Source organism: Chaetodon auriga, chromosome 19, assembly GCF_051107435.1.
Source record: "Chaetodon auriga isolate fChaAug3 chromosome 19, fChaAug3.hap1, whole genome shotgun sequence".
NCBI lineage: Eukaryota > Metazoa > Chordata > Actinopteri > Chaetodontiformes > Chaetodontidae > Chaetodon > Chaetodon auriga.
Window position 1 is genome coordinate 22,856,677 of NC_135092.1, and position 139,486 is coordinate 22,996,162.

Genomic DNA, 139,486 nt, shown 5'->3' on the forward strand with positions numbered 1-139,486 from the left:
CTGGTAACAGAAATCACTGAGAGGAACTGAATAAATCCTGTCAGAGGTGTCCTGATTCCTGGAGGACTTCCTGGACGGAGTGAAGCGTTTCTGCCTTCAGTGCTGAGCTTCCTGCCGTCTGTGCGCCGTCATGTTGGACAAACCCGTGTCTCCATCTTTACTCATCAAGTCTCCGATCACACATTTACCTCCAGGCTTCACAAGCTGAGCAGCAGAGGACCAACTGTGTCAGCGGACCCTCGATTCAGAGGAGAAAAAGCTGTTTTTCATTCTTAATTCGTTCTTTGGATCCACATCAGTTCGTCTTCCTGCTGTCGACACAAAAACGACAACTTAAAATGACAAAAATGTCAAAAAAAACAAGAAAAGATGAAGATGAATTCAATAACTCTTTCAATGAAAAGATAGAAAACTGGAACAGAACTGAAGCTGAGATCAGCTGAGCTCACCTGGTGACGGACAGACGGGAGACAGATGTCACCTGTACAGAAGAGAGACAGGTGAGAGTGACCTGTATGAAGAGCACTGATCCAGGACCAGACTGGCTGGATCACCACAGCCAATCATCAGTCATGCACACCGCTTCAGACGCCATGTTTGTTTACATTCTTGTTCCTGGAAGTCGGTCCGTAGCTCCTCCTCGCTGATGACATCACACGGCTTGTTAAAGACGCTCTGATTGGTCAGGGAACGGCATGTACAAACTGTAATCTGACTCAGGGCCAATCTGAGCAGACCTAAATAAATTCTCCAAAACCAAAAAAATGAACAGATTTGGTTTCAGCCTTGTTTCATTGAAACCAATCACATCAAAGACCCGCCTTTTCCAGGTGGTTTGTTTGACTGACAGCCGGCACACCTGCCCGTAGGGACTGAAGTCACCAGACAACCAGACCAGAGCTCAGTCCACAGAACAGGGTGGAAGTGACAATAAGACCACACACACACACACACACACACACACACACACACACACACACACACACAGCTGTATATTCCCATGGTGTGTCAGTTGCCCGTCCGTCCACAGAGCAGTGGAGACAGAGCGTTTGATATATACACAGAGACGTCCCCGGCGGGTCAGACAGCACCTCCTGAGAGCCTCAGGGAGCTCAGGTTGTTTCTGTTAACGTGCTGCCTGCCTCACCTCTGCAGGCCGACACACCTGAGCACAGTCACTGTGGGTTCATGCGGCTCTGATCAATATTGACTAATTCATGGACACTGATCGGATCACTAACACTAATCACTGCAGCACGCGTCTATTAATACTATCGACAGATGGTAAATCTGAACGAACCGTGATCCGTCTGATCGAGGAGCTGTAAACCTGCAACAAGTTCAGGGAATGGCCGACTGGCTCAGGTGTTAGCTGACAATGACTCATCAAAACGTCTGAAGACAAAAAAGAGTTAACGACAAAGTTAACAAGCTGATGGTGTTTTACTGGACATGTTATTAATGCTGCGTCATGTTTCAGGTCCTGTACATGTTATTAATGCTGCGTCATGTTTCAGGTCCTGTACATGTTATTAATGCTGCGTCATGTTTCAGGTCCTGGACATGTTATTAATGCTGCATCATGTTTCAGGTCCTGGACATGTTATTAATGCTGCGTCATGTTTCAGGTCCTGGACATGTTATTAATGCTGCGTCATGTTTCAGGTCCTGGACATGTTATTAATGCTGCGTCATGTTTCAGGTCCTGGACATGTTATTAATGCTGCATCATGTTTCAGGTCCTGGACATGTTATTAATGCTGTGTCGTGTTTCAGGTCCTGGACATGTTATTAATGCTGTGTCATGTTTCAGGTCCTGTACATGTTATTAATGCTGCGTCATGTTTCAGGTCCTGGACATGTTATTAATGCTGTGTCGTGTTTCAGGTCCTGGACATGTTATTAATGCTGTGTCATGTTTCAGGTCCTGTACATGTTATTAATGCTGCGTCATGTTTCAGGTCCTGGACATGTTATTAATGCTGCGTCATGTTTCAGGTCCTGTACATGTTATTAATGCGGCGTCATGTTTCAGATCCTTTACATGTTATTAATGCTGCGTCATGTTTCAGGTCCTGGACATGTTATTAATGCTGCGTCATGTTTCAGGTCCTGTACATGTTATTAATGCTGCGTCATGTTTCAGGTCCTGTACATGTTATTAATGCTGCGTCATGTTTCAGGTCCTGGACATGTTATTAATGCTGCGTCATGTTTCAGGTCCTGGACATGTTATTAATGCTGCGTCATGTTTCAGATCCTTTACATGTTATTAATGCTGCGTCATTCATATTTTTCACTCCTGAACCTCAACAGAATCGTTCATCCACAGTCATGCGAACAGAAACAGTTGAAATGAATTAATCAGACATTATTAAAAAAGGTAAAATGACATTTTGTCTGTTTCAGACCTTACAAACACACATAATGTAAATAATGTTCAGCTGCAGCTCCTGTGAGAGAAAAATGAATGAAGGGAGGAACATTACGTTCTCTCCTGCACATCTTTCACACACCCGCCCACACACACACACACACACACACACACACACACAGAGCAGTATTTTCTCACTGCCAGATAAACTGCAGCCCTTATTTGCAGAACTGACTCGCTGCATCTTATCACACATATTGTGCAGCTTGTGTGCAGTCTTATGACAATGTGAGCGCACACACACGGTCCACAGTGATGCTGTTCGCCGAGCGCTGACTGACTGGTGTAGAAATGTCAGGAGGATTTACAGTGAGGAAAAGCCTGAAAAGGATACAAGGATATTTATTTGTCACATGGACGCCGCAGGATGAAATGTAAAGTGACAAGCATCACAAGACTGTGAAAAGATGACAAAACCAATGTGAAATAGAAAGATAACAAAATGGGAAATATTAAGACAACAAAAACAGAATTTCCAGTGAAAATAGATGTTCCTCCAGTAAAAGAGTGGGTGTTCACAGAAGCTTTAAGCAGCTATGATGAATATTTTTATAATAAGGATGTTTGAAATGCAGATGTGTTGGTGTCTCTGGAAGTGATGAACCTTCAGAGGATCATCAGCTGATCTGCAGATCCTGTTTGAAGCACAGAATTTCTTCCTGTTTTCTGCGTCTCGATCTCCACCCATCGATCCTCCTCCGCCTGTGGACCACAATCTCTAGCGCCTGATGGAGTGAAGAGGGGCCACCTGTGGCCCCGGCCCTCTGCAGACCCCCCCCCCCACGTCTGCTGATGATTTCCTCGCATGTGTCGCTCTTCTTTTCCTCTTCACTTCCATTTCCTCTCCTCTGTTTACCCTCCATCTCCTCTCAGACACCCACACCTTTGCTTTCAGGCTCTCTTCTTCCACTCTCTGCTCTAAACGCTGGTTTTTCTTCCTCTTTCATCATGTCTTTGTTTCCTCCTCATCCTCTCGCCCTGTTTCTGTCTCTGTGTGTTTTACCCACATGTAGAAAACAGCTGACTTTCATCTTCACACTCCGTCTTTGTCTGCTGTGTCGTCTCTGTGGCAAACAGCATCCTGCAGAGACGCTTTGCTTTAAGTAATGACCCAGCAGGTGTGTGTGCGCACACACACACACACACACACGCACACACACACACAGATAACCATACAGAGGTGGAAAACGTACTCAGATCCTTACACAGTGTAAAAATACTCTGTCACAAGTAAAAGTCCTGCATTTCAAATCTTACCTATAGAATTACAAATTTGATGACTGGATTAGTATTATTGATGCATTCATGTGTTCATGTTGCTGCTGGTCACTTTATTTACTGCTGTATTCAGAATATAATAATATTTAATACTCTCAATCTGCAAAGTAACTAAAGTAGTCAGATGAATGTAATGGAGTAAAATGTTACTTTCCTCCACTGCAACCATGAATCTGTGTTTGAGAAAATGTGACAGAAACATATTATTCTGTGTGTGTGTGTGTGTGTGTGTGTGTGTGTGTGTGTGTGAGACACACACTGATGTACCTGATACTATACTGCCCCCTGTAGGACAGGTTGTGTCTCAGAGGTGGAGGAAGCACTCACATCCTTCACTGCAGTAAAAGTACCATCAACACAGTGAAAATACAGACGTCTTCTCAGCTTCATGCAGTAAAAGTACTGTTGTGCAGTACTTTTGGACTCTGTGACTCTCTGTGTCCTGAAGCATCGATGTCAGACAGAAACAACAGATCACCTGCACCAGGCTTACCTGTCTGTAGCTCACCTGCGTGTCAGCCTGCTCATCGTAAACAGGAATGTGTGTTTAAGTCCTGATGCTGACAGTCAGCTGTTTGGGCCTCAATGAACTGAGTGTGTGATTGGCTGCACTGAGCAGTGACATCGCGACTGATGAAGAGGAGTTCCGTGTTGCTTCAGCAGTAAACTGTCGATGGACGTCAGATCGTCTCCACGTCCCTGAATTCACTTTCCTTCATCGTTCAGAAGAGCAGAAGAAGATTTCTCTCTCAGAATATTTGAGGTCAAATCGTTCTCAAACGACGACCTGATGAAGATCTTCTGTCGGTTCCTCACACGTTCCAGCGGGACGGACGGTTTCTGTCTGTGCTTCCTGCAGCTGAACTCAGTGACTGGTGAAACGGAGGAGTTCAGTATTTCCAGTGAAACTCAGCCTCTCACACACACTTCAAAGAACACAAGTATTTTCAGCTTCGCCTCATTGACTGAGAGCGAGGAGAGGCTGTGAGTGATGATGACACGCAGCCGAGCGGCGTGATGCTGCAGAGCATCAGGCCGGCGTCAGCAGAAGGTCAGCGGTAAGTGCACCACTTTACAGCTTTTTACCAGCTGGTGAGAAAAGGCCAGAGCTCTACTGAGGCAGCTTCCTGCGCTGAGATGATCAGATGACTGCAGTGACGGCGCTCCACACGCCGCCGAGATCAGCGGCCTTCAGCGACGGGCGCAGCTCACAACGGGAAGCTCTTTTCATTTTCAGCCATTTAGGACGATTTGAAACAGAAAATGCAGAAAAACAAGCAGACGGTTGAGAGAGCGCCACCTGCCGAAGGATAGTGGGTAGAACCTCTGCATGAGGCGACTTTTAATGTTTGTTCTTAAAATTTCAGACGACCACAAAGACACACAAAATGACCAATGACGTCATTCTTGTAGTCTTCATTATTATTAGAACAAATGATAACTCCAAGTGTCATTATTGTCATTATTACACACACGTCAAACAAAATGAACGTGTTAAACCACAGTAAATCCTCTGTGAGTGTTTTGTTCAGAGGAAACAGTCAACGTTTGCTCCAGTGCAGTAATGAAACTTTGTATTTCACTGCCTTTACTTCCTTATTGTTTAAATAATAATAAAAGATTTGAAAATCCATTTACCTGCTGGTATTTTTCATTTCCTCAGACCTTTTTAAAACCTGACATGTAGAGTTATGAGGTGGTGAATCTAACCTTTGACCCAAACAAAACACTGAACATTAAACATTGTCATTACATCATCCACTTCCGGTTCTGTCAGCTCGCGTGACTGCTGATTTATTTTGAAAGTCGTCACAGGAAGTGTGTGTGCTCAGACTGACGGGTGTTCGCTGCCCTCCAGTGGCCATAGTGAGGAACTACAACACTACATTTACCACAGTTCATGTTAAATTTGTAAGAAATTAAAATACAGTGAATACAAGACGAGCTCAATGATTTAATCTTTAATCGATTAGTTTATAGACAGACAATCATTTTTCATGCAGAAACATTTCATGGTTCCAACATCTCACATGTGGGGATTTTGCTTGTAAATATTGTTTGTTTGTTTGTTTGTTTGTTTGTTTGTTTGTTTGTTTTTATAATTGATTGAATGAATTATGATGGCTGGACTAAAACATCGCTGTGACGGGAATTGTATTGTAAGAGATGTTTTACAATGGGATATCAGTACTTTCACCTCAGAAAAGGATCTGAATTCCTCCACTTTATACAACCGTGTATTCTAGGTTTTTTCTAGGTTGCGGGTTTTTCTAGGTTTCATCAGCCGATTTTTCTCGAAACAATCGAAGAAAAACCTGCTTAACGGTCTCCATCGCAGCCGACTGCTCCACCCGAGGAGCGCATGTCTGTGGAGGCGGTGCCGCATGTACATGTGTCACAGCTGCATTTTTTCCGAGGAGCACTGAAACGCACCACGGATACAGGCCGCTCCGACGTTCTGCTGTTCGCCGCGAACACCGCGCGATCATCGCGTCGTTGAAGAGTCACTGAAATAAGACGTTTCTGTTTGTTATTTGTGTGTTTGCTGAAGCGGACGAACGAGCATTTTCACGTCTGCTTTGTGTTCACATTCAAAGACTCTGTTTGAATGGGAACTTCCTGCTTACGCGCTTTCAGTTTCTCTCTACTTCCGGAACAAGAAGCGCACGCTGCTGCAGGGAAAACAACGTGTCGCCCTCTGGTGGCGGAGAGAAACGTGACAACATGAGATTCAGTGAAAGCAGAATGAGTTGAAGCTTCAGAGACAATAATCTCACTAAAACAGGTGATTTCTCAGATGAGCTTCTGGAGAACATGATGTCAGTTCACTGCAACACAAAGAAAATACAGAGAAAACCAAACAATTCACGCACATTATGAAGCCAAATAAAGAATCTAATGTTATAACAAAACTATAGAACAAACAATAATTTAAAAAGACAAGTGAGAAAAGGAATACTAAAAATAAGCAGTGTGGTAAACTCCTCAATTCTTATTATCTTTTTCGATTTTTTACTATATTAGATCATATTTTACCGGCAGATATTCAACCCATCTTGCATAAATATTCCAAAACTATTTGACCATCTTGAAAAGTGGAAATGTTCTAAAAATCTACAGCAAAAAAAAGTGTCATGATTTGATATCAGCTTCACAAAATATGACAATACAATATGAAACTTGTTGTGGAGGACTTCTGCGAATTGTTTTAAAATGGATTTCTGTATTTTTTTTTTCCATCTTGATTTTAATAATATTAGTTTTAGAGAAGCTCAGTGACCATGTTATTGTCTTCTGTCATCACAAGCTCAGAGGTACACATGAAAGCAGCTTGCAGAGAACAAAAGGACAGACGTTGAGGGAAGGAAAAGGGATGGAAATACCTCAATTACAACATTATATTCCTTTAAGTTTTTTAAGATTGTTTTCTTTGAAGATTACTGTACATATGTTTTTGTACTTCTGCTGATGCTGTGACATTTACATCAGTATGGCATCAATTTAAAAAAAAAAGGATTTTATGCATCCAATATCAGAAAACAAGACATGTGGAGGAAATATAGTGGGATTTTTTTAGGTGACTATTTTCTAACATTTTGTCGACTTTCATCAATCATTTAACAAATAATCAGCAGATTAATTGATGCTGAACATAGCTGATAGTTGGTGCCATGTTTATGAACGAAGTCGTCCTTTTGTCATTTACAAATATTCATCGTGGCGTGTTCCCAGTGTGTCACTGATTGTGGTGTGTTGTTGTGAGTATTACACCCTCTGAGGTGTTCACAGGTAAGCCTCGTGTCAGCAGCCTGAAATGAATGAGCCGTGCAGCGCCGAGGGGCCGCCAGCAGGGGCGCTGTTGTCACTTTCCATACCCATAAGCGGGGGAGTGAGAGGTGCATGAAATGGAGAAAAATGGCGGATCATGTGCAGGTAAGCAGAGGTTTCATGTTTTTGTAACCGACAGTTTATCCTCGAGCGTGAAAATGAGTGTGACGGCGGATTCGGGCGCTGCGGCCCCGGCGCGGAGCCTGTGTGAGGCCGCTGCGCGCAGGAGGCGGCAGCGTTTAGGCTGTCGGCGGTAAAAGAAAGGATGTGGCTGCTGTGTTGACTTGTGGCCTGCTGTCATTGCTCGGGCTGGCTTCTTGCAGTTAGCTTGTGTTAGCTGCGAGGCTGATTTCAGGCTCGAAACCGAAAACAAAAGCCAGCGAGCCTCTGGGTTTTGCCCCGTATTGTCCCCGTTGTTCGTGTCCTTTGAACGCACACCGTCGCGGGCACAACGGCGCGTTTTATCGGCGGATTTCACTGAAGTAAACAATAAAACAAACGGGTGGCCGCGGACGAGTACCTGTCAGGCTAACACGAGCTGGTCCACTGTCAGTTTGGCGCCAGTGAGCCTCACAGCCTGGACGTTACTCATGTTAACAACCAACACTTTGGTTTATTCTGCAACACTTTGCGTCCAAAGGTCGAAATTTATTTATTTGTGGTTCTGTTGTGCTGAAGGTAGCCGACCCTCTAGCTAGCTATGCTAACGTTAGCTTCAGCCCAAACGTCAACTTCTCCCGCCCGAGTCCGTTTGAAAACATGATTCGGTCGGTGTCAGAGTTTGGCTGGAAAAGCGGCTCCATGGCGGTGGCCGCTGTCACCGTGTCGGATATCGAAAGCGTTGACCCGAGGGCGCCGAATGATTTACCTCCGTGTTGTTATTGTGCGTAACTAAGCAGTGCTGTTTTGTTTAGCTAGCCTGCTGTAAGCTAGCTGCTCCACGGTCCGCACTGGACACATGTTTGGAAATAACTGCCGCACACAGCCGACAAGATGCATCGATTCCAGTTAAACTACGAGAATTTTCTGTCCTGCTCACGTTTCCCTCAGTTACCGGGTGCTCCTCCATGATGTTCCCAGAAAGCCCTCACAGTTCAGTGTGAAAGCTAACTTCAGGCGCCCTGTTATTGTTGCACTGCTAGCTTGTGCTGTTGTGTAGCTTTGAATGCGGCAGCTACGAGGGATTATTGAGAGCAGTAACTTTATTTGAGCATCCATAACGTCCCGGACTGAAGCAGTTTGGACGTCAGGTGAACTGATCGGACTCTTGACCGCAGTCGTGGAGAACATGAGCAGCTTTAGCCTCCATGCTGGCCGCGGAGCAGCCGCACCGAGCTGGGCAGCATGGAGGCTGCAGCGCTGACATTGACACCGAGCCTCTGGACCCGAGCCAAACGAGCTGGATTATAATGGTTTGTCACATGAGCTCCAAAGAAAAGGTCGTGATGTGATTGTTAAAGATACTCTTCAATAAGGTCATCATTTACATCCTTTTTTTTATGTTTTTAACAGGTTTTTACTGTATTTAAGGATCATCAAAGCATCGCAGTGAAGGATGACATTAACTGACTTAAATGCAGCTACAGACTGATTTTATTATCAGTTAGTCTGCTGATTGTTTTCTCTGTCAGTCCATTATTTGTTCTGTAAAACATCGGAAAACTGAAAAATCACATTTTTCACATCATGACTTGTCAGAGTTTTAAAGGTGGCGTCTTCAAATGTCTTCTTTTATCCAACCAGCAGCTCAGGAAACTGAAGATATTCAAGTTACTGTGAAAATCAAGAAATTTCAGAAGCTGCAAACGACACATTTACTTGAAAAATAACTAAAACGATTCACTGTTATTGAAATTGATGCCAGTTCTCTATCAGTGGTATTAATCAATTAGTTCATGTGTTCATCTCCTTCATCCTTCATGTGTTCAAAGTGGTGAACTCGCTCCATCCTCTGTGATCGACTGAGTCTTCCCAGGATGCCCCTTTCATACCCAATCATGATCCTCTCACCTGTCACCAATCAACCTGTTTACCTGTGGAATGATCCAAACAGGTGTTTTTGGAGCGTTCCACATCTTTCAGTCTGTGAAACGTGTTGCTGCATCAGACTCACAATGAGAGATATTTACAGAAATCAATGAAGCTGATGAGGAGGAACATTAAACATATTGACTTTGAGCTGATTTCAGGTCAGTTTATGATCAGATCGGGTGATCACTTCCTGTTTTGTTTCGGTGTTGACGGCATTCAGTTGTGTAAAATTCGATCAGTGGTTTTAGTGTCAGATATTCTGTTGTGGGATCACTTCCTGTTCTTCTCTGCTCTCTGTCACGTCGTGATGGACGGATGAAGCTTTTCTTTCTGTTTGTGTTGAAGCACATTTGAAGCGTCTGAGCTTCAGATGCAAACACAGTGACGTCTGCTGGTGTGCAGAAGCTACAGCAGCCGGTCAGGACTCAACATGTCTGATTTTAATACTTTCACTGTCACTGTGGAGCAGTGCAGAATCACATGGAGATGATCTTCGTCGGTAGAATCATTGATCCTCGTGTTTTCCTTCATGTTCAGATGAGGACGCTGATCAGTGTCTCTGTGTCTTTCACAGTTGACCCACAGTGGCAGTAATGGTTAGCTGTCGAAGTAAAAACACCATTTTTTAAGTGAAACTTCCAAACGTTTGATGTTTCCAGGCTCTCAGATGTCAGAACTTTGTACATTATCAGTGTGCAGATCGTACAGGTGAAGAATCGTGTTTCTGAATCCGTTCACACGTTTTGTTCCTCGTTATGTTGGTCTGTTAACAAACCGTTCGATGAATAATCAACTGCAGCTGAACACGAGCGTCGTTCACTCAGGCAGACGAGTGAAACGCAGCAAACTTTGATTGATTGAACATTTGAAAAGCTGCACGGAAACAGACTAATGATCAATAAACACTTTGATCTGCTCCCTGTTTCTGAATATTCAGTGTTTCATGTGGAGGCTGAATGCTGAGTCATGCGTTCGTGAGGTGAAGCACCTTTACAAAACCAGACAAACGGTCGAACGTGTAGAAGCCGAGGTGAGACTCTTTTTTCTTTTTTAGACTGATCTGATCTGCTGTAGCGTGGCTCCACCTCTGAGCTCCACCTCTGAGCTCCACCTCTGGATGTCTTACAGCTCGGGCTGATGAAGCTCTGTGAGTTTGGCTCCATCAGGTGCAGCAGATGGCAGGCGAGCAGACGGCGTTTGGTGCTGAGCTCTTATCTGAGGCCAGCAGAGCTTCACGGGCGTGACGCGACGCTCCGTCGTACCTGCTGCAGATGATGCTGCTCCTGCTCACCTGTGCTCACCTCCCCTCAAATGCGCTGACTCTGCACACGCCGATGAGTGCTCCTCCACGGCCCCCACCCGCCACCTCCTCCACCTGTCCTTTAACCCGCCGGTGCCTCCATTTTGAATGCATCAGTGCCCGTGACTAAGCATGACTCGGCACTTTTCCTGCCGGCCACATGAATGAACTTGATATCAATAAATGTATGAGTAAACGTCTGGCCCTCCGCCCTGAATGTGGACATGTATGAGAACGAGCTCGTGTTTCATTGGATGTTCAGAAACAAACGATGGCATCCGTGAATCATGTGACTGAACACGGACGTGTGGAGGATGAGGAGGCTCTAACCTTCCTCACAGTCACACATGAAGTGAACGGACGTGTCTGATCAATAAATCGACCAGTCGTTGATGATGGAAAGCAGTCGATTATTATTGATTATTTTCATAATGAATAATTTCAGTTGTTTTCATTTCAAACGTTTCCTCGTTCCGCCTCTTAAACGTCTGGATTGGCTGCTTTTCTTCTTCATTTATAACAGTAAACAAAGTGTCTTTGGGTTTTGGACAAAAGAGGACGTCACGTTGACCTCTGACGAGCATTTCTCACATTTTTTTGGCACTTTAATTTTCACGTTTTTCCAAAATAGCCTGAGCTGAGAGCATCGGGCGAATAATCAATGAGTGCAGCGTCTCGTGTCTGTGCAACATTTTTTGTCTTCTGTAGTAAGCATGTTTGTGTTTTTTGACTGTTGGTCAGATGAACCAGTTGGTGAGATCATGTGATTGCTGTCTCTTCTTCTTGTGCTTGCTGGCCTGTGGGTCACTGATAAGCCGCCGTCTTCCTCCTCTCTGCTTATCTAGGGCCTTGCCCAGCTGGAGATCCTGTGTAAGCAGCTGTACGAGACCACCGACACCGCCGTCCGACACCAGGCAGAGAAGGCTCTGGTGGAGTTCACCAACAGCCCCGACTGTCTCAGCAAATGTCAGCTTCTGCTGGAGAGAGGCAGCGTGAGTCCAGCGCTCCTCACCACACAAATCCTCAGTATTCAGTACTGTACTCCAGGAGAAGTACTGCAGTATCACCAGCCAGCTGTGACAGCTCCTGTGTGTCTGTTACAGTACTGGATTATTAGCACAGTGACACAAACCTTATGAGCTCATAATGCAGCAGTTAGAGAAGTAGCATTGGAGTATAAGTAGTAGGAGTACACTGATCCAGTATTTTCAGTATCAGCTGAGTATCAGAGCTCCACTTCACTGTGGGATGGATGGGCTCAGCTTTATGTGAGGAAACGTGATTTGATGATGATGATGATGATGATGATGATGATGATGATGATGTCCTTCACAGTAAAAGTCTGCATGTTCTGCCGGAAAGTACTTCACGACTTGAAGAGTTTTACTGTGACTCATTTACGTAATGACGTAAAGCAGGATGGTAGAAGATCAGAAACATCTCTGTGGTCTGGATGAAACCTCTGTGGAGTCTTTGAACAGCTGCTGAAACATTTCATTGAGCTGAAGTTCACTGTGTACTGTGAGAGTGAAGTACACGTGTTAGATACCACTCAGAAAACAGCAGTAGACACAGAGGCTTCATTAGTTCCTTTTCCTTTGCTCAACAAACTGAAAATGTTCATAAGACGGATGTCAAACGTGGTGTTCTTCTAACGTGCTGTGTTTCCTCTCTCGTCAGTCATCGTACTCTCAGCTGCTTGCGGCCACCTGTTTGTCTAAACTGGTGTCTCGAACCAGCAACCCTCTGCCCCTCGAACAACGAATCGACATCCGTGAGTATCTCCGTCTGTCGGCCAGCAGAGCCTCCATCACGCTCTGAGTTCTCTCACGGCCTCTGAATCGGGCTCGGTGGGAGAACTGAGGGCGGATGCTGAATGTCCAGGTTCTTTAGTGGCGTCCACGTGGAGCCTCTTAATCCTCAGACGTTCAGCCTGGTTGAACACACAGAATTTAGTTTGACTAACAAAGAAATCCACAATAACAGGAAATGTGAGCCAGTCTGCTCCAAAAAATGAACATGGGGAACCTTGCATAAGATATGACTGACTGTCATTGATCAGACAGACAGCTGGACGCCAAAAGACGCCACGAACCTGAAAGACCCCTCGACCGTCTGAAGGTCGAGTGACGGGGCCGTTCTGTCTTTCTTCTCAGCGGCCTGCAGTTTCTTCATTCCATGTGATTATTAACCTGCTCTGGTTGTACACCGAGGAACCTGAAGGTGTTAATAAATGACAAGCAGGTGGAGCAGCAGCTCCCTCTCCACCTTTTCAGTGGCTGAACAGAGCTGCATGTTCAGCAGGCTGTTGGTCCGTCGGTCACTTCCTGTTGCTCAGCGTTGTTTAATCGTGTCGTAGAATAAAGTTAATGAAATTAGAAATGACCCGATCCTGCAGCACCGTCAGCCTCAGACGGAAATCTCCACATTCTGTTTGTCCTCCGTCATGTCGCTGTGTGTCACAGCTCATTCAGCTGTTCCTGCTCTTCAACAGGAAGTGGGCAGCTGAGCGCAGCGTGTTAACAGAGTCACAGTTCACTGTAAGCTGTTAGAACGAGTGCTCAGGTGTGCGTTCGCTCTCGTCACGCTGTCGTTGTTCTGTGGCGTTCAGGGAACTATGTGCTGAATTATCTGGCCACGCGGCCGAAGTTGGCGGCATTTGTGACCCAAGCTTTGATCCAGCTGTACGCCAGGATCACCAAGCTGGGATGGTTCGACTGTCAGAAGGATGACTACGTCTTCAGGAACGTCATCGCTGATGTCACACGCTTTCTACAGGTGCGTGTGTGTGTGTGTGTGTGTGTGTACGGGCGCGCTTGTGTGTGTGTACATGTGTGTCTAAGCTCGTCACTGACGTGTGTGTGTGGTGTGTTTACAGGATAGCGTTGAACACTGCATCATAGGGGTCACCATCCTGTCGCAGCTGACGAATGAGATCAATCAGGTAGGTTGGCGTCTTCTCTGCGGCGTCCTGTCGTCTCCTCTGTCTGGGCGTCGTGTTAAAACGCCGTCTGTTTCCTCCTCAGGCGGACACGACGCATCCCCTGACCAAACATAGGAAGATCGCATCCTCGTTCAGAGATTCCTCCCTCTTCGACATCTTCACGCTCTCCTGCAACCTCCTCAAGCAGGTACGGCTGTTTCCGTGGCAACCATCAAACAAAACGATGAAGATCAACCATCAACCACAGTCCGATCAATCACACTCTGATCAATCGGGTGTTAAATCAGGATCATTGTTTACTTGATGGAACATTTTTTCACTGAGCAGAAAGTAAACAAACTGACTTCACATCCGTCCACTCACATTCACATAGTGCAGGGTGGGTTACTTCCTTTCAACTTCAAAATAAAAGCATCTCTGACTGTAACTCATACGCTCTTGAAACGATCCATATTAATACTGAGTTATTACTGTTCCTCATTCATTCTGACAGATTTACAGTAAATAATTTAAATATTATGTTTTATGAACATTTTAAACAGCTAAACAACGTGAATTGCTTTATTTAATTAAGTGCAACCTGAAGTCACATTCAGTGCTGTTAAAAAAACAGAATCAGGACGTCCTGATCAGATCTTCAGGGAGCTGTGTTTGACGGTTTGATAGCTGCCTGCTGTCTTATCAAAGAAGAGTTTTAGTCCCACTTTCAGATTAAAGGATTGTCTCATTGTGTCGTGCAGAGAGCAGCTGATTCTACCACCTGACTAAATCCCGAGCCGCCGCTGAGCTGCTCTCACTGTCCTATTAAAATAATTCCACTCAGCAGACGTTTTAAAGCTTAATTGCTGACAGAGCGTGACCTCCTGTAACCGTCTGTGGATCACGTCCGTTTATGACACTATGACAGAATAAACAGCAGATCAGGATTTGATGGACTTTAAAGACATAAGCTCGGACAGAGAACGTGTTGCTGAACGTCTGTTTGTTTTCAGGCTTCGGGGAAGAACCTGAACCTGAACGATGAGTCTCAGCACGGTCTGCTGATGCAGCTGCTCAAGCTCAGCTACAATTGCCTCAACTACGACTTTATAGGAACTTCCACAGACGAGTCGTCGGACGACCTCTGCACCGTTCAGATCCCCACGTCATGGAGATCAGGTATCTGCATGTGCTCAAGTCCTGGATCCAGTGTTCGGCTCTTTGGACTGTTGGTTTGACAAATAAGACTGTTAAAGAGATCCCTTTAGGACATTAGAGCTGTTTTTCACCATTTCCTGACGTTTGTGGACCAAAGGAAGACTCGTCGTCGGTGGAAACGGTCGTGAAGCTTCTGCTGACGAGTTCTTCTGTTTGCTTTCTTTCTTGCAGCGTTTCTCGATTCCTCCACTCTGCAGCTCTTTTTCAATTTATATCATTCCATCCCTCCATCCCTCTCCCCATTGGTAAGTGTGATGTTCTCGATGTCGCGACAGCACGTGCAGACTGAGGTGTGACGCCTCCTGTTTGACAGCGACTGTGTTTGTGTGGCAGGTGTTGTCGTGTCTAGTTCAGATCGCCTCCGTCAGGAGGTCTCTCTTCAACAACGCAGAGCGAGCAAAGTTTCTTTCACATTTGGTGGACGGAGTTAAGAGGATACTAGCAAACCCACAGGTCAGTCACACACCTGCCTCACACACACCTGCTTCACACACTTTTGTCCCTCTGTGTGTTTGACGCGGTCCGTGTGTGTTTCAGTGTTTGCCCGATCCGAATAACTACCACGAGTTCTGTCGTCTGCTGGCGAGGCTGAAGAGTAACTACCAGCTGGGGGAGCTGGTCAAAGTAGAAAACTACCCCGAAGTTATTCGCCTCATAGCCAACTTCACCGTCACCAGTCTGCAGGTGAGTGTTCATACCTGTGCTCTTTCAGCGGTTCACCCTCATGGAAGGCTTTTAGGATTGAAGTGAAAGTAAGATGAACTCAGGTAGTCGTCAGTGCTCACCTGTCACCTGTGCGCCTCCTCCTGTGTGTCAGCACTGGGAGTTTGCCCCCAACAGTGTTCACTACCTGCTGAGTCTATGGCAGCGCCTTGCGGCATCGGTCCCTTACGTCAAAGCCACCGAGCCTCATCTGCTGGAGACCTACACCCCAGAGGTCACCAAGGCCTACATCACGTCACGGCTGGAGTCGGTCCACGTCATCCTCAGGTCGGGACCAGCAGCTTGAGCCAGTTTGAACCAGTTTGAACCAGTTCAAGATGTTCAGTCAGATCATCATCTTCTGTCTCTGTGTACTCGATTACTCTCTCAAGTCATGGGTTGTAGTTTTTTGGGGAGTTGCTGGTCACACAACTCATAGCAACCTCACTGCAACAACAAGACTTTCAGTCTGAGTGAATCAAGCAAACGATGTGACGTGTTATCAGTCAGCTTTAGAGTGCTGAGTCAGGCTAGCTGTTCCCCCGTTTCCTGTCTTTATGCTAAGCTAAGCTAGCTTGCTGCTCGCTCTGTCTTCATATTCAAAGCAATGCATCAGCAAAGACAGTAAACGTGGATGTGAACATGCAGGGTTAGGGTTAGAGCGAACGTGTTTGTCAGAGCTCCAGAAGACGCCAACTAAACAAATGTGCGACGTGTTGACTCCACAGAGATGGTTTAGAAGACCCCCTGGACGACGCCGGCCTGGTCCAGCAGCAGTTAGACCAGTTATCCACCATCGGGAGGTGTGAGTACGAGAAGACTTGTGCTCTGCTGGTCCAGCTGTTCGACCAGGCGGCTCAGACCTACCAGGAGCTGCTACAGTCCACCAACTCCAGCGCCGCTGACATCACCGTGCAGGAGGGTACGAGCACCGCTCCAAGGGACATGAACTGATAATTGATTGTATTTGGAAACTTTCTGGTTCTGATTATTGTTTGACATGATATGACAAACAATGTTTTTCAGCTTTTGTAGCAAATGCTTTAATTATACTTTAGAAATAATGCAGACGTGATCCACTGAGTTACTGCCCACTTTAGTTCCTTCAGCTTTTGGTAGAAGTCGCGTTGTGGCTGCTCGGTTAGCAGATGACCTGAAACTGATTTTGTTTTTAGGACGGAAACGTCACACTAACGTTACCTTCCTCCCTCTGCAGGTCGGTTGACGTGGTTGGTCTATATAATCGGCGCCGTAATCGGTGGGCGGGTGTCGTTTGCGAGCACAGATGAGCAGGACGCCATGGACGGAGAGTTAGTCTGTCGGTAAGAACTCAAGAACGTAAGAGAGTCATCCAGTTAAAGACCCTGAAAACATCATGATACCCAGAGAAACAGAAGTTTTTAGAAGTTTATCTCGCTGGTTTGGAAAAGTTTTTTCATGCTTTTATTTTCCGAGGTAAAAGTGAGTTCTGGCCATATGAATCTTATTCAACACCAAAGTGGAGTCATCAGCAAAGAAAAGCACATTTTCAGCATTGACTTAGACTCCAGGCAGAGGCCCAGAACGCTGCCCTGTGGGACTCCACATGTTCTAGACGCAGATTTAGATCATTGACATGCTGATGAAGTCGCTCTACATGGTGGACATGTCTGTCTGACGTGGGATGGATGTTTGTTCAGTGTTCTGCTGTAACTGAAGAACTGACTTCATGTCTTCAGGGTGCTCCAGCTGATGAACCTGACCGACTCTCGGCTCGCTCAGGCCGGCAACGAGAGGCTGGAGCTGGCCATGCTCAGCTTCTTCGAGCAGTTCAGAAAGATCTACATCGGTGATCAGGTGCAGAAATCATCAAAGGTAAACACAACCTTTCAGCGTGCTGCTGTTGAGAGTCGCTGACTGTGTCCGCCGTGTTGAATTAACCCTGGCCTGGCTTCACAGCCTGCTGCCCCCCCGCCGTCAGGAACCCTGTTAGCGGGGGCCACGTTGGTGGGGCTGAGCAGGTCTTTTGTCCTGGGCGCTGACTGCAGCACTTTCTACAGACACACAGTCTCAGTCTGCTTCCACTGGTGTGTTTTCATTGTTGGCTGGACGTGTTGGACGGTGCGGCGGTTCGTGCTGACCGACCAACTGTTTCTCTTTGTTCCGAGCAGAAACTGCAAAATGTGACGTCCCAGATAAGTGTTCCACCGTAGAAGCTGTAGACACGTGACCCTCTGGTTTGGTGTTCGCTCCCCGACCCCTCAGGTTCATCGCAGAAGTAGAATCAGACCGGCAGATTTCCCAAAAACCTCACAGTCACTAACAGCAGAAACTCTGTACGCAGAGCTGCTGGAGCCAGAATACGATGGACCAGTGTGAGATGTTCTCTGTTCTCTCCAGCTTTAGAGGACCAGTCCTCTGAGTGAATTTGGATACTTCTTAGGAGATGATACCAAACCAGGACATGGACCAAGTTTCTAAATCCGGATTATGATGTTTACATATGCAGCACGCAACCGGGATGCTCCAAAGACCTGATCGTAGTCCTCCTGTAAACATGCTAAAGATGCTCAAACAGTGCAAACACAAGCAGAACCAGAACCAGAACCTCACAGGTTCTTAAAGTCTGAGGTCACGAGGAGCTGCAGGTTCAAGTGTGTTCACTCAGTACAGTCGACATGATCAGCAGCATTAGAGGCGCCGTCGGCCCGTTTCCTGTTAGCTTAACCCTCCAGATCTCTATCTGCACGCCCGTCTCCTCGTGCTTCCTGTGTCTCTGCTGAGTCCACGCTGACGTACGAAGAGCTGACAGATGTGTTTCACTGGAGGTCAGCTGCTCCTCTGGATCCCGTCCATCAGTCCTCTCAGATCCACCTGATGTCTGTGAAAAACACAGTTCAGTCCCTCCAGCTGCAGCTCAGCGCTTCAGCTGAAGAGCGTCTGCAGGTCAAAGAGTCTGATGGACGAGTGGAACCAAAGCAGCTCATCACTGTCCTCTGATAACATGAGTGTGTGTGTGTGTGTGCGCGTGTGTTCAGCACGCTGACGCAACTGTGTGTTTGTGATCGTTGCAGCTTTATCGACGACTATCAGAAGTTCTGGGGTTGAATGACGAGACGATGGTACTCAGTGTCTTTATCGGGAAAATGTGAGTAACGTTTATTTTCATTCATCATCAGACGTTGAATACTTGTTCATGCTCTGTCAGTCAAAGGTGTGTGTGTCCACACAAACAGAGACAAAGACACGACGTCGCCGTGAACATCTTTTCTGTCTTTCAGCATCACAAACTTGAAGTACTGGGGCCAGTGTGAACCAATCACCTCCAAGACGCTCCAACTACTGAACGACCTGTCTTTAGGATATCCTTGATTTACCTGAACCTGCACGCTCGTGTGCGTCCACTCAGTGTACAGAGGAGGAGGAGGAGGAGGAGGAGGAGGAGGAGGAGTACTCACATCCTCTCAAGTAGAAAAGTCCTGCATTCAAGGAAATCAAAATATATTTAAAGTACCAAAAGTAGAAGTACTCATGATGCAGAGAGGCCAGTTCAGAGTGATTTTTTACATTATTTTAATAAAACACCGCCACAGGTTTTCTCTCCTCCACCTTCGTCACGCTTTAGTTTTCAGGTCTGACAGTAAGCTGGACCTTGAACGCAGCACGTTTGAGTGTTCTCCTTGACTTCCTGTTGGTTCACGTACAGCAGCGTGAGGAAGCTGGTGAAGCTCAGCGCGGTCCAGTTCATGTTGAATAACCACACGGTGAGTTCGACCTGACGCCTCGCGCGTCCTAAACACACTTCTTATTCCAGACGAGCCGTTTTTAACATCCGTGTCTCCGTCAGAGCGAGCACTTCTCCTTCCTGGGAGTCAACAACCAGTCGAACCTGAGCGACATGCGCTGTCGGACCACCTTCTACACGGCACTGGGACGCCTGCTGATGGTGGATTTAGGTAAACACACGTTTCATTGGCTGCTGCTCTGGACGCTGTGAGACTGTCAGAGCGATGAAGACGTGTTCCAGAGGAGCTGATGTGTTTGTCTGTTCAGGGACGTGAAACTGATCACGACGCCAGAATTACGTCAAGTCTAAGATAAGACTTTATTGACACTGACCACAGACAGGCAGGCCGTGGGTGTGGCTCAGGCTGTTTGCTGATTGGTCAGAGTTTGCAGGAAGTAAACGCTGTCAGGCCTCGTTGCTCTGTCCGAGGTGAGGTGAAGCCGGCGAGCAGGCGTCATATGACACGTTACGGCGAGCACGAGGGGCGATGGAGTGAGTGAGTGAGTGAGTGAGTGAGTGAACTGAGCGTCATGTCTGTGTGTCTGTGCAGGAGAGGACGAGGACCAGTTCGAACAGTTCATGCTGCCTCTGACGGCTGCGTTCGAAGCTGTCGCTCAGATGCTGAGTACAAACACCTTCAACGAGCAGGAGGCCAAGGTGACGCATGCACGAGCACACACACACACACACACACACACACACTCTTTGTAAACCACGCTGGTCCACTGAAACAGATCAGGAAGTCGTTTTCATCTCTTCTCGGACGCGTGTTTTATTCTGACGGGTTTCTTCTTCTGCTGTTTCCTGTAGAGGACTTTGGTGGGTTTGGTCCGAGACCTTCGAGGCATCGCGTTCGCCTTCAACGCCAAGACGAGCTTCATGATGCTGTTCGACTGGATGTATCCTTCCAGCTGACTGACCTCAGATCTGTCTGACAGGAGACTGAAGCTGAGAAGTTCATTGTTCATGGTGAAGGTCTTTAACCCCCCCGCAGATATCCAGCCTACATGCCCATTCTGCAGCGAGCCATCGAGCTCTGGTACCACGACCCAGCATGCACCACGCCCGTCCTCAAGCTCATGGCCGAGCTGGTTCACAACAGGTAAATGTGCTCGGTGTGCAGGTGTTACCTGTTCAGCTGTTACACCATCACATCTCAAACTTTAGAAGGTCGGGTTTGACCTGTGGGTGGAGGAACAGCAGCGAATGGGGACGCTGCCCGCGCTCCATAAATATGGCCACAACATCTGCTGCTGAGCAGTTGGACAGCAGGTGGATTCATCAGTGCATCAAAGATCTGTCATCACGAAGTCCAGTGATTGGTCAGGTTTTTGACTGACAGCTGTCAGAACAGCATAAACGAGTTTGTTTTAACAGCAGAGTTTTCACGTTCAGAGTGAGACATCTCTTCTGTGTGACCCTCAGGGTTTGTCTCTGGTGTGTCTTGTGTCTTTGTCCTTCCTGTTTCGTGTCTTTGTCCTCTGTCCTTCATGTGTTTTGTGTCTTTGTCCTCTGTCCTTCATGTGTTTTGTGTCTTTGTCCTCTGTCCTTCATGTGTTTTGTGTCTTTGTCCTCTGTCCTTCCTGTGTTTCGTGTCTTTGACCTCTGTCCTTCATGTGTTTTGTCTTTGACCTCTGTCCTTCATGTGTTTTGTGTCTTTGTCCTCTGTCCTTCATGTGTTTTGTGTCTTTGTCCTCTGTCCTTTATGTGTTTTGTGTCTTTGTCCTCTGTCCTTCATGTGTTTTGTGTCTTTGTCCTCTGTCCTTCCTGTGTTTCGTGTCTTTGACCTCTGTCCTTCATGTGTTTTGTGTCTTTGTCCTCTGTCCTTTATGTGTTTTGTGTCTTTGTCCTCTGTCCTTCATGTGTTTTGTCTTTGACCTCTGTCCTTCATGTGTTTTGTGTCTTTGTCCTCTGTCCTTCATGTGTTTTGTGTCTTTGTCCTCTGTCCTTCATGTGTTTTGTGTCTTTGTCCTCTGTCCTTCATGTGTTTTGTGTCTTTGTCCTCTGTCCTTCATGTGTTTTGTGTCTTTGTCCTCTGTCCTTCCTGTGTTTCGTGTCTTTGACCTCTGTCCTTCATGTGTTTTGTGTCTTTGTCCTCTGTCCTTCCTGTGTTTTGTGTCTTTGTCCTCTGTCCTTCCTGTGTTTTGTGTCTTTGTCCTCTGTCCTTCCTGTGTTTCGTGTCTTTGACCTCTGTCCTTCATGTGTTTTGTGTCTTTGTCCTCTGTCCTTCCTGTGTTTTGTGTCTTTGACCTCTGTCCTTCATGTGTTTTGTGTCTTTGTCCTCTGTCCTTCCTGTGTTTCGTGTCTTTGACCTCTGTCCTTCATGTGTTTTGTGTCTTTGACCTCTGTCCTTCATGTGTTTTGTGTCTTTGTCCTCTGTCCTTCCTGTGTTTCGTGTCTTTGACCTCTGTCCTTCCTGTGTTTTGTGTCTTTGACCTCTGTCCTTCATGTGTTTTGTGTCTTTGTCCTCTGTCATTCCTGTGTTTCATGTCTTTGACCTCTGTCCCTCTGTCTCTGTAGGTCTCAGAGGTTACAGTTCGACGTGTCCTCACCAAACGGCATCCTGCTGTTCAGAGAAACCAGCAAGATGATCACCACCTACGGTAGGGACAGACTGCTGTGTCCTCCATGTTAACGTGCTGCCTGGTGACGTATGGAAGCCCAAAGTGATCAAAACTAAATGAAGACAAACTTCACTACATGTAGAATAAGACGTCACAGGATGAGCTGCAGTCGTTATATTTAACGTGTCGATCAGAGCTGGACTGTGTCTGTGAGGCTGATGTCTTTAGGAGAAACAAAGACGTTTTACAATGTGGAAACCGAGCTGTGAGCGCCCTCTGGAGGACGGAGGACGTGATGGAGGACGTGTTTCTAAATGAGCTCAAACCTCACGTTGTTTGAAGAAAACCTGCAGTATCAGAAAACTTTGAAAAGTCATGAAATATTCTTAAATTTGACTTTGAAGTTTGAATTTCCACATTTTGTCTCATTTCATTCAAATGTCTTTTAGTTTCTTTTTGTCAAAGTCCACACACACACACACACACACACACACACACACACACACACACACACAGCTCACCTGTATGTGTGGTCTTAACTTTGGTTAAATGATCTGTAAAAGCTTTAAATTCGACTCGTATCAGACGAATCAGCGATGAAACGTTTCGTCTTCCTTCGTGCAGGAAATCGTATCCTGACTCTGGGAGAAGTCCCGAAGGACCAGGTGTACGGGGTGAAGCTGAAGGGGGTCAGCGTGTGCTTCGCCATGCTGAAGGCGGTGCTCAGCGGAAACTACGTCAACTTCGGGGTCTTCCGTCTCTACGGCGACGACGCTCTGGACAACGCCTTACAGACCTTCATCAAACTGCTGCTGTCCATCCCCCACAGCGACCTACTGGTACGTCCTCTGACACTGGTCCGCTCATTGATCTGCACAGCCAGTCGATCGTCAGAGTCCATGATAGATTTATGGTTTTGATCACCCTAACCTGAGCCCCCCGTCCCGTCCCCCGCCCCCCGTCCCTGCAGGACTACCCGAAGCTCAGCCAGTCCTTCTACTCTCTGCTGGAGGTGCTGACTCAAGACCACATGAACTTCATCGCCAGTCTGGAGCCTCACGTCGTCATGTACATCCTGTCTTCAATATCGGAGGGACTCACTGCGCTCGGTAAGACGCTCACAGGTCAAAGCTCGGACTGGAGGTACGTGCACAGGGTGCTCCTTCTTACATCTGTGTGTGTGTGCGTTTCAGACACGATGGTGTGCACGGGCTGCTGCTCCAGTCTGGACCACATCGTGACCTACCTGTTCAAGCAGCTGTCGCGCTCCACCAAGAAGCGTCCCACTCCGATGGCGACGGACGATCGCTTCCTCCACATCATGCAGCAGCACCCAGAGATGATCCAGCAGGTCAGAGATCAGCTGACGCGCTGCTGTCTGCAGGCCGGTTGGCGGGACGTGTCCTCCTTCATGGACGTTACTGTGACGTTCAGTGTTTCACAAAATGTGCACAAAGTGTTGTTTTAGAAAACCATATTAACACTTTCAGCTTCACAGTAAAGGTCCACCTTTACATTCCAATGCTTTTATTGTGAAGCACATGCAGGAAGTGATGAGTAACAGCGGAAGCTCAACGCATCAGATCAGTGCATCCCTTCATGCTGTGTTCAGGGATATGTTGCATTCAAGGACATGTGACATTCAGTCCATGCTGTTCCAGCGACCTGTTGCATTCAGGGACATGATGCATTCAGGGACACATTAACTTGTGCTGTTTGTTGTGCAGATGCTGTCGACGGTGTTGAACATCATCATCTTCGAGGACTGTAGAAACCAGTGGTCAATGTCTCGACCTCTGTTGGGTCTCATCCTGCTCAACGAGAAGGTAAACATGACACCTGGTGTGTGTGTGTGTGTGTGTGTGTGTGTGTGTGTGTGTGTATTAACACACACGTCTCTGTGTCCTGCAGTATTTTGCTGACCTGAGGAACAGCATCGTCAACAGTCAGCCTCCAGAGAAGCAGCAGGCCATGCACTTATGTTTCGAGAACTTGATGGAGGGAATAGAGAGAAATCTACTAACGAAGAATCGAGACAGGTGGGTCTCACAGGTGGAAGACAGGACGCACCTGAAACACTGAAACTGTGACCTTTAATTAATGCAGACAGAAGATCAAAGTTTGTGTATGAACTCATCAAACTTTAACCTTTAATTTAACTCAGAATGTGACATGAACAAATGAAACGTGGACATCTGTCTGTCCTCACCTGTCCTCGTCTATCTGTCTTTGTCTGTCCCTCCTGTCCTCGTCTATCTGTCTTTGTCTGTCCTCACCTGTCCTTGTCTATCTGTCTTTGTCTGTCCTCCCCTGTCCTCGTCTATCTGTCTTTGTCTGTCCTCACCTATCTGTCTTTGTCTGTCCTCGTCTGTCTGTCTTTGTCTGTCCTCACCTGTCCTCGTCTATCTGTCTTTGTCTGTCCTCGTCTATCTGTCTTTGTCTGTCCTCCCCTGTCCTCGTCTATCTGTCTTTGTCTGTCCTCGTCTGTCTGTCTTTGTCTGTCCTCACCTGTCCTCGTCTATCTGTCTTTGTCTGTCCTCGTGTCTGTCTTTGTCTGTCCTCACCTGTCTGTCTTTGTCTGTCCTCACCTGTCCTCGTCTATCTGTCTTTGTCTGTCCTCCCCTGTCCTCGTCTATCTGTCTTTGTCTGTCCTCGTCTGTCTGTCTTTGTCTGTCCTCACCTGTCCTCGTCTATCTGTCTTTGTCTGTCCTCGTGTCTGTCTTTGTCTGTCCTCACCTGTCTGTCTTTGTCTGTCCTCACCTGTCCTCGTCTATCTGTCTTTGTCTGTCCTCATCTATCTGTCTTTGTCTGTCCTCATCTGTCTGTCTTTGTCTGTCCTCACCTGTCCTCATCTATCTGTCTTTGTCTGTCCTCACCTGTCCTCACCTATCTGTCTTTGCCTGTCCTCACCTGTCCCCACCTGTCTGTCTTTGCTTGTCCTCACCTGTCCTCGTCTATCTGTCTTTGTCTGTCCTCATCTATCTGTCTTTGTCTGTCCTCCCCTGTCTGTCTTTGTCTGTCCTCACCTTTCCTCATCTATCTGTCTTTGTCTGTCCTCACCTGTCTGTCTTTGTCTGCCCTCACCTGTCCTCGCCTATCTGTCTTTGCCTGTCCTCGCCTGTCTGTCTTTGTCTGTCCTGACGTGTCCTTGTCTGTCTGTCCTCACCTGTCTGTCTTTGCCTGTCCTCACCTGTCCTCGTCTGTCTGTCTTTGCCTGTCCTAACCTGTCTGTCTTTGTCTGTCCTCACCTGTCCTGACCTGTCCTCGTCTGTCTTTGTCTGTCCTAACCTGTCCTCACCTGTCTGTCTTTGTCTGTCCTGACCCGTCCTCGTCTGTCTGTCCTCACCTGTCCTCACCTGTGTGTCTTTGCCTGTCCTCACCTGTCCTCGTCTGTCTGTCTTTGCCTGTCCTAACCTGTCTGTCTTTGTCTGTCCTCACCTGTCCTGACCTGTCCTCATCTGTCTTTGTCTGTCCTAACCTGTCCTCACCTGTCTGTCTTTGTCTGTCCTGACGTGTCCTTGTCTGTCTGTCCTCACCTGTCTGTCTTTGCCTGTCCTCACCTGTCCTGACCTGTCCTCGTCTGTCTTTGTCTGTCCTAACCTGTCCTCACCTGTCTGTCTTTGTCTGTCCTCACCTGTCCTCGTCTGTCTGTCTTTGCCTGTCCTGACGTGTCCTTGTCTGTCTGTCCTCACCTGTCTGTCTTTGCCTGTCCTCACCTGTCCTCGTCTGTCTGTCTTTGTCTGTCCTGACGTGTCCTTGTCTGTCTGTCCTCACCTGTCTGTCTTTGTCTGTCCTGACGTGTCCTTGTCTGTCTGTCCTCACCTGTCTGTCTTTGTCTGTCCTGACCTGTCCTCGTCTGTCTGTCCTCACCTGTCCTCGTCTATCTGTCTTTGTCTGTCCTCACCTGTCCTTGTCTATCTGTCTTTGTCTGTCCTCCCCTGTCCTCGTCTATCTGTCTTTGTCTGTCCTCACCTATCTGTCTTTGTCTGTCCTCGTCTGTCTGTCTTTGTCTGTCCTCACCTGTCCTCGTCTATCTGTCTTTGTCTGTCCTCGTGTCTGTCTTTGTCTGTCCTCACCTGTCTGTCTTTGTCTGTCCTCACCTGTCCTCCTCTATCTGTCTTTGTCTGTCCTCATCTGTCTGTCTTTGTCTGTCCTCACCTGTCCTCATCTATCTGTCTTTGTCTGTCCTCACCTGTCTGTCTTTGCCTGTCCTCGCCTGTCTGTCCCCACCTGTCTGTCTTTGTCTCTCCTCACCTGTCCTGACCTGTCCTCGTCTGTCTTTGTCTGTCCTAACCTGTCCTCACCTGTCTGTCTTTGTCTGTCCTGACGTGTCCTTGTCTGTCTGTCCTCACCTGTCTGTCTTTGTCTGTCCTGACGTGTCCTTGTCTGTCTGTCCTCACCTGTCTGTCTTTGTCTGTCCTGACGTGTCCTTGTCTGTCTGTCCTCACCTGTCTGTCTTTGTCTGTCCTGACCTGTCCTCGTCTGTCTGTCCTCACCTGTCCTCGTCTATCTGTCTTTGTCTGTCCTCACCTGTCCTTGTCTATCTGTCTTTGTCTGTCCTCCCCTGTCCTCGTCTATCTGTCTTTGTCTGTCCTCACCTATCTGTCTTTGTCTGTCCTCGTCTGTCTGTCTTTGTCTGTCCTCACCTGTCCTCGTCTATCTGTCTTTGTCTGTCCTCGTGTCTGTCTTTGTCTGTCCTCACCTGTCTGTCTTTGTCTGTCCTCACCTGTCCTCCTCTATCTGTCTTTGTCTGTCCTCACCTGTCTGTCTTTGCCTGTCCTCGCCTGTCTGTCCTCACCTGTCTGTCTTTGTCTGTCCTCACCTGTCCTCACCTGTGTGTCTCTGCAGGTTCACTCAGAACTTGTCCGTGTTCAGGAGGGAAGTCAACGACAGCATGAAGAACTCGACATACGGCGTCAACAGCAACGACATGATGAGCTGACATTCCACACAGAGGAGTCTTACCCCGCTGCAGACAGAGCTCACCCCCCCCTCGCTCCTCCTCGGCCTCCCTCCCTCGCCCCTCCCCGCATCGGCCTCCCCCCTCCCCCCCTGGGCCCGGATGCCCGGGGATCATCTCCCCCCGACACGACGTCCGGGATCGTCGATGAACTCCGGCGAACGGCCCCCGCCCGGCCCCCGCCCTTTTTGATATAAACATATATAAATATATACAGATCTATTTTAAAGCGATGGTCTGACCCATCTGGCTGACCAATCAGCGGAGGGGTCAGGAGGTCAGAGGGAGGGGGAGTCGCATGTCCGAGCACTCTGAATCACTCGCGGGAAGGAGAGAGCGCCGCCGAGGCGAGAGGGGCGGGGGGGGGGGGCGAGAGGGGACGAGCGCCGGTAAACGTAGTAATCCGCTTCTGCCTGCCTTGTATAGAAAACACAAACCAGTGTACATTTCTTTTGGTAACATTTTGAACATGTTTATAATGATCGACTTTAAACACAGAGATGAGTGGAGGCAACACGAAACACAAAAAAACAGTGTGATTGAGCTTTTTACAGTGTAGTGAGTTAGTGCAACTGTCTGTCTGCGGGGGGAGCGCGGGGAGGGGGGGCGACGGGAGCGATGAAGAGGAGGAAGAGGAACACACTAACAGGCAGGGAGAGGCAGAGCGTCCATGTTGTACATTTTCCTCCAGTCTCTGGTTGATCCGATGTAAATAACCACGTCCCTCACAGGCTTTAAAGGACACGCCTGCTGCTTTTCAGCCTCATCGTCCCGCTGGCGTCTTTTCTGGCGCCGCGTCGCGCTCGATTTGGGAAACGAGACTTCGTCCGAACGTCGTGTTTGTGAAAGAAAAGCTGAAAGTTTTCGATCCGCGGCTCAAACGAAACAGCTCAATCTCTCTCTGTTACAGGCTACGTTAGCAGGTCCAGCTGCATTGTGGGTAATGTAGGCAGCAGGTTTTGATGAAGGAGAATGTGTGGAATAAAAAAAAAGACTCATATACTACCCACAATGCAACAGGGCCGCAGACAGGTGGTTTGTTATGCTAGTAGCGGCTAATGTAGCCTGAAGCACAGGTGAGCTCTAATCCGCTTACTTTAACTCTGGTTCTGGAATGGTGATGGATGTATTTTAATAGTCTGACATTTTATAAATTTACTGGGTGGAAACTTCTGAAACTCTCCAGAAATTTGAAGCAAAGATTAGAGGACAACACACGACTGAAGGTAGCTCCTGTATTTACTGACTGAGCAGCTAACAAGCCACAGCTAACAGCTAGCAGCTAACGACCCTCAGCTAGCAGCTAACAACCCACAGCTGACAGTTAGCAACTAACGACCAACAGCTAGCAGCTAACAACCCAGAGCTAGCAGTTAGCTGCTAACGACCCACAGCTAATGACCAACAGCTAGCAGCTAACGACCCACAGCTAACAGTTAGCAACTAACGACCCACAGCTAGCAGCTAACAACCCAGAGCTAGCAGCTAGCAGCCTGCTTTCTGTTTCATCTGCAGAAACTGTTTGTATTTGCTGATTTTTTTCTCGTCGTTTCTAAAATAAAAACCAGTTCATCATCCAGAATTCAAATGTTTTGTCCGACAGTCCAGAACCAAAGAGAGAAACTTTACGATTTGACAGCTATAAGCAGCAAAACGACTTCCTGTCCTCGATTAATCGGCTCTTCGGTTCCTCGCTCTGAAAACAGAAGCGTTGGGTTTCGTGACGTTCGTCCTGAGTCTCTGCGTTCAGACCCGGAGCCCGGACGGACCCAGTGATGAGGCTGAAAACCATCAGAACTTCGCTTTACACGTTCCGGTGTGGTCGTGCACACACCTGCTTGTCTCCGCGATCATGGCGGGCGTGTAAACGACGTGGTCACAGCTACGTTTCCCCTCTGGTAGGCCGGGTGCAGGTCCACCATTTAGTTTACACTCTGGATTCCTGGACCAGGCTTTGGGACTGCCCCCCTTTAGGTCCTGCAGCGGAGTCTTTTTGGTGTGTGTGTGTGTGTGTGTGTGTGTGTGTGTGTGTGTGTGTGTGTGTGTGTTTGCGTGTGTGCTTGCGTGTGTGTTTGCGTGTGCGTGTGCGTGTCTCATGGTGCTGCGAAGCCGTGACGGAGCTCAAACAGCCGAGGTCTGTGCCACCGTACAGGACGATGATGATGGAGCTCCTTGAAGGATCCGGTCTGGGTTGAGGATCTGAAGTCTTGCGTCGACCTCTGGTCCAATCAGAACAGTGTAAAAAGAAGCTGGAGTCTATTAGCAACTTGTGTTACTCTCTCCGATGTTGCTGCTAACTGTTTGTGACAACTAGCTCATTTCTAACACGTCAGCACTCGCGGATGTTTCTCGACCTTCAGTTTTGGTTCGTGTCCTGATGTGAATGTGTTGGGTCCATAGAGTGAGTAGCTGTTTGAGTTGTTTGGATGTCTGCTACATATAGTGTAAGCTTTGTGACTGCAAATAAACCTCATTGATTTTTAACACGCTGCCTTCCTCCCTTTGTTCACGCACTGATTCAGGAGGCAGCTGCAGCAGGGCGTGACGCACCTGAGTGAAGCTCACCTGAGTGAAGCTCACCTGAGTGAAGCTCACCTGAGTGAAGCTCACCTGTGTGAAGCTCACCTGTGTGAAGCTCACCTGTGTGAAGCTCACCTGTGTTCTCTGACCAACTCTGAACATCAGTAACTGAGCCGATGACATCACTGAAATTATGACAGACGTTCATGACTGATACACATACAGAGGTAAAAGTACTTATACTGCAGTGTACAAATCCTCTCCGAAGTCTTGAATTCAAAATGTTAAAGTACAGATATTCACATCAAAGTATTCTTAAAGTGAAAGTACTCATTATACAACTGGAGTATAATTAGTGACGCTTTCATGGTTCATCACGTCATGCTGCAGCTGCTGCTAGTTTGTCTGTTTCTCCAGGGATCAATAAAGCTTTATCTAAACCTTTGATTATACACTTATTGATTATATTTTCTATTGTTGATCTGAACCTGCAAAGTAACTCAAGGTATTAAATGAAGTAGAAAGTAGCAGAAAACAGAAATACTCCAGTATAAGTACCTCCAAAATGTATTTTTTTAAAGATACTTCAGTTTCCACTACTGTGGAACCACGAAGTCACAAACATCAAAGACTCAGACGTTGTTTACAGAAAATGATGCGACTTTTTATTTGTTGTTTTGTCGACAAGCAAACAAAACGTGACGTCAGTGTTCTTACAAAATAAACAACCGTCCTGATTGGCACAAGAAAACTTTACAGAAAATACAAAATGTGCTGAAGAGCGTTAAAGAAAAACGTTTGTGAGGGAACGACGGCTGCAGCTCCGTCTGCTGGAGGGGCTCCAGGTGATGGCGTGCAGGGCTGATGGCTCCATGACTGGTTCTTTACTGGTCTCACTGGTTCGCTCTGAAGTTAACTCTGTGATCGTTTGGACTGGAACACGGCGTCGTTGAAGCCTTCTCTGTTTCGAGCGATTTCAATCGCAAAGAACTGAACTCTGGTGGCTGAAAACAGGAAGAACACGTCAGCCGCTCACTAATAACGATGACGATGATGAAGAAGATGACGATGACGACGCTCACGTACCAAATATGGTGTTGTCCTCCGTGTAGTCCTTCTCACAGTCCAGACGCAGCAGAGTCCCGTAGTTGAAATCTTCCACGAGGCCTTCAAACTGGTTACAGAACGGACGCCACGTCTGCACGCACACACACACACACACACACACACACACACACACACACACACACACACACACACACACACACACACACACACACACACACACACACAGCAGCAGCAGTTTAATTCCATCTGTTGGAGAATTTCATGCTTTTTGATCCTAAATCCTCGTTTGTTTATATTGTTTAACATCTGATCATCTATACCTACAATAATATGTGCACTTCTGTCAAATGTTGTTTGAACTTTTTTTAAAGTTAAGTACATATGGTTGTATGAAATAAAAAAATGCACGAGTGTATGAAATGAAAAAAAAATGTAAATGACAAAAGTGCACATATGATTGTATGAAATTTTAAAAAACACGCATATGATTGTATGAAATGAAAATGATTTTTTTTTAAATGACAGAACTGCACATACGATCATATGAAATGAAATGGAAAAAAGTAAAAAAAAAAAATCTGAAAAAACTGCACATACGATTGTATGAAATAAACTCATACTATATTGAGAGTTGCATTTAGTGTCAGTTCTCCTGACTTATTTTCTTCATATAGTTCATTCACGTCGCTGTTGTGGGAGGTGAACTTGACCCTGGCTGTTCGGGGACTCGGCAGCCTCCCTCCAAGTCTTCACATCTGTCTTTGAACTCTTCCACCTGTTTCTTAAGGTCAGAGACAGTTTGCAGAGACGTCTGTTCGTCCGACCACGATGAGTCCTTCCGCGTCATCCCCTGTCATCGACATGTTGTCGGTTTTAACTGCCTTTATTTCCTTTTTAGCATTTTGAAATCATCTTTAAGACAATCTTCAGTTCTTCCCTGATTGCAGAGAATACATCTTGAGGAGAGGAGATCAGCTTTGGTTGCTGCTCTTCATGGTGGCTTCCTCTGTCAGCGTCCAGAAAGACCAGAAACAGCTGCTGTATCGCTCCAAAGACACCAGACTCACAAAAACAGTGACTTTATCATCGTCGAACAGACTTCATTCAAACACAACCCAGACAAAATAAAACTAAAACAAAACCCATCATCAATCATCTCTAACTCTGGATTGTCTGACACAAACTCTTAATTCACCGACTCGAGGGAGGAGTGAGACAGACGGCGAACATCAGAGAAGCAGCAAAAACTAACATTTTCACATTTAACTCTGGAATTATTTTCACATTCTGACATTAGACACTTAAACAGGCAAAACACAAACTCCTCATCAACAGACGCTCCGTCCACCCGACCTGCAGTCAGCTGACACGGTTCACGCTGACCTGCAGTCAGCTGACACGGTTCACGCTGACCTGCAGTCAGCTGACACGGTTCACGCTGACCTGCAGTCAGCTGACACGGTTCACGCTGACCTGCAGTCAGCTGACACGGTTCACACTGACCTCTTTGGCTTTGTCAGACTTCAGGTCGTCCTCCTTCAGCAGCTTGATGTCGAGCTCTTTGAACGTCTCTCTGAACGACGAGTAGATTCTGTCGTCCAGTTTTGTCAGTTTCAGGAACTTTGGGTCAACAGACGAGATGAGCTGCAGACAGAAGGGTCAGAGGTCGGATTCAGGATGAACATAAAGAGCGTCTGTTCAGAGATGAAGACGATGGTGATGATGATACTCGCTCATTCGAACATTCAAAGAGACGGGCTGAGATTAAAGGCGAGCTGATGGCGGCTCTTACGTTGAAGTAAACTTCTGCGTGGTTGTGCGCCTTCATCGCCCACATGACCTCCAGCCGGGGCTGAGGAGGAAAGGCACACAAAGGTCAAAGGTTAGTGATGAAAAATGGCTGCAGACAGACAAACACTTCATGTTCCTTCATGAAACACTTCAACAAATCATGGTGGACTGAAGAGGTGAGAAAGTTCACTCACATCGTTTCCATAAGCCTCTGCAGGAAGAGACAGCGCATGCGCGGCTGCGGACGCTCCCTCCGGCCCCTGCGAACCCAAACACACGGACACACTGAGACTACAGCCGGAAGTCCAGGCTGTCAGCACGTGATGAACTACAGCTGTTTGCCCACAAACGATCACAACACACGAGTTAGAAGAACATTAGCCACATGGAGGGAAGCTAAGAGCCCCCCGCCCACAACTCACACACCGCCAAACAGCCCTGATTCCCTGACAGGAGACACGTTCACACACCTGTCTGTGAGGTGTGACGTGTGACTAAAACACGACCTGTCAGAGTTCAGTGTTTGTCTGCTGGACCGTCTCCACACGTGTGTTCTTCCCCACCAGCTAGCATTAGCAAAGCCAGCTAACTGTCCCGCTCAGCGAACCGTAAATTCTTCACTTTATTCGTTTTCAGACTCGTTAACGAAGCAGCTCACAAATAAAACGTCTTAACGGCAGAAAAGGAACGTGTTTAGTTCAGAGTTTGAGTCTTACCAGAGACGCCAGTCCATTACCCGACGCCATTTTTCTCAAACAAAGATCGTCTAGCAGACTGATGTCTCACTATCCACTGCACGCATGCGCTCTGTGGTCCAAAGATGAGATTAAATGTTGTCATCCACATATTAAAGTATACAGTATATATTTCAATGTATTGTACTAAAATGTCGAAATTTGAATCAGGCTGGGAAAACGTGGATTGGCTTGTGCTACATGAGCACTGATCTTAGCATGTATGAAATCATGCTAGGTGTTTAAATTCTCATGAAGCTTTGAAAAACAAATCATTGTGGGTCAGTTTAGTTTTTATTAACGTCACTTTTCACTTGTTTGTCTTTTGTTCCACAAGAACATTTTCCGGAAAGGAGGGACTAAACTCTGAATGCTGATCCTGGCAGTTTATTACACGTCCAAACCATTTTAGACAAATTATTATTGAACAGAAGGATCATCTTCGTTTTTTACTACTCTCTGTAATCAAGTACGTAATATGTGACGTCAGCCTTTTAAAGGGCCAGTACCAGACTTAAAATCAGATATTAATATTTTATTTTACTGTTTAAATTCATGATACTGATCCAAATTTAAAAAGTCACATTTATTTTTTAACAAAGGAGGTAAAACAGAAAAATAGTAAACTGTTACTGCTAGTCATTGATTGTCTGTTGTTTTAATGGTTTCATTGATCTCTGCTGTGGAATCATCTGATGTTTGATCTTCTCAGATGTTTGATTTGCTGCTTTTCCTCTCAATAATCTCAATGATCTGAATGTGTTTGGAATCATGTGGAGCTTTGGACTGTTGGTTGGACCAAACAAACATGGTGAAGGTGTCACTTTGGGCTCATTGTGACCACATTTCTCACTATTTTCACAATGTTTCCAAACCATTGATCGATCAGTCGATGGAGAGAATGATCAGCGGATTGATCCAGAATGAAAAGAATCATTAGTTTGAGTTAAAATGAGCTCCACCTCAACCAACTCCAACAGGAACATCCTGCTGAGACATGAATGAGGAGACAGTCTGTGGTTTCTTCTCCCACCTTGTGGCTAAAATGATGCTTTTCATCTTCTACAACTACTTCATATTCAGTCAGTCTTAGGTTGGGGCCCAACCTAAGGCTCAGACCCCTCAAAGTCACCAGATAAATCTGAAGGGTCGTCAGATGATTAAAGAAGAAGAAACAAAGTTCTGACACACAAATCAACATTCACCTTTTTGGACTTTGGATCCAATTTTTGATTTGTTTTGTGAAATATTTGGTCATTTGTGTTGAAGTGAAACCATGTGATTAGACGCTGGTTTAATAAGTAATCTGAATCTTTGTCTGAGGTCACAGAAAAACACGCAAACCACAGATTACATCTGGTGTTTTATGTTATAAATAAATCAGACTTTTCTGAAAAATGTGATATTTTTCATGTCAAATCTTCAGCAGGAGAGTAACTGGAGGAATCAGATTACTGTGTTTGTACTCAGTTGCTTTGGGACCATAGAGACACTGATCATGAGCTGTGTGTGGCTGTAGCTGCAGGAGCTTCATCATGTTTGTGGAACATGATGTGAGTCTGAACACTGAGCTGATTGTCTCCCCACAGCAGAGTGGACCGACCCGCCGGAGCAACAGGAAGCCTTCCTCCTCCTCCTCCTCCTCCTCCTCCTCCTCCTGGGGTCACAGCTGCCCCCTGCCCGGCGTTAAAAGCAGGCTACATCACACATCACCCCTCCTCCTCCTTCTTCTCCTCCTCCTCCTCGCCCTCCTCCACCCTTCCTCCTCCTCCTCTTCTCTCTTCAGTCAGGAGCGTCACCGTCGCTCTCCTGGATGCGTCGCCTGATCTCCGCCTGCTCTCTCTGATTATTCTGCGCTGTTTGGAGGTAAGAATCGCTTCTTTTCTTTCCATCAGCATTGAGGACATGAAGGACGGGTCCCGGGACTGTGCCGGGTCGGACCCGGGATCCAGCGGCTGTTTATCGCGCTGCCGCAGACGCACTTGTCTCCTCTTCATCATCCGCGTTACTCCGCCTCAGACCCCGAAGGCCACACGAGCAGCGCCTCGAACAATCACCTGAAATCTGCTCCGTTTCTGAGAGGAAATCTTCATGAAAGCGGAACATTTGTCAGGTCTGTCCTGTTTTTAGCTGCCGGTGTTCTCTGGAGGCCTCAGCAGGAGAAACCCTGGAACAAACACTTTAATATCTTCATCATAGAGAGCGACACGCAGACATGAGGCTCCACTTCAGGTCCGTTTACAGGCTGAAAATCATCGTTTTCAGTCTCCATCTGCCCTCTGGATTCATCGTTTGGCTCATAAAAATGTGAAAAATGTTCCTTAGCACTGCTCAGAACCCACCGTGATGCCTTCAAATCACATTTTAAATGCCATTTTCTGGTGACATCATGGCCATTTCAGTCAAGTCGACATTCTTCAAAGTCCAGAATTCAAAGACATTCTGTCCAAACCACAAAAGATGCAGATCAGCAAATAATCACGTTCAGGAAGCTTCATGAAACAGTCAGTTATAATAGATCTTACGATTCATCTGTCGATCGACTAATCAATGATTTCTGTCAATTCCAGCATCATTTATATCCTGTTTTTAAAAGTCTTCCTATTCTCCCAGAATGATGAATTACAGTTTATAATATTAAACTAGAACAGGGATAGACTTCACGTCAGGTGACACTTTACTCTTTTCTCCTCTTTTATCAATCACAGCTCGTTTTGTTTTGTTTTGTTTTGTTTTTACCTAAATGCTTCTTTACTGCTTCAAAAATATATTATTTGTTAGAGGACACTGAGTGATGCATCGTAGAGCTGAAACAATACGTCAGTTTTGATAATCGATTATTGTTTTAAGTCATTTTTATGTGAAAATGCCAAAAATTCAGTCTGTAGAATGAATGAATAATTAGTTAATGATGGAAATAATTAACAGACTGACTGAGAGCTTCCTGTTTGATTCTGTACATCTGATCACATGTAAAGAGTGTTTACAGTGTGTGTGTGGACTAATGGGCCACACACACACACACACACACACACACACACACACACACACACACACACACACACAGCTCAGCTCCATTGATGGCTCTGTGGCAGTTAAAAGCTCTCCATGATAAGACTATCGGACACAGAAAGCACTCAGACTGCTGCCGGTCAGGTGGACCGTCGTGTCCTCAGAGACGGCAACGAAACACATTTACAACCTGTTTTGTCTTTCATTTTCTGTCACTTTACAGCCGCTTTCTGACCAACATCTTGTACTTTTTACTCCTCTGCTTTTACCTTTGCAGTTTTATGGCCTCATGATGAGTAAAATCGGTCTTTTTTTAGCTTTGGAGTCATGCTAGCAGCTCTGTGAGGCTGTACTTTGACACAGTGGACCTTTGAACTGAATGCTAACATTATTATGCTAACATGTTGATGTTCACCATCTTAGCTTAGCATGTTAGCATGCTAACATTTGCTTTCCTGACATTGACTGCTAGTAAAACATCTTTACTGAGCTTTTCTCTGATCGGATGGTGAGCTAGAGAGTCCAAAATGGAGGAAGCTATCGTAGCTGACTAGCTGTGTGTTAGCATCGAGTTTCATTAAAGCTTCTGTCAAAGTAAAAACTGTTCAACAGAGACCTGGTTCACACTCAGTCTGGATGACTTCATGCTAATGCTGCTTTTTACAGGCCTACACTGTGAAGACTTATTGTCCGGTTAGCTACCAGGCTAATAGGACAAGCTAACTAGTTCAGATAGCCTTTCCCTTCAGTAACTTCTTATTAAAATGAAATGATGAACATTCCTGAGAATTTAATGTTAGAGGGAGTAAACCGATATTTTGAGAAGATCGTAAAGCTGGTTAGCCTAGCTTAGCATAAACACTGGAATCAAGGAGAAACAGTTAGCCTGTGAAATGTGACAGTGTTGAGGTTTTATGGGCGGGGGTTATGTGTATTTCTTGGCTGGGACCCCCCATTAAAGTGAATTGAATTTTTTAAACTGCAGACTGTTTTCCAATCTTTATGCTAAGCTAAGCTAATCAGCTGCTGGTTGTAGTCTCATATTTACTGTAAAGAAGAAATCGATCTGAACATCAAACTTTGAAAGCAGGACTTTTACTTTTACTTGTAACAGAGTATTTTTACATTGTGTTATTTCTACTTTTACTGAAGTAAAGGATCTTAACACTTCCTCCACCACTGGTGAGAGGACAGGAAGATGTTTTAGGCATCCGTCCAGAGGACAACAGACAGTCCAGGTGACACTGATGGAGTTGAGCTGAGGACAGACAGACGACGCTCTCTCCCTGATCAGCATGTGATGGTTGGAAACAGATGGAGGAGGGAGGAAGGTGTAGCTCTCAGCCTGTGTGCTGCTGGTTCTCTGGAGGGAGGAGTGTAACCACAGCAATAACTGTTGAGGACCGGCTGGGCGTTGGCCTGGCTGGGCAAGCTGATAAACAGCCAGGAGGCGAGGGGAGGGGAGGGAGGAAGAGGAAGACGAAGGGCGTGATGGAGCTGGAGGAGGAAGAGGAGGGAGGCAGATGAAAGTGAAGACTCGGAGGGGGGAGGGGGTTCGCAGGAAGTGAGGATGAGGATATCCTCCAGCAGAGAGGCTGTGGTGTTGTTGAGGTGTCTTTCCTGTGAGCAGGACTGAATCCTGCAGACGTCCCAGGAGGACGCTCTGCTAACAGCCAGGCCTCGGTCTGATTCACAGGCTTGTTTTACACACCGTCTCCACGTCCCCATCATTCAGCCTCACCCCGGGGACACAATGTCTCTGTGTGTCTGAAGGCTCTGAAACTGGATCATCTGCTCTGAAAGCAGCTGAAAAGGTGGAAATCCGATCCATTAGCTGAGAATCCAGCTATGATTCAGCCTCTCAGTTAACAGGAGAGACATGAATTTTACACTGAAATATAACAAGAATGCTAACACGCTAAAATTTAGCACATATAATGTTTACCACGTTTCATCTTAGCTTGCTGTGTTAGCATGCTAACATTTGCTTTTGAGTTCAACTTTGACTTTGACACGCAAATATGCGCTGTCGACCAATGGCAAACCATCCTGACAGAGCTGAATTTTGATTGGACGGAGAGCCAGAGAGTCCAACATGGTGGAAGCTAGCGTAGCTTATTAGCGGTGTGTGTCAGAGCAGAAACTGCTGCAAACAGACCTGGTTCACACACAGAAGTGAATGATGAAGAAACCTGAGAGGGAGGTGTCAGCGGGACATTTGTCGTGTCCTCTAAGTGCTAATGTCTTCTTCTTCTGCAGCAGTTTAACGGCGCCGACTGGAAAATCAGCTCCATGAACCAGAGAAACCATTATCAACACAAGAGTAGAAAAACACACTAATTCACATTGGTTTTTTGTCACTGCACCTGGACGTAAACTGGACTTCTGTAACCTTGAAAAGAAGAAATAAGACATTTTTCTTCTCACAAAAAAATTAGTATTAAAATACACCAGTGTTCAGTTTGGCACCAAGAGGTTTTGCTTGGTGTGACCAGAAGCTCATTTTGGCTAACGTTAGCAGACTTCTGACAGATTTCATGACGTCTGTTCATCGACAACAACGAGCACGTTAAAAGACCAACCGCAGACGATTGGCTTCTCCTGTAAGACCAAGCTCAGGTGGAAGTTTTCAAATAACAATGGCTTCATTCCATGTAGGCATTCCAGCAAGCCAGCACACACAGTACCAAGGCCCTGGAACAAGCTGAGCTAAATGGAATGGAGCCATCATGAATGAATTACACCTGCGTGGAAGCAGAGCGTCTCCATGTTGTCGTCTTCATGCATAAAGATGTTCTGACATGTCAGAGCAGGAAAAGCACACGTGATATGAAAACCAGTAATAACGGCAGATTCCCAGTTTGCCAGTTTCAGGCCAACCATTCCCTGCTGTTCGTCTGATAAACAAGCAGCTGAACCGTTTTGAACGTGAAGCTAAATATTTGTCAAACGTCTGCTATAAAACCCTGAAAGTGAAACTTGTGAGTTTTGCTTCTTCCTCAGCATCGACTTGAGTCATTTCCAGCCTCGCCGTTAAAACGCCGGCCCGTGATGAGACACTGTATGATAATGCGTCTGCTGATGGACTGTCTCTGTCTCCCTGTTTTTGTCCAGCTGGTTTAAACCAAACGGGAGGACAGTTCCTCTCCAGTCATGCAGAAGGTAATTGATCATCTTCTTAGGTCACTGAAAACAGCTTTTTTTAAAATTCCAGACGCTGACACAACGTTAGAATTAAAGGAATTAAAGGATTCGAACTGTGAACGTTGGATGATTCACCTGAATGTTTCTGATGGTGTCACAGGTGGAGGGACAGGTAACCCCCGTCAACCTGCCCTCTTCCAGGGGCCTGAGCACCCCGGGGTCTCCCGCCACCGGCATCGTGGTAAATAGCCTCTTCCACCTGCTCAAAGACACCTGTATAATCAGTGTGTGCACACGGACACTCACCTGTTCTCTGTGTGTTCAGGCCAGAGTGAACGACCAGGTGGTGGGCTACAGAGACCTGGCTGCTCTGCCCAGAGACAAGGCCATCCTGCAGGTGGAGAGACCAGACCTGATGACCTACCAACCACACCTCAGCTTCTCCCCACTCGACCCTCCACGCAGGGAGGTACGTCTGGACACAGGCATTTAACCCCTGTCAGATAATCCTAATCTGGAAACAGTTAGAGCTCAGTTAGAGTTTAGTAAGACTCCAGTTGGAGCTCAGTTAGACTTCAGTTGGAGCTCAGTTAGACTTCAGTTGGAGCTCAGTTAGACTTCAGTTAGACTTCAGTTGGAGCTTGGTTAGACTTCAGTTAGACTTCAGTCGGAGCTCAGTTAGACTTCAGTTAGACTTCAGTCGGAGCTCAGTTAGACTTCAGTTAGACTTCAGTTGGAGCTCAGTTAGACTTCAGTTGGAGCTCTGTTAGACTTCAGTTGGAGCTCAGTTAGACTTCAGTTGGAGCTCTGTTAGACTTCAGTTAGACTTCAGTTGGAGCTCAGTTAGACTTCAGCTGGAGCTCAGTTAGACTTCAGTTGGAGCTCAGTTAGACTTCAGTTGGAGCTCTGTTAGACTTCAGTTGGAGCTCAGTTAGACTTCAGTTGGAGCTCTGTTAGACTTCAGTTAGACTTCAGTTGGAGCTCTGTTAGACTTCAGTTGGAGCTCAGTTAGACTTCAGTTGGAGCTCAGTTAGACTTCAGTTAGACTTCAGTTGGAGCTCTGTTAGACTTCAGTTGGAGCTCAGTTAGACTTCAGTTGGAGCTCAGTTAGACTTCAGTTGGAGCTCTGTTAGACTTCACTTAGACTTCAGTTGGAGCTTGGTTAGACTTCAGTTAGACTTCAGTTGGAGCTCAGTTAGACTTCAGTTAGACTTCAGTTGGAGCTCAGTTAGACTTCAGTTAGACTTCAGTTGGAGCTCAGTTAGACTTCAGTTGGAGCTCTGTTAGACTTCAGTTAGACTTCAGTTGGAGCTCAGTTAGACTTCAGTTGGAGCTCAGTTAGACTTCAGTTGGAGCTCTGTTAGACTTCAGTTAGACTTCAGTTGGAGCTCAGTTAGACTTCAGTTGGAGCTCTGTTAGACTTCAGTTGGAGCTCAGTTAGACTTCAGTTGGAGCTCTGTTAGACTTCAGTTAGACTTCAGTTGGAGCTCTGTTAGACTTCAGTTGGAGCTCAGTTAGACTTCAGTTCGAGCTCTGTTAGACTTCAGTTGGAGCTCAGTTAGACTTCAGTTGGAGCTCAGTTAGATTTCAGCTGGAACTCAGTTAGACTTCAGTTGGAGCTCAGTTAGACTTCAGTTGGAGCTCAGTTAGACTTCAGTTAGACTTCAGTTGGAGCTCTGTTAGACTTCAGTTGGAGCTCAGTTAGACTTCAGTTGGAGCTCAGTTAGACTTCAGTTGGAGCTCTGTTAGACTTCAGTTAGACTTCAGTTGGAGCTTGGTTAGACTTCAGTTAGACTTCAGTTGGAGCTCAGTTAGACTTCAGTTAGACTTCAGTTGGAGCTCAGTTAGACTTCAGTTAGACTTCAGTTGGAGCTCAGTTAGACTTCAGTTGGAGCTCTGTTAGACTTCAGTTAGACTTCAGTTGGAGCTCAGTTAGACTTCAGTTGGAGCTCAGTTAGACTTCAGTTGGAGCTCTGTGTGTTTGATGTCCTCCGACTTTGACTGCTGATGGTCTGATTGTGTCTCTGCAGAGGTCTCTGTCTCCTCCCTCCACGTCTCCTCCCAGGTCTCCTGAGGTAAGAGCTGCTACCATCTAATCAATACATTAATCTTTATGAATTTATCTGAACTCAGCTGATTCACACAGGTTGCTTAACATATCTCGGATTGTTTGAATAAACTGAAATAAAATCTGTCTCATTCAGCCAGTAGATGAACTCTCGGTGACCCGTTCAGAATTGTCTGAGTCAGTTTTGGGTCACGACTTTTGAAAAACTACGCTTTGACTGACGTCTTCATGTTCTCGTCTCGTTGTCCAGTTTCAGTTCCTGCTTTGTCTTCTAGTCTTCATGGAGCTCAGTTAAAGCCTGGAGTCTGCCTGCAGCCACAGAGAACAGACAGTGTCTTTGTTGAGACTGTTACTGACATTTCTCAGAGTGTAGATTCACACACGGTTTGTTTTGGTGGAATTTGTCGTCCTTTCAGTTCAGTGAAATGAACCAAACTTTGAGTTGTGGCTTTGAAACCCGAGCAGAGATGAATGTTTCTGCGTCTCTGGAGGCTTTGAGGGAAATGCTAACATGAGCATGCTAACATGCATGTAGGTACACTGCTTAGTGTGTTTACCACCTTAGTGTAGCTTGTTAGCATGCTAGCATTGGCACTAAGGTGCAGCTGAGGGTGATGGGAAAGTAGTTTTGCAGGTTATCTGGTCAAAGTTACTCGAATTCACGCCGAGGGAAACATTTTGTGACAGTCTGGACCGAACACTCAGAGGTCAAAGGTCACTGTGACCTCTCAAAGCATATTTTTGACCATAGCTCAAGAATTCAATGTCTCAGAGGATAAAATGATGAAGTGATGACATTTTCTATCCAAAGATCAAAGGTCGGCTTCACTGTGACATCATCATGCTGTGCAGAAACTCTTTTCTGTTCATTATTCAGCAGCAGAAGGCAGACTGTGACCAACAGCTGATCGTAGAGATCCTCAGGAGTGAACATGTGCGTGACACGAATGTGTGTGTGTGCGTGCGTGTGTGTGAGTGAAGGTGAAGACACGCAGAGCAGAGAGTGAGAGTGGTTCTCCTGGAGGATCCGAACTGCAACTACAGTGTGGGCGCAAGATCAGCACCAGCCTGCAGCACTTCCACAGACCAGGTAACACACACACACACACACACACACACACACACACACACACACAGTGAGAATTTTTCGTCAGTGAACTTTTCACTTTGAATCATGAAAACTGGATTGTTACATCTTAATGTAAACGTGGTGGTTTATCTGAATGATTGATCTGATTTGATATCTTCATGGCGGCCTTTGACCGTCCACACTGTCACGCTAAGTTCTTTTTGTTTTGGTTTTTTTTTTTCAGATAATGGAGCAAACATCTATAGGAAGCCTCCCATCTACAAACAAGGTGAGCGCTGATCCACGCCATCACTTTTCACGTCCTTCGCCTCGACGCAGGTTCACGCCGTCGCTCTCTGTCTCTTCAGATCTTCAGAAACACGTCGAAGGCAGCGGCGTCATTCAGTCGGCAAAGTTTCCAGCAGCTCAGCCTCCGGATCCAAACCAGCCCTCCAAGATTGAGACCGAGTACTGGCCCTGCCCCCCCTCGCTGGCCGCCATGGGTAACAGACACATCACAGACCACACATGGTCTGGATTAGAGCGCTGTAGAAACCACCTGAACGCCGTTAGAGGTCATCGTTTGAGACGTTTGCCTGAAACCTGCTGCTCACCTGGCTTAGAGTTCTGCAGCTCAGACTGAATCAGTTCAGTTATTTAATCACATCAGACTCAGGTGAGCTCAGGTAGATGCGGTCCAGCAGCTGCACTCCTGAGGTCAGAATCAGACATCGATGCAAGATCGATTCCTGCTGCAGTTTAAATTGACAGTTTATTGATCGTGCAGACTGTGAGGAGACAAAGTCACTGTTGTTTCAGGTCTGTTGGACGGATCATTTGTCTCAATCAAAGACGTCAAATGATGAAACAAAGTCAGTGTTGTAATAAATCCTTCAGTCTCATGTTGAGGCTGCTGAACGCGTTTGAACCTGCAGGGAAGCTAAAACGCTACGACGCTAAGTGTCAAAGCTAACTGTGAGCTTGAACTCTGGCAGAGATTGAGTGGAGGAAGAGGAGGCTGCAGGAGGAAGACGAGTTCGAAGACCTGACAGACGAGGCCAAGACGCTGCAGGAGCAGGAGCTGGAAAAGGTTTGAGAGTAACACGCACAGACACACACACACACACACACACACACACACACACACACACACACACACACAGCTGACCACGGGGGGGACTGATGATGTTTGTTGTGAATCCAGATCAAGTCCAACCTGGGTCGTCTCATCCTGAAGGAGGAGAAGGAGAAGGCCGTCCACTTCCGGAGGAAGACGCAGTCGCTGCCTGACAGAACGCACATGCACACCAGTACGCCCGCCGGACGCCCTTCACACCTTCTGCGTTCTGGCTTCAGGATGAATTTTGGTCTCAAGCTTTCTTTTGTTTGTCGGCAGGTTTGTCCGCGAGTGCGTCCAAGTCGCCTTCACGCTCAGGACTGACCAGAGTAAGTTTGACCGGCAGCTGCAGCTCCGTACTTCCCTGCTTCAGGACGCCAAGCTGCCGCCTCCTGACCCAAAGACAGAGTGTCCATGAGCGAGCGCCTCCTGATTGGCAGGCCGGCGCTTAGCACAGCAGCTCCATCACCACTGTGTGTGTGTGTGTGTGTGTGTGTGTGTGTGTGTGTGTGTGTGAATACTGGCTGAAGAAAAATAATATTAATTCTAAATTTTTGTGATTCTGTGGAGAAAAGAAAGAAGAAATGTGGATTTTGTGTTTAATATCAAAGGTTTTGTGTGTTTCAGATGCAGTCTGCAGAGTTTTCCACAGATGGCGACAAAGGACGGCCAGGTACGAGTCCTCCGCCGCAAAAAAACAAAAAAACGACATCCTCTTCCTCAAAGAGTCGAAGCTTAGTGTCGCTTCCAAGGCCGAGAGTTAGCGTAGCATAAGCTAGCTACACTGACGCTGACGCTGAAGTGGCTGAGCCGAGCGTCAAACAGAAAGACGTCCAAACTTTAACTTTACATGTCAGTTTAACGTGTTAGCTTAACGTCTTAGTTTACGTCTTAGTTTACGTGTTATTTTATGTGTTAGTCTGTTGGCATTAAATCACACTGAGCTTCAGTAATGGACGTGTTTGTTTTGACGTGATCGTACGTAAACTTTTCAGACAGCTTCCTGTTCGCTGCTCGCTGCAGGACAGTATTTGTAATCGATTTATCCGTCATTGTTAACGTTCAGAGTGACAGCAGACACATCAGTCCTGAATCCAGGTGTGTTTGCACCTGGCTGTGAAGCTGCTGCTCTGCACAGCTGCAGCTCGGTGTCTTGTTCCACTCTCTGACCTTCCTGTCGTCATGTCTTTGCAGCTGCTCAGGTAAGCGTGCCGTGTTTGTGTGGCATGTGCATGGCCAGTGGCATCAGCGCTCCTTTGATTAAGCCGCCATCTTTCCCGTGACTGCCCGGCTGCACTCGCTCCTCCTGCACTCAGCTCCAGTTTCTGCACAGTCCCAATCCATCTGAACCCGCCCGAGTCTGACCTGAAAACACGTGTCAACACGTTTGTGTGCTGAATCTGCATCTTACACCGCCGCCGTGCACCGCTTCTAACTCTCTGCTCACGTCTGGCCTGGCTGTACTGTGCCGCTTTTCATGTTTACCGGATCATGCAGGAGTATCTTTCATACAGTGTGTGTGTGTGTGTGTGTGTGTGTGTGTGTGTGTGTGTGTGTGCAGAACGGGGAGGCTCGGAGGGAGAGGATGGACAGAGGAAACTCTCTGCCGAGTATCCTGGAGCAGAAGGTGAGAGTGCGTCTGCATCTGCTCAGGTTAGCCTAGCTTAGCACAGAGACTGTTTGCGTAGCTCCAATCAGGGTAGAGATGTAGAGACAAAGCTGCTGGTGGGTTTATAAAACTAACACATGCTGAGGCCACAGCTTGTGTGTTCAAAAGTTTTGTGTTCCCTCTGCAGGAAGCTAAATACACAGAAAATTGATGATGTCATTTTTACTTCATATATTTGAATAATTATGAGCTGTTGATTTTGATCATGTGGTCGAGCTTTAGAGGCGACTGCTCACAGTTTGATGTGTTTGTGTCTCTGCTGCTCAGATTTATCCCTATGAAGCGCTGATTGTGACCCACAGAGGGCGCTGCAAGCTGCCACCAGGAGTCGACCGCACTCGCCTGGAGGTTTGTATCAGAGGCACAGATCATGGGGTGTGTGTGTGTGTGTGTGTGTGTGTGTGTGTGTGTGTGTGTGTGTGTGTGTGTGTGTGTGTGGGAGTCATGGTGCTGCCTGACTGTCAAACATTGTCCTGTTTGAGGAGGAGAAACAGCTTTTTGTCAGCTGTGAGGTGATTCTGAGTTTATGGAGAGAAAACAGGTTAAAACCTGATGATTTTATCCAATGAGACATTTGTGAGCTAACAAGCTAACAGACAGTTAGCGAGGCGGCTTGTTATTGGTCAGCGGTGCAGATATGAGGGTGAAAGCTGAACTTGAGTGTTTGATGAGTGAATCCAGTGATCGCTGTGATCCTCTGAAGTGATCTGACGTAATAAACGAAAACACCTGAGTGTGATAAACAGAAGCAGCTCACTCTGATTGGTCAGGATTTAACTTCTGAGTCATCTGACGAAACGAGTTCTCGTCTTCTTCTTCTTCTTCTTCTCCTTCTGTCCTCTCAGAGGCATCTGGCTCCGGAGGAGTTCCAGCAGCTGTTCGGGATGTCAATGGCCGAGTTCGACCGCCTCTCTCTGTGGAAACGAAATGAGCTGAAGAAGAAAGCTTCGCTTTTCTAACAGGAAGTGACCTCATCCATCGCAAACTACTCCATGAACCACCTGGAGGAGAAAACAGGCCACGACATCAAATATCAGCAAACACAGATCGATTCATTCTGTTAGTCCACGCAAACATGTCCTCCATCTAACTAACCAATCACGTCCCTGGATGTGTGCCGGCCCCGAGGATCAGAGTGACTGAAGGCTGGCCCTGATTAACCCTTTACTCTGACTAACCTTAACTGATGCACTGACACATATTACCTGCACTTATAATCATCACTGCTTGTAAATCATCATCATCATCATCATCATCATCGTTTGGTTTGACTGAGCTCCAGAGGTCTGAATCAGGAAGGGACATTAGCAGGTTAGCATCGTTAGCATCCAGCTCTTCTGGTGACATGAAGCTGCTTCACGTTTTTAGTTTTCTTTCACTCTGCAGACATGCTAGCAGGTCTGTGAGGCTGTGTGCTTTGAGCTAAATGCTAATGTTAGCATGCTCTCATGCTCACAGTGGCAATGCTAACATGCTGCTGTTTAGCAGGGTAAACTCCTTTAGCATCTTAGCATGCTTACATTAGATAATTAGCAGTAAACACAAAGCACAGCTGAGGCTGATGGGACGTCGTTAGCTCTGCAGGATCACAAACCAAAGAACTGAACACATTAGCATGGTGACCTGAAGGCGGTGCTGATGAAACATCAGAGGGTCGATGAAGTTTTTACTGTTAAGTTCACAGTACACTTAATGACAATCAGTAAACTTTAGCTCTGCTGCAAACAGGCTGAAACCCTTGAATCCTGATTTTGTTTTTACACTCTGACGTCACATTCGCTCCTTCACTGGCAGCTCATGTGAGGAGACGCGTGATTTGCTGTAATTAACGACCCCAGCTCGTTAACAGACCAGTTGAAAAGCAGCTTGATGACACCAGTGAGCCAGTTTCTCGGTGATTCAGGCCTCTGATGTGTTTCTGCTTTGACGTGAATGATTCATGTGAGCAGCTGCTGTCACAAATTAAACATCTGATTGTAAAATCTATTTATTATGTGGAGCTTTTTATTTATTTCATGATTGTAATTTTTACCAGTGCAGGTTTGTTTGCTGACTGTGAAAAGTTCTCTTATTTTGAAAATATTAATTTTGCTGTACAGTTTTATTTATGAGCACCGTGATAACTTTATTTCTCGCTTGTCACCGACATTTTCCACACATCTCAACCACATAGCTGACATTAAAGGAGCAGTCCGTACTAATCAACATGGTAGCATCTATATTGATCGTGTCTTGAGGTAGAAAACGTCTCTGCCGTCGTCTTCAGTGTCTGTTCTTCACCTCCACAACATTCAGCCATTGTTTCTGTCGTACGATGTAAAGGACTCAAATAAACTGCAGAAAAACAGACGCTGGTTTTTCCTTGTCTCCTTGAACTCATCAAAGGTTAAAAGATGTAAAGGACCAAACGTTGCTTTCTACTGTCGTCCTCTTGTCTCTGATCTCTTTACATCATCTGCTAGCTGAGCTAACGTTGCGGCGCAAACACACAAAAAGAAGCAGCATGACAAACAGGTAAAGGTGTCAGACTTCCTGCTCTCGTTATTGCTTCACTTGAGGCTTAATGTCCACACAGTTTGTCTCGATTGTCCCCCAGAATTACAACATAAGCCAAACATCGCTACCGGCCCACGAGGGTAGCTGCAGAACATGCTAGCAAAACAGGAAAACCAAGAAAATGAACAGGAAGACAAGATGAAACTTAACGTACCAGCTTCAGAGTTCGTCTGCTGTGAACGTGGAACTCCAGCCAGGAAACGTAGAAGCAGACTGTCCTCCATCTGTCCTCCATCTGTCCTCCACCGCCATGTTGATCAGAACACTGAACACGAGGTTTGATGGAGACTCATGAAAACTGATCTCATGGAGAAGAAAACCGTGGATTTCACTTTCAACCTGATGCTGAACACAAAAGACGTCCGACACAGTTGGACCGCTTCAACTCGTATTCTGATCGATATTCTGAACGTGGAAAAGCTTCAACAGCATCACATAAAACTCCTTCACACACTGAATCTGAGGCCGAGACCAAGACGTACAAAAGAGACAGATTACTGTTATCTTTATCTTTGGTGTTATTCTCTTTGTTTACATGAAGTATTTTTCATGTAACCTTATTAAATGTGCAGCTGTGTAGATTTAACGAACCCGTTACGGCTCGTCTCTCGTCTTGGTCCATCTCTTTGATTTGAACACCTCCACTCGGCTTGTTACTAGAGTTTCACACCTCCGTGCTGTCGTGGTTCTTTCACACCTCTCATGGAGGCAGATTCCAGTCGTGTGATTGTGTTCGGACGCCTCCACGCTCACATTTCTAAGCTCGTCAAACCTTTTCTGTCTGCTCGTTCATCTGCGGCGAACTGCAGGTAATAATGTTCAGGGCTTGTGTTGCTAAGAAACATGTGGCCCACACAGAACAGCGAGGAGCTGGAGACGCTTCAACGGCGCTCGTCTCCTCGCTGGATGAGGCCGCACAAAGCAACACCTCCCACGCCGGCTTCTGATTGGCAGCCAAACGGAGAGACGGCGTCCTTGAGCTCTGAAAGCGGCATTCAACAGACACGCAGGCAGCCAAACTTTTCTCTTTTTTATTTGAATGGAGTGAAACATCTACATAAATGAGAGGCCTCGCAGTACATGTACTCGACAAAAAGTTCTTCTTCAAATTGAGCCGTAAAGAAAAAATCTGGGTTTCTGTTTTAAACTCTGTACATTCTGTGAGATATGTTCTGAGGCCGAACACAAGCCAGAAACGAGGCCTCGCTCCCCCAAAGCCCTACGTACTCTACCCACCCACCTCCCCAAAAATAAAAAAAAAAGAGTTAAATCACCCCCCCCACCATCACTGCTGTCAACACACCTGAACATACCTCCGCCTGCGTCTCTTTACATCTTAATGATGGAGATTTCAGGCTCTTATTTTGTAATTTCTCCATCATTTCTATCAGTAACCACTTCCTGTTAAGGGTTTCTGATCGTCTGACTGCTTGTGTCTGTCGACCAATCACATTTATCGACAGAACAGGGTCTTCGTTAACGTGATGGAAACGATGGCCGAAGCCTCAAACACAGGAAAATCTTTGATCCCCCCCCCCACGAAGCCTACATCTATGTGGTAAAAAAAAACAAAAAAAACATCACATTGAAAAGAGGGAACAATTAAAATATACATATATAATATAAATGTCAATACTCACTCCTCAGAGCTCAGTCACACTATCATTGGCATAAGAAAGGATGGATTTGATGCTCATTCTGTGTGTGTGTGTGTGTGTGTGTGTGTGCGGGCACGAACACAGCGTCACTTCCTCCCTCCACACAAAGCAAACGCTGACAGAAAGGCGCCGTCCTGCATGCCGCCTCCTCACGTTGAGATCCTGTTCAGTCTTAAACTATGATATTTAATAGATGATAAAATAAATTAAGCGCGGTGAGTCGCTCCGACTGAACTGCCTCTTCTCCTGCTCTGAAAGGGGAGAAGACGGGGAGGGGGGGAGGCAGGGAGGGAGGACGGACGGGGGGGTGGAGGACAGAAGGAGGGAGGAGTGACGAGGGGAGGGAGGGGGGAGGTTTTAGGCCTGTGCGTTGGTGCCGTTCTTGTCCGGAGGTCCGGTGCTGGCCGGCAGGTTGTTGAGGGAGGGGGCGGCCTCCTGCTGCTTGCTGTCGCGGCGGGGGGGCATCCTCTCATTGATGCGGTCCAGACCTCGAGCCTCCTCGAAGCTCTGGATCTTGTGCTGCGGGTTGAAGCCTTGAATGGCTGCAGGGACAGAAAAAGACGAGTCAGAGGAGAACCATGTCAGACTGAAAGTGAAGAGAGTGAAAGTGAAGAGTGAGACTGAAGAGAGTGAAAGTGAAGAGAGTGAGACTAAAGAGAGTGAAGGTGAAGAGAGTGAAGGTGAAGAGAGTGAGACTGAAGAGAGTGAGACTGAAGAGAGTGAAAGTGAAGAGAGTGAGACTGAAGAGTGAGACTGAAGAGAGTGAGACTGAAGAGAGTGAAGGTGAAGAGAGTGAAAGTGAAGAGAGTGAGACTGAAGAGTGAGACTGAAGAGAGTGAGACTGAAGAGAGTGAAAGTGAAGAGAGTGAGACTGAAGCGAGTGAAGGTGAAGAGAGTGAGACTGAAGAGAGTGAAGGTGAAGAGAGTGAGACTGAAGAGAGTGAGACTGAAGAGAGTGAAGGTGAAGAGAATGAAAGTGAAGAGAGTGAGACTGAAGAGAGTGAGACTGAAGAGAGTGAAAGTGAAGAGAGTGAGACTGAAGAGTGAGACTGAAGAGAGTGAGACTGAAGAGAGTGAAAGTGAAGAGAGTGAGACTGAAGAGAGTGAAGGTGAAGAGAGTGAGACTGAAGAGAGTGAAGGTGAAGAGAGTGAAAGTGAAGAGAGTGAGACTGAAGAGAGTGAAAGTGAAGAGAGTGAGACTGAAGAGAGTGAAGGTGAAGAGAGTGAGACTGAAGAGAGTGAAGGTGAAGAGAGTGAAAGTGAAGAGAGTGAGACTGAAGAGTGAGACTGAAGAGAGTGAGACTGAAGAGAGTGAAGGTGAAGAGAGTGAAAGTGAAGAGAGTGAGAATGAAGAGAGTGAGACTGAAGAGTGAGACTGAAGAGAGTGAGACTGAAGAGAGTGAAAGTGAAGAGAGTGAGACTGAAGAGAGTGAAGGTGAAGAGAGTGAAAGTGAAGAGAGTGAGACTGAAGAGAGTGAAGGTGAAGAGAGTGAAAGTGAAGAGTGAGACTGAAGAGAGTGAGACTGAAGAGAGTGAAGGTGAAGAGAGTGAAAGTGAAGAGAGTGAGACTGAAGAGTGAGACTGAAGAGAGTGAGACTGAAGAGAGTGAAGGTGAAGAGAGTGAGACTGAAGAGTGAGACTGAAGAGAGTGAAAGTGAAGAGAGTGAGACTGAAGAGAGTGAAGGTGAAGAGAGTGAAAGTGAAGAGAGTGAGACTGAAGAGTGAGACTGAAGAGAGTGAGACTGAAGAGAGTGAAGGTGAAGAGAGTGAAGGTGAAGAGAGTGAAAGTGAAGAGAGTGAGACTGAAGAGAGTGAAAGTGAAGAGAGTGAAAGTGAAGAGAGTGAGACTGAAGAGAGTGAGACTGAAGAGAGTGAAGGTGAAGAGAGTGAAAGTGAAGAGAGTGAGACTGAAGAGAGTGAGACTGAAGAGAGTGAAAGTGAAGAGAGTGAGACTGAAGAGAGTGAAGGTGAAGAGAGTGAGACTGAAGTCTGAAAGTGAAGAGAGTGAGACTGAAGAGAGTGAGACTGAAGTCTGAAAGTGAAGAGAGTGAGACTGAAGAGAGTGAGACTGAAGAGAGTGAAGGTGAAGAGAGTGAGACTGAAGAGAGTGAGACTAAAGAGAGTGAAGGTGAAGAGAGTGAGACTGAAGAGAGTGAGACTGAGGAGAGCGAGACTGAAGTCTGAAAGTGAAGAGAGTGAGACTGAAGAGAGTGAGACTAAAGAGAGTGAAGGTGAAGAGAGTGAGACTGAAGAGAGTGAGACTGAAGTCTGAAAGTGAAGAGAGTGAGACTGAAGAAAGTGAGACTGAAGTCTGAAAGTGAAGAGTGAGACTGAAGAGAGTGAGACTGAAGAGAGTGAAGGTGAAGAGAGTGAGACTGAAGAGAGTGAGACTGAAGTCTGAAAGTGAAGAGAGTGAAAGTGAACATTTGCTGTCTTAATATCATGAGTTGTCAATCATCACTGCACTGCATGAAATTCATTCGCTGCTTCATTTCCATTAAGTTTTATCAACACGCAGTCATTCCTGCACACAGTCACTAAGGGGACATGAAGTGGACTGGGAGCACTGGTTGGACCAGGAAGAAACACTTACTTCAAACCAGGACCAGGACAGCATGAAGACAAAGAGACAGACTTTCATTAAGGGGACATTTCACTCATTATTTTCTGTTATTTAGCCTAGTGTCACTGATGCTAACGGGGTGGACAAAATAACAGAAACACCTGTCAGTCGAATCAACACGTCTCTAACAACTGAACATTAGCTGCTTCGGCTTTAGCTTTAGCTTTAGCTTGCTCAGCCTCCACTGCACGATGAGGTGATGAACATCTGCTTACAGCTACATCACAGTCTGTTATAAAAGCATCGATCAAATGTTCATACGCTGCTTGGAAATGCTAACGATGCTAACGTGGGCGTACAGACGCAACATTAGCTTCCTGAGCTGCGTGACGCCTCCTTCAGCCGACGGCGGAAATAAACATCACTGACATTTAACAACTAACTTTCCCATTTTGTGTGCAGCAGCAGGATTCAGGATGAAGAAGCTCTTCAGTCTGAACAGAGAAGCATCAGGATCATCATCACAGTTAAACCCATGACACAGATGAGAGGAAACAGACAGACAGACAGACAGACAGACAGAGAGACGGACGGACGGACGGACGGAGATGAATGCATACCTCGTGCCTCTTCTGCCTCTACGGTGGCTGTGTAAGCGTGAGTAGAAGTGCCATGCCCAAAACCAATGGAGAGAGAGTGGGAACGTTATATGTCAATGCATTCAGTCAGTCACGTTATCACTGCAATCAGTCAGTCCTGTTAACATGGAGCCAATCATCATACACCCCCCCATCCAAAATGGTAGTGACCACAGAGACAGGTTAGAGCAGAGCTACATGATTATTAAAAGAGAGGGCTGTTCAATCACATCGATCAGTCAATAATCAGAACAATGACAGGAACAATCAGGCTTTGATGGACATCGTGTCTGCTGTGTCTCACCATGCTGCCCTGAAAAGACCAAAGACTGAAGACTTGGTCCAACATGAGCCACAGGAAACACTGTTCAGATGGACGTGGTTAGCCTAGCTTAGCATAAAGACGGGGGACCCTTTAAAGAACTATCCTCTGCTATGTCAGCATTTTTTCGTGAGCATTGGTGGTTCAGTGGTAGAATTCTCGCCTGCCACGCGGGAGGCCCGGGTTCGTTTCCCGTTTTCTGGAATTTCCCCTCGTGGGACAAATAGAGGAATATTGAATTGAAAGAAGCTTTAAATTGAAAGAGGTTCTCCTCTTTAGATCTGGTGTTAAACCGCCTTTAAATGCATTAATTAATTAATTCCTCAAATTTCTATCGGAACAAACACGAGCAGATGAGACAAAATGAACTAAAATCAGTCAAAGTTTGTTTTGCGACATTAACGAGCTGAACAGAAGAACATGACAGCGTGTTTGCTGTTCAGACTGAAGCAGCTGTTGGTCTTTAAAGGGCAGCATGAAGCTGTTTGAACAGAACGCTCCTTTAGAGGAGGACAGGACACCCTTGACATTTCCCTGTGTGTGTGCGTGTGTGTGTGCGCGTGTGCGTGTGCGCGTGTGTGTGCGTGCGTGTGTGCGCGTGTGTGTGCGTGCGTGTGCGTGCGTGTGTGTCTGTGCGTGCGCGTGTGTGTGTGCATGTGTGTCTGTATGTGTGTGTGTGCGTGTGTGTCTGTGTGTGTGTGCGTGTGTGTGCGCGTGTGTCTGTGTGTGTGTGCGCGTGTGTCTGTGTGTATGTGTGTGTGTGCGTGTGTGCGCGTGTGTGTCTGTGTGCGCGTGTGCGTGTGTGTGCGTGTGTGTGCATATGTGTGTGCGTGTGTGTGTCTGTGTGTGTGTGCGTGTGTCTGTGCGTGTGTGCGTGTGCGTGTGTGTGCGAGTGTGTGCGTGTGTGTGCGTGTGTGTGCGTGTGTGTGTGTCTGTGTGTATGTGCGTGTGTCTGTGTGTGCGTGTGCGTCTGAGGTTAGTCTCAGTGTGAGTGCAGGCACAGGGTGTTAGTGTTAGCTGGACTCTCAGTTAGTGTTTGGTGGGATGCTCGGCTGCCGTGACGCTCACCGCTTTGCAGAGTTCGTCGACCTCCGGACAAAACTCCCAGAGGCAGCGTTCCTGTTGGGGTCAGCCCCTTCAGCTGCAACACACTCTCATTCTCCTCTCTGCAGAGACACACACACACACACACACACACACACACACACAGAGTCAGAACAATCAATGACTTGAGATCAGCTGATCAAACTGATTTCTTATCATCTTTCAGAGTCTGTGTTTCCGCCTGAAGCTCAGACCTGATTGGGCGTCCCTCAGGGCTCACTCCTCAGACTGCTGCATTTAATCCACTTTGCTTGTGTATTTCCATTTTCTGCCACGTCATACTTCTACTGAACTACATCTCAGAGGGGAATATTGTTCTTTTTACTTCATTGATACAGATTAAGACTCAGCAGGTTAACATGAGCTCCACCTTCAACAGCTGCAGCATTAAAGTGATCAATATATCGATAATCATAATCCAGTGATATAACAGATACCAGTCTGTACTGCATAAAGCGTACTTTTACTTCTGGTAAGATTGTGAACGCAGGTCTGAGAACTTCCTCCATCACCGAATGTGACTGATGCTAAACTGAGCGGAGGTGAAGTAAAGAGGAAGAGCTGCACGAGAAACACGCCTGCGACGCTTTTCTGGGCCTTCAAATAACTTGGAGACATTTTCTGAACGAGACCGTTCGTCATTAAAGGACAAATGATTGTGACACACTTCCACAGGATTAAAGGAGGACACGTGCAAATCAAGCAGGAAGTCATTAGCCTGAAACTAAAGTGGAGCAAGACGGGAAAAGTAAAGACCTGCAGAGTAACTCCTCAGCAGTCTGCTCCTCAAAGTCCTCAAATTTTCCTAAATGAGGTGAATCTGTCTTTCACAGCCGCAAGAGACGCTTTGAGTCCACAATCAGCAGAAAGATGAACAGAGGACACTCTCAGACAGCTCAGGATGATTCAGCCTCTCTGAAAACCTTCAGCGGTCAGAGAGATGAAACCCACCTGAGCACAGAGAAGACGCGAGCCATCTTTCCGATCGCCCGGATCTTATTTCTGATCACCTCCTTCCTGACAGCCGGAGCTCCACCTGAAGGACAAAATCAAAGGAGTCAAAGAAGAGAAGCGCTGAACGATCGAAGTTCTGTGAGCTTCACTTTACACATCTGAAAATCTTCATCAATAATCTTTCTCTATCTGTCTGTGTCCTCCATTGATCCGTCTGCAGCAGCTAACGTGGATTCATCCGCTGCTGAAAATAGTCCCAACAGATGCTCTATGTCCTCCTGTTCGTCTGATAGAAACTACAGCGAGCAGCTGTTTGAGGAGATTAAGGAACCTTTTTACACCTCAAACTAAACATTTGTGAGGAGTTTTTAAAGATTTCTGACTTCAGCAGGAACCAATCAGCTTGGAGCTGAGAGACAGGAAGTCAGACAGTATTGAGGGACGGACCAGCATGAAGACTGCAGGCTTCACGTCTGTGCGGCTCAACAACCAGAGGAAAGTGACGCTTCCTCTTACCTTCACACGTGTCGTCGCCTTCTGACATCAGCTCGTCGTCAGAGCAGATGTTCAACACGTTCACCAGCATCTCCGTCACTGTGTGAACACACACACACACACACACACACACACACACACACACACACACACACACACAGAAGCTCATGTGCTGGTCTGATCCGATAAGACTGAGATGATTCTCATCAGCACTGATTAACCTGCAGATTATTTTCCTGATGGACTGATCAGCTGGTTACTCAGTGAGCTGTGAAAAAACATTCTCTGCTTCACTTCGCTTGTTTTCACTCGACCGACAAAAACCTTCAAAGACTCGATTTACTGTTTAGACCAAAAGAAAACCTGAAGCAGAGCGTGAATCGGTTAATTAACTGTTGAGCTCTAGAGTTTTGTCACTGCTACTCGTTTCCAGTGACAAACCACTTTTGAAGGCTTTTATTGTGAAGCAGCAACAGGAAATTCAGAGTCTCAGTGAGAACAGGTGAAAGCCGTCGCTGACAGAGTCTGAGTGAAAAACACACAGCTTAACTTATTCATACAAGCCTGATCCAAATACAGGCCTGGCTCTCTCTCCACTGAGGTAAACACAAGATGGGGCCACTATGAGAGGATTTACATATACTTCCAGTTTGAGATGACCTCTACCTTACTGGCATTTGTCTGTATGTCCAACATGTTACTGGTTCCACTGGATCTGCTGGGCCGATGTTTTGGCAGAAACAACTCTGACTTTCCTGAAATGGCCGTGACTCAAACAGCAGCTCTCGGAGCCACAGGTGACACAGGTGAGCACAGCAGGACAGCAGGCTCACCTTTCTCTCCGACGAAGGGCAGAGACCAGGTGAACACGTCCATGAAGTTGGGCAGCCAATAGGGGTGAGGGGAGCAGTTAAACTGCCGGATGTTCATCACATTATTCTCATATTTCAGCACCGCAGCTGAGAACAAAGCACCACACACACACACACACACACACACACACACACACACACACACACACACACACACACACACACATTAACATCTCCTTCACGATGCACTTCCTGCCTCCTGTTGCCAGGGCTTCAAGGTTTCCAGCCTGTTGCCATGGTTTCCGTCCTTCACTTCTCTTACCTTTGTTATTGTACACGTCCAGGTAGTTCGGAGCAGAGAAGATGGTGATTAGAGACGGGAAGCCTGTCGTCTGACTTTTCCTGTACATTCGATACCTGACGGGCAGAAAAGATGAAGAGTTCAGGTGAAGATGAAGAGTTCAGATAAAAGATGAAGAGTTCAGGTAAAGATGAAGAGTTCAGATAAAAGATGAAGAGTTCAGGTAAAGATGAAGAGTTCAGATAAAAGATGAAGAGTTCAGGTGAAGATGAAGAGTTCAGGTAAAGATGAAGAGTTCAGATAAAAGATGAAGAGCTCAGGTAAAGATGAAGAGTTCAGGTAAAAGATGAAGAGTTCAGGTAAAGATGAAGAGTTCAGGTAAAGATGAAGAGTTCAGGTGAAGATGAAGAGTTCAGGTAAAGATGAAGAGTTCAGGTAAAGATGAAGAGTTCAGATAAAAGATGAAGAGCTCAGGTAAAGATGAAGAGTTCAGGTAAAAGATGAAGAGTTCAGGTAAAGATGAAGAGTTCAGGTAAAGATGAAGAGTTCAGATAAAGATGAAGAGTTCAGGTAAAGATGAAGAGTTCAGATAAAGATGAAGAGTTCGGATAAAAGATGAAGAGTTCAGGTAAAGATGAAGAGTTCAGATAAAAGATGAAGAGTTCAGGTGAAGATAAAGAGTTCAGGTGAAGATGAAGAGTTCAGGTAAAGATGAAGAGTTCAGATAAAAGATGAAGAGCTCAGGTAAAGATGAAGAGCTCAGGTAAAAGATGAAGAGTTCAGGTAAAGATGAAGAGTTCAGGTAAAGATGAAGAGCTCAGGTAAAGATGAAGAGTTCAGGTAAAGATGAAGAGTTCAGGTAAAGATGAAGAGTTCAGATAAAGATGAAGAGTTCAGGTAAAGATGAAGAGTTCAGATAAAGATGAAGAGTTCAGGTGAAGATGAGGTTTTATTGATGAATATTTGTCTTCATCGTCTCTGCTGATGACATGCACAGTGTGGACAGTTTGAGCCTGCAGGGACGTCCATCATGGACGAGTCTGAGCATCAACCCACAGATACAATAACATAGAACAGAGAGCATGATGTCACAGATATGACGGCAGAGAGCATTTAGAGCTATAAACACACAGTGTGACAGTCAGAGAATGTGACAGGAAGTGAAGACAGAAGGTGTGTGTGCGGCCTCACCCTGCATCCTGGGCTTCATGTGCTCGTATTACGGACAACAGGTTATTGTTCATCAGGAAGTCACACACTGCTGGGTAACTGGAAGCAGAGCACAGGGAGTTATTATGAGGACTAACACCAGGACAACATGCCAGTTCATCACAGCGGCTGTCCTCCACGGCTCGGCTCAGATGTTTGAGAGGTGAATCAGCGAGCAGTCCGGGCGGAGGCTTTCACACACAGCAGGCGTGATCACAGGTCGACATCACACACGGCTTCAGATCTGCAGCTCGACGCAGACTGAAGAGCAAACTTTGACTCCCTTCAGACGTTTGTGTGTCAGGAGTTTAAGCAGAAAACATGAACCTGATGATGGCTGTGGTTTGGTTTTTCTTCAGGGTGTGAACCAGACCAGACGTCTGCTTTATCAAAGGACGTTATCTTCTTTGTGTGTTACAGATGCGTCATTAATTAGAGCAACATTAACGAGGCGAGCGCTGAACGCTGAACGCTGTCCTGAGCCTGCTGAATGAATCTGACCTCTGGAGTCCTTTCACAGACACGTTTCAGGTCCAAACTGGTTCAGATCGTAAACACGACGCTAACCTAAATGTTTATTCAGACATGTTGAACTGTCAGATCATCAGTGGACCCAGGTGCAGGTCTGGGGGGGGCATAGTTTGGTCCTGAAACCTGGAAACTAACTGGCGCGCCTGAAGATTGAGCTCCGTTCTGCCGACTCGCAGCAGGATGAATGAAAGCGAGAGTGACACTAACAGCTCAGTCAGAGGGACAGATGTGGCGTCGCTTCCTGATGAATCACTTAACGTCTAAAACAAACCAACTCGGGATGAAAGAGGATTTGAGCAGCAGCTGCTTTCCCCTCACTCTGACCTCCGTGTGGAGTCAACACTGCACATTCAGTACAAAAATGAAGACAGAGCAGAGAACGCTAATATTTATTTTCAGTGTCTGTCTGACGGCGGATTTAGCCGGCGCTCACTTATCCAGAGATAAGCCATTGTTTGTGAAAGCTTTAATCAGCTCAGATTAACAGAACAAGCTGCTTTTTGTCTTTTTTCCCTGTGGAAACATTTCAGCAGCTCTCGTTCAGGTCGTACCTGTAGAAGTACGAGCAGCCTCTCACGCTGTTGTGGCAGAAGTGTTCCTGGGTCTTCTCTGAGCCGTAGTCCTCCCCCGGGTCCGACCACAGCAGGTCGCACATGGGCCCGAACGCCGGGGGCTCCTTAAACCGGTCCAGCTGCACGCACACACGCAAACACACAGACACACAGACACACACACAGACACAGATACACACGCAGACACAGATACACACACACACACACACACACGCAGACACAGATACACACGCAGACACAGATACACACACACACACACAGATACACACACACACGCACACACACAGACAGACAGACAGACGCACGCACGCACACACAGACACAGATACACACGCAGACAGATACACACGCAGACACAGATACACACACACACACACAGATACACACACACACGCACACACACAGACAGACGCACGCACGCACGCACACACACACACACACACAGACATGCATGCACGCACACACACACACACACACACACACACACACAGACATGCACACACACACACACACGCAGACACAGATACACACGCAGACACAGATACACACACACACACACGCAGACACAGATACACACGCAGACACAGATACACACACACACACACAGATACACACACACACGCACACACACAGACAGACGCACGCACGCACGCACACACACACACACACAGATACACACACACACGCACACACACAGACAGACGCACGCACGCACGCACACACACACACACACACAGACATGCATGCACGCACACACACACACACACACACACACACACAGACATGCACACACACACACACACGCACACACGCACACACGCACGCACACAGACACACACACAGACACACAGACACACACACAGACACAGATACACACGCAGACACAGATACACACGCAGACACAGATACACACACACACACACGCAGACACAGATACACACGCAGACACAGATACACACACACACACACAGATACACACACACGCACACACACAGACAGACAGACGCACGCACGCACGCACACACAGACACAGATACACACGCAGACAGATACACACACACACACACACAGATACACACACACACGCACACACACAGACAGACGCACGCACGCACGCACACACACACACACACACAGACATGCACGCACACACACACACACAGACATGCATGCACGCACACACACACACACACACACACACACAGACATGCACACACACACACACACGCACGCACGCACACACGCACACAGACACACACACAGACACACACACAGACACACATTAGTGATGTGGGTGAAGCATCCCGTCAGCTGACAGTTAGCATTTAGCATGTAGCATGTAGCTCAGCTGACGTGCAGTCTAAATCCCAGACGGCCAGCTGTCAGAATCATCACCACCTGAAGCATCAGAGTCAGCTCAGGACTCAGTCTGAGGAGCTAACATTAGCTAACGTTAGCTCAGCGGCTCAACCAACACCTCTGGCCTTTCTGCAGATGTTGTCCCTGCTTACCTTTCGTATGTCGTCCAGACAGGTGACTTCAGGGCTCAGGCCTCCGTGCACACACAGGAACTGCTGGTTGAGGAGAGCAGCCAGAGGCAGGCAGTCGAACGCATCCATACAGGCATCGTATACGCGCTCTGAGTACTTGATTTTACCTGCAGGACACACACACACACGCACAGGTGAGACACCTGGACGTTTTAAAGTGACACTCAGAGCTGCATGGAGGACAGACACGCCGCAGACTTACACTCCTGTTTGAAGGTGAAGTACTCTGTGAGGTGCCGGCACTCGTGGTTTCCTCTGAGGAGGAACAGCGTGTTGGGGTGGTTGATCTTCAGAGCCCACAGGTACAGTACACACTGAGGGGGGGGGCACATGGAGGGCACAGTCAGGCCTCACATCAACGCTTCATTCAAATGCTGCAAATTCACTCTATCAGCAGGTTTCTGTCTCCACTGACTGGCCTGTTTGAGGGAAACTCTGTTAAAGTTTACTTTAACTTTAGACTTTAAATCTGTCTGCTGACGATGATTCAAGAGCGAGACATGAAAACACTTCCTGATTCTCTGATGTCCGTCCTCTGTCTCTCCTCTGCGTCCAAAAAATAAGAACTGAACAGAATCTTTGTTTTCATTGACAAAATGAGGAGACGAGAAATTACAGACGGTTTGTTCTTGTGTTGTGGTGTCTTATCAGGACACCAGCAGCACACAATGAGCACAGTGTGTGTGTGTGTGTGTGTGTGTGTGTGTGTGTGTGTGTGTGTGTGGTTACAAACAGCAGCAGGGCAGACTGTGAGAAACACTGATGTTTCAGGCAGATTACAGGTTTATTTAAAGCAGCAGTCGCAGCTTCAGTCTAAAACTGAGCTCAACGCCTCACCATGACCAACAACAGGCTGTATGCAGCTAGCAGCTAGCTGCTACCAGCACCTGCACAGTTTCAGCTGTCTGACTGAGGTGAGAGGAAAGCATAAAAAGGCCCTGTGACACAGGACTGAGACGAAGACAGACTGAAGGCAGTCGGGGGAGTTGCTCAGCTTCAGTGTCTTCCTGAAGACAAAGACGGTAACAGGTCACAAACACAGCCACAGAAGAAGAGTCCAGAGCTTTTCTGACTCAACAAGGATTCAGTTTGTCTTTCGTGGTGAAAACTGTGAGACGTGTCAGAGGAAAAGGTGACGAGTTCAGCTGCCGCGGTGTTACTGGGACGCTCACGTGTCCGACCAGGTGTGGTCCTGTTTGTGGCGACAGAGAGCGATGAGTGAGTCCATGAGAGCAGGAACCATGAGAAACATCACATGACTGGATTCACTGCGGTCTGTGGAAACATCAGCATCCTGCAGCAGCCACAGGCGCAAACCTTCAGTTCAGCAGTCGTTCAGCCCGTTCACCTCCTGTGAACCTCCTCCTGAGACTCCAGCCAGCTTCACTGCTGATGCGCTGACCTCCATCACCTGTCTACGCTCAGCTTCCCGTTGAAGTAACAGGTGAGCCATGCGGCGGTCAGGTGGTCTGAGGCTGCTCAGATCTGTCTGGAAACCGTGGCTTTCTGAAGATAAACGGCTTCTAAATTAATCTGGTTCAATGGAGCAGTTGCTGCTCCAGAACGCACCTGACCCTGTTTCTGACTGGAACTGGATCATGGAGCTCTCTGTGGCTCAGCCTGAGCCGTGGAGAAAGAGGTCCACCGATCCAAACCAGGAAGTACGACAGCAGCCCATAAACCTGTCAGACCATCATATCTACACAACGCTCCCTCCAGAGCACACGGCCGCTCCTCCCCTCGCCGTCTGAGGGTGGAGCTCGACGAAGAGGCAGACAGAGCGCCTTCATTTCCTACTAATATCTAAAGACGCGTCGCTCCAAACGTCACCAACAAGACCTCCAGGCGGCGCCTACCTCGATGCTGAAGTAGCCTCGGTCCACGTAGTCTCCGAGGAACAGGTAGCGGGTGCTGCTGGGGGATCCGCCCACCTCGAACAGCTTCATCAGGTCAAAGAACTGTCCGTGGACGTCTCCGCACACTGGACATCAGAGACAAGGTATGAGTGAGCATCGTGTTAAAGGTCATCGTGGTGCTGCAGTCAGTGAGGGAGGCAGCCTGATTTCAGGTCATCAAGTGATTAAAACCAATCAACACAAGCAATTATCATCAATATTCAATCATTAGCAATAAAACTGCCAATCACTTTGTAGATTCGTCGATTGGTCTGAGAGATTAAAATCAGGATCAATTCATTTTCAGCTCTTTCATCAGATTTATTGACAAAAAGAAAAATATAGAAAAGCATCAACCTGATTGTTTGTGTTGAACAAGTCTGACAGAACAGCAGAGACAGAAGAAGACAGCAGACAAAGTCCACCAAAATACAGAGACTACAAGAGACACGGGACAGACGGGGCTAAAAATAGTCAGAGGGCACGAGGGTGGAGGCTGGACACCGAGGCTACGCCACATGTCACAGAGGGCAGCCGAGACAGAGACAGGGTGGGTCTGTGGACGCGACTGAGGGTCCAGAGAGGACACTGTCTCACTTTACTGGACTTCAAACGATGGTAATCCGTCCCAATAAGATGAGACAGAGGAGTCGTACCTGTGATGGGGGCCTCCACCTCCAGCATGCATTTCTCCTGGCGGAGGATGGCGGCTCCCTCGTTGATGATCCGCAGAGCCGTCTCCTCCTCCAGCCGACCCTCCTTCACCAGGTGGGCCTTCAGCACCTCCACGCTGGGCCTCCCGTCCACATACAGGTCTTTGACCGACAGGCGAGTCCCAGGAGGATATGGCACCGCTGCAACCACGCACAGAGACAGACAGGCAGATAGACAGCAGAGAGACAGACAGAAGAGAGACAGACAAGAGTGAAACTCTGACTTCAACACAGTGCACTCACTCACGCCCTCGCACGCACGCTCGCTCGCTCGCTTGCACGCATGCACACACACACCGCTCTGTTTTCTGTTGTCGACAGTGTCTTCAGAATGAGCCAATGAACAGGAGGCGTTCTGAACAAGGACACGGTGTCACAAACACAAAGCTCGCTCTGCAGCAGAGAACTGATCCTGGTTCAGTTTGGTGTGCAGCTAACGATCATTTTCATCATCTCACTGTCCAGAAGTTCATTGAGACAGCAGAGATGCTGGAAGCAGAGAGCTGCGGCTGTTTGAGCGCGATCAATAACTGTGACTGATTATTGAAACAGCTGGATTGCTGGAGCCCTTCACTGCACGCCGTCACACCGATGAGTCTGATAAAAGTAAACCTGACGGTCCGTTACAGAAACACACAGCAGCAGCCAACAGCCCCGATCAGCCGATTGCTCGATGTGTCAGATAAAAGAGAACTGATCAGCGATCAGTTTGACATCGCTGATCATTTGTTCTTCATTGTGGGAATCAGTGGCTTTCCCTCATCTTACCTGAGAGCAGGTGTGATGTTCTGGGGTTTTGAGCATGTTTCACCACCTTTACTCGTTATTGTAGACCTGCTGTGATGTCATCTGTGTGTGTGTGTGTGTGTGTGTGTGTGTACTCGCACGTGCGTGCACACAGCTGAAAACAGTCCACAGACTGGCTTCCACCTGAAGGTCAGCAGCTGTCAGCGGTGCCTCAGAGCTGCATGGAGGCTTCATGTGTTTGCTTCATTTGTGTGATCAGATCAGACTGAGTTGCTCGTGCGGAGCGTGGCGGCGTGTCGAGGCTCGACCTGAACACAAAGGATCACAGCTTGGCAGCCCAAACTGGAGGAAATACCAAACGTCTCACTTCCTGGAAAACACAATCGCCTTGCCGAGAGGACGAAGACGCCGAGCTACAGCTCAGCTGTTTTCATTGTCAAAGTGTGGTCTGACGGGTGCCATTTTGAAAGTGTTAAAATATTAATGCTGACTGACATAATTAACAGTGTGTGAACAAGCTGCTGGAGCTACAGACGGCTGATCTCACAGCTCAGACTCACTGAGACGACGTGCTGCATGCTTCTGAATCTGTGAGCTGACAAACAGCAAACATTAACTCAGCTGCTGTCTCATTCATTAGCTTCACACATTAGCTTCACCCTTAGCTTCAGACATTAGCCTCACATTCGCTTCATACATTAGCTTTATGCATTAGCTTCAGACACTAGCTTTATGCATTAGCTTCACACATTAGCTTCAGCTAAAGCTTCAGACATTAGCTTCACGCTTAGCTTCAGACATTAGCTTCACGTATTAGCTTCCGACATTAGCCTCACATTTGCTTCATACATTAGCTTTATGCATTAGCTTCAGACACTAGCTTATGCATTAGCTTCACACATTAGCTTCAGACATTACCTTCAGACATTAGCCTCAGGCATTAGCTTCACGCTTTAGCCTCAGACATTAGCTTCAGACATTATCTTCACGCTTAGCTTCAGACACTAGCTTTATGCATTAGCTTCAGACATTAGCTTCACCCTTTAGCTTCAGACATTAGCTTCACGCTTAGCTTCAGACATTAGCTCCATGCTTAGCCTCAGACATTAGCTTCACACTGAGCTTCAGACATTAGCTTCAGGCATTAGCTTCACGCTTTAGCCTCAGACATTAGCTTCAGACATTATCTTCATGCTTAGCTTCAGACATTAGCTTCACGTATTAGCTTCAGACACTAGCTTTATGCATTAGCTTCAGACATTAGCCTCACATTCGCTTTGTATATTAGCGTTATGCATTAGCTTCCCACATTAGCTTCAGACATCCTAGCTCTCCATAAAGGCTCACAGAGTGGAGCGCTTCATCATAAATGATCTTTGTGATCCGAGTCCTTTAACGTGTGTATGATCAATAATATCTAACAGTCAGACGCTCATTAAAGGACGTCGGCGTGTGATTTCACTGTGTGTACAAACACAGGAAGCTCGTTCCAGAGTGTGAAAGTCACATGATTCTGCAGCGGCAGGTTTTTTTATTTGTGTGTTTAAACGCCGCCTCAGATGATGTTAGGATCACCTCCGATGGTCGTGTTGTGTTTGTGTGCAGCAGCTCTCATACTGACCACATCGTCCCGCTGAAGTCAACCAACCAGAGAGCAGAACAGCAGACACGAAACAGGCGCCTGTTTGATTCGCTCTTTGTTTTGGTTATATTTGACTGGCTCCAGGCCTCAGGGGGTACGGTGGCCAACAGGGACAAAGTTCAGCAACAAGCAAAGACCAAAGCAGTATTAAACGCAGACTTCAAAGGCTGTGATTTCTACAAGCTGCAGGAGACTTTGGGGCGACGTACCTGCTGGAAAGGACGCGTTTAGTTGGCGGGTGGAAAGCTGGTCGCTGCTTGAAGCCCGAGTTGATTTCAGCAGATTGAAAAACAGGCGCTGCTGCAGTTTTTCTCAAGTGTCTCTGCGTCCCTCCAGCTGCTGCGGTTCATTATTTGAATACCACTTCCTACAGTGGCTTCCTAATCACCGGCTCGATCATCTCGTCCAATCACGCACTCATCTGCCGAGCCTGGCCGGTTTCCTCTGCTGGTGAACCAGTTCAGGACGAGCGACGCGATTGGCTGAAAGTGTGCGACCTGGTATGGCTTCAGGATGCAGACTAAAGAAGACGGCTGTCCACACAAATGTCTTCTGAAACACGTGCCGGTGTGTGGACGAGGTGTGTGTGTCTGTTCAGATCACAGTGATGCTACTTTACAGTTTAGTGTAAGAAAACATCAAAAGTTACTGCTTTAATACTCCAATTGTCAGTATTTTAGTACTTTAAGGTGTTTCAGAGCAGAAGCATCACACACACTAGCCAATAGAAACGGCTGGACTGATCCAGGTTACATTCTGGTCTCGAGTGTGAACAGGTGAGAAATGGCGATGACGCAAAGCTTTTAGTTGTTGGTGCAGACGGTGAAAATAAGACATTTGTCTTTTAATCAGTCTCTGAGGCGTCCTCTCTGTCCACTGCTGACCCACGTTAGACAAATCTGATGAACGAAGGAGGCTGGACGGGTAAACCAAACCATAGCTGGTCCATACTGTGTGTGTGTGTGTGTGTGTGTGTGTGTGTGTGTGTGTGAGCTGACTTCCTGACTGAGCAGTCTTAAGAGGCAGGTTTAATGATGTGACGCTCTCCTGCAGCTTTATGCTCCTAAGCCTTGCTAACCCGCTGAGCCCATCATACGTGGCTGAACTTCACCCAGACTCACACAGCGTGACGAACCTGACGAAAACAGCGTCCGCTTGAGGACGTGTCCATCGTTCAGGAAGGCTGAGGTGTTGAGACAAAGTCAGTCTGTGTGGTGACGTCAGGACAAAGCTGGCAGACTTTTGTGGTTTCAGCCTGAACGGCCATCGCCAACTTTTAGAGCCATTCACACACTTTGAATGGAAGAGACACGCTGCAGAGACGCGTCCGTGAGGCCTGAGGGACAATGTGTTTGACGGGTTTGTCTATGTGAAACATTTCAGAAACATGTTCTGATGACGTGAAGAAGACTGAGGTCCAACATGACGAGTGAGACAGACAGGCGTGTGCGATCAGCAGCTCGTCATTCAGGAGTTTCCTTTAAGGCAGTGACGACACAGCTGTTGACCAGCAGATGTTCAACCACAGTCAGACACAGCCGTCTGTCCGTCCGTCTGTCTGTCTGTCTCTGTTACCACAGACACAGTCTTCATACTGTTCACTGAAGCATCAGGCTTCACGGTTACACAAAGCTTTGTCTCCCATGCCCACGTCCATCCATCTTCACGCTCTCTCTATCAGGGGTGTCGTCAGATGATGTTAAAAAGGATTCAATCACAAAATTTTCAGAGCAGCTTCTGGTTACTGGATCTATCGTCCTGTGTGATGGAGCTACAGGCAGATCACGTCTCCTGCAGGGATCACAGTCACACTACAAGATCCAGCTGCAGATCACTGGACTGAACTCAGGACGGTCGGAGCTCCACGTCCTGGCTTTCTGTGATTCACCTGAACACCTCAGTGTCTCCGTGAGAGACGGAAAAGCTGCGACCTGCTGCGAGTCGTGTCCTGGTGCAGGAAGTCTGTTAAAGAGATGAATGCATAAAGCTGTGCAGCTGTAAACCCCACAGTCTGTTTAATGACCTGATGGTTTGTCTTCTGCAGCCTCACACTCAGTCCTTCATGCGTCCAGAAAGTCTCATCAGATTTCACGTACCGCAGATTTACTTCTTTGAATGGGGGAAGAACCAAAGTCTGTGACCTGGTTGGTGATTTCAGCTGCAAACATTTCTTTCAATCAGAGTCTATCATGTTATTTTGATGATGGCTTCACAGCAGTTTGAGAGAATCAACATGTTGACAGCTGTGATTCATCAGACCGTGGGGTCCTAAAGCTGAAATGACTGACAGCGTGGGTCTCAAAGAAGTTGTCTTCTACTATGACGCCACATCCCTCCTCCCCTCTACGCTGGCAAGACTGGTCTTGATTTTCTGTCCCTGAATCAGAAAAGGCAGAAAGCCTCGGTGCAAAGCAGCCGTACGTGTACCGACACGAGCGACATGAAGTCTGTGAAAGAGCTCAGCCAGTGTGAAAAAACCTCCACCGACGTGAGGCAGCTGTCACACCTGCACAGGTAATGCTGCCACTCAGATTCAGCAAACAAGCCGAAAAGTGGAAATGAACGGTTAAAACGTCACGATTCTGCTGCCTGCTAAGGAAAACTGACAGCACGAGACGGGTGGTGCTGATGAAGATGTGGTTAACTGTCAGAGCTGAGGGGGGCGCCACCCCAGAGAGGGTGGGACCCACCGACCTTAAGGATCACAGTAACTCTGCTGTATGAGGACAGAGCGTGAGACAGGTGTCGACAGGTGAGGTGTCTGTGTCTACAGACCGACCGACGTGTACAGCACAGCTTCTGTTAGCACATCTACCACAACGTGACCCAGTCTGAGAACTACTGCTGCCACCAGCGTGACTGGAGCGTCTGCACAGGGAATTCAGCAGGAAAGTCTAATTAGGTCACTCAATCTGACGGGTCACAAAATTTGGTGCAACACCGTCAAGATGTCCTGACATGCAGCTCGAGAGGAAGAAACATGACGAACAGCTGTCTGAACAAATCCACCTCCAGCTACCTGTCAGGTGTGTGTGTGCTGAGAGAATCAGCTGCATGTGCAAGTGCATGTGTGGCATTTAGGATAACACTAAAGATCAATGTCATTATTGATCAACCTGCTGTGACATCTTCAAACATCTTGTTTCGTCCCACCAGCTGTGCAGAAATATTCTAACCAAAGACAACAGAGAAGCACGAACCCTCAGTCACATGAACAGAAACTGTCTCTGCAGTGAGTCTGATGGAGAGTTTCTAGTCTTTGAAAAGTCATTTTTTAAAAGGAAAAACAGCTGCTGGAAAGGGAGGGGTAGTCTTCTATTCAGGCCAGCACACACACACACACACACACACACACACACACACACTCCTGCATTCATTACCTACACTGCAGCGTTGCATTTACATCCACCACCATTAAATGTGTCTCCCCTCGCCTCCATCTAAACTGTCCCTCCTCCGTGACACAGAGCAGCTGCAGCGCAGGAACAGGCGCCAGGTGTCCGCGGCGTCGCGCTCCTGCTCGGTGAACCTGAGCTGCATGTGTACGTTCACGGCTGAATGTCAAACGCATAGCTGACATCTGGCACTCCGGACAGCTAAGCTAACAGCTAGCTCATTAGCAGTCACTGGATCGATTATCTTGCATAACCTGGCCACGTCTTTCCCTCGATGTGTAGAGGCGGGAGGGACGCAAGCAGCACCGTGCTCGAGTAAATAAGCCGAGGAAATTAACTGTTAACGGGGCTGATGTGACATCCAGCGGTGCGTTAAGCTCCGCTCACATTTAGCAAACTAGCTCTGACAGCAGCCACCATTAACTTCCTGCCCCCGAGAAGAAAAATTCAAGAAATACACGTTACATACCTTTAATGGGTCGTTCAACGGTGGAGAGTTTGTTTTGGTCTTTCGCCGACATCCTCCCTCCTTGTGGGCTGCGGCTCGGAGAATTTAATAAATTCTTAACTAAACTTGATCAATTCCTTCCGAGCTAGCTCGCTAGCTGGGGCGAGCTAGCCGCGCTAGCTAGCTGAGTGTCGGCAGCGGCTCGGAGCAGCAGCGCTTCGCTCCGCGGACAGGCGACCGAGCCGAGCCGAGCAGGGCTGGAGCTCAACCTGACGGGGGAAGGGAAAAGGGGGAGATCTCTTAAACTAACAAATGAAATCTTTTCCTATCTCCTCTGCGCTGCGGTGCACTGCTGCCAAGCCGCTGTCAGTGTGTGTCAGATGAATCGACTGGTCCAGGAAACGGCCCGGGCGCCGCCGATGATGCCTTCAGGAGCAGCGAGCAGTGCGTCAGATCATATCTCAACTTTATCCCTTTATTCTTGGACGAGGTGCATCTGTTACAGGCCGCTGGGCTCTGCTTTTTTGTCGTGATCCGATGTGTCGTCCAGACCCTCTGTCGGATTACAATAATCCGCCGCAAGCGGATTTCCTACAACATGGCTCAACGCGGGGGGCTCTGGGTAGTGTAGTATTAATGCGATATGAATGTGAGGCGTTCACAGTCCGCTGAGCCGCAGCTCAGACTGGACTTCTGTCTGAATTCACACGTCACGTTTCATGAAACCAGCATTCAAAAATTAATGTATGATTTTAAAACATAAGGACAGAAAGAGGAAAAAGCAGTGGCGTACAATAGCTCACTTTTCTTGAGTATTATCATATTAGGCTACTTTGTACTTCAAATTAAAGGAATTTAGAGTGAAATGCACTTTTTACTCCGCCAGACCCACACTGATAACTAATGATGATCTATTATTATGGATGAATTATTTGTTAGTGAAATTAGCAAAATAGCAGTGCAAACATACTCAATTACAAATGTAATAGCTTAATGATAAAATGTATAATAATAATAATAATAATAATAATAATAATAATAATAATAATAATAATAATAATAATAATTGTCTTTCAATTGGTTCACAGTAGATTTCAAGCAAATCAGCTTTTTTCTGGTCATACCAAACTCCATTCCCAAAGTTAGGACTTTAAAGTTGCCCTGCAGTCTATTTGAAGCACTTGTTCTACAGAATGGAGGACAGTTCCAGCCATTTTTAGAATCAGCTGATCTCTTTCCAGAACATCAGGAGGCAACAGAAAGGCAAGTTTCTGCTGCAGAAGGTTCAATTTCAGAAGTAGAACGTTTTTCTTTGCTGGTCATCAGCACTGAGGGCTGACTGATCATGTTGTTGCTCTACTTTGACAGTTTAACATGGACAAATTAAATCGTCTGATTTTTCTGAGGGGTTTGGTGTGAGGTGGTTTCTAACATCCTGCAGCGTCTGTCAGAGCTGTTCCCAAAACTCTCTGATGTACAGAAACTGTCATTGTTAAACACTGAACTTGCTCCAGATTTATGCCACGTGAACGCAGCACGAGCAGCTGCACAGAAGGACTATAGCGCCGCCACGTGGACGCTCATCAAACTGCTTCAAATACCAACATGGCCACTACTGGAAGATTTCTGTTTATTTAACTTAAAAACCAGTTTTCAGACACTTCAGTGGACTCTTCCTTTTGTTTTCTTCTTCTTCTTCTTTCTATAAAGAATCAAAACGTTTACATAAGTAGAAATATTGTTTTTTATTCAGATTTATGTGCTTTTAAAGTTCTTTAGGCCCATATTTCATTTTTTTTTTTTCAATGAATGGACAAAAAATTCATTATGAAGTTTTGGATCTAAAAAAAATCCCTCTGATCAGATGAGTCCAGATCTTAAGGTGTCAGTAGATTTCTTCTTCTTCTTCTTCTTCTTCTTCTTCTTCTTCTTCTCTGAACCACAGCATCAAACATGTTCACAGAAAATAAAACGACAGCATTTATTCTGGAGTTCAGGGACGATAGATGACATCCATGAACCATGACACTTAAACGTCACTCGTCACTGAAACCATCAGATCTGTGTGGAGTGATGATGAGGAGGCTGAAACCTTTCTCATATGAACACATGAAACTAAGAGAAATGTCTGCTTTCCATCATGTTTTCATTGTCTGACCTTTGACTGCGGCTCTTAGTGACATCTCTTCTTCTGTGGTGGTTTAGCTGAAGTGACTGGAGGATCGGCTCCACCTGCTGTTTGTCTCCATCAGCAGTGAATCAGACTCACACAGCAGGATTGAGACAAGCGTTCAGCCAGGTCTTATTTGATCACTGAGTTTGGATGGAAACATGTCTGTAGTCTCACCTCAAACTGAGCTGACTGACTCATGTGGAGACGAGGCAGACAAACATCACCTGGACGACTCATGCCGAGCTGGCGTCAGGTGTCATCACGTTTGTCTTTGGGTCACGTGTTCAGGACAGGTAGAGGCCCTGAAGGCATCTTTAACGAGTGAGCTGTCAGTGTGTTTAGATTCACAAATATCGGTTTGTCATAAAGGTTTCCAGGAGGTAAAAGATCACCGAGGCTCACTGATGCATTCAGGTGCTGCTTCACGCTGAGAGTCACTCTGAGAGTGACAACCACTGTTGGACTTTGAGCAGATCTAAACTGGTGATGTTCGGTTTGACCAACGGCGGCTGAAGTCACATGTTCGACTGCCTTTGTGTGTTTGAACTAGAAAAACTTTATTAGCAAAGCATACAGTGTTTTCTACATATAAAAAAACTCCAGCACCCTGTGTGTCAGAAACAGCACCAAATCATCGACATGTTCCATCTTCAGTCCGTCACTGACTGGAGTTGAAGTCACTTTGGGGCAGTGGTGATCAGCTCAGTGTCACCTGACCTGCAGTGATGAGGTCAGAGGCAGCCGGCGGCTCCGGCATCTGTGAACACGAAGAAGGCCAGCGAGTAGGCAGGAAGCTGCAGGTGTTCGGCTGGAGGCAGGCGGCTCCCCGTCAGCTCAGGCAGAGTTTTATCGTCCACCATCTTCAACACGTCTCCGTTCAGCTTCACAGACCTGAAACAGCCGCTTGTTAGCCCTCATCCGTCACACAACCACAGATCTATCACTTTTCAGTCATGAGTACTGATCACCGCTGTACCTGAGCAATAAACTGGACACTCAGTGTCCAGTTTATTGCTTTATTATGTGCGATTATGCTTTATTATGTGCTTTATTATCTCTAATATAAACATATACAGAAATTCATATTAATATTTGACATTTAAACGTTAAAAATAAACTGACAAGCTGAAATGTTTTGAAGGTTCAGCAGATGAAGTGATTTTTTACAGGGAGTCAGTGAAGCGGCCTCCATCAGGAACCTGAACCTGAAGGCTTATGGGGTAGAACCGCACCTCACTACAGCAAACCGATGAGTTCTTGTCCTCAGCCTCACAGAGGGGACAGTCCACAACCAGACCAGGACCAGCGGGCCTCGTTTCCACTCGTTTAATCAGATTAAATCAGAGGCTGGTGAACACCTGCGTCCATCTTTGCCAACACCTGCAATCTGTCCACGCCTGAGTGATGCTACTAACAGCAGCATCTGCAGCTCCACCTGCTTCTGTTTGATCAGCAGCTGATTAACACTTCCTGTCAGCTGGCTCATTACCACCTGCACTGTAATAGCTTTCCCTCCCTGATCGTTACTGAACATGTCAGCACCGGTGCTGCATTCAGGTGCTCCCTGTCAATGTAGGAAATTCACTAGTTGGCCACTAAACAGCAGACAAAGAAATAAAACCCAGTCAGTCTAACTCCATCGGACCAGCATTAACCCTTCACTTAACTCTTAATGGACCATTGAAAAAGAAACGCACTCATCAAACAGGCTTCATTTGAACCAGATCAATAAAAGTGTTTTTGACTCGTTTCATTGAGTTCAGAAATAAAGATTTTCATTTTCATAACGATGTCAAGTAATCATGTCACAGAAACACTGAGTGTCAGCCAGCAGTCGCTCCAGGCTGCTTTACTCTGAGATACCCCTGATGACATCACTCTGATGTCATCAGGGGCATTTTTTCTATCTTTAGAAATCTTCTCTGTATCATTAAGCAGTTTTCACAGACTGAATCAAACTTTCCGGCTTCTTTAACGAACACAGAAAAGACAAACTGACGGACGTGGAACACATGAAACACATCGGCTGCCTCGGCATTTCACGCTGACAGAGTGATAAAACGTGCTTCTCACATGACGCCAAGAGAAGACTTGAGGCTAACTCGGTGATAAATGGGTGTATTGACGGCACCTGGAGTACAGCCCCTCCTCCCCCGGACGCTCAGCCTGAAGAACAAAAGCCTCCACTGTGCCGGAGACCAGGGCAGGAACGGAGATCCTGGCCGGCTTCCTGCTCAGGTTCATCGACATCAACGTGACGGCTCCGCTTCTGTAACTGCAGAAAAACAGACGGCGCTGAACCAGCTGCTCCACGGAGGCGCTTCAGCTGATCACGCGATGGGAAAGCAGGAGTACCTCTTTCTGTTGGCACAGTGCAGGTACAGCCTCACCCGCTTCCCTGCAGCGGCGCCGGGAAAGGCTTCGAGTTTCAGAACCTCCGGTCCAACAAGTCTCTTATAGAGGACAGACAACCAGTAATCCTGAGAGGAGACAGACAAGACGTCTTCACATCATTTCATTAAAGACAAATTCATTCATGGTTTCATCTGACGAGTTAGAAAACAGCTCTTCACTCTTTCATCTCTTCACCCAGTTTAATCAATCAATCATGTTATCCATCATATTTTTATTTTTCTTCACTCAAATCTGTAAAGTAACGACTAACTAAAGCTGTCGAGGACGCGTTCAAACATAATGAGAGACATGAATCATTAAAGGAGTCTTACAGGTAGAGGATCCAGGTTATCGTCCACCAGGTGATAACTTCCAGAGCCAATGAACACCTGCCTCATCACCACATCCAGGCCGAGCCTGGCTGCCAGGCCGAGTTTATCCAGCCACCTGCAGACAGCACACGTTACCGAAACATGTTCATAACCCTGAAACATGTGTTCATGATGCTGAAACATGTGTTCATAACACAGTCATGTGTTCATATCTCAGTGTGATACGCTGAGTTTCCAGAGAATTCTACGACATGTGCAAAGACCAAGAGTGTTTTTGTCTTCTCACTTCGGAATCCACATGTGAGCCATGTTGCGAGCAGATTTAAGGTTTGTCATGTGACCGGGGCTGCTGGGTAATTAGTAAACTCAATTAGCTCCATGTAGCACTGTGAACCACGACTGTCTGACAGTCAACACTTGTGCCCTGCATCACTGTTCGGGTCACATTCGCTTCTTTTCCCTCAGTTTAATTACTGAAGCATCTCGTTTCCGACCAGAACTCAAAGACACTGAACTTAAGCTCATCGAAGACTCAAGAAAACAGCAAAAGTTAATTGAATCTGTTGAACGACAACGTGGACGGGGACCGTTCGGTCTTTCGACTCGTCTAACTCACATGAATCCTGCTGCGAACGTGTCCGACAGTCCCACAGCTCCTCCTCCGTAGGCTGAGCTCGTCTCTCCGAGCCAGACCGGCTTCCCAGGAGACACAAGCTTCACCTTCTGGACCAGGACAGAAAACATGGAGAGACGTAAGGACGACGTGTCCAACAATAAATGGTCCCTGTGTCCGTCCACTTCACCTGCACGTTATTACCTCCAAGACTTCATTGGTCTTTAAGGCCAGAGTGTCCAGAACGTCAGGATCTAGAAAGTCCTCCAAGGACGTGTCTCTGCCGTTCACATAATAACTAGGAAACAGAAGAAGGTCACATGTTTAAACTGGGACAGACCAGCCTGTCCACTAGCAGATGGACTCTGTGCTGTGATGTTGTGTCTTCACAGTTTGTTTCTGCAGTCTGAGGTCAAAGGTCAACTCACTGGTGCCACGTGCAGGCGTCCACGGCCTCAGCTCCAGTCTGCAGGAACCTACAGGGGCCAGAGGATCCACTGATGGTTAATACAACAGCAAACAGCAGAGACTCGGACAGCAGAGACTCGGACAGCAGAGACTCAAACAGCAGAGACTCGGACAGCAGAGACTCAAACAGCAGAGACTCAGACAGCAGAGACTCAAACAGCAGAGACTCAAACAGCAGAGACTCAGACAGCAGAGACTCGGACAGCAGAGACTCGGACAGCAGAGACTTGGACAGCAGAGACTCGGACAGCAGAGACTCAAACAGCAGAGACTCAAACAGCAGAGACTCAAACAGCAGAGACTCGGACAGCAGAGACTCGGACAGCAGAGACTCAGACAGCAGAGACTCGGACAGCAGAGACTCGAGCTCAGCCTCTGCCGCTTTAATGAGTCTGTGAGCAGAAAACATGGCCTCCATGTTCAGACTGTATAAACTCACACAACATGTTTGTAAACACAGATGAGTTAATTAGTGCTAATTATCCAATTACTGATGTGCTTTAAACTGCCGTTCCAACAGTCTGATGTGGCTTTAAGTCTTTCTTAATGTGTCGGATCATTTCTCTTAAAGGGGAACACATGTCTCTACAGAGGAACAATTGTTTTAGGAGTCAGAATTAATCTTCCCTTTAAGAAACTTTCCATATTCAAACAGTACCAAACCGTCTCCATGGGAACAGGGACAGCGTGACCTCTCACCCCTCCAGGATGTCTGTCCTGTGGTCTCGAGGCTGACCGACGTCCGGCCCGTACAGTCTGGCGTCGCGATAAAATCTGGATTGTGACATCATCTCCCTGAGACGAGTAAAGTCTTTTCCCAGCTGATGTCCGTCCACTCGAATCCCCGCCTTCTTCTCGTAGCTGTTCGGCTCTGACGGGAAGAACAGACGAGAACGTGTTTGTTTGATGCACACGGCTGATATGAGGTTGCAGCGCTAAGAGCGTGGACGTGCCCCGTTGTGTACCGTTGCCCAGCTCCCACGCCATCCTGTAGCCTCTGGATTGGCAGTACTGCAGCAGCGAGCAGGCGTTGCTGCTGTTCCAGCTGTTTTCGGCCGTTCTGAGCAGAGCGTTCAGGCCGAAGATCAGATCCATCCCCGAGCAGTTGGTGAAGGAGTGCAGCAGGTCCACAGTGTTCTCTGTCACAGGGAGAGGACAGCGGTTAGCACTGTCAGTGACCTTGACCCAGGACCTGGTTTAGAGCTGGAGCTGATCCCCGTCTGCGGACACGGTGGCTCACGGTGCTCAGAGAAGGTTAATACACAGAGAACAAAACTCCCCACGATGAGCTGAGTCTGAATAAATCTGACAATAAAGAGAGCAAACATTTCAAGAACGCCAGAAGAGCTCGTACCTGTGAACTTCACTCTCCTGTACTTCCTCCGCAGATCTTCTCTCATCAGGACCACCTGTTGTCGAGTCCACTCCGTCTTCAGCTTGTCTTCCAGCCACGAGGGCAACTCCAGTTTATCACAGGACGGAGCTAACGAGGCCACGGGGGGAATATTATTCAGAGCGTACATTTCAAACTGTGCTGCATCTTAGCTACCGTATCATCTTCAGGGACATCTGGACTCTCTTTGTGAGGCAGTTTTTTTGTCCAACTCAAAACACAGAAACAAAATGGCGTCACATGACAGTCATGTACTGGTCTGGGATCAACAGAAGAGCGAGAGTAGAGCTGCGAGTCATCTGCATAGAATGACAGGATACCAATCACGTTTCCTGTGAATGACGCAGTGGTCCAAGCATTGACCCCTGTGGAACGCCTGATAACATTTAGCTTCCACAGATCAAGGGCTGTGGAACCAGACTGGAACACATCGTGTAAACCAGGAAAGCACATTTCTGCCAACATGTCACTGAGCATCTTAATCTTTGTCATGTTTAACCTTTCACATCTGATCAGTTTCCATATTATGAACCACAGATTGAAGCACAGTGATGATGAAGAAAGGCTGAAGTCAGTCTGTTGATCCTGAGCGATTCAAAAGAACAAGAATGAACAGGTCTGCTGTGACGGTGGCTCGTCTGTGTGGGAGCTCTGACGGTTTCAATGGGATCTGTGAGGATCTGGTCTTACCTGCAGTGAAACCAGAGTCCGGCTGATGCCTCTGAGGGGTGAACACCATGAAGTCTTGTCTGGTCCCCCCAAACCTCAAAAAAGATGGAGTTAAAGCTTTTGCCAGCGTTCTTATCTTTGGAGAGCTGAAGAAGAAAAGAAAAGAAAAGAAAAGAAAAGAAAAGGGAAGAAAAGAAAAGAAAAGAAAAGGGAAGAAAAGAAAAGAAAAGAAAAGAAAAGAAAAGGGAAGAAAAGAAAAAAGAAAAGAAAAGAGAAGAAAAGAAAAGGGAAGAAAAGAAAAGAAAAGAAAAGAAACGGGAAGAAAAGAAAAGAAAAGAGAAGAAACGAAAAGAAAAGGGAAGAAAAGAAAAGAAAAGAGAAGAAAAGAAAAGAAAAGAAACGGAAAGAAAAGAAAAGAAAAGAAAGGAAAAGGGAAGAAAAGAAAAGAAACGGGAAGAAAAGAAAAGAAAAGAGAAGAAAAGAAAAGGGAAGAAAAGACAAGAAAAGGGAAGAAAAGAAAAGAAAAGAAAAGAAAAGAAAAGAAAAGAAAGGAAAAGAAAAGGAAAGGGAAGAAAAGAAAAGGGAAGAAAAGAAAAGAAAAGAAAAGAAAGGAAAAGGCAAGAAAAGAAAAGAAAAGAAAAGAAACGGGAAGAAAAGAAAAGAAAAGAAAAGAGAAGAAAAGAAAAGGGAAGAAAAGAAAAGAAAAGAAAAGAAAAGAAAGGAAAAGAAAAGGAAAGGAAAGGGAAGAAAAGAAAAGGGAAGAAAAGAAAAGAAAAGAAAAGAAAAGAAAAGAAAAGACACGTTCATGTTTCCGTTGGTCTCTTCAGAGCAAAGAACAAACTTTATCAGAAGCTGGTTTATCAACAGGATCAATAAGAAGCTTCTTTCTGCTTCTGTGACCAAATGAACTGCTGATCTGTGAATAAATTATTGGCAGAATTTGATTTTTCTTTCTTTTTTTGCATTTCCTGTCAAATCTTGTTCATTTTGACCGACTGTCTCTCAAAGCAAACACTGATGAAATGAATTTGAACGTGAATCAACGTGAACTCCGAGCTGAGTCGTGTTCGCTCTTAAAAACATGAAAAAAGAAACTTATATTTTAGCAGCAATACTACAGTATAAAATATTCCGATCCAGTAAGTACTGACGGTGTTACTTCAGCTAAAGTGCACGTAGTATTATCAGGAAGTTAAAGTACTCAGACGGATCCTTTCAGACTCGATGAATAATTCACAGACAGGAGACAAAGTCAGTTTCCTCAAACACTGCAGTGAAGTACTCATCGTTGTTACTGCAGTAGAAGTACTTGATTTGCCTGTTTGATGCTCAGTGAAGTGAAGCCTGTCTGTGTGTTAAAGGTGCATTTAATCCCCTGAAACTCATTTAAAGCTGTGAATACTACAAACACTTCACAGTTCAGAGGATTTAAGCAGTTTCAGGTCACCGCAGATCACAGCTGATCACCGCAGATCACAGCCGATCACAGCAGATCACAGCAGATCACCGCAGATCACCGCACACTAACCCGCAGGATCCAGCGAGCAGCTGCTGGCTCCGCACTGAACCCACCTCAGGAGGAACATGAACTTCTCCTCTGACGCCAGGCTCGCGTCGATGGTGACGGACAGAAAGCGCGGCTCCACCCGCCGGATCACCGCGGACAGGCCCGCCATCACCGCGGCGTCCGGCGGCTCCGAGCGGTTCTGGTTCGGGTCCCCGATGCGGACTCCGTCAGTTTGAGTCCAGAAGACACACAGAAGCACCGACAGCGCCACCGACATGACTGCAGACTGAGCGTCCGACACACGCTCCACACTTCCTGCACAGCTTCCTCCTCTTCACAGCCGGGGACGCGGCTTTCTTCCGGCTTCACGCCGTTCACACCAGAGCCGGATCAGCTCCGGGGGCAGCCTGGGCTCACCTGTAGGACAGGTGTTATTGTGTGTGGACTGATCACTGTGAGGTCACATCAGACCTCAGTTCATCTCTGAGGCTGAGGCTGAAGCTCAGTTATTGATATTATATTTAACAGTAATCCATCCTGATGAATCTGAATCTGACCAAACAGTGAAAACAACACCAGAACTCTGAAAGTACAATGAAGTAGAAATACTCAGCTGAAGTACACTGCAGGTACTTTACAGGTCAGCCAAACTCGTTCCACTCATCAGAGCAGAACTCCTCTTCATCAGAACATGAGCCTTCCTCAGTGACTCGACTCCATTCAAACTGAACAAACAGCTGGTGAAGACTTCCCACATGTCAATCTGTTGCTAGGAGACGTCTCAAGCTCCGTCCAATCAACAACTGCAGTATAAACAGGACGTGACTGTCCAGTGAAAAACAAACTAATCTCTGCGTTCGTCGGTCCTGGTTTCATTTAGTGCTGACTGAAGTAAACTCGGTTCAGCTGCTGACTCCAGGTGTGCAGAGTCCAGGTGTTCTCACTCTGTGTGAAGGATGGAGGCGGACACCACCCGCTGCTGGTGTCTGACACAGAGCTGCTCAGAGGTCCAGTGTGCAGCATGGAGGGACTGTCTCAGCCTCCAGAGTCAGCGCTTGGTTTGTCCGCTCCGGGCTCCTGCAGGACCTGGTGGACTGTGTGAGGAGGAGCAGCTGCCTCATTGGTTCTTATCCTCAGGTGATTAAACACTGCCACAAACAACGAGGCCGAGTCCCTCTTGTACATTATTTTAATAAGAAATTCAAACAATAAAAACAGACAAACAGGAAGTTTACAAAGAGAAGAAAACTTCTCTGGAATCAGCGAATCAGACGAGTTTTTAAAGGTGACGGCAGGTCTGAAGGAACCGTCAGCAGCTCGTCCACCTCCTCCTGAAGAGCGGCAGCCTTTTCTTTCACAAGCATCTGGAACACGAACACACACACACACACACACACACACACACACACACACACAAACACACACACACACCAGCTGATTAACACACTTTATTCAAACTGGATGATGTCACCTGGTAAATATGACTCACCTTGGCAGAGGCTACGATCTGATTGGCCTGCTTCTTGTTAAGGTGTTCTATGGTCCTGCAGAGGACAGCAGGGTCGGCGTTGGACAGGTGAGTCAGTGTTTTGTAGCCGGCGTTATAGAGCTGCTTCGCTCGAGACTGAAGGAAAACACAAACATGAATTTCACTGCGTGCGCACACACACCAGTCCTCTTCACAGACATGTCTTCAGTTCACACTGAGTCAAAGTGTCTCAGTCAACAGTCTGCTGAGACAGCTGTTAGCTGCTCCTGTTAGCAGCTCCCGTTAGCAGCTGGACCTCCACACTGACCTCCATGACTCCAACCACCTCCATCAGAGGGACGAGCTCCGCCTTCACGCAGTAGCTCAGCCTTCTCGTCAGCTCCGTCAGCAGAGCTTTGAAGGGCCAGAACTCCTCCAGCTCCTGAACACAGACACACAGGATAAGCAGCGACTGGCTTGAACAGACCTGAGATCAGCCTCAGCGGTTTCCTCTGTGCAGCCGTACCTCGGTGAAGTGCAGCACGCAGGAGCAGAAGGCGGAGGAGGAGCTGAGGAGGGTCTGGACGAAGCCTCGGCTCAGCTGGAACCTCTCGGCGACGCTCCACAGGTTCGTCTCCTTCAGCAGCGAAAACAGCACGAGAGCCAGATACATCCGCCTCACCACCTCCATGTTCACGCTCTGAAACACAGCAAACAAGATGCTGTTCCAGCAGACCTCCTCCTTCGGCCTGACGTAGCTTCCCTGACTCCACCACCTGCTCGGGTGTTACCTGCAGGTCGTGGTTTCTTACCTTTTTCACCGTCTGTCCTGCAGCTTTTCGAGCAACGAAGCTCTCCGGCACGCCGACGGCTGCAGACATCTTCTGCTCTGCGGCCGACAGCAGGGTGAACTGCAACAAGACAACAAAGCTGAACGCCGTCCTCTGAGGCGGGAAAACCACATCAGCACGTGTCACACGACTCTGTACCTGTCTGAAGAACGTCATCCAGTCCGGCTTGCACTGTGAAACCATGTCGTAGGGTGTGACCAGGTAGACCAGGTGCAGGCAGCTGTTGAGCAGCAGACCGTCCAGACCTTTAGAGAGGTCTCTGTACAGCACGTCGCTGTAGGACAGATCCACCGAGCCTGAGGACAAGAGACAGAGCTGCACTCCATAGGTCTACGGCTAACATGCTAACGTTTAACAGGTATCATGCTAATTTTAGCCTGTTAGCATGCTAGCATTGGCTAACAAGCAGGAAGCATAAAGTCCAGCTCAGGCTGATGGGAATGTCAGCACCTCTGCAGGCGTTTGCTCATAAAGTTTTGAACACATTAACATGTTGATCTGAATGAAGTCATTAATTAATTCATGTGTTCATCATTTCCTCCAAACAACATTGAACGTTTTCATCACATTTCCTGTTTTCACTGATTGGAGGTTGGAGGAAAAGATGAAGCCACATATTTGTGTTCAGACGTCCTTTAAATGATCAAACTGGATCTTTTTTTTTTTTTGACGTCCTTGTCGACTTTTCCTTCCTTTGGGTTGACTTATTGTCCTGAAGGCTCTAAATGAGACGTCAGAAGACTCATCCTCAGGGGACATGAGTGTTTGATGGTTGAGACATTTCAGCCTGCAGCAAAGTGGAGGACTGAAGGACACCTGGACATGAACATGGACAGAGACACGACAGCTTTGAAGTACGAATGTGTGACCTGCTCAGGTGAGACGACCTGAGCTCGGACCTCACTGTCCTGACGGGGACGGACCTTTATAAGTGGCTCTTCCCATCTTGGTGACCTGCAGGCTTTGACCGTCTGAGTCTGTAGCCGCAGCGATGAGACCTTTGTCCTTCAGGAGGTGGACACACCGCTGCACTGCCTCCCACAGACTCGTCTCCACGCACAGCTGTCTCTGCTGGACGGACAGCAACGTCCCACCCAGGAAGTCTCTGATCTGATCCAGCGATGAGGCGATCTGCAACACACACAGCTGTGAGCAGACGGCGTCAAAGACCGGCACGTTTGGACATGAACGGTGAAAACCAGGGGACGTACATTTAGTCCAACGAGTGACAGGATGAGACTCAGGAGACCTTTTCCATCGTCAAGCAGCAGGTTACTGAAACAGTTTTCCATTGGGGCGCAAACCAGACCTTTAGCCTGAGGGACAAAGAAAAGTCAGGACAGAGCAGAGGACAGCTGGGACTGGAGACCAGGAGAGGCTGGATCAGGAGGATCCAGACAGGAACAGACGGAGAACCAGACTTCAGAGGTTCCTGACAGTCTTCACCGTTTCCAGACCAGCTGTGAGTCTCTCACCATGTGTCTTTCCTGGTCCTGGAGGATGAGGACGCTCTCTCCCACAGTGTCCATCCCGGCTCGCCCGGCCCGTCCCACCATCTGCTTGTACTGGCTCCTCTTCAGGAAGTCCGTGGCCACGTAGGGTGAACGCAGGATGACTCTGATTCAAAGACATCAGAGTTAAAAACCCTTAAAACTGTTCAAATCAAACAATATTCAGACGTCAGTCATTCTAGAAATGAACAGATCAACCTACCTGCGGGCAGGTAGGTTGATCCCTGCAGCCAGGGTGGAGGTGCAGGTGAGGAGGCAGAGGACCCCGTTGGAGTAGGCCTCCTCCACCAGCTTCCTCTCCTCGGAGGTCAGTCCGCTGTGGTGATAGGCCAGGCCGTAGGGCACCGTCCTGCGGAGCACCGGACACACCGAGCCGTTCCCGCCGTCCCTCAGCTCTCTGAGGAGGACGGCCTTCTCCGCCGCCCTCTGCTGGAGGAACTCCCTGTAAGAGCCGAGCGACAGCAGCGAATGAGTCGAGCTGCGGGAGGCGGAGCAGAAGGTGTCGGCCGGCGGTTCACCTACTCCTTCAGGTATTTGCAGATCATGGCTGCCACGTTCTCACAGTTCTTCTTGGTGGGACAGAAGACCAGACAGGAATGAGCCGGAATGACTTCGGTCACCAGAGCGATGATGTGATCCGGGTCGATCTTCTGCATCGCGCTGGAGTACTGAGGTCGAACAGATCAGACACACGGCCATCACTCAGCTCTGTCATCGCGTCATTCTCTCGTGCTGTTATTGACCTCTGATTGTTCACCTTTCACGCAGGTGATCACACTCAGGTAACACGCTCAGGTTTCACCTGTGAGTCTGCTGCTCAGTGTTCTCAGTGTCACGATGAAGACAAACCTGTGGCCTCTCGGTGTCTCAGGTGAAGGGACACACCTGGCTGCTCACCTGGTGCGGGGCGGGTCGGTCAGATGCGTCACACGGAGCAGGTGTGAACTTCTGATTTCTGAGAGTCGAGCTTCTCTTTCTGAGCTGCATCGACGGAGAAAAACCTCGTTTCTCTGGAAGGTTTGTGACCTTCACCTGACAGACTGCCGTGAAGGACGTACTTACCTTAAAGTTGAGAAGACGTGAGAATCTGAAACACTCGTCTTCCTTTGGGTCCACTTCGTAGATGCTGTCCTTCAGTTTCACATACTCCTTCAGCTGAACCTAAACACACCACAGATTTACCGCAGGTCACGGTGTCACACCGGTTCAACCGAGCAGCGGCAGCAGACACGACGGCAGTAATGAGGAAGAGTAACAGCAGCAGCGGACTCCTGGTTCAAGCCACCGTCAAAAGACACTCACAGGCCGGAAGTCGTTGGTGTAGTTTTCAGCCCTCAAGAACGTCTGCAGGTCTTTGATGTTTCCCAGAGTGGCGCTCATTCCAATAATCTGAGTGGTCTCTGGAAAGAACCGAGTGGGATCGTTAACAGGTTGTTTGCAGTCGCGTGACATTAAGTCAAACAGCCCGTGCAAAGGTTTTAAGGGTCCTGTGAGATTAGAATGAAAGGAGGACACTCACCGCTCATGTAGAGGACTTTGGACAGAGTCATTTCGATCAGAGCCCCTCGGCTGCCGTCACCCAGCATGTGAAGCTGCACAGAGAGGACACACGTTCACACCTTTACCTCCACCATCAAACCTCAAACAGCATTTATTCCACGCAGGTGAGTCTGTACCTCGTCCACCACCACCAGTCCCAGTTTGTCCATCCTGCCGGTCTCGATCAGAGAGTTGACGAGGCTGTGGGCTTTCTCTATGGTGGCGATGTAGAGCGACGCCCGGTTTCTCCTCTTCACCGGAGGAAACTTGCCCTTACTGCCAGCGTACTCCTCCACCATGAAGTCCAGCTCCAGGCCGAAGCTCGCCAGCCCACAGACCTGCAAGGGGACCAGAGCAGCTTCAGGACAGTGCTTTAAGGTCCGGACAGGAGTCCCACAAGGCTCTGCTCTCGGTCCTCTTCTGTTCACCATAAACAGATATAATATGTGTCTCAGGTCTATGATGGTGTGACTTTTGTTCCTTTTTTGTTGCCGTACCTTCTCCTGCACCAGCGATATGTACGGTAAGATGAACAGACAATCGTTGTTCCTGCACAGCAGCTCTCGGAGGATGAGGATCTCTGCCACCAGAGTCTTCCCTCCGCTGGTGGGAAGAGAGTAGATCAGGTTCTTCCTCTCCTGAACACAGTCCAGGTTCAGACACGTCACCTGCCAATCTGACAAAAAAAAGACTTTCTTAACGAGAGTCACGTGAAGTTACAGGCAGCAGATGGTTAGCTTAGCTTAGCATAAAGACTGGAAACAGGGAAACTAAATCTGGTTGCCAGTTAACAGAAAAATGCAACTTTTCATTATCAATTAATCTGCAGCAGAACGGAAAGAATCAAGAGAAAATGCATCAGCAGCCGTTCTGATAATCAATTAATCATTTATCAATTTATGCTTCTCAAAAGTCAGAATTAGCCTCTTTAATCTGTTTTCATCACAGTAACTGAACGTCTTTGAGTTTCTGACTGTTGGTTTGAGGATGATGTGCGTCTGAAGACGTCTCCGACATTTCAAAGGACGACTGATGAGGAAACATCTGGAGACTGAGAATGAAAATAACCGTAATCTGCTGATTACTTTCACATTAATCACTTATTCTAAAGAATATCAGAAAATAGTGAAAAACGCTCATAAAAACGTCCTCGGTGCAAAGGGACGTCTTCAAAGTCTCGTTTTGTCCAACCAACAGTCCAGAAACCAAAGAGGTTCGATTAAACATCACAGACGAGGAAAACCAGCGAATCCTCACGCTTCAAAGGCTGGAACGTTCACGTCAGCCAGTTTCCTCTAAGATAAGATAAGATAAGATAAGATAAGATAAGACTTTATTAACAGCGTCTCTAACTGAGACTTTGAGGACCAAACAAAGCGTCTTCACCATATAAAGTCTTGATTCCTCTCAGCTTGTCCATCAGCTCCTTCACTTTGGAGGGGAGTCCAAAGAAAGGTCCGAGGTCGGTCGTGTGAGCGGACACCGTTTCCATCGCCTGCATGGCGACGCTCATCTCCTCGGTAACCACGGCTTCTTTCATCACGGCGGTCCGGGACATGGCAGCGGGAGTTGCTCCGTTACAGACCATCGTCCTCTTCAGCTGATCCGCCACGCTCCTCCTCGCCTTGCTCGGCCTCCTGGTGTTGTCCTCCATGTTTGTCTCTCTTGCAGCCTCGCCGGCCCCGTCAGGGTTTCTGAAAGGTGTCGAGGTTTTGTCTCGGTCCCGCTTCGTCCGGCTCCACTTTGAAGTTTCATGAACTTGCTCTTCAAACTGAAGCTGGCTGGGCGGTAAGTCCTCGAAGGGTTCGTCTCCGAGGTCATCTAAGATGGAGTCCGTGAGAAGGTCTTGACAGGGCTGTTTCCAGACGCCGTCTTTCGATGGCCGAAGAGGCGTGAAGTCCAGCGGGTCGGTGGTGTTGGTGGGAGCTGAAGGCTGGACGTCACGCTGCCTTTCGTTCTGTTCTGCATCGTCCAGCTTTGCCAGGACAGAGCTGTCCTCCAGGATACTGTCATAGTCCCCAAACAGATCCTCAGTGTCACTGCAGAACTGACAACAAACAGGTGTGTTAGTCTGCAGTCACATGACGTCCCATCAGTGTAGGACTGACGCAATCAGCTGACGGAACAGCCAATCAGACAGCTGGAATCATTTGACAGAAACACATTTAACAGACTTTCTTCAACAGATGGCAGAAGCATCGTCACAGCAGCGACATGTTCAGACTCTCTTTGAAACCAATCAGGAGCAGTTTACTGTCAGGAAACTACAGGTGATACAGACCGGGTGCGACAGCTGATGGCTCAGGTGCATCGATTATCAACATGATGTCACAGACAAATCAGACGGATGCTGGTCAGAAACAAACCTCAGTGGCTCGTGTATCAGCCATGATGCCGCTGAGCCTCCGGTTTTTGGGACATTGCTGTAAACAGGTGTCTCCTCCTGTCTTCTTCACTGGTGTCAGTTGACTCTTCAGGACGTCTCTCGACCTCTTCCTTGATGAAACTCTCTTTATTTTGAGTTCTTGTTTCCCAGAATTCATCACTGTCCGGGCTCAGCTGTTATTCCAACCGCCTGATGCTACCTGGCAAAGATGGTCAGCCAGCGAACAAACATCCTGAAACTGGAACACAAAAACCAGTACACAAACACGAAGCCGGCCCCAGTTTCCGGTTCAGACTTCAGATCTCATGTTCTTACGATACGTTAACAACATCTTTAAGTTAAGTTAAGTTAAGTTAAAGCCTGGCTCGTTAAGTAACCTTACCATTGCTGAGCCTTGCTAGCTTACTCCCGGTAGTTGGAACCTCATTTGTTCCCTCAGCGAGCTAATTAGTCACGATAAACACGACAAATTAATCACAAACGTCCGTAAAAAAAACTTAAACGTCTGTCGCCTAAATAATTTAAGAAAAGGGTCTGTTGTCACTTTGGCTCGCGCGGAGGCTTCAACACCTCAGCGAGCCTCAGATTTAAAAATTGTCAACAGCTTCGTCAGAGCAAGAGGAGAATCTGACATCACTTCCGCCTTCGCTTTCCTGGCTAACTAGCTAGCAGAGCTAAACGTTTCAATGCTTATATCGTTTCTCTATTTTGAGTAGTTCAGCTGCCGAACACTTATCACAAGTTATACAAAGTGAGGCCGATGATGACCAGATGTAAGACTCTGCTTAATCAGCACCATTAACGGCCAACTCAGGTCATCTTTCTTGAACCAAGCTTTAAAAATGCTCATCGTGTTACTTTTGGTTAAAAGCAATGAGAATTAACAAGAGCGCTGATTAAAAACTCACATACGTTACTTTATGAGACAAATGCGACGTTTTAAAAATAATCAGTATCATTTCTTTGCTAATATAAGTAGCACGATGTGCTAACGCAAACTCCTTCACTTTTTCCGGAGTGACTCATCTTGTCTCGGTGTCTCTTTGAAGTGGGTAACGTTTAATTTTTTCCGTAAAACATGAGATCTGAACTGTTAAGTTTCATTTATATCAGACACTTAAAATCTACCAGTACAGAGAATTGCACATGGCGTATTAATTTAATATTCATTTAAAATGTTAGATTTCAGATGTAATTTACCTGTAATTAATAAAAAACAACTTTAGAAGCGGTCGGAACTGATAGTCAGAAACCCCAACGAAGCACCGGAGTTCTGGTTGATAACTTCCGGTCCTGTGTCAGGTCAAAATGTTCGCTCACAGATGGTTTCAGAGGCTAAAGCCTGTTTTATCACCACGTGGAAACACAAGTAAGGCTCCAGAAACGCTTTAGCACGTGTGTGGATGTGTTAGAGAGTTTAAGTAGTCTGAGATGAAATATTGTTGTTTTACTTGTTTTAAACGTTTGATTCAGCGTCACCCCGTAAGCCACAGATAGTGATGCTAATGCTAATGTTAGCCAGCGAGCTGTTATTAAACGTTTTCTGCTCCTGCAGGTTTAAGAAGTCTCACGACCGCTTTAGATGTCGTCCAACAAAAAGATAATATGGTAGGAAATGACACGGATTCATTACGGTAAGACACCGGTAATCACAGAGCTAACTGCTAATGGTATTTTGTCTTCACCTTGAAGCTCGTGAAGATGGAAAACCCGTTCAAAGAAGCACAGAAAGGATGTTTTCTCTGCAACGTCACAGTGGACTTCAAAAACATTCAGGTGAGCGACACACCTGCAGCTCCTCCACTGCTTTTACACTGTGAGTCAGACTGGATCACGTCTGAGTGCATTCAGTGAAAGGACACAGAGACCGCTGATGTATATACACCTGTTCACCTCACCTTGTTAATCAGCACGTGTCCATGCACACCAGAAGCCAGGTGAGTCAGTCAGTGCAGGTGAGGCTGAAGTGTCTGATGAGGAGCAGGTTGTTTTGGCAAATGCACGTGAAAACTAGAGAATTGTTATTTCCTTTTAGTGGGTGATTAACTTATGAGAGCCAGTGAAACAGAAATAACACCTGAAAACAATAAACAGAGCAGTCACCTTCACTGGGTGAGGGAGACCCACCTGGACCACAGACCACTTCTGAGGGTTTTCAGCGCTCGAATCAGACTCAGACCCTCCGGAACGTGTCCTGAAGTCTGACACTGAAACTAAGCTCGAGGAGTTCACGCACTGAGCTGTACCTGCTGTCACACCTGACATCGCTGACTCACCTGTCTTCTTAACAGCTGCTCTCCCAGTTCATCTCACCGCACACGGGCAGAATCTATGGTCGACACATCACAGGTGAGCCGCTGAGCGTGAAACTGCATCAGAATCATTTCCTGTTCACACCGTCACCTGTTCGTTCAGTGGAGGAAGAAAATTCATGTTTTTATTTCAGGTTTGTGTGGAAGAAAGCAAAAAGAAGTTTCCAAAGCGATAAAGAAAGCTCAGGCCACAGGTGAGTCTCCGCACGTCACGCCTCAGCTATGACCAGCTGCTGTTCACATCCATCAATCTGATTACTTTCTGTTCATCTATGAGTGTCAAACATCAGCTGACTAACGTGTCACATGTTGTTTTCTGTCAGACTGAACCGACTCTGCTTCACTTCCTCATCCAGGTTTCATGTCGGTGACACACAAACACCCACAGTTCATGAGGGACCCAAACATCTGTGGCATCAAACACATGCAGTGATCAGTCTGAAAGCGTCTTTTCTCATCTTTGTTCTAAATTAATGAATAAACAGCAGCTGTCTCAGCGATGAGTCGACTTCATGTTCTTCAGGCGTCTGAAGACGTTTGAGTCAAAGAGGTTAAAGTCAGCCTTCAGGTCCACGGCCAGCCTGAGGAGGCGACACGAGGAGGAGCTGAAAACGGCGTCTGAAATCTGCTGAGTCAGCAAACCGACCAAATGCCGTCGTCAGCTGTTTACATGACGTACAGTTTGTCCACACGCAGATCAGCTGACAGCTGCTGCTCACACAACTGTGGAACATAACTGAGTACATTTACTCAATTACTGGACTAAAGTACAGCGTGCAGGTACTTGTACTTAATGAGTATTTCCATTTTATGCAGTTGATACTTTTACTCCATTAGTCTGACAGCTAGTTACTCTTCAGATTCCTTCCTGTCCAGTGAAAAGCTCGTATCTCCAGATGTGTTGATGTTGAGTGTTTGAGCTGAACTGAAGGATGAAGAGTTCCTTCATGTCTTCTTCAGCTCAATAAACTCTTTAAAAAGTCTCTTGGATCAGCTGAAAATCATCGTCACAAAGCTGAAAACAGCCTGTTTTTCTGAGCTTGTCAGACTTTTTGGAGATACGAGGTTCTCACAGGACGGCCACATCTACAGCAGGAATATGAATGAACACATGAACGCAGCAGGAACATGAATGAACACATGAATGCAGCAGGAACATGAATCCACAGACAGCAGAGAGAAACACTGACAGGAACACTTTACTCATACACGAGTACTTTTACTTTAAGTACATTTGGTTGAAAATACTTGAACAGACGGTGTGAGCGCGGTCTGATCATATTTTAGATTAAATGTTTTCTTAATGTGTTCAATACTGTGGTTTATGATCAAACACCTGGAGAGTGACAGACGTCCCATCAGCCTCAGCTGAAGAATGTGCTTACTGATGATTAGGAAATGTCTGCATGCTAACCATTAGCATGTTAGCATTTAGCTGTTAGCATAGCTGCAGACTGTTGGCTTGTTTCCAAACGCTAAAGCAGATTTTATGATAATGAACTGAAACTCAACAAAAACGTCCTTAAAATATAAATAACAGCGTCTTCGCGGCGTGAACGCACTTTGACAGAACTGTTCAGCGACACTAAAGAACCAACAGGAAGTGATGAGAGCAGATGGACTCATGGACGGACTCGTCACGAGCTGGTTTTCCTGCGTTTCTTCTCACTGGCTGTGTTTCTGTCCGCTGCTTCCCAGAGTTCATCCTGCGGGGACGCAGCAGGGGCAGCGTTTCCTGAGCGCCGGTGGCGTCTGAGCGGCTCAGCGTCGGTGGCGGGCGCATCTCCGTCCTGCTCGGTGCCGCAGCAGACATCACGGACAGGAAACCTGTCCAGGGTTAATGTCTGAGTGTGGAACAGCGGCGAGTGGGCGAACAGAGCTCGGACGGCGTCGTGAAGCCGCAGGTTGTTCTTCTGCTCGGGCGGATCCTCGTCTGACGCTGCTGAGACACAGAAAAGTGACTTCATGCACACACCTGAACTGATGACCACTTCCTGTTTGTCTAATGAAACATCAAAGATTGAGATCACTGCGTCTCTGCTCCGTTTGATCAGCCGATCATGTGACTTCTGTCATGAAACGACCAAACGAATCGAGAATTGACACGTGAAGACGACGTCGAACCTTTTGCTCTGCTCTGCGTCCTCAGACGTCTCCTGAGAGCTGAAACCTCCGTCTGCAGCGTTTCCACCAGACGCTCGCTCTCCTCCACCTCCCCGCAGGCTTTCTGTCCACCATGAAACACAAACAATGAGTGTGTGAAGCAGCAGGAAGTTAAAACGCACGTCCTGCCTCCGCCGCCACACACCTGCAGCTCCGCCTGCAGACAGTCGTTCATCTTATTCACGTCGTTGACTTCTCTCAGCAGCCCGTTGGAGGAGAAGAACTTGGAGCTGGAAGAAAAGGAGAAATGCGTGAAGTCAGAGGAGCAGACGGAGCCGTGGCGTGGCGTGGACGTCGGCGTGCAGGGTCGTACCCGTGTTTCTTCACTGTGAGGTTATAACCCGCCGCGGAGCACGGAGCCGACACCTTCCAGTACGCCAGCTGCTCCAGGACGCCCAGGTTGTTGACCATCACGGGCACGTTGATGAAACGCCTCCACAGAACCACAAACACACAAACGCTCAGGTACAAACACTGCAGGCAGCCGCGATACTTCAGGAAACGCAGTAATACCACAATGTAGAAATGCTCTGTCACAAGTAAAAGCCAGTATCAGCATCAAAAGATACTTAAAGTACCAAAAGTAAAAGTACTCATTCTGCAGAACGGCTCATGAACACATGAAGTCGTGTCAGCCGCTCACCTGTGCAGCGTCACTCACCTGCTGCGTGAGATGAAGGCGGCGTACTCCATCCTGTGGGTGGAGCCTGAGGCCGTCACCTGGCCGGACGTCAGCAGCACAAAGATGACGTGAGGGTTGGACAGCGCGCTCTTCAGCTTCTCGTGGACCGTCTTCTCTCTGAGCGTCATCTGCTGGTCCGAGTTCCTGCGCTGTCGGTACCAGCCAATCACGCTCTCCTCCAGGTGTTCAACACAAAGCGGCTCCGTCAGCGCGGACCAACAAACACTTCAATTCTTCACATGTTCATCCGTCTCATTTTACCTGCTTATTGTCTGCCAGGATGCTCCTGACGGCGTCCACGTCCACGTCCCCCACGCTGTCGTAGAAGCTGCAGACAGAGACGAGACAAACCGCCGCCGTGACGTCGTTCAGACCCTCCAATCAAACTGATCAGGGTCAGACAGACCAGCAAGGCCAGCCTACTGATGGTCAGCTGACCGTAACAAACAAGCTGAATAGTGTGGCACGAACAGGAAGTGACACGCAGACGTCTTCATTCGGAATCAAAGAGCAGAAACATTAAACTTCTCGTGACGACTGATCAATAAAACTCGTGAACTGATCAGCCGGGCTGAAAATGTTTGACACATTTCATTTTCTCAACTGATATCAAAGAAGAGGCTCCAGTAACCATAGATACCATGTGCCAATCACATGATCAGCGCTCAGCCAATCACATGAAAGCTAATCAGGTTTCAACTCATTCTTACTTTATTTCAAAACAAGAGCACAGAGTTGTTAAGATAAGTGAGCTCAAAGAACCAAACTAGCTTGATGAGAATAAACAGGATTGTTTTAGCCTGTTAGCATGTGATGAGCGGGACAGGACGCTGGTCTGAGATCAGATATTAACGTCTGTCCAGTACTCACTCGTTCAGTTTGTGGCAGGCGACGTGTTTCTGGACATCTGTGAAAGAATGAAGACAGGTGAGCAGAATTAGCTAACCTCTTCAGGTGAGCTAATGGTTAGCGGTTAGCATGAGGCTCAGTGATCCAGTCTAACTCACTGTAGACCTCCTCGATGTGGATGTGATCCGCCTGAGAGTCGCTGATGGTGATCTGCTCCTCAAATTTACTCTCCCCAAGGATGAAACCTTCCTGCAGAGACCACACACACAAATCAGCTTTCAGCTTTTTGACACTTATGATTGAAGAAAACATTGAATGACGTGAACATTTTTGACGTTTCAGGACTAAACACTTATAAAAAATAAAAATAATCATCAGCTTCTTCAATTACAGAACTGATTAAAATGGAAAATAATAAATAAATACACTTATGAGCAAAAATATTAAAAGTGTTTCCTAACTCTTGATCCTGTGTAGTACCTTAAAAGCTGTAGTACACCTCACACATACACATACAGGTACACATGAACTGGAAACCAGTAGCTCCACCTGCACTCAGTGGTGGGCAGCAACTGGGCGCCAGTGACTTTTGTTAAAATCTGACTCCTGTAAGAATCAATTGTTGGTGTTTACTTTTGCCGAATTCCTCATCAGATCCACATGACATTTTAAATCATTTAGTCAGACTACACAACCGCCGTACTTTCGTCCGTGACCGGTGTCCCTTAAATTCAATCTTTTTTGAACGGAGTCTGGTGTGTCGGGACTGTTCGGTCTTCGCTTGTTTTGAAAAGTTGCACAAACGGCGTGCTGGGACTTTCAACTTCACTTAAACGACAAACAGTCCTTCACTGCTCAAAACATAAGAAACACCGACAATTCAGCCATTAAACGAGGACTAATCAACTCCAAAGCTGGCTAACATCGCTGGGACGTGTGTTCTGTTGTGTTTGCTAGCTTTCCTCCTCACACTGAACCATCACCGCCCGGCGGGCTCCATTAAAAACATGAACTTTAATGATGTGAACTCATTTCTCACCACGTCTGAATCACTGTTAACATGCTGGAACATTAGAGAGGCTAAAACGATCCCGGGCATCCGCACGGACGGCTCCGCCATGCTGCTTGTTGACTGCACGGATAAACTCAGATGTGTGAGTCGCTCCGGCGCTGTCCGCCATTTTGAAGGCAGCGGAGGGCGTGTTTGGAATAGCGGGCTGAGGCGCCTTCAGGCTCGGACACAAGTTTCATTTGGATTGTTGTGACCGGACACTAAACACTGCGGCACTATGATCGATTCTCAGGTAATTGACTCTTTATTTCATTTAATTTCAGTCTGTGTTTGCTGTGTGTGGTTTGTGTCGCTGCTGTTTGAGCCTCAGTTTACTCTGAAAACACGAACAGTAAAGTAACGGAACGGCAGAACTCACCAGAACTGAGTACATTTACTCAAGTGCTGTACTCAAGTACTTTTACTTTAAACGAGACTTGTCTTCTCTGCTTCTACACAGTGTTTTCAGTATTTTCAATCGATTAATGGAGAAAATAATCACCACATTGATCAGGAATGGAAAGAATCAGTAGTTGTACTTGAAGTAATTTTCCTCATTATGCTCGCGTACTTTTACTGAAGTAGCATTTTCAATGCAGGACGTTTACATGCAACAGTATTTTTACTGCGTGGTATTAGTACTTTGACTGTGGAAAAGGATCTGAATACTTCCTCTAGCAGAAAACACATTTACTCCAGTACGTTAATACAGTCAGAGAAGAAGTACTCAGATCCTTTATTCAAGTAAAAGTACAAATACAATAGTGTAAAGATACTCCACTCCAAGCCAAAGTCCTGTACAATCAAAGTAAAAGTATTGCCAGCAAAGTGTGAAATAAATAAAATGTAATTATTGATTAGTTACTGTGACATTCAGGGAATAAATGAAAACTTAGAAAAATCATTTTCTTGATGAATCTTTCAATGATTTTCAATCATTCATACCTGAGGAGCTTCTTTTATTGATTAATTAAGAGTCATTGATTGAAGGTGTTCCAGATGAAGCTTCAGTTTCAGATTTTAGACAGAAAACACGTCGTTAAAGGTGAAGCTGAAGGTTTCTTTCATCGTCATCTGGAATCAGCTGATCTTTAATATTTGGCTGAAAAATGACTCAAACCATGAATCATTGAAACCGTCAGTTAGTTAGTTAGTTTGTTGGTCTGTTTGTCTTTTAGTTTGTCTGTTTGTCTGTTTGTTTGTTAGTTAATCTGTTTGTTTGTCAGTTTGTCTGTCCGTCTGTTTGTCTGTCCGTCTGTTTGTCTGTTTGTCTGTCCGTCTGTTTGTCTGTCCGTCTGTTTGTCTGTTTGTCTGTTTGTCTGTCCGTCTGTTTGTCTGTTTGTCTGTTTGTCTGTCCGTCTGTTTGTCTGTTTGTCTGTCCGTCTGTCCGTCTGTTTGTCTGTTTGTCTGTTTGTCTGTTTGTCTATTTGTCTGTCTTTTAGTTTGTCTGTTTGTCTGTTTGTTTGTTAGTTTGTCTGTTTGTTTGTCTGTCCGTCTGTTTGTCTTTTTGTCTGTTTGTCAGTTTATCTGTCCATCTGTTTGTCTGTTTGTCTGTTTGTCTGTCCGTCTGTTTGTCTGTTTGTCTGTCCGTCTGTCCGTCTGTTTGTCTGTTTGTCTGTTTGTCTGTCCGTCTGTTTGTCTGTTTGTCTGTTTGTCTGTCCGTCTGTCCGTCTGTTTGTCTGTCCGTCTGTTTGTCTGTCCGTCTGTTTGTCTGTTTGTCTGTCCCTGTCTGTTTGTCTGTCCGTCTGTCCGTCTGTCCGTCTGTTTGTCTGTTTGTCTGTTTGTCTGTCCCTGTCTGTCTGTCCGTCAGCAGAGGCCAGGCGTCTTCAGCTCTGCGGCTGTGTGAGGACTCATGTTGGCCTCACGGTGGCGATGATGGGTTCATCCTGAGGGGAACATGAATCTGTGCCCTCTCTTAAATTGGCTGAAAATAACATGGAGTCTGGTGTGCTCTGTCCTGTTGGCAGACGATGGCGTGACCTCGCGGCCGCAGTGATGGAGGACATGTGGAGTTTGGCTGTGGGCCTTTTCCAGGTGTGGGTGTTTGTGGTGGTGTTCCTCATCATGCTACCTGCCATGTTTGGACTCTCTCTGGGGGTCACGGGGGTCTACATCCAGGTCCTTGTCAGAATCCTGGAGGTAAGTGAAGCAGACTGGTGTCTGCTGGAGACCAGCTGGACGTCCTGCAGACCGCGTCCGTCACGCTTGCTCCATCTGTTTGTACAGTGATGAAATGCGCAGCAGGAGGCGTGGGGTCAGAGGTCATCTGAAAATAACTGTCTTTGCAGTGGGCCACGGTCCGGATCCAGAGAGGACGGCAGCAGCAGCCCAGCGTGCCCGTGCCTCTGCCCAACGGTACGTCACCGGCGGCAGACGGCCATCTTTAATGGGCCGAATGTGTGTGTGTGTGTGTGTGTGGGGGGGGGGGGGGGGGGGGGGGGGGTTCAGCTTTAAGTATTCATGAGAGCAGCTGAAGAAGGACGAACGCCTGAAGCGTCAGTCTGTGGTCTGAGCTGAGAGGACATCATGTCCTGAAGGACGGGGATGTGTTTCAGTTGCAGACAGAGATCATGTGACACTCTGTGTGTGTGTGTGTGTGTGTGTGTGTGTGTGTGTGTGTGTGTGTGTGTGCGCTTGGGCGGGCTCTCATTGGTCAGTTCCAGCGTCTCATGTTGGCTGTGGTGTGGAAACCTCGCCGCTCGTCTCTGGACGATGATGCAACAGCAGATTGCATAAGTTTAGTCAAACAGAGTTTACTGTGAGGCTCCACATGTGAGCAGCTGCTCACTCACTCACTCAAACAATACTGCAGTACTTCCACACGTGTATTACTGAACATGAAGTGCTCTTGTGCTCAGTGTGGGATTTTTGCTGATATCTGATGTTTTCCAGCTCGTTTCTGTCGACATTTTCACACATTTTTTCCACTCGTCTCTGTTGTCGTCTCTGCTGCGGTGGAGTTCACATGAACTCACCACTTCATCACTTCATCACTTCACAATATTCACGCACACCGAGGGAAACCAGAAAACTACTCATGTGTTGACTTCCTGCCTTTGCCTGCTGTTAAAAGCTTGGCTCATCGTGGAGATTTCAGAGATAATGTTGAGAAACTGAAGGGTTAAACATGAGCGCGAGCTCGGCGTCCTCGTGATCCTCTGCTGGAACATAAAGCTCAGTGTTCCTCTGCTGCAGCTCCACTTAATCTCATTTCAAGCTCTGGACGTAGAACCTACAGGAGAGCCGAAGCTTTAACACGACCAGCGGCTCGCGGTGAAGTCCTGTGACAGTAAAGCTGATTCTGGGTCAGATTTCTTCATTTCTCCTGTTTAAACACACACACAAGGCCTTTTCTGTTAGTTCATGAGTCACATGTTTGATGTTACACAGCTCAGTGAGCCACACACACACTGCAGGCGGGTGAAACAGGTGTGTCCACGCAGGTGTTGGTTCAGTCAATAAGAGGTGATGACTGAAGGAGACGTTTAAGTCGGCAGAGAAACGTTAAAATGACGTTTCAGTTTATCATTAAACAGCACGATGTGCTGATTTTACTTTTACAAAACATCTCATTATTCTTTAAAAAACAGGTTTTTAAGGTTTTTTGACTCTTGTGAAACAATTAATCAGTTTGAGATTTTTCTTGGTCACAATGAACGAAGTCTTCTCTCTCTTTTAGCTCCTTGTTTGGTCTCCACCAGCTCCTGCGTAGTGTTCCTTTAAGACCTGAGACCTCTTAAGACATGTTGTGATTGTGTCCCAGGGATCATTGAGCGAGCCGGGGGCTCCATGGAGGAGGAGATGGGCCGGCAGCGGAGCTCTCAGTCCGTGGCGGCGGGAGAGTTTGCTCTGAGCGACGCCTTCTACTTCTACAAGAAGGGTTTGGAGAGCATCGTGGACGACCAGGTGACCCAGCGCTTCTCCTCCGAGGAGCTGGCCTCCTGGAACCTCCTCACCCGAACCAACCAGAACTTCCGCTACATCAGCCTCCGCCTCACCATCATCTGGGGCCTCGGCGTCTTCGTCCGCTACTGCATCCTGTTCCCGCTCAGGTCAGTCTGAGGCGAAGCAGCTCATGAGACGGTGATGTGGCTTTTGAAGGAGGCCATAGCGCTCGTCAGTTCACAACGCAGGTGTTGTTTTCTGAATAAAAGTGTAGAAGGAAGCAGCCCAAGGTTTCCCCTGCAGGCTGTCAGGGCCCAGCCTCCCAGTCAGGACTCGGGGCCCAGCCTCCCAGTCAGGACTCGGGGCCCAGCCTCCCAGTCAGGACTCGGGGCCCAGCCTCCCAGTCAGGACTCGGGGCCCAGCCTCCCAGTTTGTGAACCGATAAAGGTCTTGAAACAGGATTCTGGTTTTTGGTCAGAGCCCACATTAGTTGATATGGCACAGTTGTGGATTACAGAATCAAAGCGAGGTCCTGGTGGTCTAGGGGCTCAGGGTGTTGACCCGGTCCGCGACCAGCTGGGGACCCTTGTTCCATATCATTCCTGAAGATGTCTTAAGATGAGGTGACGCCCCGTTCAAAGATGGCGGCTCATTCACTGGGTCCAGATGCTGTTTTGGTTTTTGGCCACTGAGCGTGCTCAGTAGAGGTCTACTCTGGCTGAGCCGCCTCACTTCCTGTTTGCTGCCCACAGGTGAAGCTTCTGGAGCCTCTGAGGCGCCCCCTGCTGTTTTATTACTGTCTGTTTCATTCACTCCAAACACAAACCAAACAACCGTTTAGTCCCAGAAAAGACTTTCAGCTCGTCCTTCCTGTTCCTGCAGGATCACGCTGGCCCTCATCGGCCTCTCGTGGCTCGTGATGGGAACGGTTCTGGTTGGATTTCTACCTGAGAGCAGGTACGACAGCAAGCCGCAGCCATGCAGCAGCTCCTCCAATCAGGTGGCTCAAAGCTAACGTGAAGCGTGTTCATTTCCTGTGTGACTCTCTCAGTGTGAAGAGCTGGCTGAGCGAGCTGGTCCACCTGACCTGCTACAGGATCTGTGCCAGAGGCCTGTCAGCCACCATCGTTTACCACAACAGGTCAGTTACAGCTCGCCGCCGGCAGAGCTCACACACCTGCAGCCTCCAGCAAACATCCTTCTTCTTCTTCTGTTTCCTGCAGAGAAAACAAACCTCAGAAAGGAGGAATCTGCGTAGCCAATCACACCACGCCGATCGATGTGGTGATCCTGGCCAATGACGGCTGCTACGCCATGGTGAGTGTCATCAGCAGGTGAGTCAGCAGCTCCAGGTGTTTGATGCGGTGATGTCACCGCTCGGCTCCCTGTCGTCCACAGGTGGGACAGGTCCACGGTGGTCTGATGGGGGTCATTCAGAGGTCCATGGTGAGGGCGTGTCCTCACGTTTGGTTCGACAGGTCGGAGATGAAAGACCGACACGCTGTGACGAACAGGTGAGACGGACAGAGCCAATCAACAGAACAGGAAGTGATGATGAGCTGCTGCTGATTTCCCTGCACAGAAGAAGTCAACAACAGTACGCTGTTAGCATTAGCTTAGCAGCTAGCATTAGCAGAAGCTAACAGAGTGAAGCTACTTCATCTGAAGTGAAACAAAAAAACCACAGTGACAGAGGACGTTCAGCAGGAGACAGTGCAGCCTGTTTCCTCCCTCTTCATCATGGCAGCAGCGTGACGATGACGATGGCGATCAGTGACGCTGAGTAACGAGTGTGTTCCTCTGTCTGCAGGCTGAGAGCTCACGTTGCCGCTAAGACCAAACTTCCAATCCTGATATTTCCTGAAGGTCAGAGTCTGCCGGCTGTCGCTCGTGATGTGAGGATGATGATGGTGGTTTGGTGGTCGGATGACGTCGGTCTCTGTTTTCACAGGAACCTGCATCAACAACACCTCCGTCATGATGTTTAAGAAGGGGAGCTTTGAAATTGGAGGAACAATCTATCCGGTTACAATAAAGGTACGAGCGCTCAGACGAACACCTGAAAAACGAGTGTTTTTTGAACTGAGTCTGGTGCAGCTTGTGTTCCTGTCTTCAGTCTTCTGGAGGTGTTTGTAGCTCGCCTCACTTCTCGCTCCGTGTGCCTCAGTACGACCCTCGATTCGGTGACGCCTTCTGGAACAGCGCCAAACACAACATGGTCAGCTACGTGCTGCGCATGATGACCAGCTGGGCCATCGTGGTCAACGTGTGGTACCTGCCCCCCATGACCATCCAGGTACGGCCCAGTGTGGACCGCCTCCTCTTCTGTCTGCCAGTCTGTCTTTTCCTTTCCTGTCGCACATGTGACCAAACAGTGAAACTACTGCCGAGTAAACGTCTGCCACCTTTATGTGTACAGTAATACTACACGCAGTACTGCAGTACAGCAAAGATTTCTTCTGACCTGCAACGACATGTTAAAACAAAATCTGTGTGTTTTACTTCATACAAGAAATATTATGTGGTTGTGTATTAGTACTGCGCTCTGCCTGTGTATTAGTACTGCGCTCTGGCTGTGTATTAGCACTGCGCTCTGGCTGTGTATTAGCACTGCGCTCTGGCTGTGTATTAGCACTGCGCTCTGGTTGTGTATTAGCACTGCGCTCTGGTTGTGTATTAGCACTGCGCTCTGGCTGTGTATTAGTACTGCGCTCTGACTGTGTATTAGCACTGCGCTCTGGCTGTGTATTAGCACTGCGCTCTGGCTGTGTATTAGTACTGCGCTCTGCCTGTGTATTAGCACTGCGCTCTGGCTGTGTATTAGTACTGCGCTCTGCCTGTGTATTAGCACTGCGCTCTGGCTGTGTATTAGTACTGCGCTCTGCCTGTGTATTAGCACTGCGCTCTGCCTGTGTATTAGCACTGCGCTCTGGTTGTGTATTAGCACTGCGCTCTGGCTGTGTATTAGCACTGCCCTCTGGTTGTGTATTAGCACTGCGCTCTGGCTGTGTATTAGCACTGCGCTCTGGCTGTGTATTAGTACTGCGCTCTGGCTGTGTATTAGCACTGCGCTCTGGCTGTGTATTAGTACTGCGCTCTGGCTGTGTATTAGCACGGCGCTCTGCCTGTGTATTAGTACTGCGCTCTGGCTGTGTATTAGCACTGCGCTCTGCCTGTGTATTAGCACTGCGCTCTGCCTGTGTATTAGTACTGCGCTCTGCCTGTGAAGGCGTGAGGTCATTGGACGTTCGTGTGTCTGCAGCTGCTGCTCGGTGCCTGCAGGGGGCAGCATCTCCTCTTCAAACAGCTTTAAACCTGCATCATACTTTCAGAAGACTTCCTGTGACACGATGTCGACGTGAGCATACTGTTACTCTTTTTCCTCTGAGTATTACTGCGTATGACGGTGTGCTCTGTGTACTCTGTGTACTCTGTGAGCAGGATGATGAAGATGCAGCTCAGTTTGCCAGCAGAGTGAAATCTGCCATCGCTCATCAGGGAGGACTGCTGGACCTGGCCTGGTGAGGACCATCTAAGTACTCAGATTACTTCTGGACACCTCACTCGTCATCAGTGGTGCGAAGTCATCAAGTGGTGTACCACAGTAGAGTTACTGAAGTGTTTCCACCTTCAGCTTCATCAACATTAGAGTTGGATCAAACCTTTTCAGACTCGTGATGTCATCACATCAGGACGTGAGGTCACGCTTCCTCACAAACGTCCTCCATGTTTTTTGTGTGTCTTTCAGGGACGGAGGACTGAAAAGAGGAAAAGTGAAGGAGTCGTACAAAGAGGAGCAGCAGAAGATGTACAGCAGCATCATCGCTGGACAGAACGGCGTCCAGTCCCCGAAACCCGGCGCCGAGGACGCAGAGAGGCACTGACACTGGTCACACCGGTCAGACTGGTCACACTGCTCACACTGGATACACTGGTCGCACTGGTCAGTGGTCAGACTGGTCAGACTGGTCACTCTGAACTGGGTGAACTGTGTTTTTAGAACTCTTTTCGACTCTGCAGTTTTTAAAGGAGCCTCACGGCTGCGAGTGTTTGTAGGAGAGCGTCTCCACCAGCAGGAGGCAGCGTAGGACAACGCACTGATCCTGTCCATCCTCTCCTCCTCCTCCTCGTCCTCCAGCTGTTGTCAGACTGGACGTTCTGTCTTGTTATCAGCTTTTAATGTTCCTGTTTTAAAGCTCAAAATGTCACAGACTGGAGAAACTCTTCGTCATGTTGTTTAACAGGACAGATGACTGGAGACACGCGCAGGACAGTTCCAGTGGACGGACCGGCGTGTCCCTGTGAGGCGGTGAAGAGGAGGAAGTGCTGATGAAGGAGGAGAAGCTCATGTTTCATCTCTTCACTTTTCTTCTTTGCGTTTTATTTTCTTCTGTTTTAACGTTTCACTCAAACATCAGATTTAATAAATTCTGCAGACGTGAAAATGAGCTGAAGGACGCAGCAGCCGTGAGACAGGACAGGACAGGACGGGACAGGACAGGACAGGACAGGACAGGACAGGACATACAGAAGAGACAGAGGAGACGAAAGGACAGGACAGACGGATGAGTCCAAAATAAAAGAGTGTCAAATATAAAAGAAATTTGAATCAAGACAAAAAACACAACAGAAAAAATGAAAATGTAAAAAAAAATCTGGCTCCTCGTGTTTCTCAAGCTGCGGGTCGGGACCCCTCAGAGGGCCACAGGAAGACTCGTCAGACAGGAAGCAGAAAAGACTTTTCATGTTTCAGACTGAACTGTACTTCTGAAAATAAACTGGTGACAGTCGGTGGAAACGTGTCGGCGAGCTTCAGGTCACGTCGCCGATCGATGACGTGAAGCGTTTTGATTGTCTTCAGGTGTTCTCACCTGAAGACGCTGCGGCTGCTTTCAAACACAAACACGGACGTTAACGGACACTTAAAGCTCCACAGTGGAGGATTCAGCGCCATCTACAGGTGAAACTGGAGGCTCGGTGTTGGGTTTGTCCTTCCTGGGCTCCTGTAGAAATACTCTTATTTCCAGGTGGTTCAACAGAGCGTCAGCAGCAGAGAGCGAACCTGTGACCTCCAGACGAAGGTTAACCCATCAGGAGGAGGAGGAGGAGGAGGAGGAGGAGGAGGAAGACTAGGCCCAGAGAGAACAGACAGACCAATGAAGTTGTAAATGTGTCTCTGTGGAGGCTTCGGCACAGCAGCTGCTTTCATTTTGGAGGATAATTAAAGGAAATCTCTTCAAAACAAAGAGCAGCAGTGAAACTGACTCCAGGTCAGCGGATCGTCGTCCACCTTATCCTCATGAAGAGCGACGGACTGTGATGACGGTGAACATCAGCAGTCCTTCATTTCTCTGCTGCACTCGGACGTCTGGACCTAAAAGTACTGCAATCATAAAAATATCAAATATCATTTCAAAATAAAATGTTCATTATTAGATAATTCTCTCAATAATTATACATAATTAATAAATATTAATAATTATCTTCAAACACAAAGAAATATTTTACAAACAGCAAAAAGAAGAAAAATCAGACGCAGATTAAAAAATGCTTTTTAAAAACGTTCATTTATTAATAATCAGATTATTATTGAATTCTGTCGTTTTCACAAAAACCAACGTTCGTTCGACTTCCTGCACAGCTGCACTCACTCACTCACTCATTCATTCATTCATTCATTCATTCATTCACTCATTCATTCATTCATGTGATCATCAGTTAATCCTGAAAGTCTGTTTTTCTGTTGTTTTATTTATAAGATTCATAAATACAGAAAACAACATGAGACCAAACAGCAGTACAAATACTCAGCATGTGTAAATGTACTGCATGTTCTTCATATTTAATTCTCTTAAAAGCCGACAGGTCGATGTCATCTTCATCATCTTCATCATCTTCTTCCTCCTTTTCTAACCCAGAGCAGAGCTCCTTCACTTCATGTGTTCATAAAAACAAAAACTTCTTTTCTTTCATTGTTTTTTTAATGTTCATGTGATTATTGTTCTGATTCTGTTCTTGACTATTTTTCTTTTTCTGATCATTTTTCTGTATTTTTCTTTTTTCTGATCATTTTTCTGTATTTTTCTTTTTTCTGATCATTTTTCTATATTTTTTTCTGTTAATTTTTCTGTATTTTTCTTTTTTCTGATCATTTTTCTGTATTTTTCTTTTTTCTGATCATTTTTCTATATTTTTTTCTGTTAATTTTTCTGTATTTTTCTTTTTTCTGATCATTTTTCTGTATTTTTCTTTCTCTGTTAATTTTTCTGTATTTTTCTTTTTTCTGTTAATTTTTCTGTATTTTTCTTTTCTCTGTTAATTTTTCTGTGTTTTTCTTTCTCTGTTAATTTTTCTGTATTTTTCTTTCTCTGTTAATTTTTCTGTATTTTTCTTTTTTCTGTTAATTCTTCTGTATTTTTCTTTCTTTGTTATTTTTCTGTATTTTTCTTTTTTCTGTTAATTCTTCTGTATTTTTCTTCCTCTGTTATTTTTCTGTATTTTTCTTTCTCTGTTAATTTTTCTGTATTTTTCTTTTTCCTGACCATTCTTCTGAATTTGTCTTTCTCTGGTCTTTGTCAAGCTGTGAATCCTGATTCCTTGTCGTCTCTTTTGTTTCTGTCTGTTCAATAAAGTCAAACCTCTCGACCTCTGACGGATCCTCTCGTCGTCTGTGGATTTTTGCTGAATTGTCGTCGATTCTTCCTGCTGCTGTTTCTGTTGGGCCTGCGATGGTTCCTCAATATTTCTGGCTCGTTCGAACGTTTAAAGACGTCATTTTCAGGCTCCTTCCTGATGAAAAGAGCTGTTATTTGAGCGATCAGCTGATCGGCCGGCGTCTGTCCTCCATCAGGAGGCTCAGAGCTCCTGTGCCTCTGTGATGGAGGCGGTGGGTGGAGGAGCTCAGCTGACATGTTTACTGTGACGGCGCTTTAATAAAGAAAGCAGAGACTGTGAAATAGCGTGGAGTTATTGTTGCACACACAGCCGGCTCGCAGCTCGCCGAGGCCGCCTCCAATAACAAGCCGCTGCTCAAATTGCCTGAACAGAAATGTTTGTTCTCCCCTAACAAGATTGTGAATTATTAATAGGATCTAAAGCCGATTCTCTAACCCGATTGTTGAGGTGGGATTCTTGGCGAGCGATGCTCCGCCACACCATTCACTGTGATGTATGTGTCTGCACATCTTTATATCCAATTTAATGTGATTCAGATAGATTTCAGAGGGACATCATAAAAGACATGGGACTGACCCGACTGCACGCTCCACGCCGCCACCCCGTATGTCCCAATATGTTCATTCAATTTGCTCAATTTTACTTTTACCCTCGAGTGATCTATACAAATGCAATGCAGGTACACTAAGTAAATATGAATACATTTCCAAATTGAATCCAAGTGACTGCGGTCCACAGAGGACATCATTTGAGACGCGGCCGTGCTGGGAACCAGAGTCTGACCGCTTGCAGGCTAAACGACTGAGGCGCTCTCTCCGGCTCGCCATTAGCTGGAGTGTAATGCCTTTAAATACATTGTTCTGCCATCTATTCTGCACTCCTGCTGTGATGTATGTGATGCTGAGGAGCTCCAGGGATCGATACCGGCGGAGGAGGAGGAAGAGGAGGAGGAGGAGGAGGAGGAGGAGGACAAAGCGCGCTGTCCACGTTCAGACGCAGTCCTCGAGTGTCGGCCTGCAGCCTCACTTTCAGCTCCTTCCGTCAAAGCATGTCGTGCTGCTCGCCACGGCGGCAAGTAACTGATACATTCACTGCAGTACTGAACGCAGCCGGAGGGACATTTACCTGTCCTCTGATGTCTCCTCCATCTGATGTCACTGTGTGTTCTACTGCTGCTCCACCTCAGAGACTTTTACCTGCACAGCTCTGCTGACTGCGTTTTCTTTCTTAATCTTCATTCATCATCTGACGACCCCTCAGTTCCTCACTGACCTCAAGATAAAGACACAAAGGTCACGACCTCGCTGACGGCGCCCACCTCCTGGAGTCTGTTCGTCTGCCTCCATCATGTCCTCCGTCATGTTCCCCATGTGTCTCTGTCTGTCTCTTTGTGTCTCTGCCTGTCTGTCTCTCTGTGTCTCTGTCTGTCTCTCTGTCTCTGCCTGTCTGTCTCTCTGTGTCTCTGCCTGTCTGTCTCCCTGTGTCTCTGTCTGTCTCTCTGTGTCTCTGCCTGTCTGTCTCCCTGTGTCTCTGTCTGTCTCTTTGTGTCTCTGCCTGTCTGTCTCTCTGTGTCTCTGTCTGTCTCTCTGTGTCTTTGTCTGTCTCTCTGTGTCTCTGCCTGTCTGTCTCTCTGTGTCTCTGTCTGTCTCTCTGTGTCTCTGTCTGTCTGTCTCTCTGTGTCTCTGTCTGTCTGTCTCTCTGTGTCTCTGCCTGTCTGTCTCTCTGTGTCTCTGTCTGTCTCTCTGTGTCTCTGCCTGTCTGTCTCTCTGTGTCTCTGTCTGTCTCTCTGTGTCTCTGCCTGTCTGTCTCTCTGTGTCTCTGTCTGTCTGTCTCTCTGTGTCTCTGTCTGTCTCTCTGTGTCTCTGCCTGTCTGTCTCTCTGTGTCTCTGTCTGTCTCTCTGTGTCTCTGCCTGTCTGTCTCTCTGTGTCTCTGTCTGTCTCCCTGTGTCTCTGTCTGTCTCTCTGTGTCTCTGTCTGTCTCTGTCTGTCTCTCTGTGTCTCTGCCTGTCTGTCTCTCTGTGTCTCTGTCTGTCTCCCTGTGTCTCTGTCTGTCTCTCTGTGTCTCTGCCTGTCTGTCTCTCTGTGTCTCTGTCTGTCTGTCGTTCATACACACGTGCTGTTGGACGGTCACAGTGGAATCAGGACAAATTGACACTGTCCACAGACGTGTCACAGACAAACATGCGTGATGCTTCTTGTCCAAACCGAGACGATGAGGACGTGAGGACGCATTTCCCCCTTCCTGACCAGAAGGGAAATATGAGGTGGGGACTGGCGGCGGCGCTGATTTGCATTCGCTAATGAAAGCAGCCATAATTGGTGAGAATTGATTTTTTTTCCTGCTTTGATTGAGCTTCAATTGAGTCTGAAGTCGTTCAAGTGGAGAACTGATTGATTTGTGGTTGAATTCCAGTTTATTTAGTTTAGAAAATAATTATGTAGTGATTGGACGTGCAGCGAGCAACGCTGACCTCCTCGTCCAATCCCCTCTCGCCTCCTGAGAGGAGTCCTCTCCAGTGTGTCCCGGCAGCTCGTCCTGTTGGACTGAGTGAGACTGCGCTCACATGAAAAATGTCCTCCGGCGAGGTACATGAAGGTGTGAAATTGCAGACTCCTCTTTGCCCTCGGCCCCGAGCCTCAGAAGGTATTTCTTCTTTTATTGACAGCGCGGCTGAATTTCAGCCTGATGGCGGCTGCCGGCCCGCCGCGTCCTCCTCCAGCCTTGATTGCTTTTGTTTCCAGGTCACCTCCTATCTATTGCTGCAACTTTTCCAATTTCTCAGGGCTCGTCGTATGAAGACAGAAAGCTTCGCCATCGCCGGCTCTCTGGGAAATGTACATAAAGCTCCGCGGAGGGACGACACGAAGGAAACACGCCCAAATCTTCCCGCTTTCACGCTCGGCGGGCGACGCGGATCCTGTCGACGCCCCCGATGCAACTTCATCAAATGAATAATCAAATAAACGTCTTGGTTCATTAATATGAAATTATCTTAGCATGAAGATTAATTGCGTTAAACTTGTGAAAGTGTGTTTGGTTTGGATGTGAGCTGAGGACATGATGGATGACGAGAGCCGTGATGAATGGAGGACGCAGCGGAACTAAATTGAAAGTGTACTCATCCGTTCTCCCTCAGAACTAATGACAAATTGAGCGTGTCACGTTGAACAATACATGTTGAGGTTTAAACATGGCCGCCTCCACGCCGACACCGTGACAGGACGTCCTGCAAGACCGCAGGAAGACACAGACCCGGCGTCCACTCCGTCCGTCACTGATCATCTGTGAAAGTACAGTTACTCACTCATGAGTATTTCCAACTGAGTAAGAGTACAAATACATTAGCATCAAAATATACTTGGAGGACCAAAAGTAAAAGTACTCAGTATGCAGTAAAGGCCCATCTCACAATCATAGATATCATACTGAGAGATTGTAATCAATTGTGCATTTATCTGTTGATGCTAACATGCTAACACTGACAATGCTAACATGCTTGTATTAACAATGCTAACATGCTCTCACTGACAATGCTAACTTGCTCACACTGACAATGCTAACATGCTCACACTGGCAGTGCTAACATGTTCACACTGACAATGCTAACATGCTTACACCGACAATGTTAACATGCTCGTATTAACAATGCTAACATGCTCTCACCGACAATGCTAACATGCTCATATCAACAATGCTAACATGCTCACGCTGACAATGCTAACATGCTCACACCGACAATGCTAACATGCTCGTATTAACAATGCTAACATGCTCGTATCAACAATGCTAGCATGCTAACACTGACAAGGCTAACATGCTGATATTAACAATGCTAACATGCTGATGTTTGGTAGATATAATGCTGAACATGTTATACCTAGTTCAGCATGTTAGCATGCTAACATTAGCTGGATGTTTGAGTCACATGTTTCACGTATGTCATGATTTATTCACTTCAAGTCTGTTTCCATCAAACTTTTTCACAGTTTGCTTTCATCAATAAATCAAATATCAACTAAGTTTTTCAGGTCCAAACTGAAACTGCACATAAAACTGGACGGATGGAAGTGGGTGGACAGAGGTGGGTGGACAGAAGTGGGTGGACAGAGGTGGGTGGACAGAAATGGGTGGACAGAGGTGGGTGGACAGAGGTGGGTGGACAGAAATGGGTGGACAGAGGTGGGTGGACAGAGGTGGGTGGAGGGCACCTGCTGTTACTGTGTGGGAGGAGGACATCTTCCAGGTGTGTCCTGATGCTCCTTTCTCACGTCTCAAAAGTCCCCCTGAGCTGGTTTGGAGCGTCTGATTCAGATCAGTCCGTCTTGAATGACTCTGAGACACCCACAGAGACTCGGCGTAAAGTGTCTGTGGGTTGTCTTCATCTCTAAAAAGTTCCTCTCTGTCTTTTGGGGATGTTCTGTTTAACGTGACTTAATTGTCTGCATTGTATCCTCTAACGATGGATCCCTTTAATCATTCCTGGAAACAGCCGTGACGATTGATCGCCAGAGTATTTTTCACTTTGTCTAAAAACCAAAACGAGTGACAGGCAGCCAAAGTTCCAGCTGATCAAACTCGTATTAAAGAAGCGTCTGGCGCGGCTCCAGCTGACAGCCTCTATCTCAAGTCATACCGCCATCTGTGAGATTACAGCAGTTGGGGAATGAAGAAGAGGATCTCTATCAACCTCCAGTCGGCCATTCGTATTACAACACGACCGCCGTCGCAGCGCCGCAGCGCCGCTTCTCACTCTAACTGTTCAATATTGACATTTTGTGCCGTTTGAGTAGTATTATTCTACTGCATTAAATCAGGTTTAACTTTACATTTCACTCCTGGAATATGAATATTTCTCTGTTTGAAGCTGCTTTGTTGATGTTCAGCTGCGCCGCCATTTTAAGGCCCACATTCAGATTCACAGTTATCAGTGATGAACGAATGGTTCATAGCACTGATGTGTCTGTGAGAGGCCTGAAGCTCATCCAGTCAGCTCAGACACCAACCATCATTAGCACTAATTAATGGAGCCTAATTAAAGCTTCTGAAACGAATCATCGAAGTAAATGTTGATTAAATAAGGACATCAGCAGCGTTTCCATTGGTTCCTGTAAACCTCACGTTCACTGATCAGTGAATGAAAACATGACGTCGTCCGTCTCCACCTTAATGTTCACAACCTGAAGCTGAGACGAGCAGCAGAACATCTCAAATACTGGCTGATTGATTGACTGATTGATTGATTGACTGATTGATTGTTCTGACACAGTGGTGCAGTTTTATGATGAGTTAGCAGAACGTCACCAGGCTGGTGTTCACTGTGTTTCATCCATGGACACATTAATGAGATGTGGACGCTGCTTTATGCTAAGCTAAGCTAAGCTAAGCTAAACTAAGCTAACTACATTTTATTTCTGAAACAAACCATTTGTGATTAAAGTTGAAGTAAAATGTTTTCAGGATGCGTTCGGCTCCACTTCACGCTGCTTCAGGTCGCTCCTCGTTCGTCTCCTTGTCCCCTCACCTCCTCTCCTCCTTGCCTCCTCGCCTGCTGTCACTGCTTCGTCTCCTCTGCTCTAAACTGTGTGACATCTTCTCACAGAAACAACTTTCAAAGAAAATTACACAGCTTGATGTTATTCCAAGTTCATATTTGGCAAGTCCATGTTGAGCGTCATCCATCATGGCCTTCACTTCCTGATCAGCGTCTCGGGGGGCAGGTTCATCGCTCCTCTTCCACCAACCAGAGCAAAAGCGACGGCGGCAACCCCGCGTCTGCAATCTCATTCTGAGCAGCAGGAAATAAATAAAGAAGTGAACCATCAGTTGAGCGGAGCAGCACGCTCTGCAACTTCCCGCGAAATGAATACTTTTTAATTTCTGAGCCTGGGATGGCCCCGGGCCCCAGGACAATGTTGATGGATGATGTTTTAATGCTGCTGAATGTTATTTTTACTGAACAGGGAAAACTATAAATTTTTACTTCATTGGCAATGATTGTGCCCTATGCATAAAGCGCGGCGGCTGCGCGTTGCCCATGAATAATCGCCTCTCGCAGCAGATGTTACTTTGCAGAAACCAATTCCTCGGATAAGATTTGCAGAAGATTAATTGTCTACAGCTGTTTCATGGCCCGCTGCAATCTTAATACATTTATGATAAGTTTAAAAGCTCACTAGAGGCAGCGGAGCCTCCCGAGTGAAGCTGCCGAGAGAAAGAGACGCTTTATTCTTACATCTGGATTCATATCTGCCGTCAGATTCATCATTAGCCTTTATGCGAGACGACGAAGAGGCCGGCCGTCATTAACGCACGAGATGCAACAGTGTCCCCCTCCTCGTTCTTTATCCTCTCTGCAGGCTCACATTTTCATTTCTCCCCTTTTTGAGTGACTGAATTATTCAGATTTGTGCAAATGAGTTGTTTTCATTTTTCCAGGCTGCGAGTGGAAATTGAAAGTGACCCAGCGTGACCCTCATCTATTACTCAAGCTGGATTGCAGTGAATGTGCAGCGCGGATCATTGTAAGCACGCGGGGCTTTGTTAGCCGCCGGGCTGTGACCTGCACACACGCAGCATCTGTACCAGTTTGGAAGAATCGCCGTGTTGTGACCCGCGCTCGCGCTTTTATAAAGGCCTATTTGAATATTCTCCGCAGAACAAAAGCAATCATGTTGAGAGCGCGGCGGCGGTCAGGGGCCGGCGCTCAGGGGCCTCCGGGTTCAGGTGAGCTTCTGAGGAACCGCCGACGGAGGGACGCGAAGGGCCCGAGGCTTTGATTTAACCCTCCTCCTCAGTCATTGTGCGCTCTTCATGGCGGCTCAGATCATTTAACGGCGCGGAGCTTCAGCCGCCGATGGACCACATCCATTATTTATCACGTGACTCGTCCCAGTGATTGAAGCGACGAGAGCTAACCTGTTCTCAAACACTGGTTTATCAGCGTACAGCAGGAGGTTATCGCGTCGGGAAGGAAGCTCAGCTCGCGACGGTGAGGTCATGTGACCTCGCTGTACTTCATTTGAAGCAGCACGTTGGCTTTTTAGCTGCAGGCTGCATTTACAGTAAAGATGAAAGTGTTGGTGAGGTCCATCCTGTCGCAGCAGAACTGAGAGGCTCCTCATGAGGAGGAAGCAGCTTGATCTCCAGAAACATGGCGTCCTGCTGAGGCTCACCTGAGCCTGAGTGAACATGGGAAGGTTTCGTCCAGGTGAGGCTCCGTCAGGACTGACAGGAGGACGCGTCTGCGCAGGTGGAGGAGTACCTGGGTACATGAGGTCAGCTGCTGCTCAGGTGTGTCAGCAGCTCGTCTCCTCTCTGTCTGCAGCAGGTGGAGGTCAGTGGTGGGTGTGGTCGCTGTGCTGGAGTCTCTGATGGTGATGAAGATGGTTCGTCTTCATCAGTGGAAAACACGCTGGCTGCGGTTAAATTCTGGATGTTTAGCAGCTCGATGGAAAAGCTTCAGCGTTCTTACGACGTTAAATGATTTTGTTTTAATGAGACACCGAGCAGATGATGAACCGCAGTTTGTCCTGTGTGTGCTGAAGCACCTGAACGCCTCAGCCTCCAGGTGAGCTCAGGACCATCAGGCAGGTGCTGAGGACTGACCTCAGTCCAGTTTAATGACGATCCAATCAGAACTGTTAACATTCAGAGCTGAATCAATAATTCTGTTCAGTTTGAGGATTTTCACTTCTTCTCTGTTTTATCTCAAAAAACTCAAAACAAAAAAAACAAAAGAAACAAAAACTAATTTATGGACAAAATGGAATCAAACAAAAACCAATGATTGATGAAAATATTGATGATTTAATCGAGCTGATGTGAGATTTAATCAACTAAAATCTGAACGTCTTCCTTCTGTCCTGGTCACTTCCTGTCAGATTGATTCACATTTTATTTGGTTTTATTAACTGAAAAAACTTGTTCAAAACATTTTTATTTTGCTTTCAATCAGATGTTGAGTCGATGCTCAAACGACCTCGACAGTGTGTCAGTCTAATTAGCAGCAGCAGATAAAATAAAACTGACAGAAACACAACAAAAATCAGATTTTTAATCTAAAGAATAAAACAGAGTGAACGTGAACGTGAACTCACCACGGTGCTGATTTCTTTTTATTTATTTTATTTCACAGGATCTCTGTCTGGATTCTTATTTTCTGTCTGTTTTTCCTTCAAAATAAACTGTTCTGTTCACATTCTGCAAGTATTTTACCTTGAAATAATAATAAATCTTATATAACAAAACATTAATAATAAACTTTATGTTAAAACAAATTTTACAGTTTCAGAGTGAAATAAAAAATAAATGAAGCCAAAATGAACAAAAAGATGAAGAAATATTAGAGACGTCAAACAATGATGATAAATACACAGAAATATAAATACAGACAGACAGACGTGTGTACATGTACACGCCTGTACACATGCTTCATCTACACATACATATAAATACACACACACACACACACACACACAGACACACACACACACACACACATAAGTGTGACGTTATTAATGTTATAAATATATATTATACATTATAAAACATAAAGTGATTCAGCTGCACGGTGACAAGTCAAAAGAGGCTGTAACACACACACACACACACACACACACACACACACACACACACACAGCTGTGTGTAGGCTGACAGGAAGTGGCTATAAATAATCAGAGCCGCCGCCGTCGGCTCGGCCTTTAGCTCACTCCTGCGACACCTCAGACATTGAACATGACATAATTCGCTGTAATAAAACAAAAGCTTCACTTCATAAATTTGCATGATTCATACGAAGCGTATGGGATGAATTCAGCATCATAAATATGCAAAAACATGAAAGCATTGCAGCTGCATCATTTTAATTGATTCTCGTGTGATGGTGGGACTTAATTACTAATTGGTTTCTTGTTTCTCGCTCAGCCCTCCGCTCGTTAACAAATTTGTGTTAATGAACTGAGCGTTGTCGTCTACCTTTTTGTTCTGGAGGGCTTCAAACAGCTGAGCCGGAGCTCCGTGTTGAACACACACCGTGCACACTTTCATTTGTCCTGATGGAAGCTGTCTCTAAACGCCTCTCGGCCGTAAATCTGCCCTCGGCGGCGGCACGCGGGCCGTGATACGAGGCTGTAACAGCCACATTCAGTGCTCCCACATCATCATTCCAGCCTGCCTCCCCCGTCTCCTCCACACCTTCTCGGCTTTGTACAAACAGATACCTGTCACGTATGAAGAATAGGATGGCTCCGTAACAAATGCCTCATTCTCTGCGGATTATTTACTTTTAATGGGCGGGTGGGATGAGAAAAGCACTTAATATGTGCTCACACGAGGCGTGATGTATGGGGTCATGGTAACGCCGGTGGCACCGCCCCGGCTGCTCGTTTGAAATAAATCTATGGGAGGCTGCTCGCAGGGTTACTACAGTATCTGCCGAGCAGAAATGTGCTCTATTAGACACTTGATGTCCCAGAGGAGTTTACTGTTTAGCTTTTTTATCATTTCGGGGCCTGGAGAGCAGCGCTGTGGCTTTGACTGCAGAGGAGAAAGAGCCGTTTCCTGCATATCAATCCAGAAAACAACACGCTGGGATGGATGTGAGGTTCATATTCAGCTCCACGCTGCTTTTATTGTCTCCTGAAAGAGAAAATGTTCTTGGATTAAAGGAATTCTTTTAAGAAAGACATTTAAGAGTCTGCAGTCAAGCTAGCAGCTCTGCGAGGCTTAAACACAGGGAGGCTAGCAGCTAAATGCTAACGGCAGCATGCTAACATGCTCACAATCACAATGCTAACATGCGGCTGTTTAGCCGGTTTAATCTTTAATGTCTTAGTTAATCTCGTCATCGGTTCGGCAGGTGTTTGCTCACATTAACATGTTGGCCTGATGGTGGCGCTGCTGAAAAGTCGATGAGGTCGTTAAAGTTCATCCTGACAGAAGATGAACGTTTGAGTCACATTTCATCTCAGCCATCCAGCAGATGCTGAGATGCTTCATGTGAACTCAACAGATGGAGCAGCAGCTACGACGCTAAAAACCAGACGCTAGCTGGGAAAACAAAAAACGATCAAAGCGTCCGATCGACCGATCGACCGATCAATCAGCGAAGGCGAGCGTCATCTTCTGCCAAAGGAAACGTGACAAAGGCAAAAGAGAAGCATCCGGCAGACAGACAGAACCCAGGACATCAGGAGACCGGGCTGATCGTGTCTCTTGTGGACATTCAGAGGACTCGGTCCACAGAGACGTCCTCGCCTGTGAGACAGCGCTCGGGGATGAAATATGCGGCCTCTTCGGGTGCAGCACCTGGCTGACAGGAGGTGCTGGAGGAGGCCGCAGATTTAAACGGCGCCATCTATTTGCCACTCGGTGTTATTAATATTCATGATCAATCATCAGCAACGAGGCGGCGAAGAGTTTCTGTTTGATGGTTATTAATGACGACCTGAGCGTTTACTGCTCGTCCAGCGCTGCGCCCTTAATGATCAGAAGTATTAATTCCCACAGTATTCCATTATTAATATCCTGGACGGAGATAAAAAGTAATATTAATGTAAGGCCAACATAAAGACAGAGTCATTATTTAAGTCCTGTCCTCCGTCGTCCTCTTTGAGCAGCACGGTGATAAGACTTTCTTTAATTTAAAGAAAGACATTAATTTCTTAATGCTGACTAATCAAAGCAACATTCTGCAGTTTAACTGAAGATCATAAATCTTTCAGCGGGTATGGATCAGCCTTGATCACCGTCCTTTTATCTGTCTTTGAGGACCAATCAGCAGTGAGGATGGAGCTGATGTCCCGATTCGTCTTCCACGTTCACATTTACGTCCAGCGTCTCCATCAGACGGCAGGTGATGTCTGTTTATGGACTTCCTGTTGACGAGGCTCAGGTGGTGTCGAGCCAAAAAAAGGTAAATCTAATCTTTTCTTTGTGTTTCATGAGCATTTATTTATGTAAATTATGTAATTTATGTAAACACTTTTTATGTTAGAAGTATTGATCCTGATCAGGCTGGATTAAAAAAAGCAGAATGAAAAAGAAGAAGAAGAAGAAGAAGAAGAAGAAGAAGAAGAAGAAATAATGTCTTAACAATGATTCAGTTCAATGAAGACGGAAACGATCGTCAGAGAAACGACGATCACCCGGAAACAAAACACAAATATTAATAAATATTAATAACTGATAACAAGACTTCAAAGATGGACAGAAGACAAACATGATATTTATCATCATCGCCATCATCTCGTTCACACAGGTTATTATTCATAATAATAACTAAATAATTATAATTAATAAAAACTAATAACGATAACGAGACAAAGACTCAGACGATCGATGTTTGATGTTTCCTGGAAACGTTTCTTTTCTTTACGATGAAGATTTTTCTGTTTTTGGCCTGATTTACGTTCTCCTGCTGATAAAAACAGATTTGTTCATTTATTATTTTCTTTCTCTCCTTTTTCAATGATTCTCTTTATTTTTTTTCTTCTCTGAATCTTTTTTCTTGGTCTCATTTTAATGATGTTTGATGTTTGCCTCCTCCTCTGATGTATAAAACACACTAAATGTTGAATGGACTGTATTCATACAGTGTTCACCCGTTCACACACACCCGTTCACACACACCCGTTCACACACACGCACGTTCACACACACACCCGTTCACACACACCCGTTCACACACACGCACGTTCACACACACCCGTTCACACACACACCCGTTCACACACACCCGTTCACACACTCACGGCATCAGCAGTAATTTGGGGTTCAGTATCTGAACTGAGGACACTTCGACCTGTTGGCTGCTGAGGCCAGGGATCGAGTTATTTATCGTTTTATTTTAGTTAATTTCACTTTTATTTTAGTTTGCATGAATTCATTTTCCTGCGCACCTGCAAGGTGACACAACGGTTAGCTGAACGGAGACAAAAGCAGACATCACCTCGCTGGTACCTGTGGCTCTGTAGTTGGTGTTGTTGTTTTTGGTGTTGTTGTTGTTGTAGTCGGTGTTGTTGGTGTTGGCAGTGTTGTTGTTATTGTTGTTGTTTTTGTTGTTGTTGTTGTTGGCGGTTCTGTTGTTGTTGTTGGTGTTGTTGTTGTTGTTGTGGGTGTTGTTGGCGGCGGAGGCGGCACTTGTCGGTGGATGAATCCGTGGATTATGAGACGAGGCCTCGTGCGGCCCGCAGACGCTCGCCGCCTTGCGATGGTCCTTTTAATAAGCTGCGATGTCGAGGCAGCGGCTCTCTGCCTCAGGCTGATTGATGAGACGACGGAGATCGACCAAACACCTAAACATACAAATGATTAAAAAAGGAGGGGTCACCCTCTGGACCCCGAGATGAAAGTGACTAACCTTTAGTTAAGATGATACCGTTCTCCAAGTGCAATTTATAGTCTATTGACTGGAGAAAGTGTCTTTTCAGACGTGCGGAAATTGTCTTACATTGCAGATGAGATCAGCCGCTTGACACCGGATCTGGAGGCCAGAGCGACAGCAAATATCACATTAGCTGCCCGGGAGATGATATCAGACTGTTTCAGCTCAGGACAAACACAGACACGTATCATCCCATCTCCCAAACACAGCCCCACCCAGCGCTCACACACACACACACACACACACACACACACACACACACACACACACTCACACACACACACACACACACACACACACACACACACACACTCACAGCTCCATGAACCAGGGCCAACGTCCAGGCCGGCTGTGGAGATCAGGGTGGAGTTAAATCATCAGACCTCCGTGAGCAGAGTTCACTCCACGTTCCTGTAATTAATGTTCACCTTTAATGAACAGACCCCCCCCCACACACACACACACACATCACCTGTTCAGCACCCAAATCTTTGTGAAAGTGAACTTGTTGTTTATTCTCTTTGCTTCATGTTATTGGTTTTAAAATCTGTGGACATTTGTAGAATTGTCCAATATTGATTTGCCTGCACACACACACACACGCACGCGCACACGCGCACACGCGCACGCACACGCCCACACGGACACACGCGCACACACACACACGCACACGCGCACACGCACACACACACGCACACACACGCGCACACGCGCGCGCACACACACACACACACACACACACGCACACACACACACACGCGCACACACACACATACACACGCACACACACACGCACACGCGCACACACACACACGCACACACACACACACACACACACACACACACACACACACACGCACACACACACACGCATTTCCTCCTAGACAATCCCTGTGATTAGAGGAAGGAATCAGGATTTTTGTTGAGTTCCCGCTCGCCGATGCTGCTCGCCGCCTCCATCTTGACGGCTCAGATTCTCCACCTGCCCTCAGGTGTGTCAGCGGGGCTCGGCTCAGCGGGGCCACACGCCCATATATTTGGATTAAACAGTCAGAGTCGTTACAGCCGATGTTATTGACCTTTTAAGATACAGCTTTAATAGCTTTCTCTGCCTCTCTGCCGGCCTCGCTGTGGAACACGAGGGGCTGCCGTGCTGATGAAGTCCCCCTCAGGGTTTGCCTGGAATTGGAATCAAATACTTTAGATCCCCTCTTCCTCGCAGGTAATGCTGCCGGCTTTGTGGTGGAGAAAGGAGAAATTAAAGGAAAAGCACACAATGAGAATGAGGAGCAGGCGATGAGGATTACGGGCAGGACACTCATTTTCCAGAGGCCAGCCAAGCTCGACAAAGCCCGAGAGCGAGACTAAGACCAGATCCCGAGGCGCCGCGTCGCTTTTCCTCTGACAAGAAGAGGAGCTTTACGGCGCAGAGGGCCGGCGTCAACGGGGAGGACGTGAGATGACAGCACCAATCAGTGCTGCGCGTGAAAGATCATCACTAATAAAACAGGTCGGCCTTTATTATTAGAGTGAACCGTTCACGCTGAAGATGAGGCTGATCGGAGACCGTGTGATCGAGAGCTGTGAGCAAAGAAACACTTAAAAACTGAACAATCGATAAATTCAAGGCTTTAATGGAACCTGTGTGACGTCAAACTGAAGTTTGTCTCTTTATTGGACACTTTCAACTCAGCTGAGTCAGTGTGAGGGACGGTCACCTGAGCTAACCAGCTTCATCTGACGCCAGGTGTGAACGAAGGGGGCGGTCCGTGCTGCGTTCAGGTCACACTGCACAAACCGTAAATATGAACAGTCGGGCCTCGAGAAAAAATCCAACAAGAACAAAAGAAATGGATCAACAACGAGTTTAATGACTGCAGCGACCAGGTCGAGGTCACGTGATGCAGCACACGCTGTTATTAAGAATAATAATAATAAAAAATGAAACCGAGGCCAAAAATATTAAACGATTAAAAAGAAAACATTTTCGTAAATGTTGTGTTTTGTTTTTTGTTCCTCACTGACACTGAAATGAAAATGATCAAATAATGACCAGAGAGCTGAAGATGATCCATAAACAGATATATCTGAATAAACGTGTCGGCACCTTTGGACAGCGGTCAGGTGATTTATGCTGTGTGTTTCCCTCCAGGTGTGTGAGGTTAATATCCTGGCCTGTCTCAGCACCTATTTATCATCTCAGGTGTGTGTGAGTGCGATGGAGGACGACTGAATGGACAACAGGTCGCAGCATAATCTCTCCTCTGACTCGATCTGAGAGGAAGATAATGCGATGGAACTTTTCTCAACTCGTAACCTTTTATCGCGGACCCCCCTCACCTGTCCAGACGGGTCTTATTGTTTTTGTGCTCGTACCTGGCCCTCGCGCACGCCGCGGCCGCGTCCTGTTATTCACTGTCTGCAGCCATCAGCCTTTTCCAATCTCACATCAGGGAAGTCACAGCTCTTTGTACAAGTGCCTTCAGTAATTGAATTTGCTGCAGAAATAGCAGCCTGGAAAATTTCATTTTCGCTCCCAGCGGGTGTGTGTGTGTGTGTGTGTGTGTGTGTGTGTGTGTGTGTGTGTGTCACTGTGTGTGTGTGTGTGTGTGTCACTGTGTGTGTGTGTGTGTGTGTGTGTGTGTGTGTGTGTGTCACTGTGTGTGTGTGTGTGTGTGTCACTGTGTGTGTATCACTGTGTGTGTGTGTCACTGTGTGTGTGTGTGTCACTGTGTGTGTGTGTGTGTGTGTGTGTGTGTCACTGTGTGTGTGTGTGTGTGTCACTGTGTGTGTGTGTGTGTCACTGTGTGTGTGTCACTGTGTGTGTATCACTGTGTGTGTGTGTCACTGTGTGTGTGTGTGTCACTGTGTGTGTGTGTGTGTGTGTGTGTGTGTCACTGTGTGTGTGTGTGTGTGTGTGTCACTGTGTGTGTATCACTGTGTGTGTGTGTGTCACTGTGTGTGTGTCACTGTGTGTGTGTGTGTGTGTGTGTGTCACTGTGTGTGTGTGTCACTGTGTGTGTGTGTGTCACTGTGTGTGTGTGTCACTGTGTGTGTGTGTGTCACTGTGTGTGTGTGTGTGTGTGTGTGTGTGTATCACTGTGTGTGTGTGTCACTGTGTGTGTGTGTGTCACTGTGTGTGTGTGTGTGTGTGTGTGTCACTGTGTGTGTATCACTGTGTGTGTGTGTGTATCACTGTGTGTGTGTGTCACTGTGTGTGTGTGTGTGTGTGTGTGTGTGTGTGTATCACTGTGTGTGTGTGTGTGTGTGTCACTGTGTGTGTGTGTGTCACTGTGTGTGTGTGTGTGTGTGTGTGTGTCACTGTGTGTGTGTGTCACTGTGTGTGTGTGTGTGTGTCACTGTGTGTGTGAGGTGCACATGCAGGCGAGGCACATCCTCTCCTTCCTCACTCATCTCTTCTCTGCAGCCTCCATGCTTCCCCACAGACCCTCGTCCTCCTCCATGTTGGACTCACCTGCCCGTCTTCATCTCACCTGCGCTGCTTTCAGCCTCTCAGCCAATCACATCTCCACACAGCAGCGTTCAGTGATTAATCAGATCCCTTGAAAAGGTCCAAACCAGCAGGAAATGAAGCCTTTTCAGAGGATCCGCAGGTTTTCTTTCTCTCTTCAAACATTTTGGGTTCTGAATCACGTTTCAAAGATGTGGATCCAGTTCAAGTCGGCCTGGAGGTGAATCTGCTTCATGTCTCTGCTGCTTACATGTGTGTCAGTGTGTTTTCATGAGTTTTAATGTGTGTTAATGTGTTTCAATGTGTTTGTTTTAATGTGTTTTCATGTGTTTTCATGAGTTTTAATGTGTGTCAATGTGTTTCAATGTGTTTGTTTCAGTGTGTTTTAATGTGTTTAACGTCTTTGTTTTCATGTGTTTTCATGTGTTTTAATGTGTTTGTTTTAATGTGTTTTAGTGTTTGTTCTAATGTGTTTCAATGTGTTTTAATGTGTTTTCATGTGTTTTAACGTCTTTGTTTTCATGTGTTTTAATGTGTTTTAACATGTTTGTTTTAATGTGTTTCAATGTGTTTGTTTTAATGTGTTTTAATGTGTTTCAATGTGTTTTAATGTGTTTTAATGTGTTTGTTCTAATGTGTTTTAATGTGTTTGTTCTAATGTGTTTTAATGTGTTTTAACGTGTTTGTTTTAATGTGTTTCAATGTGTTTGTTTTAATGTGTTTTAATGTGTTTCACTGTGTTTTAATGTGTTTGTTTTAATGTGTTTGAATGTGTTTTCATGTGTTTTAATGTGTTTTAACGTGTTTGTTTTAATGTGTTTTAACGTGTTTGTTTTAATGTGTTTCAATATGTTTGTTTTAATGTGTTTTAATGTGTTTCACTGTTTTAATGTGTTTTAATGTGTTTGTTCTAATGTGTTTTAATGTGTTTTAACGTCTTTGTTTTCATGTGTTTTAACGTCTTTGTTTTCATGTGTTTTCATGTGTTTTAACGTCTTTGTTTTCATGTGTTTTCATGTGTTTTAACGTCTTTGTTTTCATGTGTTTAACGTCTTTGTTTTCATGTGTTTAACGTCTTTGTTTTCATGTGTTTAACGTCTTTGTTTTCATGTGTTTTCATGTGTTTTAACGTCTTTGTTTTCATGTGTTTTAACGTCTTTGTTTTCATGTGTTTTCATGTGTTTTAATGTGTTTTAACATGTTTGTTTTAATGTGTTTCAGTGTGTTTGTTTTAATGTGTTTTAATGTGTTTGTTCTAATGTGTTTTAATGTGTTTTAACGTCTTTGTTTTCATGTGTTTAACGTCTTTGTTTTCATGTGTTTTCATGTGTTTTAATGTGTTTTAACATGTTTGTTTTAATGTGTTTCAATGTGTTTGTTTTAATGTGTTTTAATGTGTTTGTTCTAATGTGTTTTAATGTGTTTTAATGTGTTTTAATGTCTTTGTTTTCATGTGTTTTCATGTGTTTAACGTCTTTGTTTTCATGTGTTTTCATGTGTTTAACGTCTTTGTTTTCATGTGTTTTCATGTGTTTTAACGTCTTTGTTTTCATGTGTTTTCATGTGTTTTCACGTGTTTTCATGTGTTTTCACGTGTTTTCATGTGTTTTAATGTCTTTGTTTTCACGTGTTTTCATGTGTTTTCACGTGTTTTCATGTGTTTTAACGTCTTTGTTTTCATGTGTTTTCATGTGTTTAACGTCTTTGTTTTCATGTGTTTTCATGTGTTTTAACGTCTTTGTTTTCATGTGTTTTAACGTCTTTGTTTTCATGTGTTTTCACGTGTTTTCATGTGTTTTCACGTGTTTTCATGTGTTTTAATGTCTTTGTTTTCACATGTTTTCATGTGTTTTCATGTGTTTTCACGTGTTTTCATGTGTTTTAATGTCTTTGTTTTCACGTGTTTTCATGTGTTTTCACGTGTTTTCATGTGTTTTAATGTCTTTGTTTTCACGTGTTTTCATGTGTTTTCACGTGTTTTCATGTGTTTTAATGTCTTTGTTTTCATGTGTTTTCACGTGTTTTCATGTGTTTTAATGTCTTTGTTTTCATGTGTTTTCACGTGTTTTCACGTGTTTTCATGTGTTTTCACGTGTTTTCATGTGTTTTAATGTCTTTGTTTTCACGTGTTTTCATGTGTTTTAATGTCTTTGTTTTCACGTGTTTTCATGTGTTTTCACGTGTTTTCATGTGTTTTCATGTGTTTTCATGTGTTTTAATGTCTTTGTTTTCATGTGTTTTCACGTGTTTTCATGTGTTTTCATGTGTTTTCACGTGTTTTCATGTGTTTTAATGTCTTTGTTTTCACGTGTTTTCATGTGTTTTAATGTCTTTGTTTTCACGTGTTTTCATGTGTTTTCACGTGTTTTCATGTGTTTTCATGTGTTTTCATGTGTTTTAATGTCTTTGTTTTCATGTGTTTTCACGTGTTTTCACGTGTTTTCATGTGTTTTCACGTGTTTTCATGTGTTTTAATGTCTTTGTTTTCACGTGTTTTCATGTGTTTTAATGTCTTTGTTTTCACGTGTTTTCATGTGTTTTCACGTGTTTTCACGTGTTTTCATGTGTTTTAATGTCTTTGTTTTCACGTGTTTTCATGTGTTTTCACGTGTTTTCATGTGTTTTCATGTGTTCTAGGCGCTGCAGAGTCTAACAGAGCACAAACAGCCGGCTGAGGCGGAGTGAAGAGTCATCCTGCTGCCTTTGATTATATTTTAACTGATGAACATGTTCGTGTTGTGTTTACCGTCCGGGTTTGGACACAGCGGCTGTAAATTGATTTGGACACGTCCCCTCTGTGGACACCATGGACTCGGCTGTCCCCTGGACCAAACACTCCATCTGTCTCTCCCCCCGTCCCCGTCCAGCACCACCTCCAGAGTCTGCCGGCGTGACTGTGCTGCAGACACGCGGCGGGTGGGGGCGGGCGGGGGGGCGGGGGCTCCGGGGTTTGTCACCGTGGCAATTTTCTCCTAAATACCTTCCACAAATAATGGTTTTCAGAATGAGCATTAACAGGGTTGATTACACGAAATGGCCCTTTTAATTTACAGCGTGCTTCTATTGATCACAGGAGTGCAGATTAAAGCGTTCAATGAAGCCAGTGATGAGGTATTAAGCAGCTGGAGGCCCCCGGGGGCCCGAGGGGATCGGGGAGGCTGGCCGGGGCTCTGCCTGTGTACAGTTATTCCCCTGTAATGAAGTGCCTCTATGCAGCGGCATGGAGCCCCGGCAGGAAAAATAGATTGAAGATGATGAGCTCTTCAAAGTCATTTCTTGCTCTCTCATTCCACCTCATGCCCGGTGTCTCCTGTCCCCCCGTCCCCGCTCCCGAAAATGCCTCGGATTTACTTAGCCGGCTGGACCGATGCAATTTTTATGACCTTATTGCTTTTTTACCATGGTAATAGTTTTGAATCAATTTATCAATCTGCAGCAGCCATCAAGCATGTTGCCCTCAAAGATCAAGTCCAGGTCATTCCATCATTGCACTCCGGTGCACTGAGATGGAAAGACAGGGGAAAAAAACACCCCCCACCCCCCAACATGGAGCCTGTCGCTGCCGTGAGCCATAGGAGAATGCTCCTCAAACAGCTTAGCAAACATGCTCTCACCAGTTTAACCCCTCATCCAGAAGCCCGGCAGCACGCCGCCTGTAAAAGCCCAGAGAGGGATTTCTGATTATCTATCGGCTGCTGATGGAGCCCGCGGGGGGGGGGGCTGGGGGGGGGGGGTGCAGAGGCCCCCCCACAGTAAGAGCCTCTCCACTCTCAGAGTGTGTGTGTGCCAGATGAGCAGCTCTTAGTCTCCGCTCTCCTAATCAAATGCTGCCGCTTTAAATAAATTCACATAAATCTCCAGAAATGCTCCTCCGAGGCCGTTTTAGATTTTCTGGATTGATTTCTTGTTTAACTCGTTTTCAAATCAATAACAGATTGAAGAGGACAATTTCTTCTTGGGATTAATATGTTTAAATGAGCGTCACGGCTCTGCTGTCCTTTGTTTGGCTTCAGCAAATGTCAATTAATGCTCCATATCCTCAGTGAGATCAGGCCCAGAGCTTTCATTCAATTAGGCTGAATTATGTGAGGCTGTCCGCTGAACGCACATAATGCTGCCGCGGCCCGAATGTGACAATGGCAGCGAGGCTTGGCGTCACGTGACGGCAGATTTTCAGGAACATCGTCGCTTCAGTCTTCATTTCTACGTGAACTGCTGAAGCTGCTCGTCTGTATTTAAATGCACAAACTGGACGTAAACCGGCAGAAAGGCCAAACGAGGCATTTCAGAACTCAAAGGATCATTGAAATCATCTGGGAAGGATTTTGTTTTAATACAGTGAAATTACAGATGAAAGACGTTTAAAACCTGAACCTGCACAGCGGAGACGAGGACGAAGACGAAGATGAAGACGTTTCTTCCCTTCACAGTCGAGCCATGAAAACTCGTCTCTGTCTCCGATGGATGCCTCCTCCGATCTGTCCCGTTAGCGTCTGACATGAGCCGTCTCCAAACGTTCAGGCTGACGGTGGCTAACGGACGGAACAGCGTCGGGTTGATTGACATGTGATGTCACTTCCTGTCTGATCTCGGCGTCGGCGGATGTTTACAGAGGACTTGATCCGTGCAGGTAAAGTGAAAAGCACTTCCTGTCACATGTTGGCAGGTCTGCGTCAGCGTGAATCACGTGGTGAAGATCAGGAGACGTCGTCATGTTTCCCACATTGTTCTTCGCTGCTCGAGCTTTGACTCGCGTCTTCACGCCCTCTTCTTCTGCGGTGGAATGACCTCAGCTGACTGGAGAACTGGCGCCACCTGCTGTCGACCTCAATGACGCGAGCGGATGGAAACGAGCGTTGGTTTGTGTTTTGGTCACCAGATGCAGCTGAAGCCAGAGGAGGTTTATTAAATCACCGTGAAGCTTCGCGTCGTGATCGGCAGTAAAGCCGTAAAGAGGGGAGGTGTGTGGGGGGGGTCACACCTCTGTGGGGGGGTCACACCCTCCTTCTACACATTCAACAGACAAACTATGGCGTGGTTAAAGGTTGTGGTTCCACTTAATAAAACAGACAACAGTAACTTCAGGTCTGGGACGGGATCTGGACTCTGGTCTCCTGCCTGAAAGTCACAGGTGCTGCAGAATATCACCTGCAGAACCGTCCAATCAGAGGGAGGCTGGGCTGCCCTGACACCACGGTCATCGCGTCTCGTTTGACACGGACCTGGAGGCGGTTCGTGTCAGATAGCATCCTCGTTAGCTTCCTGCCCCTCCAGCTGACGTAGCTCCTCGTTTCCTTTAATGTATTGAAATACTATTCAGCAGCTTCAGGAGCAGATGAGCACCATCAGTCAGGATATGACTGATTATTAGATGACACTTTCTGCTAGTTTTACCTCATCCTGTCCCACTGTGTGTGTGTGTGTGTGTGTGTGTGTGTGTGTGTGTGTGTCGGGGGCTCCTGGGTATTGAACATGGAGCTCAGTAATGGGTTCATGGGGCCACATGTGATGAATATTTAAAATGTAACTTACATGTAAGTGTGTCAAGGGCACAGGCTAAATGATTAGCTTAGCATCAGTTGGCGCCGTGACGACGAGTCTATAAACAAACCCGTTTCTCTTTGTCAGGATGATTTTTTAAAATGATTGTTTGTGCTTTTGCCTGTAAATCACTGACAGTGAATCTTATGAATAATACATGTTCCTGGTTTGCGTGATGAACAAACTCACCTGTCTGCCAGTGGATTCGGGGGGGGGGGGGGGGGCGTGAAAGGGCTTTTCTGCAGCTTTAAGACCCCCAGAAGCTTCATTCAGGTCCATGAAGTTTAAACACTGTCTCCGTCTCCGTCCACTGTCCCTCAGCAGAGCTCCAGTCATCAGACCTGAGGGTGGACACGTCTTTCTGCCGGTCTGTCCAGATGTTTCAGCTCATCTTCAGGTTTGTCTCAAGCTTTAATTAGTGAAACTGATCACAGATCAGGTCCACGGTGAGACCGTGACCTGTGATAAACAGTGGCTTTATTCAGTCCGTCTTTAGCAAACAGGTCATTTCATTGAAGGCCACAGCAGTCAAGAGAATAATGAAATGATGAGGTCTTTAGGATCACACCAGCCAATCAGGAAGCAGCGTCAGAGTCCTCCGGCTGGCCTGACCTACAGCATTCCCAGAAAGAAGCTCTGTGTTCTGGACAATATTGGACTAATCCCCCCTCTATCTGCCGGCTCCTGGAGGTCAGCCTTAAAAAAAGCATTAAGCAAACAGCTAATGGAATCAGGGCTATAATAATATAGGGATATAGTGAGACAATTCTATTAACAAGATATAAATCATGTTGAGTGTGAGGTAAGTGTTTTTTAATTGATTGATGGAAACGGCGATCCATAGGTTTTCTGGAGACTAACAGCCATTTACTGTCTGCTGCAGAGTAAAAGAGGCAAAAAGGGAGAGATAAGAAAATTACGGCGGGCTGAGGAATAAATTATTCAGAAAAGATAATCATTTTGTGCTGACATCACTAATGTGAAGAAGCATTTAATCTCCCTCCTGTGGGACGGGGACCGGCTGAAGCTTTTTATAAAGATTAAAACTGCAGCCTTATTACCCACACTGCCGTCCTCTAATCAAGGGGACGGGAGGCCCTGCAGTGCATTCTGGGAGACGATCCTCAGAGACGTTTCCACCGGCGAGTGAACAAACACACGTTAACACACGCGCAACGCTGCTGCACATGAACCGACGCAGGGAGGGAGGAAGAGGAGCAACGGATGAAGAAGGAAGGAAAACAAATGAAAAACATTCAGTTTTATATCAAATATGGAGAAAAGACAAAAACACCAGGTGGATTTTTTTTGCTTTTTGCTGATTGTAAATTTTGCTTTAGACTGCTTCTTTATTGATCCCAGTTTGGGAAATTATTTTGTTGCAGCAGCAATTAAACATCCAGACAAACACAGAATGTGTCCAAGAACAAAAACAAAACAAGACAAAATGTGACAGAAACAACAGCAAACGTGTTAAAATGGAGACCAAAAAAAAAAAAAAAAAAAAAAAAAAAAATTTAAACATGAGAACACTGAGCGAGAGTTCTGGTTCTGTCTTTAACCAAAGCAGAAAGATGATCCTGATCCAACAAAACCAAAACCAAAAGATCAATAATCAATCAATATCAGTGATCAGTATGATGCATCTGTTTAATATGAACACATTAACACAGATGCTCCCGTCCCTGCTCCTGTCCGTCCCTGCTCCTGTCTGTCCCTGCTCCGTCCCTGCTCCGTCCCTGCTCCCGTCCGTCCCTGCTCCTGTCTGTCCCTGCTCCTGTCCGTCTCTGCTCTGTCCCTGCTCCTGTCCGTCTCTGCTCCGTCCCTGCTCCTGTCCGTCCCTGCTCCTGTCCGTCCCTGCTCCGTCCCTGCTCCCGTCCGTCTCTGCTCCGTCCCTGCTCCTGTCCGTCCCTGCTCCTGTCCGTCCCTGCTCCGTCCCTGCTCCTGTCTGTCCCTGCTCCTGTCTGTCCCTGCTCCTGTCCGTCCCTGCTCCTGTCCGTCTCTGCTCTGTCCCTGCTCCCGTCCGTCCCTGCTCCTGTCCGTCCCTGCTCCCATCCGTCCCTGCTCCTGTCCGTCCCTGCTCCCATCCGTCCCTGCTCCCATCCGTCCCTGCTCCTGTCTGTCCCTGCTCCCATCCATCCCTGCTCCCATCCGTCCCTGCTCCTGTCTGTCCCTGCTCCGTCCCTGCTCCTGTCTGTCCCTGCTCCCGTCCGTCCCTGCTCCCGTCCGTCCCTGCTCCGTCCCTGCTCCCGTCCGTCCCTGCTCCTGTCCGTCCCTGCTCCCGTCCGTCCCTGCTTCTGTCTGTCCCTGCTCCTGTCTGTCCCTGCTCCGTCCCTGCTCCTGTTCGTCCCTGCTCCTGTCCGTCCCTGCTCCGTCCGTCCCTGCTCCGTCCCTGCTCCTGTCCGTCCCTGCTCCTGTCCGTCCCTGCTCCCGTCCCTGCTCCTGTTCGTCCCTGCTCCTGTTCGTCCCTGCTCCTGTCTGTCCCTGCTCCTGTCTGTCCCTGCTCCCATCCATCCCTGCTCCTGTCTGTCCCTGCTCCCGTCCGTCCCTGCTCCCATCCGTCCCTGCTCCCGTCCGTCCCTGCTCCCGTCCGTCCTGCAGCTGACAGCCGCAAACAGCAGAGACAGATTCACTCGTTCATCCTTCTGATCAATGAGTGAAATTATGAGAGCTACAAAGTGAGATGACAAACGGGCGGTTGAGCAGGAAGTTAACAGGAGCGTGATGGCGGCGGCGTTATCTCCCCTCGTGTTTATTACAGCCGGCCTCTTGTCGGGCCTCGGCGCCGCTCTGACAGTGATGGACAGCTCCTATTAAGACCCTGTGTGGCCGGCAGCTGGGGGAGCAGATACGTTAAATGCAGCTGTTATTACTTTTCATTGGCCGGGCCGTAAAATATGAGCACTGAAGAGTCGCTGCCGTCAGATGCTGTTTGATACAGATTTTAATTTGAGAGACTGATCCGCAACACGGCGGCCATCGACGGCGGCTTTGTCTTTGGACCGCGGTGATGGCGGACATGTGTGAGTATTGATGGTCTGTCTCCTCGGGGCTTTGTTTGCCTGATATATGTCTCTGCCTGTCAGGGCCCGACCGGGACGTTATCAGACCGGCCTCCCCTCTCTCCTCCTCACACCTCCTCCTCCCTCTGTCTCCTCCCAGGCACACAGCAGGTCTGCTTATCACTGCATGTCTCAATGTGGCCACCAACAGCTCTCATGTGGCTACCAGAGCACAAATACTGCAGGTCTGAAGGTCTGCAGGTCTGCAGGTCTGAAGGTCTGAAGGTCTGCAGGTCTGCAGGTCTGAAGGTCTGCAGGTCTGAAGGTCTGAAGGTCTGAAGGTCTGAAGGTCTGCAGGTCTGCAGGTCTGAAGGTCTGAAGGTCTGAAGGTCTGAAGGTCTGAAGGTCTGCAGGTCTGAAGGTCTGAAGGTCTGCAGGTCTGCAGGTCTGAAGGTCTGAAGGTCTGCAGGTCTGCAGGTCTGAAGGTCTGAAGGTCTGCAGGTCTGCAGGTCTGAAGGTCTGCAGGTCTGAAGGTCTGCAGGTCTGAAGTTTTGAAAACTTACTCAGAATTTACAGTTGACAGATCAATCACTGTCAGTCTGATGAGTGAATTATGGGACGTTTCGAGCCCAAACTGACTCAGGATCAGCTGCTTCCTCGCATGAACACGAGACAAAGTCCACAGGATCAGGACAGGACATTTGTCCTTTCACACATGTGACACATGTGTCCTCATCAGACGTGTTGTCGCTGTCCCCTGTATTTGGACGTCTCAGTAACGTCCAGAGAAGAAGAACAGAGTCCGAAGCGGCTTCAGTCATGGTGTCATCAACATATGACCTGCTCTGTCCACACATGGACTCAGAGACATTAAAGAGACTTTATCCCAACGAGCTGCAGGACATCTTCTCTCAAAGCAGCAGAGACAGATAAGAAATGTAGAGATGTATGAAAACAGAGACAACGTCAACAAAAGACAAAAAAAAGAGGATTCAAGCCTGAATGTGGGACTAAACATGAGCTTCAGCTCTTGACCAGGACTTCTGGTCTTCCTCTGGTCTTCCTCTGGACTTCCTCTGGTCTTCCTCTGGACTTCCTCTGGTCTTCCTCTGGACTTCTTCTGGTCTTCCTCTGGACTTCCTCTGGACTTCTTCTGGACTCCCTCTGGACTTCCTCTGGTCTTCCTCTGGACTTCTTCTGGTCTTCCTCTGGACTTCCTCTGGACTTCCTCTGGACTTCTTCTGGACTTCCTCTGGACATCTTCTGGTCTTCCTCTGGTCTTCCTCTGGACTTCCTCTGGACTTCTTCTGGTCTTCCTCTGGTCTTCCTCTGGACTTCTTCTGGTCTTCCTCTGGACTTCCTCTGGACTTCTTCTGGACTCCCTCTGGACTTCCTCTGGTCTTCCTCTGGACTTCTTCTGGTCTTCCTCTGGACTTCCTCTGGTCTTCCTCTGGACTTCTTCTGGACTTCCTCTGGACTTCCTCTGGACTTCTTCTGGACTTCCTCTGGACATCTTCTGGTCTTCCTCTGGTCTTCCTCTGGTCTTCCTCTGGACTTCTTCTGGTCTTCCTCTGGTCTTCCTCTGGTCTTCCTCTGGTCTTCCTCTGGACTTCTTCTGGTCTTCCTCTGGACTTCCTCTGGACTTCTTCTGGTCTTCCTCTGGACTTCCTCTGGACTTCTTCTGGTCTTCCTCTGGACTTCCTCTGGACTTCCTCTGGACTTCTTCTGGACTTCCTCTGGACATCTTCTGGTCTTCCTCTGGTCTTCCTCTGGACTTCCTCTGGACTTCTTCTGGTCTTCCTCTGGTCTTCCTCTGGTCTTCCTCTGGACTTCTTCTGGACTTCCTCTGGACTTCTTCTGGTCTTCCTCTGGTCTTCCTCTGGACTTCTTCTGGTCTTCCTCTGGACTTCCTCTGGACTTCCTCTGGACTTCTTCTGGACTTCCTCTGGACATCTTCTGGTCTTCCTCTGGTCTTCCTCTGGACTTCCTCTGGACTTCTTCTGGTCTTCCTCTGGTCTTCCTCTGGTCTTCCTCTGGACTTCTTCTGGTCTTCCTCTGGACTTCCTCTGGTCTTCCTCTGGACTTCTTCTGTGTCTTTATTTCCTGTCGAGCTCGGGCTGAATATTTGATGTCTTTTTATGAATCGTCTTGTTCCTGCACAGATAAGAGGCGGACGCCCAACAACGGAGCGCCGCGTCCGTCCCCCATCACAGCTGATTTCCATCCATGCGGCCTCTGAGTTACAGCCTCCAAATGGGCCCTAAACACTCATCTAATGATGATGTATTGGAAACAGCACCGTCCAATAACACTACGCCCAGCCTGCGTCTCCGTGGTGACGGCGGGACATCTGCACATTGGCTGGTGGCGAGGGTCCGTGTCACGTCCCCCGCTCTGTGCGCTGCATATTAAAGCTTTATGGAAGCAATTAAATGTGTGCTTAATGGGCAGGAGCTGGCAGAATGATTGTACCATTGAATCAGCAGTTATGATGGGAAACATTAGGAGATGAAGGAATCGAATCACCTCCGGCGTCCGCGCTCCTCCGGCAGCTGCAGCGGCGCCTCTCGTCACGTACGCTTTCCTGCTCGTCTGAGTCTGTGACAGCTGAAGCAGAGCCGCCCCCTCTGCCCGCCGTCACGTCCATGCTCCCGGGGCATCGGCGCTGACTCATCACCATCATCACCATCATCATCATCATCATCATCATCATCATAATGATGGCCGCCCAAAGAGTTCAGGCTGCCGGGCGTCATGTGATCAAGACCTGAGCTGGTTTCAAACTTTGTTCCGTGTTCAAACTTTGACCTTTGACCTTCAGGTCAAAGTCGTTTGTGTTTTTTATTTGTGTTTCAGGTCGAAGTTCTCGTCTCAGACATCTTTGTTCTGCCAAAGCTCAAATTCAGACATCATAAGTTTAAATTGTGGACGAGCTGCAGACCTCTGAAATATTCTTCTTCTTCTTCATTCTTTAATTCTTCTTCTGTCGTCTCTCTGATCGATCGGCTCCGCTCATGTTGTTTTTCTGTTTATAACTTTTTTTCTTCCTCATCATCGACTCCTCCAGAAACGCTCACTGCCTCCTCAGGATGTTTTCTGTGTGCGCCCCCTGGTGGTCTGGAGACAGAGAACTTGTTTCATGCTCTGATTGGTGGACCAAACAAATAATCTGTCCATGAGTCCTGATTTCTTCTTCTTCTCCTTTAAATGAGCTGACCTCAGCATGCGTTGCGTCCCCGTCTTTGTGGACAGACTCCCTGACAGGTGACCTGCAGGAGGAGGTCCAGCTCAATGAGCACAGGTGTTCAGCGGCGTGTCGTGATTGGCTCCTGCAGGAGGTCGAGGAGGTCGAGGAGACGCTCGGTGGCTTCTGTATCAGTAGGACAGGTCTGGACAGGTAACAGGTGAACCTGCGTGAAGCCTCCTCGCGGGGGCGGTCTTGGGGGAGCCCTGTGCTCCGCCGCCTCTCCTCCACAAACCATCGATTAGCGGCGAGCTCTTAGGCTCGGCCGTTTGCAGTGATGGCGGCTCAGCGGTGTGAATGTGGTGTCCTTGCAGATTTAGTGGTCACTTCTCTCAACTTTGCCCATTAACCTGAGTGCAGCAGGCAGTTTGCCCCCCCCCCCCCGGAGCACCACGGGAACATTTATTACCCAGGGACACTCTAATGGATCCCAGTTAAGGTGTGTTAACAATTTTTCTATTGATTAATTGGAAGAGGATCATAGCCAGACTAACTTAGCCCAGAAGATTTAGTGGCTTTTAAGGTAGTAGCGATGAATATAATGCTTTAGAAAGAGCTTCTGTACATTATATATATGACACCTGCTACATTAAGCTACATTAAGGTTTAATATGTCTTCATTACTGGCACTCTGCCCAACCCCTTCAAGGTTGAAATAGAGATCCACCTTTCATTATGCCACCCATCATCGCTCTATGGAGAGATATCAAATAATAATGGAACTGTTGAAACAGTTCTGCCTGAGTTGTTAATGTTAATCGATGTATTAAATATTAAAGATTTCCATAACAGGACTTTGAACTGCAGCCACGCTTCTCCCATCAGGACAATTCAAAGCGCTGCAGCGGGATAAACTCTCATCTCCGCTGTAATTAGGCAAAGTAGAGGATGATGACGACCCCGCGACCTTTGACCTGCGGACACTCAGAGTGCTGCTGCTGCTGAAACAAGGAGAGCTCAAAGACGCATTTCAACAGGTCATCATCAGCCGGGGGCGGCGACTGAAAGGTGACATCAGAGGGAAGGAACCAGGAACCCGGGACGAGAGCCGGACTCAGAACTGAACCTGCACAGGACAACAAACACAGACCAGCAGCCTGCAGGGCCGGACTCCCCCTGACAGGAAGAACCGTCTCACCTGAGGCTGCTCCTCCTGTCTCACCTGAGCCCCCCCAACTTCACACTGTGAGTGGACATGATATTTGATATTTGAAGTTTATTCTGTTGTTGTACTTTTAAGGAAAACACAGGACTTGTACTTGTACTGCAGTATTTTGACTTCAGGGTATCTGAGGACTTTGGCCTCAGTGGAGGATCTGAGCTGCTTCAGTCTCTGTGGACTCTGAATGTTGGACGTGGAGCTGAGACGGAAAAGTCACCGATGATCAGTAAACCGCTCCGTTTGCTTCATGTTTGAAAAGCTGTTTTTTGGTGGTTCTGTCTTCACGTCAGCTGATCTGGGAGCAGCGTGTTGGCCTCGGTCGGCCGGCCGCTCGGCCCACAGACCTCAGCTCAGATCTGAAACCCTCTGGATGAAAGAGACGTTCTGGCCGCCGCACACGACGCAGCAAAAATAAACGTCTCGCGGCGAGCTAACGTCACACTGGCGAGAAGCGGAGGCAGAGAAAACAGCCTCCTCCACAGGACGCCCCCGCCGCCCACACATTCAACCCCAAACCTCTGTTTCTTTTTCCCTCCGAGCATCCAAAGCCTTACTCATATTTGGTTTTCAGATCGTTTGATGACAGAGCGCCGCTGCTCTCCAAAGTCTTTCATAATGTCTCATATTCATCTTTCATCTGATTGTCTTTTCCAGCCGTCGTCACGTCGGAAAGTCTCATCAGAGGGAAGAGGATCGTTATTGGTGCAGAACATCATGTGAGAGCTGTCTGCTAGCTGCTAACGGCTAATTCAGCAGACATTAGTGGGGACACTTTGACTAAATGTAAACAAGTATAGGTTAGCCAATCACGGCCTCTGTGGCGACATTATACTTCCTGTTTACATCCCCAGAGTCTGGTAGAAAGTGTCAGACTTTGGAGACCCCTGAGGTAACCTAAGCTAAGCTAAGCTAAGCTAAGCTAAGCTAAGCTAAGCTAAGCTAAGCTAAGCTAGCCAGCAGTGGCTTCGTCTACGGTGTTTAAGGCAGAGAAGAAGAGGATCTCACACGATGAAACGTGCCGTGCACATAAAGCTGTGGACCAGCGTGCAGTTTGTGGTTTATAGACGTGAAAAAAGAGCAGAACCAGGATGGTGCAGCTGCTGACTCTGACGGCTTGAAGGAATTACTGAAGGAACAGCGTTTCGTCCATTTATTGTTTAATGCCACATTAGCAATCTGCAGCGTTTGGGAGCCGCTGCCAGTGGAGGCAGCTCCGGGCAGATGGGCCGGCCTGTAAGATAGATCCACTGCCACATAAATTCCCCGCTGCCATCAAAAGCCAAAGGAGAAACAGCACTAACGGCGTGTTATGGTGGTCGGACGCCGCTGCCAAAAGCAACAGTTCATGCTTTTTCCCTGTTCAGACATTTGAGGGATAGATTCAGATGTTACCTCTCATTAGTAAAACTGAGCAGCAGAAACAAACAGAAAGCACTTACTGTGAGGGAGGAAGCGCCCGCTGCAGCCCGCCATTAGCCCGCCATTAGCCTGCAGATGTGCCGTGTTTTGCTGCCTTCACGTCACATGAATTCATCGGCTGTGGGTGAAGCAGCTGCCGCTCCGACTTCTGCACCTGAAGCCGTCCGGAGGTTTCACCTGCAGACGCACGAAGGAATGAAGAGCAGCGCGTCGACGCTCTGCGGGCCGTCGATCACCTCTGAGCTTCAGCTTCACAAACAAGACGATCAATCGATGATAAATCACGTCGATTAGTCGATCAGCTGCACGATTCTGACAATCGATAAAGATTAAGACACGTCCGTGTCCAATAGTCTGTCCATCACTCTAGATTATCTATAATAATCATTATCATGTTCTTTTGATATGTTTGTTAATTACACTGAATAAATAAAGTTAACGATGTTCAGGCCTTTAAATCTGATTCATTCAGACGTTTCAGCCTAAATCCTGTTGAACAGCGTATTGATTGTGTTATTAATCATCGCTCTCTCTCCCTGAGAGTGACCTGACAATTCGTAAAACAACATTTTCAAAGAGCAAAGTGCTGCCGATCGTCAGTAAATCACCTTTAAGCGTCTCGTACAAACACTATCTGCTCGGGCTGCGGCCCAGCAGGCAGCAGGACAACAGTATCTGAGGCCAGCAGACGTTTGTTGAACCGCCGCTTCATTCTCTCGTCTCCGTCGCCACAATTGACTTGTCATGTATTTTCCAGCTAATTAGCTCCTTTAAATCAGGGTTATGTAAGGCTGGCATTGATAAGAACACAGCGCTAAATTGACCGTGTAATGCTGCCATTCATTCCGGGACAATGACCCCCTGCAGCGATAATCAGGATTAATTAAAGACCGTCAAGGAAGAGTGATGGCGGGGCAGCGTGCATGCTGGGTAGATAGCAGGGCGCTCTCTTTAACAACACTGTGATTGGTCAGTTGTTGTGAATGTGTCGGGGTTAACCGGCGGGGACGGGGGGTCGGCGGCGCTCTGAAAGGAGGTGGGCGCATTCGAACAAAAGGTGGTTACAGAGTCTTTCAGTGTGAACATGAACACACAGCGAGCGAAGGGAAGCGAAGGCAGCGAGCGCAAACATGGTTCCTTTCTCCTCGCTGACGCCGTGGAGACGAGTACGGAAGCTCATTGATGTCAAGAAAAGAACAGATTACATGTTAGTCATAATGAAAATAAAACACTCAGCGTGCCTCAGAGAAACAGATCGATTCATCTTCAGTGATTTTAGATTTTAAAATCTGATTTGAAAATAAAAACTGAAATAAGATTTATTAAACTGTGCTCCTCATGAGACACCTGTGAGTTTCTATAGCACGTTAGCACAGTTAGCTCTGTTAGCACAGCTAGCATTGGTTATATCTATTTATATGCACACACTGATATTTTTCCCAGACTTGTATCTCCATGCTGATTCAGCGTCTTTGCAGCTTCGTGCTCCTTGTTTTCAGCCTCCATCTTAAGTTGTTGTCTGACACACACTAATAATCAGAATCACAATCAGCTTTATGACTGGTTCAAATATTGCATAATTAAATAAATCCAACGTAAGTATTAAATAATGGAGGAGCTGACTCTGAGCTGGACGTCAGCCGTCAGACGTGACGCTGTGACCAAGTGTTTCTGAAGACGCCTCCATGTCTCTGCACTCGGGTAACAAACATTTCATTTGCAGGACTCGCTGTTTTGCAGCTGCTGCTCTCACTTGTTTATTCCCTGGGCTTCATCTTCTCTCCATATACATCCCGCTCAGGCTTCTCACCTTCACTTGTTCACAGAGTTGAGCGGCTCGCCGCGGCGGCCTCCCTGTCAGCCTCTGTCCATTATCCTATGCCTTCTGAACAGTCCCCGAGCGGCGCTGCCTGATTGCCGGTGGCTCTGCTGGTTTTCTGCCATTAAAATGCGGCTTCTCTAACCAAGTGGAGCTCCCTGTGCGGCCGCTGACAGCGCTCAGACAGGATCCAGGACTCCCTCCGGGGAGCTGCGAGCGCTCGTCTCCGGTGAGACCAGAAAGGACTTGTCTCTGTTAATTGTGGCCCAGCTGCTGTGACAGGTAATGGGGTTTGGGGGGTGAAGCGGGGGGAGGTTGGGCCCTGCTCTGCTGCAGCCTCCACTCTCCTCCGCGCTGTGTAAGCGGGCTGGCGGCTTAATTCACTGACCATTAGCCTGGAGATTTGTTATTGCTCACTTTTAAAGGCACTGACAGAAAGCATTTGAGCTGCCGGACGGCTCCTCCGCCGGGAATCGGCGAAGGATGCGGCTTCTGTTCCCGAATCCTTCCTGTGTGACTGGACTCCGGGAAGTCACCTCATCATTCAAAACATCATCTTCAGTTCTCCTGCGGCGCCGCTTTGTGTCGCATCTGCAGGAATCAGGAGGCTGCTAATTGGCTGAGGGGATTCCCGGTCATGGACCTCCTGATTTGTCAATCACTTTTCAATTAGCAAATGAGCTTCACCAGCGAGGTAGCTCCTGGTCAAATGACTCCAAGCACAGGCTGGAAGAGCTGAGGAAGGACAGAGGAGCGCTGAGGCAGCAGGAACGCTCCACTCCTTCACATGCAGCAATGAAATTAACTGAATATAATATAATTACCATTATGTGATTGATCAGACGGTTATTCTGAGAGCAAAAGGCCAAAAACTGACTTCATCCTGAGAGGAGGAGAAAACAGAGAGAGGCGCCGCCATGTCAACCAATTAAACACACACACACACACACACACACACACACACACACACACAGTGACGGCAGCACAGACCAAACCTGGTCTGTGGGTGGAGGTGAACAGCCGTCATGGCGTGTCAGCGACGCTCTTTCCTCTTTGAACATCTGTCCTGATGTTTCGTACTCGTGAACGTTCTCAGTGTGAGACGTTGCCTCGTGTCCCTGAATTGTCTTGTTGTTGTCTTTCTGTCTTTGTTGTCTTGTGGAAACGAGGCTGATCTCGATAAGACTTCCTGTGGAAACCCGTCCTCGCCGCCTTTGAGGCCAAACGATCGGGACCGTCACAGCCTGAGTGAGCTGGATTTTACTGCTGCTGAATTCTTTTTGCTCTGGTTTCAGTCGCAAACTGATCCGACTGTAAGCTCTTCACGTGTGAGCTGCCTTTGGTTTTCGGTGAGGCAGAGGCGATTGATCGTCACCGATCGGGTTGATGTAGCGCCGTGGCTTTGATCGAAGCGGCCGGTGACTGTCCTCCATCAGGCGGACGGATCTTTGATCTGTCCTCCTCAGGTACGAATGGTAAATGAAGCCATCTGTTTTTTTCCCTCCTCTGTCAGCAGCTTTGACCTTCTCCCTCGCCGTGACAGCGGCCGCTGAAGGACGTTCCGATCGGCTGACACTGCACTTTCTGCCTGCCGTCACCTCGCCGATGGCTGCCAAGGTGTGAGAGGACTGGTGGCGGCGTGGGCGCTTGATGAAGCAGAGGAATCGATGGAGCGAGGAATGATGAAGAAATGGGAGGCGGAGACGGACAGGATGCAGAAATGAGTGTGTCACATTTTGTGGGGATGAAACTTCAAAGGAAAATGCAAAGAGGAGGAGGAGCAGGAGGAGGAGGAGGAGGAGGAGGAAGAGGGGAGCTAATCAATAGCTGAGATGAAACAATCCCACAGTCCTGCATCAGAGCACAGGTCGGTTCATTATCATGTTCAAAGTAAATGTGGACGAAGGCGTCTCGTCAGCGCTCTTAATTACAGTCCTGTGATGAAGTTCTGATGGACCGAAGCGTCTTCATCCTGCACATCATCAGCACAACAACAAGCAGACGGCGAGATGATTGATGAACGTGTGGAATCCTAGACGGCTCTCTGGTCGGTGGCCAGACGGTCGAGGTTTATTTGTCTTCGAATCGAGCGAGTCCGTGTTTTTGTTGGGTCTCTGGAGGAACCACATGTCCTGAGAAACGACCCTGCGCACCAGAAGGAGCACAAATATGAAGTTCTGCTCGTCTGAAAGCAGCTCGGCGCTGCTGGAGGAGGCTGACGGGACTCAAGCTCTGGACACTCAGTCTGTCCGTCCAGACTGAAACATCTCATCAGCCGCTGGATGGACCTTCATGAGTCCTCCAGCGTTTCTGACGGAAACAAACCAAACGTTCAGAAATCATCATTTCTGTGTGAACGTCACAGAAACGTCTCACAGCTGCTGCCTCGGCCTTCAGACGAGGATCCTGGAGGTCGAAGGGTTTCATGAGAGTTACTGGACGAGAACGAATCCTGTCTTCTCCTGTGTTTTTATGACGAGTTCTACGTGAAACAAGAGTTTGCTCCTTTTGTTCCTGAAGCTCAGAAAAACAGTCAGGATGGTTTATTGTTTCATATTATTTGTAGTTTCTGTTGCTGCTCTGGTTTCTGCTCTGCTAACAGTTTGGGCTGAACTATTTGTGCTTGACACATTCACAAAGAAATCAATCAATCAATCAGTCTTCTGTTGCTCCAATATCACGAGAAGATCCATGAATCTGGCAGTGAAAGCAGCAATCGTCTGCGTATTGATGAGCCACGTTTGGTTGATTACACATTACTGACAAATATCACTGACGGTGGACTTCTGTCTGCACGTCGATCTCTTCTGACACTGAAAACAAGAACACAAACGTCACATTTCCAGCAAACAGCAGCTTTCTGTGACGCTGCAGATTCATATTTAACGATGAAGGGTGGAGGTGAAGCAGCACAATCAGGCCTCTGCTGCAGTCTGCAGCCATCCCACCATTTCCAGGCAAATTGATTTATTTCACATTATTAATGAACTTTGCTGCAGTTCCACTTGTCAAGCTTGGCCCGCGAGGGTCAATAACGAGAGGAAACTTGATGTTAGTGGATCCGGCTTAAGTGATTCTGTCGCACTAACGATTCAATATATCAGGACAAATGTCAGCTGCTTGTAATATGTTGATTCTCGGGGCCTGATCTGCATAAGCTCTGCATTCACGGGGCCGCAGGTCTCGGCTGGGGGAGGACGTGTAATGACAAGCTGGAAATT

General features: G+C 47.1%; 9 protein-coding genes across 13 annotated transcripts; 4 read left to right on the forward strand and 5 right to left on the reverse strand.

The window, feature by feature from the left end:
* Positions 1-7,593: 7,593 nt before the first annotated feature.
* Positions 7,594-29,488, forward strand: xpo7 (exportin 7). The gene is made up of 28 exons (XM_076757942.1): positions 7,594-7,645; positions 11,717-11,863; positions 12,552-12,645; positions 13,483-13,649; positions 13,750-13,815; positions 13,898-14,002; positions 14,808-14,973; positions 15,184-15,257; positions 15,346-15,465; positions 15,550-15,696; positions 15,830-16,002; positions 16,443-16,636; positions 16,931-17,036; positions 17,433-17,568; positions 18,768-18,841; positions 18,975-19,055; positions 19,394-19,457; positions 19,541-19,649; positions 20,031-20,137; positions 20,291-20,379; positions 20,475-20,582; positions 22,001-22,083; positions 22,669-22,883; positions 23,015-23,153; positions 23,238-23,395; positions 23,772-23,870; positions 23,956-24,083; positions 26,893-29,488. The coding sequence occupies exons 1-28, from the start codon at positions 7,613-7,615 to the stop codon at positions 26,984-26,986; spliced, it is 3,276 nt and encodes a 1,091-aa protein (XP_076614057.1). The 5' UTR covers positions 7,594-7,612; the 3' UTR covers positions 26,987-29,488.
* A 687-nt stretch (positions 29,489-30,175) lies between these two features.
* pbdc1 (polysaccharide biosynthesis domain containing 1) lies at positions 30,176-33,134 on the reverse strand. The gene is made up of 6 exons (XM_076757389.1): positions 33,100-33,134; positions 32,578-32,643; positions 32,385-32,444; positions 32,096-32,236; positions 30,611-30,722; positions 30,176-30,528 (listed from the first exon to the last, which is right to left on the reverse strand). Exons 1-6 carry the CDS (start codon positions 33,127-33,129, stop codon positions 30,437-30,439), a joined length of 501 nt encoding a protein of 166 aa, XP_076613504.1. The 5' UTR covers positions 33,130-33,134; the 3' UTR covers positions 30,176-30,436.
* A 3,484-nt stretch (positions 33,135-36,618) lies between these two features.
* dmtn (dematin actin binding protein) lies at positions 36,619-47,543 on the forward strand. Its single transcript, XM_076758605.1, is given in 15 exon segments — positions 36,619-39,291; positions 39,434-39,514; positions 39,599-39,742; positions 41,304-41,348; positions 42,323-42,431; positions 42,655-42,699; positions 42,779-42,913; positions 43,406-43,500; positions 43,615-43,720; positions 43,807-43,856; positions 44,155-44,200; positions 44,722-44,729; positions 45,089-45,154; positions 45,464-45,544; positions 46,042-47,543. Coding segments are annotated over 15 exon segments (1,236 nt in total). The 5' UTR covers positions 36,619-39,180; the 3' UTR covers positions 46,156-47,543.
* A 1,226-nt stretch (positions 47,544-48,769) lies between these two features.
* ppp3ccb (protein phosphatase 3, catalytic subunit, gamma isozyme, b) lies at positions 48,770-69,906 on the reverse strand. Of its 2 annotated transcripts, none has more exons than XM_076758602.1 (14): positions 69,323-69,906; positions 63,013-63,210; positions 62,318-62,442; positions 60,664-60,775; positions 60,423-60,568; positions 58,891-59,030; positions 57,791-57,868; positions 56,621-56,715; positions 56,320-56,445; positions 55,508-55,585; positions 54,989-55,073; positions 54,002-54,099; positions 52,594-52,620; positions 48,770-49,943 (listed from the first exon to the last, which is right to left on the reverse strand). In XM_076758602.1, the coding sequence occupies exons 1-14, from the start codon at positions 69,372-69,374 to the stop codon at positions 49,768-49,770; spliced, it is 1,536 nt and encodes a 511-aa protein (XP_076614717.1). In that variant the 5' UTR covers positions 69,375-69,906; the 3' UTR covers positions 48,770-49,767. The 2 variants fall into 2 exon arrangements, with proteins under 2 accessions (XP_076614717.1, XP_076614716.1); XM_076758601.1 differs by having other exon boundaries at positions 48,770-49,952.
* A 2,104-nt stretch (positions 69,907-72,010) lies between these two features.
* On the reverse strand, positions 72,011-79,162 carry hpse (heparanase). 2 transcript variants are annotated; one of them, XM_076758405.1, is made up of 12 exons: positions 78,916-79,162; positions 77,365-77,489; positions 76,636-76,764; positions 76,247-76,420; positions 75,981-76,152; positions 75,242-75,289; positions 75,018-75,111; positions 74,817-74,923; positions 74,201-74,315; positions 73,830-73,954; positions 73,606-73,749; positions 72,011-72,365 (listed from the first exon to the last, which is right to left on the reverse strand). In XM_076758405.1, exons 1-12 carry the CDS (start codon positions 79,125-79,127, stop codon positions 72,206-72,208), a joined length of 1,605 nt encoding a protein of 534 aa, XP_076614520.1. In that variant the 5' UTR covers positions 79,128-79,162; the 3' UTR covers positions 72,011-72,205. The 2 variants fall into 2 exon arrangements, with proteins under 2 accessions (XP_076614520.1, XP_076614521.1); XM_076758406.1 differs by having other exon boundaries at positions 72,087-72,365; positions 77,365-77,438.
* An 865-nt stretch (positions 79,163-80,027) lies between these two features.
* helq (helicase, POLQ like) lies at positions 80,028-87,210 on the reverse strand. Of its 2 annotated transcripts, none has more exons than XM_076758934.1 (19): positions 86,988-87,210; positions 86,586-86,843; positions 85,606-86,266; positions 84,717-84,895; positions 84,357-84,557; positions 84,200-84,272; positions 83,983-84,080; positions 83,743-83,841; positions 83,203-83,348; positions 82,883-83,122; positions 82,645-82,786; positions 82,381-82,485; positions 82,093-82,300; positions 81,308-81,465; positions 81,131-81,229; positions 80,845-81,018; positions 80,647-80,760; positions 80,340-80,474; positions 80,028-80,214 (listed from the first exon to the last, which is right to left on the reverse strand). In XM_076758934.1, the coding sequence occupies exons 2-19, from the start codon at positions 86,760-86,762 to the stop codon at positions 80,110-80,112; spliced, it is 3,114 nt and encodes a 1,037-aa protein (XP_076615049.1). In that variant the 5' UTR covers positions 86,763-86,843; positions 86,988-87,210; the 3' UTR covers positions 80,028-80,109. The 2 variants fall into 2 exon arrangements, with proteins under 2 accessions (XP_076615049.1, XP_076615048.1); XM_076758933.1 differs by having other exon boundaries at positions 86,586-86,804; positions 86,988-87,092.
* Positions 87,211-87,873: 663 nt separating this feature from the next.
* On the forward strand, positions 87,874-89,415 carry mrps18c (mitochondrial ribosomal protein S18C). Its single transcript, XM_076758427.1, has 6 exons — positions 87,874-87,974; positions 88,161-88,213; positions 88,298-88,381; positions 88,897-88,954; positions 89,052-89,111; positions 89,274-89,415. The coding sequence occupies exons 1-6, from the start codon at positions 87,914-87,916 to the stop codon at positions 89,348-89,350; spliced, it is 393 nt and encodes a 130-aa protein (XP_076614542.1). The 5' UTR covers positions 87,874-87,913; the 3' UTR covers positions 89,351-89,415.
* A 681-nt stretch (positions 89,416-90,096) lies between these two features.
* On the reverse strand, positions 90,097-93,809 carry abraxas1 (abraxas 1, BRCA1 A complex subunit). The gene is given in 9 exon segments (XM_076758426.1): positions 90,097-90,856; positions 91,042-91,144; positions 91,226-91,348; positions 91,351-91,513; positions 91,742-91,938; positions 92,024-92,090; positions 92,633-92,669; positions 92,770-92,860; positions 93,651-93,809. Coding segments are annotated over 9 exon segments (1,164 nt in total). The 5' UTR covers positions 93,732-93,809; the 3' UTR covers positions 90,097-90,554.
* gpat3 (glycerol-3-phosphate acyltransferase 3) lies at positions 93,740-103,627 on the forward strand. 2 transcript variants are annotated; one of them, XR_013079226.1, is made up of 13 exons: positions 93,740-93,915; positions 95,630-95,801; positions 95,951-96,017; positions 97,426-97,714; positions 98,430-98,504; positions 98,599-98,688; positions 98,771-98,864; positions 98,946-99,061; positions 99,358-99,413; positions 99,499-99,584; positions 99,715-99,843; positions 100,810-101,068; positions 101,296-101,364. XR_013079226.1 is itself a non-coding variant. In XM_076758424.1 (13 exons), exons 2-13 carry the CDS (start codon positions 95,658-95,660, stop codon positions 101,429-101,431), a joined length of 1,362 nt encoding a protein of 453 aa, XP_076614539.1. In that variant the 5' UTR covers positions 93,740-93,915; positions 95,630-95,657; the 3' UTR covers positions 101,432-103,627. The 2 variants fall into 2 exon arrangements, 1 of the variants encoding a protein (XP_076614539.1); XM_076758424.1 differs by having other exon boundaries at positions 100,989-101,068; positions 101,296-103,627.
* The last annotated feature ends 35,859 nt before the right edge of the window (positions 103,628-139,486 follow it).

What these genes read in the sequence shown, in the direction of transcription:
- xpo7 (XM_076757942.1), top strand. Translation starts at nt 7,613, where the DNA reads ATGAAATGGAGAAAAATGGCGGATCATGTGCAG. An exon ending in CGAACAACGAATCGACATCC is followed by an intron (nt 12,646 to 13,482) that starts GTGAGTATCTCC and finishes TGTGGCGTTCAG; the next exon opens with GGAACTATGTGCTGAATTAT. An exon ending in ATGATGCTGTTCGACTGGAT is followed by an intron (nt 20,380 to 20,474) that starts GTATCCTTCCAG and finishes ACCCCCCCGCAG; the next exon opens with ATATCCAGCCTACATGCCCA.
- pbdc1 (XM_076757389.1), bottom strand. Translation starts at nt 33,129, where the DNA reads ATGGCGTCGGGTAATGGACTGGCGTCTCTG. An exon ending in ACGCAGAAGTTTACTTCAAC is followed by an intron (nt 32,237 to 32,384) that starts GTAAGAGCCGCC and finishes TTCTGTCTGCAG; the next exon opens with CTCATCTCGTCTGTTGACCC. An exon ending in AGTCTGACAAAGCCAAAGAG is followed by an intron (nt 30,723 to 32,095) that starts GTCAGTGTGAAC and finishes GTGTGCGTGCAG; the next exon opens with ACGTGGCGTCCGTTCTGTAA.
- ppp3ccb (XM_076758601.1), bottom strand. Translation starts at nt 69,374, where the DNA reads ATGTCGGCGAAAGACCAAAACAAACTCTCCACCGTTGAACGACCCATT. An exon ending in GAGGCTACTTCAGCATCGAG is followed by an intron (nt 60,776 to 62,317) that starts GTAGGCGCCGCC and finishes CCCCCCCCTCAG; the next exon opens with TGTGTACTGTACCTGTGGGC. An exon ending in GCCCTTCGTCGGAGAGAAAG is followed by an intron (nt 55,586 to 56,319) that starts GTGAGCCTGCTG and finishes GTGTTCACACAG; the next exon opens with TGACGGAGATGCTGGTGAAC.
- hpse (XM_076758405.1), bottom strand. Translation starts at nt 79,127, where the DNA reads ATGTCGGTGGCGCTGTCGGTGCTTCTGTGTGTCTTCTGGACTCAAACT. An exon ending in AGGACAGACATCCTGGAGGG is followed by an intron (nt 75,290 to 75,980) that starts GTGAGAGGTCAC and finishes TGGCCCCTGTAG; the next exon opens with GTTCCTGCAGACTGGAGCTG. An exon ending in GAGGAGGGGCTGTACTCCAG is followed by an intron (nt 72,366 to 73,605) that starts GTGCCGTCAATA and finishes CGGCTGTTTCAG; the next exon opens with GTCTGTGAAGCTGAACGGAG.
- helq (XM_076758934.1), bottom strand. Translation starts at nt 86,762, where the DNA reads ATGAATTCTGGGAAACAAGAACTCAAAATAAAGAGAGTTTCATCAAGG. An exon ending in ATCAACCTACCTGCCCGCAG is followed by an intron (nt 82,787 to 82,882) that starts GTAGGTTGATCT and finishes TCTTTGAATCAG; the next exon opens with AGTCATCCTGCGTTCACCCT. An exon ending in AGATCGTAGCCTCTGCCAAG is followed by an intron (nt 80,215 to 80,339) that starts GTGAGTCATATT and finishes TTCGTGTTCCAG; the next exon opens with ATGCTTGTGAAAGAAAAGGC.
- mrps18c (XM_076758427.1), top strand. Translation starts at nt 87,914, where the DNA reads ATGTTCGCTCACAGATGGTTTCAGAGGCTAAAGCCTGTTTTATCACCA. An exon ending in ATCACCACGTGGAAACACAA is followed by an intron (nt 87,975 to 88,160) that starts GTAAGGCTCCAG and finishes CTGCTCCTGCAG; the next exon opens with GTTTAAGAAGTCTCACGACC. An exon ending in TCCAACAAAAAGATAATATG is followed by an intron (nt 88,214 to 88,297) that starts GTAGGAAATGAC and finishes TTCACCTTGAAG; the next exon opens with CTCGTGAAGATGGAAAACCC.
- gpat3 (XM_076758424.1), top strand. Translation starts at nt 95,658, where the DNA reads ATGGAGGACATGTGGAGTTTGGCTGTGGGCCTTTTCCAGGTGTGGGTG. An exon ending in ACCATCGTTTACCACAACAG is followed by an intron (nt 98,689 to 98,770) that starts GTCAGTTACAGC and finishes TGTTTCCTGCAG; the next exon opens with AGAAAACAAACCTCAGAAAG. An exon ending in TGCCCCCCATGACCATCCAG is followed by an intron (nt 99,844 to 100,988) that starts GTACGGCCCAGT and finishes CTCTGTGAGCAG; the next exon opens with GATGATGAAGATGCAGCTCA.